The sequence below is a fragment of the Pseudochaenichthys georgianus genome, chromosome 9, assembly GCF_902827115.2.
Source record: "Pseudochaenichthys georgianus chromosome 9, fPseGeo1.2, whole genome shotgun sequence".
In the NCBI taxonomy this organism is placed as follows: domain Eukaryota; kingdom Metazoa; phylum Chordata; class Actinopteri; order Perciformes; family Channichthyidae; genus Pseudochaenichthys; species Pseudochaenichthys georgianus.
In genome coordinates this window covers 22657568-22785649 of record NC_047511.1, presented here as the reverse complement: position 1 = coordinate 22785649, position 128082 = coordinate 22657568, and the positions used below count along the sequence as shown (strand labels likewise).

Sequence of the window (128082 nt, the reverse complement as noted above, 5' to 3'; positions counted from 1 at the left end):
ATTATTATATAAACAAATTCAACAATCTGTCCAAAAATGTGAATGATTATCAATGACATATTTTCCAAGAAATTGTAAGTGAACATTCTGACAAATCATTGGCCAAAAGGTGTTTCCACTATCATTGGATTCACAATTAAATAATCCTGTCAGATAAACCTACAGATTCAACACTTAACTTCCCTTAGCAATTGTTTATATTGAAGGGAAGTGCTGCAAGGATAAGTCAAACTATTTTCAAATTATTTAATACAATTCGTTTTTCATGCCGTTTTATGCTTTGTCATGCTTATTAAACTGAATATGTTTGGCTTTTGGACTCACAGTACAAGACATTACAGACTTACCTTGGACTTCGCTATTTTCTAAAATGTATAAACCCAACAAGTCATAGGGTCATAGTCACTGCTTTTATTATTGATTGTGTTGATTATATTAATCAACACAATCAATAATAAAAGCAGTGGTTAGTTAAAGTCTAATGAAGCATTACTATTTACTTTAATACACCCTGGCGAGTGGCGAAGGCTTTTGCCTCAACACAATCACTACATAGCCTTTTAATGTAGACTTATTTTACATAACTTATGTTATAACATATTTTGGTAACTCCCAGACTTTCTTAAGAAGACTGAACAAAAATCAATGAAAACATGCCAACAATTTAATGCTAAATACTTATTTTACCACCTCGTGAAATCTCAAGTCAAAAACACCAGAAATAAACTCATGAGCAGAAGTCACTGTGCCCATGAGTCAATTCGAATCACTGATCAAGTCAATTTTTACTTTTAACAAACACTATTAACAATAAAATACCAAACCTTTAAATAAAAACATAATTCACAAGTTACTCCAGATTTCACAAGTGTCAACTTTTTATTCTCTTAACAAATGTATTCAAGAGAGAAATACAAAAACATGTTTACATCTCAAAAACAAGTATATACTGAGATATAGTTAAGATATAGCAGGTATGTGTGTTTAAAATAAGTTCAATAGACAGATTTGCATATAAGAGCAATAGACTGGAAAAAACAATAATGCCAACATCAGATCAATCAAAGCACAGTTAGACGGCACTGCTAAACAAAAGGTGTTTACACATATAAGAGGTACATTTTAAGTAAGTTGATATTAAGTACTTGATTTAAAAAATTGGACAGCCAAAATACAGAGTGATGGAAGGCTGCACATGTAGCGTACAAATAATATGTTCACACATGAAATGACATCACTGAAGCAAATATGCACACATTAAGTTACCAGAGTGAATAGTGTAAGAACAGTCTGTAGTTTGGCACTGACTTTAAAGATCCTGCATCTCATGATAATAAATACAAAAATATTAACATGGCATTTTACTTCAGCTATAACATGATCCTAAAGTTGTGGTGTTTCTTATTCTAACTCAATTAGTTTGGTTACTTGCATATAGTAGATTTCCAGCCTAAAGCAAAGTAAACTTTAGAAGTAGGTGTGTAACGTTGGCTACAAAAGTTGAAAACAATTAAGAAGAAAGCATTTCTCATTCTCTGCATAGACAGTAAACCTCATTTATAAACACACTTATCTGAAAATGTAGTAATATTTATAGTTATTGCATTATCAGACGCAATCAAGGCACTGAACCTATCGAGAGGCTACTGATTCACTCATGATCACTCTAAAATGAATATGAGTTGCAAACAGCTTTACTAAATGGTCAGTTAAATACGTTCAAAACAGTCTTACCCTGATAACAAAATGGAAAATTATGCCATCTGAAGCTTGGACTTGAGCGAAATGCATAATTCATACATACTTTTGTAAACATGATAGTGTGTTGGCAAAAACTCTTAGTACCATTGTCACTCGCGGCTGTGGAGTTATTCATAGAATCAAAGACTAAATAGTAGATATATTCATTATAATGACGGACGTTTGGAGGGAACAAGAAGAAGAGCAAGAGAAGGGAAAGAGGTGTGCTTACAAAAATGATGATCCTAGATATTTGCTCTCTCTGTGGATCTGCAGTGCGACAGCAGGCAGGGATGGATTTAGAGGTGTGTGTGTATATACGTATATAATTGTGTGTGTGTGGGAGGGTTGGGATCAGTGTGTGTCCCTTCTGCTGCAACTCTTTCACTCGTCTGATTTCATCTTCATCTGTGCCTGCATTTGAGCGATCATCTGCTGCATGCGTCTCAGCTACAGAAAGACAAGAAACACAAACATTTAGTTTTTATTTTCAGGAACCCATTATAATTTTCACATCAATAGATTTAAATGTTGTTCCTTTACTTCATTTATTGATTCTCTCAAAACATATTTAAACAAAGAAAGCTAAAACACAGAAGTCTGCTGATTAAATCTTGCAGTTTTACTTTAAAACTACGAGTTGATGATCATTTCAGACCTTGTGTGTGTCTTTAAAGTAAAACTGAAAAAGAAAATGTCAACTCCTCAAGACAAAGTAGTAGAATAGTTCATTAAAGTGGTTTACAATTTCAACAGTTAGGGTGAATATGAATTTGCCCTTCAAGATTTAACCAGTCAGATGTCTGTGTTTTTAAAGGACCAGTAGGCCTATAATTCTGAGTTTTAGTACATGTCGTCCAGCCACGTCTGAAGGCAAACCACAATAACTGAACAAACAAACAAAGGAAGTGCAATCTATACAGAGACAAACATATGCTTGCTGACTGGTGCAAAAACAACAACACTTGGCAATTAAAGACAAAAGGAAAAATATCACATGGACAAAGTGTTATAGTTGAGATTTTCAAAATACAGGGTAACCTGAAATCTAAATAAAATCAAAAGGCAAATCTACGTTTATATCAGAAAGCGGACGTAATAGGAAATTAATACGTGTTTAAAAATGAATGAAGCATAAAATCAATGTCAAACAATAAATAAATAATCATTGGAAAACAAATGTCCAATCCCGAGTTACAGAGTAAAAGCAAATAAATAAAAGCAATTGGCTCATAAATAAGTGATTGTTCTCAATAGAACTCTGTAACTCGAGTTACAAGGATGTAAAGCTTTTAAAACGATCATGATGTACGGGGTTAAATAAAAACACTCACTGATGTATATCGCCATCTTGTGGTAGAGAACAGAACCGCCTAATCATCTTCAGAGGTGTATTTATTTTACTTCTAACAACTACATATAAAATACAGCTTTCATGTAAATAATATAAGATTACTCATGTAATATGTATTAAAAGTAAAAAAGGGTCAAGCTTGATTAAAGGCTCTTTTAATTTCTTAATAATTAGTGGGTTTTCTTTCTATTTTGAACAAAACTACTAAAATATTAAAAACTGGGAAACTTGGTATTTTTCACAATAAACTTCACTCGTAGCATTTTTTTTTTTATATGATTCCAATTCAAATGTACACAGGGAGACAGGCAAGTCAGGCAGGCAAGTCCCTGGGCAAGACACTTCACCCCAAATTGCTCCTGTGGGGATTGTCCACAGTACTGAATGTATGTAAGTCGCTTTGGATAAAAGCATCTAACAAATGGACATGTAATGTAATGCAATGCAATACCACACACCATTTATTTCAATTAATTAAATGAAAGCTTAACACTTGTCTACTTCTTTTTATATAATACGTACAAATTAAATAGCTCCATCCTTTATATAGAAGCACAGTAACATCATTAATGTAATCTCTCCTCCCTTCAAACCCTGAAAACACATCAACAAATGGACCACTGTCTCTGTAGATGCGTGTTTCCGACTCTTCACATAACTGAGGTCATTCCCAGCATTTAAACAGGCCAGGACATCCCGACCGGAAGTGATGGCATATCCTGCCTGGGCACATTGTTTACAAACAGATCTGATTGGACCCCACCCGCTCACTATAGAGCAGCAGCAGCAGCAGCAACACAAACAGGCCAATCAGGAACAATCAGGGAACAGGTTATTGTCTGGTGGCATGCAGGCTCCATGGCACAACAATGTAAACAAAACATATGGGAGATAGTGAAGTGGAAGTAAGTAGGACTGTTTTCTCTTTCTAACATACGAGTTGCAAAATAAATTAAAGCCAGTAAAACTAGGGACATAAAGGTATAATGACGAAATAAAAGGCAGATTTCCTACAGTCGGAGTGAGTCTGCATTTGCACTTCACTACATACAGCACCATGTAACCAGGTCCTGTGTTTTAAAAGGATAAGTCTTCATACTTAACTCAAATGCTCCTATGTACACTGACAGCGGCATACGGTTAATTAACAAGGATATTTTATGGTGGATTTGCTAGTTGAAGCCAAATAAATACTGGCGCTAGGATCACCTTCCATTAGTAACAGTCATTTACCAGTGAATGCAGCAATATTACCAAGTATTCAAAAGGATTTGTTTAGGTGACAAACACAACTTAATACTACTAACTAACTAACTAACTAACAGCTCCCTATTTAACATACACAAATTAATGTGATTATGTATTATAATCCTTAGAAAAATGTGTCCTTTGATCGTTTTAGGAGTTTTCAATATGTGAACGGACAGTCATCCACTTGTTTTTGGATCAAGCAAAACAATTTTTAAGCACCTGAGAAGCTGTGTGTGTTCTTACCTCGGCCTCTTTCTGTAGCAGGATCTGGTCTTTGTCCACCTCATCCTCATCCGCAGCCCTGCAGAGAAACCAAACATGTTAGCTAAAACTCTAATAGAGCAGCTCATGTGCAGTTTACATGAAATTAATCAGCTACTCACTTTCCCGATGTCTTCAGCCTCTCTGAGCGGAAGTTCTCATAATGCAGATCCTGAGTGACCTCCTGCAGGTCTTGCATGTGGGTCCTGCAACAAACACACAAACATGCAATCATTTCTTCATACACTGGGAGGCAGTAGAGCTCCCCTGTTCGATTTTCTTCAGTGTCATTTACAAACCGCTTAATGAGGATGAAGTTTTGTCGAGGTTTTAAAAAGACTTTCCTTCCGAAAATCCTATTACTTAACACGTTTTATTGCCAGGGAGACTCACACAAGCATGGTGCGCAGTTTGAGGAAGTCATTGTGATCGGGGTTCTCCACTTCAACAACTCCCCAGGGGTAGAGACGACCGCGGATCTTCTTCCCCTTCACCTCAATCAGCTGGTTGGAGCCAATCACAGCAAAGGGAATGCTCGCCTGGGTGGAGAAGATAAAGGTTCGAGGCGCCCAGAGAGAAACAATTAGTTAGTGAAGAGTTAGTGAAGAGAAGTGAGGTTTATGAGGAGGAGAATGGTATCCATCAATACATTAGCAGAGAAAAGTGTCTGTGGTTGTGTATCAGCCAACAGCTGTGTGTCCCTTTCTCACCTTCAGGACTCTGGTCTGCTCTTTAAACTCTTCATCCTCGTCAGAGTCGGCATCAGGTAGCTGATAGATTCTGATCCCGTGCTCTGCAATCTCATCCAGGATCTGAGCGGTAGAAAAAAGAGAAACATCGGGTGAGTGGGCATGTTGTGACTTCATCGTGACCCGATGACGTGGTCCTGTCACTAAAGGCACTACAAGAGGGGCAACTTCCCTCTTCTATTCTCAATTTGTAGTCCAGAAACCATGGATCTAGAGAGCCATTTAAGAAACAATCAAATGAGACTTTTCTTGTTTAAAATATCTTTCAATAAACTTTTTTTTTACCATTGAATTTCATTTGCATGCTTGATTCTTATGCAGTATATGCTCATAATATATATAGTATTTCTTTTTTCAGATACTCATCCATAATATACCTGTTCTTGTACTTGTACTGTTAGTGTATGTACTTAAGAGTTTTATCATACATATTAATAGACTACTTAAAGTCAGTGAAAGCTACAGCCAATTCCAGCATGGCACAGGTGTCCGTAATACATCTAAATCAATATATAATCTGTGTGTATTCACTGTAAACTGAGAGTCATGTGGACTAAATAACAGCTGCCACTGTAGACCACAAACAGAAAGTAAGAGAGCTGTATAGACTAATAGGAGGGTATGAGTGAGGAGCAGTTGTTGCAGCAACACATTTAATTAAAGCCCCCCATGGAGAAAAAGAGGCTTGAGACAGAACGGTTAGACAGGCAAAGAATAATACCAGGTCTGCGTGTTCAAGGGTCAGAAACTAAGTTCTCACCCTCCTTTATATAGAGGCTGACCGGTGAAGAAACAAGGTAAGACAAAGGAGCTTTCTTCCCCGCTACCTTTGGGACAGATGTCAGTATTTATTATTCTAAACATCAAAGCTGCATTTTTCTTTTGTTTTCTCGAGAGCAGGTTTTTTAAATCCACAATGTGGTCTTATGTAATGGAGCCAAAAAATGTCAAATGTGTTTTCCTGACTTTTTGGGGACTTTCATGTTCTGTAATGTTTAAAAGGACAGTGGTCTGTCAGCCAGGAGCCTGGGAAGTGAGCACAGGTTTTCCTACAGGTCCTGTTTGAGCCCTTGTTATGGCTGCCGCTTGTTTTCTCAGCGAGCTCTATGCGTAGTGTGTGCGAGATAGTGTGTGTGCGGGGGTCTCGGGTATTGTTGTGGGGCAGATCTGAAAACAAACAGACTTTGCAGGAGTCATAAGAAAGCGTGACTAAGGACCAGAGTCTCTTTCTTCCCTCAGTCCCTCAAACACACACGATTTACAGATCTGTCGAACAGGGAGGCTGAATAAACATCGCTCTGATGGGGCAGAGCACGAAGAATTTTGGGAAACTCTGAATTCAGTGGGGAAATAAACACGCGGGACACAATGGCAGGAAAAAATGAAACCAACAAGTAGATAAGGTAGAGAGAAACTCAAAAAGGTAATAAAAGAGGGATAAAAGCAAAGGCCATGTACCATTGAATGAATGCAAACCACACTGTAATATGGTCATCACACAAACGGGAGTCTATTGTCTGCCATCATCTGTTTCCAGACTTTGGTAAACCAAAAGCTTTAAAATGGCTGTTTACCTGGACTTATTCTGCTCCTAACATGTGCTTAGTACAGCCTGACACCTATAATCAAACCTCTCAGGCATCATCTCAGCCTGTTCCAAATCCCTGTTGTCTCCTGTTGATTTACTGTGCACAATGTAGGCAGTAATCCCTAATGTTCCACCTACCTACTCCTCAGAATTGTGTATTTGTGTTGGCACAGAGATGGTGGCAGTGGGAGCCATTTTGATTTTATGACCATCCTGTCCGGTTATAATACACCCCCCACCCCCGCCCCTCCCTCTGCTGTTATGGTTGGCCGTGCAGGTCCCCTCAATGCTGTAGGGTGGTGGACAAACAATACCACACAAGACTCTGCCTCAGTCTTAATTAGAAAAGGAAGCCTAAGATTTATCGCCTCATGTTTCTGGCACACATTTCTAAATGTAAATTGTTTTTGGAAATTATTTCGACATTTGGGGCAGTTATGATAAGTCAGAGGAGTGGAAGCTGAAGTTGTCCAGCTAGAAAATAGATTAGAAATTATAGAAGTTAGTTAAGCTTGTTCAATTCTAGGAATACCAATATTAAATATACTGCAGTGGTGACGTGTCGCCCAAATATAGTGTACCCGCAGGTCTATACATAGATATAATTACACAGGGTGAAGTCGTGAGAGACGTGGCTAAGCAGTTTTTCATCAAATGCACAGCAAGTTTAACCAAAACCACCAATCATAGTGAAACGGGGTGCAAACCCATCATTATGGGATAAACCGTTTCATCACATCTACCTGTCGCGGAAATAATGTCTACAAGATTTGTTCATTCTCACAAGCAAACCCACCAAAATATGTATGACTCAAACAGCTTCTAAGCAATGACCCATGGACAACAATGGCACAAAACAAATGAATGCTTAAGAAACAGAACAAAGAGACAAAAGAGAGGATTGTGGTGAGACCTGCAGCGCTGACGTGCAACAGGTAACAAACCACATGCACAAAAACACACTCCCAATAATACAGTTGCAGTGTGACTGCTGAGGTCGTCAGAGCTGAGCCTCCTCTGGCCTGGCATGGTGATTGTATCCATTAAACTTAAACAGGGAACAATACTTGGAAGTAGAAACATGTACCAGAGCATTCTCAGGACATCAACACACACAAAACAAAACAATGAAACTGCATCACGACACTAATCAACCCTGATGGAAGAGCAAGGATCAGGACAAGAGCAGCAGCACGTTGACGTAACGGTTATGTAACCTCACAGCTGACTGCCAGCTTCTGCAGAGTGTCCATGGGAATGAAACGGGGCATCATTGCCATTAGAAATAGTAGATCTGATCAGCTTTCAGTCGCTTTTAAACCTTGTTTCATACAGACAAAACCCAGGGGCCCTCTTTTTCCAAGACTGGAGAGTTTATTAAAGGAAAATCCTGGCCATGGTGAGCGTGAAATCCGTTCTGCTGGGTGCCTCTATTCCTTATTAGACTCCTGTTGAACCAACTATGCGTCTACTTATCACTTAATACATTTACTGATTACTTTGCACATTTTAAATCCATTTCATAGACACAGAAATCTCTGATCGTCAGAGCAAAGGCCTGGCTTTAGATTATATGTTACCGACAAATGCAACAGGAAGAGTTCATTGTAATAAAAAGTTCAAATCAAGGAGAGTGTTGAAGAGGTTAAACAATGAAGTAAGAAATGTCATCATCCTCAGTATTCAACATCGCTCCAGTGAGACATGTATGCTGTAAAAGTGTTTTGTCCATTTCCTTGTTCGCAATACAAACTCTTCTCACATAAAGGGCAAGAACACCGTTTGATAAAGAATGATAACACTGTGGCAAGTACCAGCATCTCCAGTCATAGATCTCAGTCTAGACTGGTAGAAAGTCTTCAAGTATTGAGGCTGCTCCAATAAGACTCTTTTAAAAACAATTCAGACAGTTTCTCACACAAAGCTTCACTGCTCCTAGTACTAGACTCCTGGTACTAGGATGGGTTAAACGCAGAGAACACATGTCACTGTATGGTGTCTGTGCTCTGCATGTGTGACCATTAAAGAGGGTTTCATCCCTCCCAATTCTATTCTACATGGTTTTTAAGATAATCTATAAAGAACTATACATATTTACCCTGAGTGAAGAGATCTGAGCTGTGTGTCACTGTAATTAATATTGTTAACAAAACATATTACATACCCCAATTACAAGATTAAAAGACAAGTAAAAGAGGTCTGCAACATGAAAAGAAAAAGCTGATTCCTACGTATATTCTTTAGTTTCCAAACTTGCTAACTTTAAGACACCAGAACAAATGCTTCTCTCTTGCCAGGAAACGCCTTTCAAGTAACCGGCTCTCTCCTGCCTGCAGGGAGTCTGAGGGGGTGAGAGAGCCCAACAATACCTGATCAGAGGGGGTCCGAGGGATTTAGACCTCATACCAGCCTCCCAGACACATACACAAACACACACAGACTTTCACATAAATATAGCTAACAGTTGCCTCACTTTGTGAACTGGTATAATCTGCCGTTTGGGGTATGAGAACAGTTTACATGCTACATGTCCGGAGCTTTGTAGCTCCAGGAGGCCGGTGGATCACCGCAGATCGAGGATGTTCTACAAAACATCTACATGGCAAATCCTTCTAAAAGTTCTCATACAATAAAGACTCACACACGCAGCAGCATACGGGAAAACAATACTTTCCTGTTAGCAGGATTAAAGTCTCTTGCCTTCATGCACAGAAACACAATCCAGATATATTATTCAGTCAGAGTCTGAGACTCAGGGTCCAGACTGGAACAGCCAGAGAATGGAGGCACTGACGGAAAGTACAGAGGAAGTAAGCAAAACCATGGCAACGCTCAGGCATCATACGAGTTATGGTGAACAACACACTTGCATGAACACACACACATACCTATTGTCTGGGCTAAGTATTAGTACAGTTAAGACCACCCACCTCTCCCTCTGACCAAGGAGCATGGGGAGGAACAATTGAGCTATTCATGTAATCTTGTATCTTAGTGAGATTTACAAGGGGACACTGAGTTTAGGATTTCAACCACACATCAGGCTTTAGTGACTCGGTCTGGTAATCAAAAGGGTCTCAATGGCCAACTCAAGAGCAAAAAGTGACTCATTAGCAGCACGGCAAAGTCCGGAAGCCATCTTTTCAGGTTGGCCCGCTAACAAGGAAACCTGCTGTTTTCCCACTGTGGCCAGCTTGTACTTTCTTCACTTGAGAACAGATGATTGTGTGTAATAGAGCTGAGGAAAAATGCATATTTATTGTTTTAAAATCCACTGAGACTTGGAGCATGCCCTGGCACAATGACTGCTGGGGGGCAGAAAAATAAATATATCCACGTGTTTGAAACACTGGCAGGAAAAGACCCCGGGCACGCACAGACAGACGCACGGGCACACACAGACAGACGCACGGGCGGGCGGACACACACACACACACACACACGGAGAAAAAACATTAAAATGGAGTGGAACATCAAACTCACATGATTACATATCGTTGATCCACCTTCTTAACGTGCATCATAATTATTTGTCTCTAGCTCAACTCAATGTTCACTTTCTGTTATTGCTTTTTAAGGAAACCTGGTGACAATACAGGCCGGTACGAGCAGTCTAAACTGATAAATGTGTCCCAGCGGGGGCGTAGAGCTGGTTCACACAGCAGGAGTATGGTGGAGGGCAGTGAGAGAAGACAGAGAGTCAGACAATGAGGGGGAAACTGTGATAGAGCCTTGGCTGGGGATGAAATATAGCAGCTGACGAGGCAAACATGAGGGAGGGATCTGCATGGCACACATGAGAGCAGAAATAAACAGGGAGGCACAACAGGCTGTGAGAGGTAAGGAGAAGGGTGACCAGGGCAGACAGAAGGGAGGAAGAGAGAGGGGAGTGGAGGGAGGAAAAGAGGCTGATCTATTGTCTGCAGCCTGGTACAAGAAGAGGAGGAGCAACAGGGTTCTGCAGACACTGCTGACCTCTGAGATATCACATAAATGTATGTCAACATTGGTGGCTAAAATACTTCTGCTAACCTTTCCTCATTACTAAACAAGTTCAAGACAACTTTCCTACCGCTTATCTAATAAAAGGGTTTTCACAACATATTCTGTACATTATTGCTGATAGTTGCATTATTATATTCTCCGTTTATCATTCCATCCTAATTTCCTAGAGTACAACGTTTTGTCCTGTCTGACTGTGTCAAGTTGTTCACTCAACAAACACAAAAGTCAACAATAGCAGCAAATCTTCATATTTGAGAAGCTGAAACTGAGAAATCTTGACACAAAAAAGGAATGAAATTAGTACAGAATCATTTTCAATTGACTTTTGTGTCGTGTTTTCCTGCATATGATGTGTCATATGCAGGAAAACACGACACAAAAGGAGGCATTTTTGCATTTTTTGCTTTAATCAGGATTCCAGTTCAAACCAGCTGTGTTTGGTCCTCTGGGTTCAAACAGAAAACATCCAGTGATGCAGTTTGAGGCTAAAGCCCTGCACAGGATATGACTGTAAGGTCCCAGACTGAGAGGATCAGTCCCTCAATATACCCTCCTCAGGGCAACTTATGAGCTAGAGTCCAGTCCACATCACCCCAGCAGAGGAAATTGGCATTAGAGCAAATAAAAAAAAAAGGGGACACAAAGACGCAGAGGAAGAAAGAGGTGAGTGAGGCACTGCCAGGAGAGGAAGGACCGGGCTAGAGGCGAGCAGAACTAAAGGGGATGAAAGCTTAATGATGGGAGGTTTGTTAACTTTGTCCGTGAGCCGGAGCTGCGCAGGGCAGCAAGTTGTGTCTTGTCAGTGGAACAGTTTCGACACATTGCAGGAAACTCATATTGTTCTGTACAAGCTGTTTCCCCCTCATAAAAAGTAGAAAGACTGGACAATACTTGAGAGACCTGGGGGGTGGGTGGGGGTACAATTTACTAAGACAAATGGTGAGAAAGTACCAAAAAAACCAACTAATAACTACTGTGGGAGAAAGGCTGGGGGTTATCAATCATCCTCCAGCACTCGGCTCAGTGGCAGCTTCTTGACTGTACCGGACTGTATGGGCGGACTCAGGCACGTATACCTAAGAGCCACTTCAACTAATCTGATCGAACCAACAAATAGTCGAGCATGATACATTTGTTCTTTCGAGAGACACTTAAAGAGATTAATGAGCATTACTATGACACTTACTATTTACAATGACTGCAATTACATGCACACAAGAAATCAGACTACTGCGATAAATCAGTAAGGGCCGTAAATCTAAGAGCACATTTTTCAATAGTTAACATTGTCTAAATAATCAGATGTCAACCCATGTATTTTTATAGGAACTCGAATTATTAAAATATGAATAGCACTGTGTGTAATTTGTTCCACTAAGGCTCTGACAATCAAAGCGATGACAAAGGCCAGACTTAAGTGACGTTGTGAACTAGCCGATGAAAGTCTATATGTCAGAAATTCCCCAAAATGTGCCCCAACAGGAGATAATATGCCCTCCTAAGGGACACATGGTGTGGTTTCTAAATGTGAAGCAGATAGCTCAATTAACCCTCTGCATTTCCTGGCAATAATCGCTTGTCCAGGAATTCACTATCATCAGACAGTTAAAACAAATTTAAACTATTTTGCATTACAGTATATCTGGAAATAAACATGTTTTTTACTGCTTAGAATAGAAACCAAATTGATGTGGGTAGTGTGCGGGTGTTTGTGTGTAGACCTATTTAAGTGAGTTTGATCATTTTGTTAAACTGGGCAGCTCCTAAGTGTACAGTAGAAATGTTTGTTAGGGGAACACTTAGCGGAGCATGTGAACACACTCTTTTAAACAGATAGTGCTATGGACAGTAAAGAAGGCAGATCAGAGAGATAATGTTACAGTATTTCAGCTGCCCCACTTTTAGAGTTTACTATTCACTGATATTGGCCACGTTTTTACAGCATCAGTGATTTGATGGAAAAACATTAACAAAATCAAGGTATGTCTATAATCAAGACAGCTGACCCACTGCACGCTGCCAGCTGAGGTAGAGAGTTAACAAGCATGGGGGTTTTCTGCAGATTGGAGGTCAGTGGTTGCAGGAAACACGGTTTTGTTCATCTTAAGTGCCAGAGGAACACTCAGAAGGTTTGAAGAAGGTCAAATCACAAACCAACTGTACAGAGTACAATTCAACTGGCAGGTCCCTTCAGGACAAAGCAGTTTAGAGATTGACCCTTTGATGCCGGAGCAACTTGCATACGTGCGCATAAACAGAATAGATAGAGTTCCTGTATTTTATTGCACTAATGAAGCACATCAATCTTGTTTTAGGAAATTCAGTAAAGAACACTACGTGTGTCCTGAAAGGTTGATCCTGTCTCCCCAAGATGCTGCATCAGCAGATCCAAACAATGGGGCTGTGGGAGCATCGAACAAAGACTCCTGCTGAAGGGCAGAGGGCTGGACTCTAGTCAGCCTGCAGACACTCAGCCAGACCACATATCTAGTGTTCAACTAATTTTCAAAGTTGTGTGTTGAGAAGAGTAGTGGTTGCAGTGAGGTGTATGTGTCTTGTTTTGCACTATTGTGTCTTTCCCCGCTGGACATTAGGAAGCTGAGGAGTGTGTAGACAACTTGGGTCGCTTCCAACAGGAAGTATCTGGGATGGGTTGAGTCTGGATGAGATGTGCTGCCTCTATTAAAGACAACACACTTTTCCTATGTAGGTCCCTCCTAATGTTTCCTCTCTTATGTTAGCCCGCCCTCTACTTTGCAGTATCACAAAGTGGAAGACATACATCTCTGTAATTAAACCCTTATTTAAAGCAGTATTTTGTACCTTACTCACCAAATCATCAAGTTAGACATTCTGTTCAGATTTATTTCTCTGTCCCCTCTGCAAAAAAATTGATGGGCAGAAGAGCGTTCATGTTCAAAGCCCCAACAGACGGGAATACTTTACCTGCTGCCATTAGATCTTTTGCATCATTGGGTATGTTTAAACATGCATTATCATCTCACTTTCAACTGGTCTGTACTTGTTATTAATGAAACTGCTATTGATGAAACTGATTTGCTTGACTGTCTCAAATTGTAATGATTGTATGCATTGCTTGAATTTTACTTAACAGACTGTATGTGGTTTGTCTTGTGTGTCATGTTTTGCATTTTGTCTTTTTGTTTATGTATGTCTGTAAGTTGTTGCTGTTGTCGGGACCCCCTTGAAAACGAGATGGTGCATCTCAAGGGGTTTATCCCAATCAATACAAATTTCTATATATATATAAACAGGGAAGTAGACGTGGGTTTGCTCACATGAACAAAGATCTGTCATAGCACGCTGCCAAAAAGGATGAATAAGTGATTTTGATATTTCAAGTACATCTGCATCATTCAGTGATCCACTGTTTAATGACTAAACCACATAACTGCAGATGGGACAAAAACAAACACATAACGCACCTCAAAAGTCTCAAACATTCAAGTAATTGGGCGTTCCAGATTTCGCCTTGTGCCAAGAATCAATTCTGAATGCAAAGATGCATACACCTAGAAAACAGTGGATAGCCATTTGGATCCAAATTGTTTGTGTGCAGGTGTGTGTGCATATCAGACTCACCCTTCTCTTCAGGCGATCCCTCTCCCTCAGTGTCAGTGTGTCAGCCTTGGCGATGACTGGAACAATGTTTACTTTGCTGTGGATAGCCTTCATGAACTCCACATCCAGAGGCTTCAGACTAAAGAAGAAATATCACAATGAGACAAAGAACAATAAGGACACCGTGGAAAACAGAGGACAGCAGACATAGAAGGAGGTTGAGGTGAGGTGATAACACTGAATTATGTAATGTTAAATGAATGGGAAACAAAGCCAAAGTCACTGCTAAGTTTAATAAGTACATTTGGTCAGAAATTGCAGTTAAGAGAAAATAGCCTATTGTAAAAAGTATAGGAACAAAACAGTTATAATTGTTTCTCAATGTTGGAAGTTTAGGCTAGCCACTGCTAGCTACAATATAGTTATTGTGTAACTACACTAGTTAGCAAGAGTGCTATATTTTCAATCATCCAACATGCTGATTTTTTGCCTTGTAGTTGTTTTAGGAGAGTTCTCGTCTTTCTGAATGTACAGAATAGACCCGATTAAACCACAGATGGGTAGGTATAACATCCCTCAGAGAGTATGTTTGTTTACCCGTGTCCAAATGGAGATATGAAGTAGAAGCAGCAGTGCACCCTGTTGTCCACAATGTGTCTTCGGTTCAGCCCGCTCTCATCGTGGAGGTATCGCTCAAACTGATTGTCAATGTACTGGATGATGGTCTTGAAGCTGCAATTAGAGACAAACAAGTAGAAAACCTCCTTAATTGCACCAAATGTCCATGTAAACACAATTTTAACATCAACACTGAGAATGACAATAGAGAAAAGGAAATCATACACGTCATTTTGAAGGCTATCAAGGAAGATATCTGTGCCACAAATTGCTTTGATTGGCGCAATATAAGATCTTAATTACAAAAGTAAAACCCTGAAATTCTCCTACTTTCAAACACTTTCTTACTAAAGAGTGCAAAGGGGATGTTTTTTATGTTATTTCTATTTTTCTTTTGGGTAGCCTTGGGAAAAGTACAGGACAATAAACAGGAAATGGTTCTTGGAAAGAGGCTACATTGACGCAACTAGCACTGGAGAATGGCATACGGGCAAACACACACACACACACAGGGAATGCAGAGGGAGGAGAGGTAGTACATAGGGAGTTTGAAGTGAAACTCGAGAACGGGAGTAGTTAAGAACAGGAGGGAAGGATGAGAGAGGAGGCTGGACAGGAAACATTTCACGAGTCTTAATCACTCCCAAGTCCTCCTCGGCACATAAACACACCAGTCCTGGCTGTTGATGGCATCGCCGTATCCAGGGGTGTCAACCACTGTGAGGCGAAGCTTCACTCCTCTCTCCTCGATCTCCACGGTTGATGCCTCAATCTGCACCGTCCTCTCGATCTTCTCTGTGAAGTAGAATTAAAGAATAATCGATGGGGGCATAGCAGAGAAAACACCTCAGTGCCCAAGTGGTAAATTGACGTCCAAAATGCCTGCCTGAGCTATGTGCCAACACAAGCCGCTGAGCTGCCACAACCTCAGGCTTAAAGAAGCTGGAAAGTACCTTAAATAATGAAATCATAGGTTTTGACGTCTAAAAGATCAGGGAGGGCCTCTGTAATTGTATATATAAGCCAGAACAAGTCCTAACCTAAGTCAAGTCATAAGAAGGGCAGGGTCGTATTCTGAGACTAAGGCATTCCCAACATTCCTCTTGAAATAATGCGCTGCTGGAGACTTTGCAGCAGACATTTCTCTAATATTACAGTGTGCATATTGGTGTATATGTATGCATGTGTATGTAGTGGGGAGTTTACCTGCGGCACCAGGGATGCAGCGTTCGGGGTACAGATCAGTGAGGAACAGGCTGTTTATAAGTGTTGACTTCCCCAAGCCAGACTCCCCTGGAAGTACAAAGAGAATGGAAAATGAAGCTCTATTCTCTAAAGAGGTCATATAGTCTACATTAAATGAAAAAAGGGATCACTCACCGACAACCATTAGGGTGAATTCAAACCCTTTTTTCACTGATTTCCGGTGCACTTGGTTAGGGAGGTTAGCAAACCCAACATAACCTGTTGCATCGGGGAACTGTGGAGAAGAAACGACAAACAAATCATCAACACTGCAGTTAATACAGAAGTATTAAACTGGTGATATTAAGAACTCAGAATAAATTACACAATATGTATTTAATATTAGTGTTAACACTGTTTAGTCATTTCTATGTCTTACACTTGTTCCTCTCACTCCCAGATATTTTTATAAATTGTATTTTAAAGTGAGGAAAGGTGCAAGTGAGTGTATATGAGTAAGATTGATGGAAATACACATTAAGAAATTCCTGCGGGCAATAAAGACTAGCTGTGAAACACTTACACGTGTATACAGGATTTCCTCTCTGGATGCCTGTGTGAGTGTGTGTGCATGAGATTACAAGTTCCATGAGTCTTAATCACCTCTGCCTTATTAGAAACCCCTCTTGAACACTCTGTAGATCGGTCATAGTTTAGTTTTAAAACCGTGGGGAATTTTCAGGCTGATACTCACCTTCCCTTTCTCTCCAGACTGAGACATCTCTGCTGTTTACTGGATCAACAAGCCTGCTGGTGAAATAAAGAGATATGGTTGAGTGATTGAAATCAGATGAATAAACTTAAAAACAGTTCCTTGTACCTTCCCACTCAATCACAAAAAAGAATCCTTATACCTGGCATTTGATTAGAATCTTTCTCAAGAATTCATTCAAGATCAAGAAGTGATGTTTAATCTAAAGTATAATTAATCAGAGCTTTAGAGGAAAAAACACTATAAGCACTCAAAGTCATGACATAGTTGCAAATCTTTTGCTGCTCTACAAAACACACATAAGGTACGATTAGCTCTTCTTCCTTCGTTAATTTTACACCCATTTCTTTTTGATTTTCAAATATTATTGACCGTTTTCCAATTCAAGGTAGACACATTTATTTGGCAATGTTAAGTTTTGATGTAATAAAGCTGCCAAATGCCTCAAGACATCCATTAAGAGAGCTGAAGTCCCTCCCCTTTCGGTGGACCACCAAGGGAACTTTTTTTCTGGAAGAAATATGGATGTAGTTAACAGCAAGAGAAAAATCTTGATTTTAACCTGTTTAAATGGGCTATTACGTTTTATATTTCAACGTTTTTTCAAGTCGAGAAAATCACAGTTTGTCCTACAACTTTTGAAGTACTATCACGAAAGCAAACCCCACGTCACAGTATTTATGTTGTACCAACTCTGTACATTGAGTCCACGATGGGGCTGCCGACTGCACTGTTCTTTAGCAGTATCTCACGGAAGGAGGACAGATTAAGAGCTTTGGGCAACAAGTGTGTTCCCGGACTGCCATTTAACTGTTGTATGTACCCTATGCTCATGCCCCACTCTATGACCCAGAGCAGACGACAGAGCAACAAGCCAACATGATAAATTAGCTCCATAATGAGTGAGCAGGAAGAACAGGCTCCATTTTATCACCAGCACACTGGCTCTTGACAGGTGGAGTGTGATAAGCATTAGAAAGTAGCAGGCTGCCGTGCGCTGCCAAACGGAGATGCACTCTGGTTTTGTAATGAGGAAAAGAGGTGGCATGGGAATCTGGATTGACCTTTTTCCATTGGAATGCAACAAACACACAGTTTTGGACATTTGGGTGGAAGACCATCTCACACTGGTAAATGTATTAGATGGTAGTCGGGGGGCCCTCTGTATCTACATGAAATTGGGCAGAGATCTCTCATACTGACAGGGTGGTTTCACCGAGCCCTAGGGAGAACAATGGCTGTTTATCCTTCTGGTTCCTGAAGACTTTCCAATACAGGGCAGCTCAGCTTGGGGAGGAGGGAGAACACGTGGCTCACCCCTGACCAGAATCAGGTCCGACCACATGTTAGGACAGCAAGGCGAGAGACCAATAACATAGGGTTAAGGGTTGCCAGGGTAGCACTGTAAAGGTCTGAAGGTGAATCCAGTTATACAGACAGGCTATAAGGCCTTTGAAAAAATTAAGGGGGGGGGTAAAAGCACACAAGACATCAGAATATGTAAACTTGGTCTCCAAAAAAGTATGATCGATAGATTTCGTTATATTTTCTTTAAGATTTATGATTCATTGTTTACCATGTTTACCAATTTTCACCCAGGTTACCAAAATGCATTCTGTGGGGAATATCAACACGTTTACCAATTGTCATGGCAGACTATTGAAAGGTTGTAGACATTTATCTAAGAAAACATAAATGTCAATCAACCAACCAAAAAGTGAAATGTCCATCTCACAGTGTCACTAAATAACAAGTTGAGTTTGGAGCAGAGTAATAATTGACCATCCCAAGAGCCACAAGATATAGTTTGGCTTAATCGTTTAGTTCAGCCCTAAAAACACAACAAAATGGATGATTAATTGGCTTTCATTATTAAGGAACCTCTACTTTAATGTATCAGCCCACACAGGTGAATTCATGTGTATCATACACACTCCAAGTGTTATTCCTCTACAAGCTCTGTGGGAACCAGCATTAGGCAGATTAATTCAACCTTTCCAATATCGCAGTTGTAATATCACAAAGACAACACTACAGGACAGACAGGCAGGAGGCACATTTCAATAATACGCTCTTAATAATGGCCATTTAATCGGCCGGGCAGCTGAGCTGCTTACACACACATACGCACAGCTAATCAACGGGCCAGACGTGGGGGAGATTAAACAGTTTGGGGACAAAAGGGAAAAATGCCACCTTAATACAGCCAAAGTTCTTGGCACGTGATGCATTTACAGTTGACTTATTGGTTTAAGTGAAGCTATGAAGGGGACGCAGTGCTGGTGGAACTATTCCCCTTCTTGACAGGCTGTGTCAAGGGTGCTTACACACACTTTCCATGGATAAAAGCCTTTCTGCTCTTATTGGAAACATTGAAACAATAATTTCATACCATGGAGATTAAGTTGACTCAGTGGCACAACAACAACAATGTTAATTTACTGGCACCTGATCAAAGAAACGGGGAACTGAGAGCTTCTCAGCATAATAAGGTTATGTTGACACATGTAAAGACACATACAGCAATACATAAACAGGGGGGCTTGGCTGTAATTAAGTATGGGGTCAAAGGTAATGATTGTGAGCAAGAAAAATAATGATACTCTTTTTTAAGCTGGTATATTAGAAAAACGTTATCAAATGAGCCCAATGAGAGGATAAAGCTACAATAAATGGAATGAAAAACTCTTTTGTCCATGAGGAAACCAGCAGGCCTGACCATAACACAAACAGAGAATAAAGCACAGGATGGACCGTTTATGATAATGGGGACAGGAGAGGAAATAACTCAAAACAAGTGGGAGTCATACAGAAACAAAATGTTATACCAACACAAAGCTACTCACACTGTTGGCTGCCGTTCAGAACGATGAGGTTGAGGTGAAAGTAAACTCTTAATTCATTGTGAAACTAACATTGTAGCAAAGCTGCAGGTCATATACTTTTTTAATCTCTATGCCCATTTCTGGCAGGGGAATGGTATAATTATGTTTTGTAAATAGGCATTTGAATGGGAGAATATTGCAAATGAAAAAATAAAAGCTAAATTGAACGACATGTTCAAATTCCTTTAGACACTTATTATATCTATAAACCATTTCTAAGTTTAGTTTCAGATAAACAACAATATCATCATTGTTTGTAATGAAAATTATTCAATTATGACGATAAAAGTAAGTTGTAGCCCTAAACCGACATTATCACTGTTTCATTATGCCTATTTAGTGAGAGCCAGGGGCGGACTGGCCATCGGGAATACCGGGAGTTTCCCCGGTGGGCCGGTGCTGTGTGTGGGCCTAAATCCTACCGGCCCACATTTGTAAGTGTTCCGGCCCAGCCCAGCCCAGTGGGGTGTGGCCAGGGTTGGGTTGTAACGGAATACATGTTACGGCATTACGTAATCAGAATACAAAAATCAAGTAACTGTATTCAGCTCGTGTTACATTTGAAAAACGAGTAATCTGATTACAGTTACTTTCGTAAACCTGAAGTGAATACATTTTGGATTACTTATTGGAATTATTGGTGGAAAGATTTCCTCACAACATGTAATATTCATTACTAAAGGTACAGCCTTGTCTGGTTTCTTGCTCAATGGCACCACGGCAGGGCAGGAGGTGAACTGGGACCTCTCCAAGTAGAAGTCCACACTCCAAATAGGTCTGGTCGGGGACTTGAACCGGCGACCCTACGGCTCACAGTCCAAGCCCCTACTGACTGCCATAGATTTAGTCCCTAATTTTGCTCTCAAAATGGACCAGATTGATGCATTTAACTTCGACATTTAAAAAAAAATCTTCCCGGGGGAGCTTGCCCCCGGACCCCCCTAGAGGAGGTGAGGTCCATCACCTGCCCACACCCCCTGTTAAATTGTCTCACCCACATTGAGGATGCTTCGTACGTCGCCCATGTTTTATTCCATGTGTCAAGTCAGGCAAATTGGGTCAAAATGTTATTGCATCAATGATCTGTTAACATTAAAATCACTAAATATATGCCGTAACTAGTTTTGCTCTAGGCAACTCAAGGGCTCAGGTAATGTGATTACTATATGAATAATTGTCCAAAATAACATTAAAGGCATAGGGTTTTTTGTTAAGTAACATACTTTCGTCGCCGGCCGGCCGATACATGCCGCGCATTAAGTGGGCCTGTCTGTCAATTAATCCCCGGGCCACTTTTTCCCCCCAGTCCGCCCCTGGTGAGAGCCAACATATTTCCATGACTACATCAGAGTGGGTGAAGGTATATCAAATGTCAATATATATTACAATGTTAGCACAATAAATCTGCTACTTGTGGGACTCAAAGTTATTTTGAATATGCGTTTCTTCTCCTGGTGTTTTGAAGTAAACATAAATGTCCGGCTGTGTAACACCATTATTCAAAAAATGCAATCTGAGACAATAGTTCAAGTCCACTAGGGTCTGTCAATGTGAAACACGTTTTGTTTGTCCATTCACATCACAGTGTGAAACAGGAAGAAACATCCCCTTGTAGTATATAGTGTCAGACACATGTCTCCCCTAGTACTCCTGTGCAGGCCAGTGTGATAAGGTTGTGGGATGAGGAAAGGTCAGAGAGCAGTTAAGGTGCTGGATCAGAGGCCTGAGACATCTTTCAGTACTAAGAGATGTTGCCATTCTGATAGCAAACTGGTCTGTGTCCAGCTGGATAAAAAGCTAGTTGTTTCTAGAGAAGAGGATAGCTGCCAGCCTGAGATTACAGCGAACACAGTCGGCGATCGAGCCCATAGCATTCACCACTCGGCAAAAAAGGATGTGAAATATGCATGTTTTCACTGAGTCATAAACACAAGCAAAGATGGACGATAACTCTTCAATAGTGGCCCTCCGCCATTTCTTTGACAGACACATAATGAGAATATGTTATTGTTTCCCACTGTTATTGTGAAGTTGTCTAAACACAACATTTGTTTTGCACATATTTCCCTTTACAATCAAAGGTCACTGATTCATCAGATGTTAGAAAGAGATTTTAGAGTTCAGGATTGTTACACAAGAAGAGATGTACAGGAAATGTGTGGAAGTCAATGCTTAAAAGGGCACGTGAATGTAGATTGAATGTGCAGTTGATTTAAGAGTATTTAGGCCGATTGATTTGCAGAGGGTTTCTCTGGAGTTCAATGGGGAAATAAACTAGCCTACGTCAAAAGCACTAAGTGTTTTAAAAAAAAATTATTGAGCTACCGTCATTGTTATGAAATATTGAAGCGGGAGGAAATACTTACTTGCACATTTTGTCAAATAATTGAGGAGTTTATGAATCAATGCTTCAGTCACTGAGTTTGAAACGTGTGTGAGGCCCTCTGTGTTTGGGATGTCCACCACACCCAGCCTAACAAACACTGACTGAGTTCACTAAACATCAACTGGGACAATGACATTATAATGTGTACGTATGCAGATTAAAACCGTAAATCAATAAACTGTAATAGTGCTCTTTGAAATCGAATTGGATAAACCGAGTTTGAGTGTAACACAGCACTGAAACTTCGTTCACGTTACATGTCAAACTTTAGCAACAGTTGTTACCGCGATGGTGTCATGTTGCCAACTGACTACTGTGTTTCCTCTCCTCCTGCTCCGACTCATTAAAACGGATTCAACAAAGCAAACACAAATACAAACAAACCTCTGAGCAGTGCCTTACCTGAACGTAACTTTGAATGATTGTTAATCGACAGGAGCCGTTTTGCCTCTTGCTGCTGCCCCAGCCCAGGAAGGGAAACCCGGAAACCGTCCCCGCGAGCCCACCCTCCTCCCTCAAGCGTTTCATTCCAACGCCTCTCTGCTGCGCCACTGACGCCATTACGGCTCAACCTGCGGGACGGCTGAGCAGCAAACACCACCCCTTTGTGGATCCAACATGGCTGCCTGAGTGATACAGTTTCTTAGCCATTCGAACAGTGAAGGGTTGTTTTCCCTGTCGACTCATGCGTTCGTGGGAAATGTTAAATGTAGGCCTAGGTACTGTTTGATATAAAACAGTTCATTTACAATTTGATTAACCACTGGACATCCTATATAACCTGCTATCTAATAGTGGAAAACAGGTACTATTCCTAAAAATGTAAATATTTATAGGCTTAAACAAAATTCTATCCTTGTATATTTCCATTGAATGCCACGTTATTCTACTTTCAGGTGATAATAATAGGCTATATCTCCTTCAAAGTTAATTTATTTGAAAGTCTCTCTTTAGTTTACAGACAGTAGCTATAGCTATAAAAAAAAAGCATGAGGAACTTTTGAAATGTTCGTTATAAGGTTCCAAAATCTAAAATAAGGTTAAATATCAACAATATATAGATTAATTGATAATAAAATAAAACTTGAATAATAAGGCGTTTACATGGATTAAAGTCATTAGCCTACATTTCGCAAACTATTCTATGGTGGGTGGTGCATGCATGTCCTCCACCTTACATTATAACAAATGCTTGTGTACATGTTTCTGCAGGGACCAAGAAAACAAAATAATCAAAAACTGCTTTAAATCAAAATTGATACATTCAGAATAGATGAGATTTTATTTTCTTGTGTCTTTTCTGGCATTCTAAGACAGCCAATTAACACCATCATGCATGTCGCAATATACCGCAGACAACTGCATTAGCCTCCGTGTCTGAAAAATCAATAACAAGTGCCATGATTCACCCACCCACTGCTTCAGCTGCACCATACTCTTACAACACCCCTCGTGCGACCTCACCCCCTCTACTGCCCCTGTATTCATTGTAAATAACTGTTCAAACGCACAATGCGCTCTGGACCTCTTTATTCAGCCTCACAACTTCCCTGCGTTTTCATTGGTCCCTTCGGGATGCGGCGACAGCTGATTGGAGCAAAGTTTCTCTTCAAGTCCATGCACCCCCACCCCGCAGATATCCGAGGTCCGGTGCTACTGTGTGATTCCAGTTGTTTTCACATCCCCTCACTAACAAAGAGCCTAGAAGCTGCTGTATCTTACATCTCCAAGTAAATGTGGTGAGTGATGCGCAACTAACGATTGAGGCTCTTATAAATCCAGACGAGAAGAGAAGAGCAAAAAGACACTGTGCTCTGTAGAAGATATAGCAGGTGAGAGTTTGAAAAGTTTCAGATATAATTGACTAAACGTAAAGAGCAAAAATGGTGTCGGCTGGACTGGAGATCCTGGGACTAGCGCTGTGCGTACTTGGCTCGTTTCTGGTGATGGTTTCGTGCGGGCTGCCCATGTGGAAGGTGACGGCTTTCATCGAAGCCAACATCGTGGTGGCTCAGACAATCTGGGATGGCTTGTGGATGACCTGCGTGGTGCAGAGTACGGGCCAGATGCAGTGCAAGATGCACGACTCCCTCCTCGCCCTTACCCACGACCTGCAGGCGGCCAGAGCGCTCACGGTCATCTCCTCGGTGATGGGCGTGCTGGGGCTCATGGTTGTGATTGCGGGGGCGCAGTGCACCAACTGTATCCAGGGGGAGTACGTGAAAGCCCGGGTTGTGAACGCCGGAGGGGTCACTTTCATCGTCAGTGGTCTGTTTGTGCTCGTGCCTCTCTGCTGGATGGCCAACAGCATCATATCAGACTTTTACAACCCACAGGTGCCATCATCCAAGAAGAGGGAGATCGGCGCGGCGCTCTACATCGGCTGGGCTGCCTCAGCGATGCTGCTGATCGGGGGGTCGCTGCTGTGCTGCTCCTGCCCCTCCAGCAGCAACTCCGGATACTCGGTAAAGTACGCACCGACCACGAAGAGAGCCACGCCGAACGGGGGGGACTATGATAAGAGGAATTACGTGTAGTGGTTGGCTCATATCTGGCGGTGCGTGAAAGTGACCTGCAGCTTGTGAAAAACTTTTTTTTGACGGACCTTTTCACCTGCAGTTTTTATTTTTTGAAATCTGAACTCTGAAAATCAAAGGAAGCACACCTGCTGTTTTTACACTGGCCTTTCAATACGCTCGGACCACATATTCATAAATCCTATTTTGTATCTATACAGAAGATCAAAAAAGACTATCAACTACAAGAGGTAGATCACGACAAAAAGGAGTATATTTGTTAGGTACCTGCTTTTGTAAGTCTTCGAAATGATTAGTGTTTTCAGTTGTTTATCGTTGTAACTGCAAAGTTTTTTCTTTTTAGAGGAGCTTTTGCCATCGAATATTTACACTGTTGTTTTGCCTTTATGTGCATTGTCAGCACAAACTTGTACAGTAACTGAGAATGATTGCACTCCCACAGTCAGAGACCCATTTCCTTTAGTTGAATTACGCCGACATGTTGAGGACTCAAAACAATGTCTAATAGCAATAAAGTTCAAAGAAGAAAGGTGTACACAAGCCCTAATACATCTCAGATGTTTTGTATTGTTCAGAAATGTATGACGGTTCCTAAGTCTACAGTCTAATTTTGGACTTTATATTCCAGACAGCCTGGGATCCGTAGAGTTAAACATGACATGTTACAGTCCGTTATTTGGCTGCACTGAAAACCTGCAACGTTTTTGCATCTTTGTCACTGCAGGAATTCTTTTGTTTTCAGAAATACTAGGAATAAACTGTTTTTTCTGTTGGTTTGTTGACGTCTGATGTAATGATCATTGTATATGAAGATGCAATATTGTGTCATTTTATTAAGATTAAACTGAATATATTGTCTGAAATCTTTAGTTAAAGTGTTTTCTTAAACAAAAATTCTGACAAGTGGGTTGTGATGGCGTGCAGAGTAGAGCAGGAGAGCTCCACGGCTGTGCGTAATGCATGCCGTTCCCACCGTGAATCCATACACCCCCACGGCGGGAGAAAGTATTTTGGTTAGCCATAGAAATCCAGATGACAATGCCCATTCAGCCAGAGTGGGGCTCTGCTGTTCAACTCACAATACTGCACAACCCCCACCCCTCCTCGTGCGCAGTCAATGAAGAGCGTTCAAAATTAGAGCCATGGAGAAGTTGCTCGATTCGTCTTCCCGCAAGTCACTCCATTCATTCATTGGCACAGCCCCAACTCCCTCCATCTGGGTGCTGGGATAGCTTCAACACAAAAGATCACACACCATCAAATTTAAGCAATTAGTTTATCCACAGCTGCTTCTGGACACAATATGTATTAATATATGGGGATGATTTCCACTATTCACATAAAGGCAAAAATACTTAGGCTACAGGACTGAATAACAGAACAACACAAGCCTGTGAGTAACAGTCCTCTGATTTAAGAATGTGACTGGATTACAAAAGCTTATCCATACTTATTTTGCTGGTCACTTAAGATTCTTAGAAGGTCATATGCCCTGTAAAGAGTTGAAAATATGGCCATGCACAAAGTCTGAACACTGTCAGGGGAGAGGGTGACTTGTGATACTTTAAACTTGAAATACAACTTGTAATACAATTAATCATTTGTATTCCACTCTTAGTGACATCCTTATGCACATTTAACATAATAATTGAAAACAAATATTTTCCAGACCTTTCAACCATAAAATACGGTCAGTCTGCTCAGTTGTCGTGGTGATATATCTGCTGACACATAAACTCAGTATAGCTTTTATGAGTCTTTCCTCAGCATTTTTAGGCCTTGTGTTTTGGCCTAAACATGAATGTTTCTTCTATATAATGGTTTGATGAAACAAACTCGAGCTTGTTATGGTTGTGAAACTAAAATGAGAAAACTGCATCTTCAAGTTGATCAACAAAAAATGATTGGCAAATATTTGAATAACCGTTTAAATCATTTTGATTTACAAATATTAAAAACGCTGGTTTTCCCGCTTTGCAAATTTGAGTAATTGCTTATTTATTAGTCTCCTTTGTTATAAGAAAAACATGTTTTCTTTATGCACAGGGCTTCAGTGCTGAGAGATTATGGTTTTTTTCAATTTGTTAGATTGTTTTTATAAATACTATGATGTGTGTGATGTGCTACAGTAGGTGTTCCTATTTTTGGGTCTGTATGGGTTTTTCAACACAAAGACACCCCAGTCTGGTCTGCTTCACTCAGATGTTTTTGTGGGATTGTTAGTTCCACTCCCCTAGCCACCACACAGAGGGTGACAAGGCGCAGGGTGTGTGTGTGTGTGTGTGTGTGTGTGTGTGTGTGTGTGTGTGTGTGTGTGTGTGTGTGTGTGTGTGTGTGTGTGTGTGTGTGTGTGTGTGTGTGTGTGTGTGTGTGTGTGTGTGTGTGTGTGTGTGTGTGTGTGTGTGTGTGTGTGTGTGTGTGTGTGTGTGTGTGTGTGTGTGTGTGTGTGTGTGTGTGTGTGTGTGTGTGTGTGTGTGTGTGGCCCTCATTCCAATGAGCAGAGGGGCAAATAGGGCCAGCGACGTCACTCAATGGGAGCTCGCTATGGTAACCAACCAGAACCTGCAGTTGCCTGGTTACGGGAGCCTATAATGTGGTGGTATGGATGAGCCTAATAAAAGGCCGGCCAGCAGACATTCCTGAAAGCATGGACACACACACACACACACACACACACACACACACACACACACACACACACACACACACACACACAATATGCACAGCAGTCTAGAAGATGAAGGGGGGATTTACTTAAAGCCTCTAATGGTCACTGCAAAAAGAGCTGTGAGAGCAGAAACACATTGTTTCATTGTATTTCTTTTAAGGAGCAAATGTTAAAGGCGCTATAAAGGAAGAAAACAAACACTAGCTCTGACGAACGAGAATTAAAATGTGAATATAAAGAATTGAGGACTAAATATATATCTCAGACACGTCTCATAGGAATAGATGACTATGACTGCATGATTACACAACAGAGAAACATTTTGACCTCTAAACTTGACCTCCCTGAGACCAGCGACATGGCTAAGGTCATGTCAGAAAGTGGTCAGGCTGCTTGCTGGTTTCAGATTTGTGCTGCAGCCAGTGCACGTTATGCTCTTTTTTAGGAGGTTGGGTAGGCTGACGATTATTTTTCTCATGACATGAACTTTGAACTCTGAATCTGGCCTCAGGTCAATCGAGTCGGAAGTCACTTCCCTCGACCTACCAGGCATGATCTCATGGAAGCCTAATCCGTTGCATTTGATGGGCAGTCACAACCCCTTAACTCTGAGCCCAAAAATCAGATGTGAGGTATCCTCTTAAAAAGAAAGGATCTGGTGAATAAAACCAGTGAAAAAAATACCATAAAGAAGTGTCACGTTAAAAATCTGTGTTTCTCTGATGCTGTTTGGCTGCCGCTAACCTTTTCTTAGCATGCTTCACTGATAACTTAATATCCAGATGTCCAATGGGTAAAACTCTTCATCCAGTTAAAATTGATAGTTAAAATCGTCCAAAACCAAAATATTTATCGTAAAATGTGTCTGTATGTATTTCAGCTTCTCGCAGACAACGTTGACACATCTGCAAATCAGATTTGCTGCAATTACAGGGAACAAAATACAACAGATAATTAAATTAATTAAAAAAAGAAATTGCACAAATCAAATATATGAAATAGGTCTAGGGGTTTTTAGATATTATATTGCAGTAAAAGTATACATTATACCTTTAAAGCAACCCATAATGTAGTGAGTCATTACTTAAGGGAAACATGATTAAAGTGATAAAAGACTGAGTCAGAGATCAGATGCCAGCAGGTGCACACAGTCAGGCTGGACAGAGCTTACTCACTGATAGTCAGAGCCAGGAGTCAGCAGGTGGTCCAACATGCCCGACAAATGGCTTTGTGTAGAGTTAAAGACCCTAAGAGCCGTTTGTTTTATAAACAATGTTAGAGGCAAGAGGTGGAGAACAAAACAACGTTTTTTCTCCTGCATGTCCGCAAGGTTTACGGCTCGATGACTCACACGCTTTTGTTGCAGCTCAGTAGCAGGACCAGGCTTCCTGTGCAACGGACAGCAGGACAGGAAACAGGAAGGAACATGGAGGGTGTGGGAGAGAAGGAGGGGTAGAGTGTGTGTGTGTGTAGAGTTTGGTGGTTGAAGCACACTCTCACACACACAGTTTGTACATTACTTCCAATAACTAACTTTCAATTTGGTGATTTAAATTTTTAATATAAAATTAAGAGATACTTTAATGGTTTAGTTATTTTTACACAAACTGAAAACAAGTGTTTCATGGTTTTGAATAGGACCGCAACAACATGTTGCATGTCACCTTATTACTCATGTGTGTTTAACCATTTCACAAGAAACAAAGTTTCAGACATTTGGATTTGGTAAGGATATGAGGAATAAAATAATCTTTACTTTCAAGCTGGGAATCAGGAAAGGTATTAGAAATGATAAACTATGTGTCCATAGACAAAATAGCAACTAGACATGATCATTTTACTCAACAAAAATAAAGCATTGATGAACTTTAACATAGCGCTTTTCTTGGACGCAGCAGGATGTTGTATGTGAAAAATAACAAAGATAGTGAATGATGCACTAAAATTGAACAGGTGGATAAACAATTCAAGAAAGGGTTCAAAATAATTGTTTGTGTCGCTCTGTAACTGCTGGATGTGTAAATAAGCAACACGTTTGTCATATCAACTTAAAGGGTGATAATAAGTCAATGTTTTGCTCACAACTAATTTTGGCTGTCCCTAAATGGCCTCATGTTATTTCAGGATAAAGAAGGGGAATTTCGCTTTTATTCCAAGGCCACAAATTAAACACTTTAGTAGGATCAAACCTGAACAGCTAAACATAACAATAATATTTATAAAAAGGTGCTGCCAAATATGAAATCAACTTTCCCAAAACTTACACATTTATGTGTAATTTGAGACAAGCCAATAACAGTTTGACAGCAACATGTTATCCCAAAAGAGTGATTAATAGAGTGCATAGTGAAGGTTTAATCTCAAAATATGAGAGAGGAAAAGTCAGAAACAGGGAGTCTCAACTCCTTACATGCCTCACAGAGTGAGATCATGTTTCCATAAAGTATATCATCACACTCAGCCTATAGGGCAAGATGTGTCCCTGTCTTTAACCTTTACAAGAAGGGTTGGAAAGATAATCCAGTAAAACAAAAATGGAAAAATAAAATAACTATGGATGTGTCACATTTCAGTTCCGTGTTGCTATAGCTACAGCACATCGCTAAAGGCTAACACCCACACTCCAACACACACACACACACACACACACACATGGGCGCGGGAAGGGGGGTGCTAAGGGCGCTGCAGCACCCCCTAGCGGCAGGCAGGGGGTGCGGAGCTCCCCTGTCTGAATTATTATTTGACGGTTATTGCTGCTCCCGCTGTGCATAATCTGTGTAATATGTAGCCAATAAATTCCACATTGTTGGTAAAATAATATTTTGGCCTTCCCCGAATGTTGTTTCTGTAGCCCCGGACAATTCTACCTCCATAATATAATACATTAACCGTGCTTTACGTGAACCTCATCAAGACACTAGAGAGGACGATAGAACTGTAATTTCCCGTTCGGTGAATACAACAGAGGCAAGACACCAGACCAATCAGAGAGTTGCATGGAAATAAAAGTGTGCTTGTGTCATTCAAGCTTGTGTGTGTGTGTGTGTGTGTGTGTGTGTGTGTGTGTGTGTGTGTGTGTGTGTGTGTGTGTGTGTGTGTGTGTGTGTGTGTGTGTGTGTGTGTGTGTGTGTGTGTGTGTGTGTGTGTGTGTGTGTGTGTGTGTGTGTGTGTGTGTGTGTGTGTGTGTGGAAATAGCGCATTTACTGTGTGTGAGAGAGGGAGAGAAGGAGAGAGAGAGAGGGACCGGTGCCAGCAGCAAGTACCGTGTTGTTAGCATCTGGTTAGCTAGCTGCACTAACGGACATACGGAGCTGTTGGTTCCACAACAAGCTGGAGGAGCGCTCTCCTCTCAGACTGAGAGACTCAGGTGAGCTAAAGGACTCTCTGAGTGTTTAGATAGTTAACTTTAGTCTAAGTTATCTCCGTGGGTCTCAAACGGTTTGGTCACAAATTATTCAAAAGATATTTCCGCGGCACATCTTCATATGATCATTATCGTTATAAAAAAAATAAGAGAATAAATGAAAAACAGGTATGAAATACTATATGGCAGTAAAACAAGAATACAGTTTGAAAGGGGAGTGATTTGTAAAATATCCATAAAGAAAAAGAACATCTGCTTACAGTTGTGTTTCATCTGGGTGTTGAGAGATGTATCCATATATCTCTTAATGTTGCTCTCAAAGTGCACCAGATTGATGCTTTTAACTTCAATATTTAAAACAAATCTTCCCGGGGGAGCATCCCCCCGGACCCCCCTAGAGGAGGTGAGGTCCGCTCCCCACTCGTAAAAAAATAGCACTTTACCCCTGCCTATGCCGTGAGCTGATTATCGAGCCTTTATTGTAACAGTCGCGGCAGCCTTTATTGTAACAGTCGCGGGTGTACTGTGTGCGTGTGGTTTAGGAAGAGGGGACGTCCAGCACCTCAGTCAGCACCCCCACTCAAAATACCTTCCCGCGCCTCTGCAACACACACACACACACACACACACACACACACACACACACACACACACACACACACACACACACACACACACACACAATAGGTGAATGACAGCCCTCTGCTGAGATGAAGAGGAGGCCTGGCAGTGTGAGGAATGTCTGGGTGGGATCAGGAGACATTTCTGATTTGGCATGGTTAGTGAAATGTATGTCGGTCAGAATTAAAAAAACATTGAGGGCTGCAGACAACCCCAGCAGGGTTTAAACACCATGTTTGCACTTACAGGGGCACAGGTGGTGTTGCTTTCAGCTTCACGTCTTCCGGAGTCCCATATTAACATAGGATACTGCAATCAGTGGCCAAGTAAACAAACAGACACACAAACAGGATTACGAGGTGTTTTGTTTCCGCACTAATTGCATCTTGCAGGAAAACTCTTGTTTGTTATTCTCGAGACTGTTAGAAAAGTAAACAGTTGATATGTGGAAAAAAGGTAAATATAAAAAAACCCTCTTCTTTTAAGTTTATTTTTTTCCCTTTGTCTCTGTGTACAGAACCTTCGAGTATTTAAGGGATGAAGGTGTAGTGCAGCGTTTCTCAAAGTGTGGGGCGCAGAGATGTGATAGGTGGGTCGCGAATGGACGCGATGAACGAAATGTTTTTAAATGTTTTGGACCTCAGGCCGGAATCGAACCTGGGTCCTCGCGGGCGGTAGTGGATTATTACAGCCTGACTCGCAACGGCGGTGGACTTTCACAGCACCGCTGCACCGGAGCCGCCAGAGCCTCGCAATGGCGGGTGTTTGCGGCGGCGGATGCGGCGGCGGATGCGGTACCGGCGCAGCGGCGCTGTGAAAGTCCACGGCCCACCTATGCCAGAGCCAGCGGCCCACCAACGGCAGCGGCCCAAAGGGAAAAGTCCCGAATCTCCTGATCGCCAATCCGAGCCTGCTCACACACACAACCAAAGTCATTTGCAGACATATGTAAAAATCTCTCATACACACATGTGAAACGCTCTCACACACAGACACAACAGCGTTGCAGTCGGGAAGAAAAGCAATGTGGAGCGGCACCTCACCACTTCATAAGGAGTTTAACCGTAACACTTTTCGAAATCCCGTTTGTGTCCCCCCGCTTTACAAATAGGCCTATGTTTATTATTATCTTTTAACGAGCCATCATCGCCACGCAGGAGCACACAGCGTCTGTGAGCGAGCAAGAGACAGAGACAGAGACAGAGATAGAGAAAGAGAGAGGCGCTCTCTCTCTTTCTCTCTCTCTGTCAAAAAAGAGAAAAGAGAGAGAGAAAACACACCTTTATCTATTTAATATAGCCTAGTTGTACAAAATAAAGTAAGAAATCATTCCAATGTGTACTAACTATAGGACAGTAAACAGTTTAAAAGGGGAGTGGTTAGAAAAATATGCATAAATAAAAAGAAAAAATGCTAACTAGGTAACATAAGATAAGAATACACAAGTTTAAATGATTTGTTATTGGTTGTGATCATATTCTAAAGATGTTTGGATTATTGAAAAGTATACAGCTCCCTTTAGTGTTGTGAGATGTATCCATAAATTCATTTTGTGCTCAAAGTGCACCAGATTGATGCATTTAACTTCAACATTTAAAAAAAATCATACATTTTCTTTTCACTGAAAACGGGTACCACAGACCCAAACAGCACACAAAGGTTAAAAGTAAGCATATAATAATGTTAAAATGTGCTAAATATATACACTGCAAAAAAACTGAAAAAGAGGAGTAAAAGTAGCTCACGACTTGTTTTATTTTTTAAAAGTAGCTCTCATCCTAAAAAAGGTTGGAGACCCCTGTTATAGAACAATACATTTGACCATTTTAAGCTTGGCCTACCATTTTATTGGAGCGGCGAGGAACAGGTGGGGCTTGAAAAGGCCCACCTGTTCAAAGTGGGGAATGACAAAAAAAGTTTGAGAACCACTGGTGTAGTGTATGCCATCTAATAAAGGGAGTCTCCCCCAACAGGAAAAAGCTGCTGTGTTTTCAGCCTGGCCTAATTCAATTGTCCTTGATGGCATGCCAACTTTAGCTTATATTGAATGAGGTTGGAAAAGCACACTCTTTTTTTACTGTCCTATGACCCTTTCTGTCTTTGGTGATCCTGAGGTGCAGAGCAGTGAAAAAATATATATATACATTACTTAAATATTATGCAATAAATGGCAACCACAGCTAGCTTCAGTGGATTTGCATTATGTCTGAATTAAGCCAATTCAGCAACATCAGTAAATATGAAATGCATATAAACTTTTTTCCAGGCACAACTAATCCCTTTTGCCTGAAAGAACTTTAAAACAATGGAAGAGAGGAGAGCGATTTGGGGAATAACACCCCGACTGTGAGAGGGCTCGAGGGGTCAAAGGGTCACGGGGTTAGGGGTCATTAGGGGCATCTGTGGGCTGACAGGCTGACATAAAGCTGCAGCAGGTCTGACGTATATTGTTTGTGATGCAGTGGATTTAATCGAAATGTTTGTTTGTTTGTTTGTTTCTGGTGTAATGATTATCGGTAATGAGCATGTGTGTGTGTAACTCTGCAAGAGACATTTTACGGAAAAAGGGAAATGGAGCAACATGTATTCATTCTTCACTGGAAATATTACAAAATGCACAAAATGCTCTGTCAGCAATTCTACTCGACTTGTTAACTGATTGTGGAGTCGTCAGAATGTTGTTGAGTTCAAAATGAGGATATTGTTTATTTGTCACCAGTATAATTAAAGATAAACTTCCTACGGGCTGTAATAAACAAATATCTATGTAAATGGTAAAAAAAAAAGCCTTTGATACATCTAGCTAAATCTGTAGAGGCTGATATTATTGAATGAGCAGAAAAATACCTAATCAGAAACAAATGATTAATCATCACATCTGTATTTCTTTTAAAACATGTCTGAACACAATATGTTTGTTTATGTCATGAAATTAGATTAAAAAAAAGTAGTAGCTGCTGTTTAGCAAGATTTATGTAACTCAAAACATCCAGTATCAGTCGAGTCACCTTTCTCCACCAAAATGTAGCGGCTAACCAACATTTTGAACTGGGTTACAGAAGGATCTCCTTATCAACAATGTTATCAAGTAAAAGTTGCATGCAGGTTGTAAATGCAATGCTTATGAAGTTATTTTGTCGTGTTAAAGGGCTCATTTGCTTGTAGCTGCTGAAACATGACTAAGTGTGGCCTCCGACTGCCAGTTGTGAGACTGTAAAGATATTGTTCTGATCTTGTTGACAATACATGTTGTAAGGAGGGGTCTTCTGGAGCAGCAGCATCTCCCCTGCTGACAGGAGGAGACTCAACAGACCGGTGAAGAAGATCTGTCCTGGGACCCCCCTCAAACCAGAGGAGGCGGTGGGAGACAGGGGGGTGAGGGTTTAGCTATCATCCCTGATGGAGATAATGTCCCCGCCCACGCAGGATACTGACATCAGCATTGGTGAAATTATTTAAATGTCACTTTTTATTCCGTCTACTTTAAATATATATATTGTTTACCTATTATATCTCGAACTGTACTCCCTATTGTTACACTGTCTGCTGTAAAAGTGAAAATGTCTCCCTTGTGAAACAAATATAGGATGATCTTTTCTTGCACCCGGCCGTTTGTAACAAAGCATGATATTGAAATATAAGTTGCAATTTAACCAGAGACAAAATGATATCATGTTTGAATATTAAATTGCTCTTTAACTCTTTGTCCCCCTAACTATATGCAACAGGTTTTCTATTATCCAACAACATTTATTCCTGAGGAAAATCGGTTTTCAGCAGTTGCAGAACAGATTAGGAAATAAAAGTGTAATGAAGGTGCACAATGGGGACCACAAAAGGTAAATCAAAAATAAAAAGGTATAATGCCTTTTAGATATGTATGGCATGTAGCATATCGTTTCTGGATGTACGCACAATATCCAATTAAAGCCTTGAAAGTGTATGTGGTTTATATGAGAAATAATGTCAGCACTTATTGTATCGGCACCCCCCCCCCGCATGTGAGCCGAGGCCTTCAAAAAGGCTGGTGCACATCTTCACATCGGCTGTGTGTGTGTGTGTGTGTGTGTGTGTGTGTGTGTGTGTGTGTGTGTGTGTGTGTGTGTGTGTGTGTGTGTGTGTTGCGCGCCACATTCCTCAGATGCAGAGCAGCAGAAAGGGCAGTGGCCCCACTGCACCAGAGGTGCAAGAGGGGGGGATGGAGAACAAAGCAGAGTGGAGGGGAGAAAGCCAAATGATGGGCTGAACAGGTGGATGTCTTCACTGGATATCAAAAGTAACACGTCTTTATTCCTCCGCCAAGAAAGTGTCAGGTTTTCCACAAGGCTGGATCCTGTCCTCCAGAGTAGCTGAAAAAACATATTTGGGGGCTCAGAGGGAAACTATACTAAAAACTAGCTTAAACATGAGGTTAAAGTTTATTCTTGACCTCAGAGACAGTGGTAGCTGCTGCAGGCGTTCATTGGCAAGAGGATTGCAGTCTGTTGTCATTTAATTTGATTTGTAAATGTATATATTTTTCATTTGGAAAACACACCACAAGAAACAAGAGATAAAATAGGAGTTAAAAAGGACAGACAGAAAGGCTGCAAAATACACATCTATCAGTAACTTATGATAATTGTTTCTCTAAAAATAACCAGTCTCTCCGCCCTGTTAATGATATAAATGTGTCTTCCTTTCTCACAAACAGTTTGGGGCTTTGTATCGCCTGGATAACATCACCCTGCTGTGACCATAAACAATATCATTAAATAGTTCTCAAACGGTTGACCCAGTGGAAGCAGGAAGAGATACAGTTAGGTGATGGTGCACACAACCTCCACTGATCACAATAAAACCGTTTAGCGTCAACATCCCCTGGATGCAGATCTCAGCACGTCTCAGTCCCACTGTTGCCACTCAGTCCGGACCCTCCTGTGAAACCACCCAACACCCTCCACTCTGGAGGTCACGATCACATCCTGGTGCAGCAGTGATAGTGATCTTAATCACCCCGCAGGGAGCAGCCCAGGCTCCACCTCTCCAGTCTCTCTGGGGCGGCGTCAGATCACTACCAGGAGACCCCGCCTACTTTCTGCAGACTGTGCCAGGGTCGCAGCCCTGACCTTTGCCCCAAATGAGCCGACTCAGCTCAGGAAATCAAGTTAAGTTCATTAAACCGAAAATGTTTTCACTACAAATCTTACAAATACCCAAGTAGTGCGTCTGAAAAACAAAAGACTGGATCAAGATGAAGTGACTAATCAGCTTGGATCTCTCTGCCAACGCTGGCTGTGACCGCCAACAGCTGACTGCCAGAACTCTGGTTTATGACAAAAGCTAAAGTATAAATCTTGACAAACTATGGCAGTTCCTAAATGGGGTCTGTGGGACCATAAAAAAAACAATGGAAAATAAACGTTATTCCATAGTTTGTTTTTCCTTGTGGACTACTTGAGTCTGTCAGGCTGAATTGAAAATGAAGCAAGTTGAAAGAGAGGAAATTATTAAGTGGTTTAATTGCTAAGCACCACAACACCTTTTATGGGGGCAGTAAACGGCTGTTAGTTTGTAATATACAGGTTTAGCATTAGTTTTTATTATTTGAACCGTTTGTAACAGAGTTAACGGGCTGAAATATTAAAGTAGCAGCTCTGATAAGAACGGGACGCACCGAAAGGCCCATCAGCTCTCCTGATAGGCCCGTGTGTTAATGTGAGTCAGGTCCTTCCTAAGCCGAAAAAACACTAAATAACAATAAAACCTGAATTTTTATAGCTAGATAAAAGTACTTGCTTATAATATGAACTTAAAAATGTATCCTAAAGTCGTACGTATACAAGATTAAAGAGTCAATCATTTGACAGGTCTCTTTTCACAAACCCCTAGTAACCAATAACTGTAACAAACGAAGAATTTTAAGCAACTTACTATTATTTATTAAAACATGTTTAAAAAGTAAAAAGGGGATAATCCACTCGCATACAAACAGGAATAAAAGACTGATATTAAGACAGCAAAAATAAGAGTTCCACACATTTACACAAAGACTGTACAATATACACACACAATTATTAAAAACATTGAAATCTTGAATAACGTTCTTGTACTGATGACACCTGAATTAAAAGTGTGAACAGCAGCAAAACCAGACTCAGGCTCACGTCTTCTCTCAGGACAGGAGGGTGATCAGAGCATCCAGAAACTTGCTCCGGTCCTCCGTCTTCAGCTCAATTACTGCACAGAAACAGAACACAGACACACATTATTTAAAGCCAAACATCTGTCAGTAGATAAACAGTAGTGTGGGATAGGAAGGTGCAGAAATATTCTACAAATGCAAGGCAATCATGACTGAGAGGGGTGTTACATTGCAGATAGGAAACTGAACTAATGACCAAATGATGCCGGCTCCGCTAGAAATAAAGACAAAGCTGCCCCCTGGTGTCGGATGGAGGGACTGGCAGATCCATCCAATACATTTAAATATGAGAACTCAAACACAAAAAAAGAAAGAGAGATAAAACTCACTTGAAGTGTCAAAGTTGTCGTGTAGAGTTCTGGAGCTGGTGCTCTCTGCAGCTTTCTCAAAGGCTCGACCAAAGAAACTTTTAGATTACAGAGAACAAAGATAAGAGATGTGGATATCAGTATTTGTGTTGTATGCTGCAATGTATGCAGCATACAACACAAATATGAATGTATTTGATTGACAGAAAATTGAAATCACTATTTTGATAAGCAGTTAATTGTTTCATTAATTTCTCAGGCACAAAACAACAGTTCTCTGCTGCCGACTTTTGTTATCATTGTAGATTGAAAAATGTAAACATTCATCACTTCGAAAGGAAATAATCGAAAAGAAAAAAGCATGGAATCGTTTTTGAATAATAAGGGTGATTTAAGTTACAATATAAACTTTATTGCTGATTAAATGAGAAGAATAAATGTTGCTGGGATGCACATTTTTCAAAAACATTTTATAGACCAAATGACTTAATAATGATCAAAAGTCACCCTATAAAAAGTATTGGACTTTGAAATTATGTATTGGTGAAAGTTGTCTTTCTATTAATTTATATTCTTAGCTCTACTCCTAATGTTTTGGTTATATGATACATGTTTAAAAAGAGGGCTTACTTCTTCTTGTCCGATGTTTCAGACTCGGGTGGGATCCCCAAAACAATGACGGTTCCCTTCTCCAAGTCCTTGGGAGCAGCCATGATGAGCGGAAGAAGTTTGCAGCGCTTATTCCTCGTCTAATGAAAAACACAAGCAATGAAAGAGGGACCCCGATGACAACAGCGTGTTTTCAGGGCCGTTAAAAGCTTCTTCTCTCACAGACTGAATCCAGTTCAATGGCAATTAGATACTTACAGAGCTGACAAAAGCCTTCAGGAGGTATTTGCAGAGCAGAGTCAAGGCCATGGGCCGAGAGAAGAGCTTCACATCAGGCGTTCCCTGCACAAAAGAGAGAGAGCGGGGAGTGTTGAGCTGATCAGGAGCTCCTGTTGGGACACAGCCACACACACACACGTAGGTCACACACACACACACACACACACACACACACGTAGGTCACACACAGCCACACACACACACGTAGGTCACACACAGCCACACACACGTAGGTCACACACACGTAGGTCACACACAGCCACACACACGTAGGTCACACACAGCCCCACACACACACAGGTCACACACAGCCACACACACACACACACACACACACACACACACACACACACACACATGTAGGTCACACACAGCCACACACACACGTAGGTCACACACAGCCACACACACACGTAGGTCACACACACACACGTAGGTCACACACACACACGTAGGTCACACACACACACGTAGGTCACACACAGCCACACACACACGTAGGTCACACACAGCCACACACACCCACACACACATAGGTCACACACAGCCACACACACATAGGTCACACACAGCCACACACACATAGGTCACACACAGCCACACACACATAGGTCACACACAGCCACACACACATAGGTCACACACAGCCACACACACGTAGGTCACACAGCCACACACACGTAGGTCACACAGCCACACACACGCGTAAGTCACACACACACGTAGGTCACACACAGCCACACACACACACGTAGGTCACACACAGCCACACACACACGTAGGTCACACACAGCCACACACACGCGTAGGTCACACACACGTAGGTTACACACACGTAGGTCACACACACGTAGGTCACACACACTCGTACCTCCATGAGGTAGCAGTAGAGGAAGGGTCCCTGCGACAGGATCAGGTTGGTGCAGATGCAGCTGGCCACAGTCTGCTGGATCGCCATCAGCTTCTTCTTTGCCAGGTCAATGCCTGAGTGTAGACGCTCAAGGTTACTCCTGAGAGAAAAAGACAACAACAGGGGACTAAAGTTCATTTGGGTGTTTTTAATCCAATCATTTTCCAGCTAAAGTCATTTCTTCTTTAAATTAAAAAGCTCTACTCATACATCATCATGACGTCATTGGTCACCATATCAACTCACAGACAGAATTACATATTACATTCAAAGTACACAACAAGAAATAAATCACATTTTTTAATCTGGTCCTTGTTCTGTTTTATACAGTGACCTCAAGTCAATCGGGGAGTAACGCTGAGCCTGCCTTTCTGACCATCCCATTGAGTTTATTATCTTCAGTGATGGTGTTTAGGTAGACCATCTAGGGCAGTGTCATCCGAGGACGTTTGGAAAGGAGAAGACACATGACTATGCGTAAAGTCAGCGCTACGAATTGCCCTGGGGAGCTCCTGTTTTAAGTCAAGATAGTGCCATTAAAAATGTGTTATCAACCCTGACAAACTGATGTTGTGACAAGAGACAATCCAATAAAGTTTCAGTTCACAAATCATTCATTTCTCAGTAAACCGTTTGGTTGAATCAACGGACCCACACTGCCACACACCTTGAAAGAGAGTCCAGGGCCTTGATGAAGTTGTCGCTGTTGCTCTCATCCTTCTCGGTGCTCTCCAGCAGGGCAGCGGTGGCATGCACCATGTCTACGGCCAGGAAGCGGTTCTTAAAGCCGAAGTGAACACCAAATGTCTGGATGCGGATGTCCTTCATACTGATGGGGAGAGATCAATCGTTTCAGTCAGTCTGCAAATAAATGCATCCGAGTGTCTCCAGGTGATTTCTGGATTCATACCCGTATTTATTGGAAGACTCCTCAATGACGTCCCGTAGGTTTTCTTTGATCGTCATGTCCATGGAGTTGAATTTCTGCCTCACTTGCTTCAGAGGTAGCCTGTTCAAAAAAACATTGGCAGATATCAGCTGTTAAAACAAGTATGGCAGCTCTGTAAAACATTGAACATTTAATGACATCATGTTGGCAGAAGCCTCATTGATTTCTGTGCACTTCACCCCATGTCAGCGAGGAACTCCTGGAGCTTCTTTTGACCGTTTAACGTCCAGAGCTTAAAGTGGCACGTCGTGTAACAGGAATTACAGATGCTCTCATACAGGGACCAGTGCTGGTAGAGGGTTAGACGGAGGCTAAAGAACAGGGTTAAGGAAGCTGAACCTCCAGCCACTATGACTCTTGAATGTATGGGGGAAAAAACAACAACAATGTAAACCTGTCATGAGTTAAGGATACTCGTATTCAAAGGAGATCCTCATACAGTCGATGGAGAGAGAGTTCTCCTCGTCTTCGTTTCGATGGTTATGCCGGGAAACATGTCGCTGCATTGTTGCAATGTCAGTTACATACTTCATACTGAAAAGAAACCGGGCAAATAAGAATAGTTCATATTGGGAAAACTATAAAGTGAATAGATCCTGTAATGAATGTAGTAAATATTTAAGGGAATCTATTTGTGCTACTGAAGATATTCTTACTGTGTGATTTTATCATGAACCCACTGGTCAGTCAGTCCAATGATGGCCCACCTGTCAAGAAAAACCAAAACAGATTACATCTTAAAGTCTGCACTGTGCTTTTCCACAATGTTTGTAGTGACATTTTAATTACAATAATTACCAAAGCATGTCCTTGGTGTCTTTAGTCAACACCCAGGCCAGCTCAAAAAACATCACTGCAGCCTGACAAAAGACGCATGAAAAAGCATGATTAAACTTTTGTATACAGGACAATGTTATCTGAAAGGAAAGACAACATACAGCCATGCGTAAGGAACTCTCAGATGTGTATAGATTGGAAAACAGTTTTGTGAAAGTTTAAAAGAGAAAAGAATGACAGAACATTTGTAAACCCTCTACTCACCGATGTCCCGTGATATTCATACTGCTCATAGTCAAATAAGATTTCCCTCCTGAGAAATAAGTGGAAACTTACTGTCAGTTTAGAACTTGTGATGAGATATGACATCCCTACACCTCCTTAAAAATACTTCACCTTCTCGTTTCCCACTCCCGCTTCGCTCGCTGTCTATCAATTCTCCTCTCAATTGCTCCCTAAAACAACACAATCATTAGAGCCACACCAACAAAGTCTTTCAGCGATTCTCATTCTGGTCCAATTCGTACCTCGTCAAATCTCCTTCGTTTCCCAGACGGCTCTGATCCGTCTTCACTCTCATTTCCAGAGTCGGCTCCTTCCTCGTCCTCGTCATCTCGAAAGATGTCATCATATGAGGGCACACCAAGGTCGTCGTCTTGTTTGATTAGAAGCTTTATCTGTGGATGAGATGACAGAAGATTATACAATGGGAAATGACTGAAGTGTAAAACATGGCAGCACTGTTTTCACTGAGATGGTTTGTGTTAATGCTCACAAACTTCCACAGCTAAGCAGAATGTATTTAACTACTGCAAAGGCTAATAAAAGACAAATGGATGCAGCTAATTCAAAATGAACTATTGAACGATATTTTCCAAGCTTGCTTCTTTAAGCTGAATTGATCATTGTCCATCACCTGGCTGTCGTTGTAGACATTGACCACATCTACAGGCCGGTGAGTGTCGCAGATGAAGAAGACGGAGTCATCATCGGGCTGAAGCATCTCAAGAAGGTCAACATTTGCCCCACAGTTGATGAGAACAAAATACTTGAACTACAACACACAAAATACTACATTTAGTTCAGAGTGACAGTTTGGTAAACCTCAACAGTTCTTCCTTGTTTATCCTTCTGTCATTTATTCACATGTACGAACAGATCTAAATAGTTCATACCTGCTCTTTGTGTTCAAGGAAGGCGGTGCCAAGGTCCTGCCAGGCTGTTACTGGAATAAGTGTGTACTGAAGCTGGTCACAGTGGAACAGTGCCTGAAGAGACAAAAAGATTCAGAAATGATAGTTTAATCTTTTCCTGGTATCAAAGACTGAATAACAGTAAAGGGGTGAAATATGACATATGAATGTGACAACAGCTGAAACAACGGACAAAAAATGAAGTGGCAAATATTTACAAAAAAATATATACACACGCACACACACACACACACACACACTTGTACATGTTTATGTCTACACATTAGTTAAATGATGTGTCAGGCAATAAAGGAGAGTTAAGTGTTGTTTTCTAAACTAATAAACACAAGTTTAGTAGCTTTGAGCCTCACCCTAGATTATAAACAAGGATTCAGCTTCTCACATTATGGAGTTTATATAACCGGTTTGCCTTTTAATAAAGTTAATGCAATTGTCATAATATTGAGATTATAACTTTTGGTTAAACAACATTTTTAAAAATCTGACATTTGAGGCTGTGGTTAATTGTGGCTGCATTTTTTACTATTACATTTCAGTTTTTCTCAATATTGTGGATGTCCTGTTATGACTCACGTTTTATTCCACCCTGTATTTTATAAAAATATTTTTCCAGATAATTCAGCAGGTTTTCAATTGAAAATGTAATTTGTTTACATTTCATGTAATGTGACCAAAATGTTCTCCTATTTGATATTAGAGGCGTGTCCTTCTTGCTCAGTGTAATAATAGAAATCTGCACTTATTTGGAGTCAATGGGTCACATGACATGGAAGCTAGTGAACAGATCAAGACCTTTCCAAAACAAACAGCAGTATTTATATAAAACTATTGCTGTAAAATACAAGAAGCGCCAAAATAGAAAACAAATAGAGGCATGTCCTACTTGTGCAGTGTAGAAATAATATCTGATATGCGTTTGGATTTACTGGGTCACGCCATGGAGGATGTTAATACAACTGGAATCATATTTCACTTCAAATTATATGTGAAATCAATTATTGTCCTCCGTTATCCAAAAGGTGTGCCAGCTAAGACAACACAAGCTAACTAGTATAGGCAAGTTAGTTCGCATGGTATTGAAAAAAACAGTCGTTTTGTTTTTAGCCATTTATTTATGTTGAAACGCTTTGGTTATAGCGAGGACTCTGAGACTCCGTGAGAAAAAGGATACTGCTGAGTAAATGAAGGAGTAAATGTCTGTCAAAATCCAACCTAAACCTAACTTTATTGCGATATTTGAGTGTAATTTTAGTGTGTGCCCAGTCTGCACAGAGGTAACAGGAGCTAATGTTTGCTAAGAGTTAGCATGATATTGTCTTACCTGTATTATCTTACAGGCGCAGAGTGCGTCGATGTCTGACGCCACCAGGAGAGCCACTCTCTGAAAGAAAAGCAATGTACAATATGTTTAAGTCGTACAACATAATTACATGGGGCCTAAACTGACAATGAAGTAACTATCCGCTAATTGATGTTAGCAAACAGTCCTTCATGGTTCACCTTAGCTAACCTAACGTCACAGTTAGTGCGATAAAACAACTTACCTGATTGGCAACAACTTCATAAAACTCCTTTCTTATGTCCGTGATGAACATTTTGAAAACTTAAGAAGGTTTAAGATAAAAAAAAACGGGTTAAAATAACGCTAAATGAACATGAACTGCGGGTTATTTTGGTTCGCTGTCAGTGACACGGAGCTTTCTTCTGTGCTGTTCCTTGTTGGAAATGTGGCGCCAAATCGGCACGTCACTTCCAGCCAATCACTGGGAGTTAACGAATCGACGTCATACGTTAGAGGCCACGCACGCTGAAGAAAAAAATGCCACCTAAACAAAGAATAAACACACGCGCGCACGCACACACGCGCGCACACACCCACACACACATACACACACTACAGTATTTGATTTTTGGCAAAAGTTGGGTTGTCTGAAGTCCGAACACTTTGAGTTGTGTTATGTGTTTGTTTGTTTGTTTGTTTGTTTGTTTGTTTGTTTGTTTACCATCTGAGGTTATATGGTTAAGTCATTAAACAGTGGGTCACTGAAGGAATATTGTTGGCATCAATCTGTGACATATATCGATGTCTGTATTATACTTTTTTTTTAGGATACTTTATTCTTCAATCTTCATACAATAACGTTTTATTTACACCTATGTATCTGTATGAATATCCATTTATATATTCACAAGTTTTCTCTTCATTGAATTTGTTTGCAGATACAATTTGTCTTTATCTTATATTAATGGTATCCCTTATTTTAGTTTGCACTATTGCAATTTTTTGACAAATATTTTATCACTAGAATCATTTTTTTCTTTGATAAACATGTTTTCAACGAGCAATGGTTGTATTATAAATGAGAAATAAGCTGTTCATTGCCAACGAATGCATCCATTACCTTGTTGTTCATTTTTATATGTATTAGCAACAAAACTCTATGCAGAAATTATCCCACAAATTAATGTTAAAACAATTGAGTCTTACTTCAAAACAGGACTAACAACAGCAAGATGCATTGCAGGAAATAGAGTTACTTCAGAGCGTTGCAGCATTAAAACAGAAAATTGAACATTCTGCATTTTGTAGCTGTACCACAGAGGCGGCGCTAGGGGGTGGCTACTTGGGCTCAAGCCCCGGATGTTTTCTGAAAAGCCCCGGATGTTTCACTTAAAAAAAAAAAAAATAATAATTAGATTTTTTTAAATGTCTCGGGAGTAATGTGCAGTACCGGAGTCCACCAGAGAGGCAGCCGCTACGGGACATTAGCCTGCGTACTGCGTAGCCTTCCCTGCCCTGAAGAAGAAGTGATCCTTCCTAGTGCCTGACGAGTTTTAAGCTAATAGCCTAAGTTATGGATATTAGAAAGTTATTTTCTTCGAAGCAGGCGCCACAAGCTGCAGCAGCAGCAGCAGCAGTATCAGCAACTGACAACAATGTCATCACCAGCAGTGAAGAAATGGATGATGTTTCAGGTGTGTGAATCTAATGGTGATATCTGCACTCTGGCTGACTGAGTAAGAAGTGAAAAAGAGTGATGTACTGTAACGTTAATCTTATAGCTAGTAAACATGGAGTAACCAAGGCAAGGCAAGTTTATTTATATAGCACCTTTCAACACAAGGCAATTCAAGGTGCTTTACAAAAATGAAAGACATTCAGACAAAGGCATTTAAAAACAGTAAAAGATAATAAAAGAAACATTAAAAGAAAAAATACATGAATACAAATTTACAGTGCAGTTTAAGATACGAATAGTCCACACAGAAGTTCCACTTTACTGATGAACACAACAGCTCAGTTTAAATTAAAAGCAGCGACAGAAAGATAAACCACACTAAGTCAATACCATTATATGTTAGTATGTATACAGAACATGACTACAAATTATTCTAAGATGTAACGTTAACCCTTCATACCTCAGTCTACTTTTAAGACACTAAAATAACGTATTCCAATTTTTATTTTGTTTTCCCGCGTGGAATTATACCGGCTCTCGTTTCAGTACACATAACAACGGAACCATAGCAACGGAACTGACAGGCAACGGAACTGACAGGCAACACTCTGAATCCGATTGGCTGTGACTGCATCCACTCAGAGTGCCCGATTCAGAAACGTGACTCTTACACTCTTTACGTCACAAACAAAGATGGTGGATGAGAATAGATCTATAAAACGATAAGCAATGTGCAGTGGATCGGAAGAGGACGGTGTGTCGGCTTTGTTCGATAGCGGTGCGGTATGCTAATGGGAACACACGCCAAACATGCTAAATCACATCAGAAGGCAAAATGCAGGATCTGTTTGGTATTTTGAAAGAAAAACTATTTATATACTTTATATAGGTATGGCCCTACAATATATTGTTCAAATATAGCATGATATGTCCCCTTTAAGGTATTATTAAGGTAGGGTTAATGTTGCTCTCAAAGTGCACCAGATTGATGCTTTTAACTTCAATATGCTCCCCCCGGACCCCCCTAGAGGAGGCGACGACCCCCCTAAAGGATGTTTTGTCCACCCCCCACTTGTAAAAAAAATAGCACTTTACCCCTGCACCTCCCCCCCCCCCCCCCAACAACTCCTGGGCTAAGCCCCGGATTTCCTACAATCCTAAATCCGCCTCTGCTGTACCAATTTGCTGAGCACGTTTGTAATAAACTATTTTTGTTGCGGTATGCCGGCCAACTTTTCTAAATCCTATACTATGAAGGTTCCTGTAATCATCACACATTTCAGAGTCAAAAGAAATAAGCAAAGTACAGGGTGTGTTGCAAGAGTATTTAAAACATTATTTAGTGTCACCAAAAGAGTCATTAAAAGCATCACGACATGTACAATCAGGATACTGTATCAGCATGAGCACGAGCCGTACGAGTTGAAAGCCAAGGCAAATTATGATGAGCAAGTTTTAGCATCATCCCTTATCATGACAGAAGATCTAAAGGACATAGTCAACAACCTGATAAAGTAAACAAAATCCAAAAAGTAAGTACATTTGTAGAAACAGATGGAAATGTGGCGATCTGGAAGTAAGTAATGAAGGTAAATGTTGCTCCTTAAAGCCCCTGTCACACTGTCCCGAAATTGACACCCGATGGACACACGATAAAGGAAATGTTCAAATTCGGCTGTGATCGTAGCAACATCGGGCCATTCGTGAGGGCATCTTAAGCCATCGTATGACCGCCGGTGGAGTTTCTCAGGCTCCGGCAGCAACTTCGTGAGCGGCAACTTCGTAAGGCACTCGTGAGGGCATCTTGTCAAATCGTGTCATCTTCGTGTTATCATCGGTGCATTCACATTCACTCTGATCGGGGCGAATGCCCGATGGCACCGAGGATAACAAGATGCCCTCACGATGGCCTTACGAAGGGCAAAATTGACACACGAATTCAATACGAAGATTAACCTTCGCAAGGTCCTTCGGCAATTTGTTGGCATGCCAAAGATGTTGCCACCGCTCACGAAGTTGCTGCCGGAGCCTGAGAAACTCCACCAGCGATCATACGATGGCTTAAGATGCCCTCACGAATGTCCCGATGTTGCTACGATCATAGCCGAATTTGAACATTTTCTTTATCGTGTGTCCATCGGGTTGTTTTATTACACAACAAAATCATGTAAACATATTATGTAAATAACCCAATTTGTGTTCTGTGAAACTAAAAAGGATATAATATATTATTTTGAAGGACAGTTGACAGGAAGTTGTTGTTATGGAAACAACATTACGGAGAAAACGTAATATTTTCTACATATAAAGAAAGACGGATAAAGTAAAGAACAAAGTCTGAAGATATCAGTACAGTATCATAGTACTGTAACATAATTGTTTTTGGTACTTTCATTGCAGTTGTATGTCTTAAATGTAATGTAAATGTTGCCTTCGTGTGTGGTTCGGGGCCATCTTCGTGCGAAATTCACAATTCAATATTCGTGTGTCCATCGGGTGTCAATTTCGGGACAGTGTGACAGGGGCTTACCTGTAAAACATGCAGGAATTCATCAAAATTCAGCAAAGTTGAATGAACATTTATTTTGTCTGAAAGATCCCTTAGAGCAATAGGCCCACAGATATGATTCATACTCTCATGAAATAACATTAAAACATTAAGTGCAGATTGAAAATTCAAGTAAACTCCTGCATGCCCAAAAATTAAATAGACTTAGTCCTGTACACCATCTCATAACCACCTGCTAGATTCACCAAGTAATTAAAGATATTATCGTCTAAAATGTTTGCAAAAAGTGAGGTTTTTCTTTCTCTTGGCTACTCTCTCTACATTTTCCAACCAGAATACTTCACATTTCATTCCATCAACACTTTGTGGAAATAACTTAAAAGGTTTTTCTGAGGTAAAGAAAGGCAGCATGCTTTTTTTAATATCATAAAGTGTCTTCCCAACTGGCTCCTGTACGCTGTTAAACAATAACAAACACATATTTAAAACAAAGTTGTGTCCCCAACATGACAGAGAGCATACACTGATATGCAGTATATACTTCATTCCCCATAGCAAAATAATTTAGTAAACAAAGGCACAAATTCATCACTTTTTTTCTGCCAAGTCTGGTCTGAGACCACTGTGATCCCGATGCTTCAATCTGGATTTACAGCGACGAAGGGCTTTGACCCTGCAAAACCTTTGGCTGCTTTTCACACTAAAACAGAAACATAAAGAGGTTTGGTTGTTTCTCATGTTGTCATAATCTACATAACATTTTGATGAATTTCCAATTGAAAACCAACCTTACAAATATATTGATAGATACAACAGAAACACCACGTAAAAGTAAGCATAACATACATGGTTGAAGAAAACTAGCAGGAAACTTTAGGTGCCAATAAAAACAGGATAGAAAGCCTGACCAGCAGGAGCACTGGAGGCTATCGCACCATCACCTGGAGAGGTTACAGTCTGACCTCATTTAGGCTCATCAGAAATGCCTGCTTTCACCGCCACTCCAACAACAGACCCCACATCACCACTTCTCTCCATCTCTGGTGAACACTCACACTTCAGACTGGCAGAGGAGAGGGATGAAAGCCACACTTACATTAAGCCAGAGACCTTTCTAAAGGGAGAGACTTTTTCAAGTGGGGTTGACTTATCCATAGTCAGTGTATTACCTACAGTAGTTGGTGATCAGCACGCAATTTGGATAAAAAGAGTAAAGGCATGAGAGCAGAGCAATGAACAAAAGTAGACTCCCCAACATATATTTTAGCCACTTAAAACCTAATATCAGTGTCAGTTTAGGTGATTTTTTCGGGGGATAATCTTAATGCTTTGCCTTTGCTTTTTGACAGACAAACTGAAACTGGTATTGAGTTCTTGCCAACGCCATCAGACTCTATTTGCAAAAACAGGACTTTTACTTCTGCAGAACACAGGAGTTTCTGGTATACATCTGTTTAAATCAGCTTGTTTGTTTTTTATAGTGTAACTTAACAATTAAAGCGTTGTTTCCCATATACCAAAGTAACATAACCACACAAACAAACTAACCAATCGAGGTAGCATTAGCGTCTTCAGTTCCCATTCAGGAAACAATCTGAAAATGATATTAATATTTTTTAGGTGGGCCTCTCTTTTAAGTGTCTAAAATACATACTCGTACGTATTGACCCGTCCACAGCAGTACATTGCCGTGCTCCAAAGCCAGTACTCCTGTCTATTTCTGGGCACATGCTGCCCTCGACTGTATTACAATGACTGTAAAAAGAACCACATACGGTACAACCCCACTTTAAACAATCCAAAATATCCCTTTAACCGTATGAGCAGATGTGCTGTCCAGTTAGAGCAAACATGTTATAATCAAGTACAGCAAGCACTGCAAAAACTGAGAGGAAGGGAACGGAGCTGCTACATCAGTGTGTTATTCTGAGGAGAGGGCATATGAACCCTTTGCATTTAATAATCTAACAATCTGTGAATTTAACCAATCACGATATAATGCAGGAAGACAGAGAGATTTAAAGCAGTCAAGACAAACAGTAAAGCAATGTTGACATTAAGATATAAAGCTGACTGAGGGCTTTTGATTAACCTGGTTTAATATGAAGGTGCTTTTAATAAAAGATAAAGATGGCTATTTCACTATACAGTGTACTTTAGTTTTGCTTTCCTTCTAGTTGTCAACAAAGCAAAAAAAACAACATCAAATGTTCTTGTACTTATCGTGCCATAGACCTCGATTGTATTCCCACTTGGACTAAATCTGTATCAATCCTCAGCTGAAAATAGTTCCCAACAAATGCACTATAATGCTTGTTGTTAAGAACTTGTGCACAGCTGTTTTGGCAAATTACTGAGTCTTTTAGAGATATTAAATTACAAATCGCAATTACATGTGCCATGATAAGACGATTTAGTTCGGATTAACTTTCTCTACTTATAGATAGATTGATGTCAAATAAATGACTATATTGTGCAGAATCTAAATTCCGAGGTCCACTTCTCAATTATTTGCAACCGTCAACATTAGCTCAGCCTTCATTTGTGAGTGGAACTGACTCAAGTGGCATTAAATAACCAAAAATGTAATCATTCAGGCACATGAGCCCAAGTGTTTATGAACTTCGGCAAGACTGTAACCTGTGTGTCGTTTCAGAGGATGTCTTTCTTTCTCTATTCATCACCCCTCCACTGACTTAGCAAACAGTGTGCTTCTGGTCGGGAAACTTCATCTGCCAGAGAGGACTTCGAAGACCCTTATAATAATCAAGCGGATTATGTTGAGCTAAAGCTTATAATTTATTTTAATTTGATGTTACCTATACTTTTTTTGTACATTCATTGGGTATTTAATGATTTAGTCTGGTAAATGTGAGCAAAATGAGGAAATACCACAATCTTTCAGAGCTTCAAATGCTTGTTTTTTCCAACAGTCATACAGTATTGAATTAAATAGGCAATAATACAAAAGCTGCTAATCCTCACAGCTAAGGAGATTCAGCCACCAAGTGTTTGGCGTCATTAGTTGATAAATACTTAAAAGATTATTCGGTTATCAAAAGTGTTGTCGGGTGAGGGCCAACTCTCTTCACTATATATTGATTCCTAAAAGCCAGGAATGGATATCCCAGCACAAACAAAAAATAAAATACGACTTTTAAATTTTGCTTGTTGAAAAAGTTTCAAGTTTACAAAAACAATTACCAAATACTGTCCCTAGATCAGGAGAAAGTGCCTCGCAGCGGCTCGGAGGTTAACGGGCAGTGAACGATCCGTGCAGTGCTTGTGTCCTGGACCTGCTCAGCTATTGTGAGTTTTTAAAGTTAAGTCTTCTAGAGGCACAATGCATAGGGTGTGTCGGGCTAGGCCTGATGGGAAACAATCAATATCATGGTATCCACCATGCCCTCCTTCGTGATAACTTTAATGATGTTGATTTATGTTTGGGATTAAGTTGTTATTGTAGTTGCTAAACTGGAGTTGTTATGTGCAGCAAGTGTTCAGGAATCATTCAGTGTTTCAGAAATCATTCAGAAGAAATGTGTCATTAGTCATTTTAGTTTAGAAAAATAACCAAGTCCCAACATTCAAAACAAATCCCACAATACAGTTACAATGATCAATACTAAAAGATAAATATGAATAAACTGCCCAGCCCTCAAGGTGTGGAAACCAGAGTTAGAAAGATTACCATGTAACCCGTTATGAATGACACCAGAAACAGTTACAGCTGTTTACAGGGGCAGGATGTAGGTGGAGTTGGCCAGCTTGCGCTCCTGTGCGGCGGGAACAGTCTCTCTGTGGCGCAGGGGTCTGTGGCAGTCAGCGTCCTGGAGGGGGGGGGTAGTGCTGTCTGTAGCACAGCCAGGAGAAGGAGAGGCCCAGCAGGGAGCCCACCAACACGTCTGTGGAGAGGAAACACACACTCATGTTAATATAATATAATAGCTTCACATTAAGGCTTTCTATACCTAATATCTAATTTATATCAAACCTTTTGGAAAAATACTAACTTTAAGAGATGCTTTTTAGATTGTGTGACTCTATTAACTTTAAACTTAAGGGTTAGGGTTAGCTTTAAAGCTTTTTCATTTATGGTCATATGCACATTTACAGAGAAGCGGTCATTGGTAATGATCATCTTAGATCTGCGGCTCACTAAATTGGCGATAGAAAACTATTTTGCCTTAAACTATAATAATAAAGTAAATGTTGATTGCACAATATAATATTATAGAATAATGTGATTATCAGCCTTTAGTCTGGTTCTCTATCAGCCTGGCTTACACTAATACAATATTGTCGGCCACCAGTTAGGATCGCCCGGGAAAATGAAGGCTCGATTTAAGGCTGACAGCCGTGAGTACTCTGCAGTGTTTACATCTCTTTTCCAATGCAGCAAGCTAGCACTAGCTCTTAAAGTAGCCATCATCGCTTATAAGTTCATTTAAATAATGGCAACATCACTGGACAATACATTTGCGCAAATCTTAGTGGTTGTGTTGTTGATGGAGAGATTGCCTGCACATGGCCCAAGAGGAGATGAAGAGACCCCATGGTGCTGGGAGAAGATGCCCTGGAAAGATATACTCGAGCAGCATTGGAGATAAATTGCAGTTTAATATATTTGAATATCGTTTTTGAGTTTCCTCTGACAGTGTCAATAAGTCAGCAAATGTGTAGCGAGTCGTGGGCCCAAAGAAAAAAGGGAAAGCAATCTGGTTGTTTTGTTGAAAGCAGAGCTAACGATACCAACTTGGGGAGGTGGAGGGAGTTACATTTGTGAGAAGAAGCACAGGACGCACAGCTCAGTGTTGTTGTATGCAGAGGACTGAATGAGCACCAAATGTTTATACCGGCTGCCTATTGTGAGAGAGAGGTCGACGGCATACATGATGTTAGTGTGTTTGGAACGGCTATAAAAAAAACGCACGTCTTAACGACAGCGAGGCTCCATAAATCTAAAAACAATGAGAACACAATACGGACAGTAAACATGGAAATGCCACTAATATACCTTGACATTCCTTTTAATACTTGCCATAATACAATGTGTTGTTATAAGAGCTATATTGCTTTCTGGTTTAGTTGAGGTTTTACAGATGAATACCTTTTTACTGCTTGCAAGAGAGTCTATACTATATGGACAGAACTGAATATACAAATGTGTATACAGTATATGTAAAGACAAAAGCGTGGATGAGTGGAGAGATTAAAACCGCTGTACAGGTTGTTGTAAGTTCGTCATATGCCAGCTTTCCCTACCAGTGAATTGGTTTTCCTTTTTCACGCATCCCCTCTCCTGTGTCCCTCCAAACCAAAATCTTCTGCTACTGCCACCGATGTAATGGAAATGCTTTTGTTTTTTACATGATGCTTGTGTCATTCTGAGACTCTGACCTTGCCAGTGGTGTTTGTAGTCGCAGGTTCTGGAGAGGGCGATCACCGTGGCGAAGAGTAGAGGTGTGAGGAAGGCACACAGCCGCCACGCTCTGCCTTGGCCCGCCGCAGTGAAGCAGCGCAGCTTTCCTGCCACGTACAGCGCGGTGAAACCCAGACCTGCAAAGGCAACTGGGGCCGGGGAGAAAAAATAGAAAGGATGATCAGAACCAGAGGACGTCTTACAAAAACAGAGAGAACTTGAAGAGAAAACAGCAGTTTGTTTCTGATATCCCTAACCTGTAGTGCTTTTTATAATCTAGATTGTGTTGGTGTGAGTTGCAGAGTGTTGGAGATATTGTCGCCAGAGATGTCTACTTTCTCTTCAATAAAGGGAAACCACATGGCACTCAGCTTGAGGTGCTCAAAGTGCCAAAAAAACATTTGAAAAACTCAACAGCATTGTTACTATGCTGTCGCTTAGAGTAACATCTTTCTCAGATAGCCAAATAAGAGCCTAGAGGCTAAAATACACTTACATATATACTCGTTTTAGATATACGATAAGCCCTCCTGCCCCACTCTGTGAAATTGTTGTTTTTTCTTGTTGCCTGCTGAATATGAACAAGCTACTGAGGCATAATCAACCACAAAAGGCCCTTACAGGAAGAATGGCCGCTGGGAAAGCTCTTCCTGCCCTGCATGACCACATCTGGGTCACCGCTGCAGCGCCACTCCAGGTTCATCTGACCGTCTGGGAAACAGCGATAGAAGAAGTCTGGCCGAGGCCTGTTAACACAGAGAGGTGAGGGTTTTATTCACTGTGACACTGACATTTATTATCAACTGCTGTGTTTGTGTTAATATTCACCTGCCAACTACAAGTTTGATGACGTTGGTGAAAACTCCGTTGAGCACCAGAGTCAAAGTCACAGCTGGATGATGAGAAAAACACAGTCATAAAAAAGGCCAAAACATTAGTTGACATTTTAGATTTAACATGAAAAATGAAATGTGTGTATGTAGCTTAATTACCCAGCGAGGCCTCCTTCAGATCTCCTCGCTCGGACTTATTCAGGAAGGTGAAAACCAGGATTACAATCAGTGGGGTGAAAACTGCCACACTCTAAGAGAAGGAGGAGAGTATAACAACGATAATACAAATGAATGTATGTGTGTAGGTTATTAAAAATAACGACAAACTTCTTCCTTTGATTGCTGCTTTGCACTTCCTCTTAAAAAGTGACTTTCCCAGTGTTCGTTCTTGTTTTTGACTACAAATGACTTTTCAGGCAGCTGTAGGTTTCTGTTTATTTCACTACAGAAAGAAAAGCAACTTGCAGATAATTACTTTTTAGAATAAAGTAAAATCTATGACAATACTGTGAGCATGAAATACTGCATTGTGCTTTATCCCACAATGACACAATCACAAATAAAACAAGTGATATTCACTATGGTATATTACCTCATCTGAAGGCATGTCCCTGAAGATAGGTAATTCATTTAAAAACATGATTTCATTTGGAGAAAAACTGTGATCAAAGTGCTACAAATAAACATTGGTATGGTTCCATCAACGAGTGAGAGCAGGAAAGGGACATCAGATATTCTGATTGTTGTGAAGGAGAGGGTAAGGTGGAAAAACTGAGCTGAAGCGTTTATATTTTGTTACATTTAACTCAGAGGCATAAAACGTACAAACATAAGAGAGGTGGGTACGTGGTCTCTCTCCACACGATGGAATTTATACAGCCACATCTCCTCTGGCTGGATCTCACGGTAAAAAGGAGGAAGCTGCTCCGTCACACTAGACAAACACAAAGAGAGCTGTGATTGTTTTAACATCATTAAAAACCACGCCAGCCTTTTCTATAATAGATAGATAAAGCAATGATGCAAGTGATTTAATGTTGCATATACTTACAGGAACACGAGAAGCAGCACAATCCGGACGGAGACTTCCGACAGGAAACCACGAAGCAACCTCCTCTTCATTTTGTTTCTTGGAGTGGACTTCAGTCAACAGCAAACATCCTCACTCTACTTTCATATTTCTTATCTGCAAAAAAAGAAGAGCTGACTTTTAGTTTGGTGCCTTAATGAGGGGTGAGCATTTTTTTCATTAGTGAAGAGACCGTGTGTACACCATTTACTTTGTCACATGTAAACACGTCCATTTAATAGTACAAACATCTGCTCCATATAACCCTCTGAGGAATAGAGTACAATAACTTTTCTAACAAACGGTCCTCCACAACCGCTTTTAGTTAATTGAAGGACTATATATCTCATCTGACATCTCCGTGATACTCATGGTGATTATTCTAGGATGATGTTGTGTCTCTCATCTAGTCTGCAAAACCAAACCCTGAGAAATTACCCATTTTTGTATTCAAGGGTTGAATAATGGTATAGCTATTATTTGTGTCAGATTTCTATGTAAGATGATTTTCATCATTGTTGACTGAATTATATCCTTATATCATATGTTTTATCATACAATTCCTTTTTTGTTTGTTTACATTACTAGATTTCAAACCACAGCCCAGAGACATGTATACATTTTTTGAAGGGGCTTTTCACTCTTTCATCAGCAGTTGTTGACCCTTGTCCCTTAAACACTTTACAAAAAAATAAATAACAAAGACTTAAAAATTAAAAAATATATATTTGTCTTTCTACTTTGAGTATACATCTGGTAATATATATGTAAAGATGATGTTGTTTCACAGCAGGTTATAGCCTCTGCTCTGTGTAAACCTGATATACAGGCCATCATGCTGCACCTGTGCCCTCCTCTTCCAGGTGATACACACACATTTTAAAGCTGTTATTTACCTGCATATAACATAAAACCAGTTTTATAATACAATACAAATATTAAATGAACGGCTTTTGTCAATACCAAGAAAATAGAAAAAACATTTAGTGTCTTTGTGATGTGAAAAAATATGTTAGCAGAGTATGCTAAGCTAGCTAGCAACATCTGTCAAAGAAGCATCTGGCCCATTTCCGCATTGTCAAAACAGCGGATATCGTCTCCGTCACTAACCTTTAACAGCTCGTTATTTTATCTCTTCCTCCTCATATCAACGAGTGCCGTTAACGTGAATCATGCCTCCGCATCCTCTGTTTCTGCGGCTGGTGGAAGTGGCACATTGGAGAAATTCAGGGATGCACCGGAGGAGAACAGTGAAGCTAACGGCGACATCTGAACTACTTCTGGTTTGGGATTTTCAAAATAAAATTATGTATTTCAAAGTAAAACGTGTAATTCAGGAAATACTCATTACTTTTGGAGATGTTGTACACATCATACTATTTGTTATATCAATATAGGACGAAGTGTGATTACAGAGAAAATGCAATGCAGCACATCAATTTAAAAAAAAAAAGGATAGTTATATAACAAGCAGAAACCAAAGCAAATTAAATTAATTGAAACGTCTGTGTCTATTAGGATCATGTTTCTATTTATTTTAAGTAGAGGCTTCTTTATGAAAATTATTTAAAATACAATCAGTACAACTTACTTTGAAGTAAATTAATTAACTTAAGTTTAAGTCGGTTTTGATTCCATTTCCATAACTCTTCTTAAATGAGTGACTTAACACTAAACAGATAGAGTGGCTTGCACATGTATGAGATCTGTTGTTCTCTGTAAACCGGAAATGGTCATGTGGGGAAATATCCAACTTGACCTTTGGAGGCAAAAGCCACGTCACGTTACACTCAGCCCTGCAGAAATAATACCATTTTAATAAATGAAACGTTCCTTCCTATGGGTTCACAAAGTGATGCTGTTTGAAGTGACTTTATTCTGATTATCACGCATTTGTGAATGTGCTGTAGGCTAACTTCACAGTATAAATTTATGAATTATATACTTTTAGCTTAGGTAGTACTCTATTAAGGTAAATCCCTTACCATTTACACACATAATGATGTTGAATTGTTTTTTTCCACTAAACATGAAGGCAACATTATCACGATTTATCTTGATTTCTTTTTAAAGCAACAAGTCCTCCAACTCATACGACCAAATGGGTCGATTGTTTTAAGCCCTTATTACGACCAAATATGTGGTTTGTTCAAGCGCTTAATACGACCTATAATTACGTTTTAAAATTGTCGGCCTCGAGTGCTCCCGTTGAATGCAAACGTTACAGAGGGTTGTTTATTCACAAATAACCCTCTCTGTAAAATCCTAAATTGTAGGATAGTTTGGCCATTAAAACGCTTTATGATTAGATTTCTAGCGAGAAGTATATATTGTACTTTTAGAATCCACGTCCAGTCGATATGTAGGATCTATAGTTTGATAGATATTACGAAGATGATTTGAGATTTCGTCAGGAGAACGTGAATATGCGGCAAGCTTCCATGTAAAGTTAAGGGTTGAAAACAGTATTTCCGGTCTCGCCGTTTTCATAATAAAACCAATGATCAAATGATTTAACAGTGATATCTACACTACTCATCCATTAAAAAAACATCAGTTTATCCTAGTTCATTATACGACATTAATTGGTTTAAATTGTGTACAATGCTTTTGTGTTTTTCCCAAAAAATGTGTCTCACATTCTCTTTCGATTCTGAGAGACACATTTCTTTTTTCAGAGGTTTTGATAGGATAAAATCACGCCGCAATGCACGTCGGGATATGGTGTTTATGTGATATGAAATCGGAAAACATTAAAAATAATAATAATAATACTTTATTCCGAGTGTTCTTGCTTTTCTCTTTGAAAGTCATCACATAACGGCATTGTAATACACGGTTCGGCTGCATTAAATATTACATATCTGCCCTAGATATGTATTTATAGAGCCCTGATCAGAAGACCTTTTGACAAACTGGAAGAGATGCCGCCAAAACTGAATACGTGACGTGAACCATAAATATATCAACAATTAAACAACATCTTCCATTTCTTTTCACACAATACGTCTCCTTGCAGTATCAACACTAATTCGGCTGACTTTTATATTTGATCAAATTAGTAGATAGTCTGTAGTTACACCATAACGGTGCACAGCTGAGAGAAAGGGACTTTTTTGTAGTTTTTAAAGATATTACTGATTTTCTGAACTACCTTTCCAACTCCTCATGCCGTTGACTGTTACAGGTCTATACAGGTTCATGGTACAATGCATAAGCTTCACATCGAGAGACTGAAACTGTATTTTCCTTTACCGTTCTGTTTTAAACTCACAATAAAGTGAATAGTCATATTATGTACGATATTATTATGTTTTATTAACTAGACCACTGGTCTAAACCGCACCTCCTAGTGGTTAAAGCACGTTATTGAATGTAGTTGTTGAATAAGTTATATTTATTTAGTTATTGATGAAAACATTTAAATATTAAGAGTAGCCTACATACAAAATAGGGGTCAATGATAGAAATATAGAATGGAAAATATCTAGAAGATACTGTAGTGATCTCTACAGTAAAACAGTTTAATGCAGGACGTCCAAAGATATTAACAGGAGATGTGCAAAACAGACAAACTGATAAGGCTGAATTTTACTCAGGTGTAACTAAAGTCTGATTTAAGGGTTGTTTATATTTCACATCATTAATCAGAATCTGCAAAGTAACAAAAATAAATGTAGTAGAGTAAAAATACCAGGTTAACCTCTGAATTGTAGTGGAGTAGAACAAAGTAGTACATGCTGCTGTAACAAAAACATTTCCCAACTTGGGATCAATAAAGTATCTTATCTTAAGATGATCGATGGCTACTGCCATATTTGCTAAATGTGCATCTGAACCTTGACAAGTGCATGTTTCAGGCTGATCAATTAACAACAGGAGGGGTCACAGACATAAGACCAGCTGTCATGTGGTATTAATGCTGCCCATTATGGACACAAGCAATTTTCACCCATGTATTAATTATATGTTTTAAATTTGATAACACCAATGTGTTTCGTGTCCCCTAAACCTCCAGGGATGTATACAGTTTAATACTGGCAACTTCTAATTGTGGGAAATACGAAAACGTCTTTTAAAACTACATTTCCCAGTAGAGACGTGCCATAGAACATGTTGCGAAACACACAATAGGCAGCAAGTGTAATTCTGGGGGGGAGGGCCGGGCTGGACCCGTCCAAGTCCAGTTATGGATAGTCTGGCGTGGTTCCATTCCATTTCAAAGAGCTTTGACGCTCAGCGTAACCTTGTTGTCACACTGCCACTCCAATATCCAATCACAGAGCTTGAGGGCTAATCACGGGGTTTGTAAAGCAAGGCGGATGTTGTAGTCCCAAACGATAGCTGGGGATTCTGGGTAGTGTAGTGTCTTCGGAAACTGTCGTGTCTAAACTCCGAAAAAACTATTTGTTTCTCCGAATCGAAGGTTAAAAACACAAAAGCATTGTACACAATTTAAACCAATCAATATTGTGTAATTAACAAGGATAAACTGATGTTTTTTAGTGGATGAGTAATGGAGATATCACTGCGTAATCATTTGACAGTGTGGGGAATACTTCCGGTTTTATTATGAAAACTTCGAGACCGGAAATACTGTTTTCACCCACGCTAACTTTACATGGAAGTTGCCCCATATACAGTACACGTTCTCCTGGCGAGACCTCAAATCATCTTCGTATATCTATCAAACTGTAGATCCTACACATCCACTGGACGTGGATTATAAAAGTACAATATACACTTCTCGCTAGAAATCTAATAAAAAAGCATTTTAATGGCCAAACTATTCCACAATTTAGGATTTTCCAGAGAGGGTTATTTGTGAATAAACGACCCTCCGGAGCGTTTGCAATCGACAGGAGCATGTTGTTTCTTACACGACCACTAGAGGCGCTACACTTTAAAACGTGTCTCTGGGTCGTATTTAGCTGCTGAACAATCGACCTATATGGTCGTTTTTTGTAGGAGGACAGGCTGTTTTAAAGTAGTTGAAATAAATCCCATAAAGTGAGTGTTCACTGAGACAGAGTACAGCTTTATTAAAGTCAAACTTCAGGCATGTCTGAACTCTTCAAACTCAACTTTAGAATGAAAAAGGACAGAATCAATATTCTCAAATAAAAAGACAATCATGTACAAAAAGAGTGTCGTCTCAACAGTCACACACATTTAGAAGCAGAATTGTACAGGCAAAAAGAGCACGCCACAGTAACATGATTCTATGCAAGTTCAATGCAAACTATTTACAAGTTCTTCAACAATATGCAGTATGCAGTAACACAGGTCGAACAGTAATCAACATGGTATTTTGTGTTCATCCACATTTGTATTGAAGCAACACCAAGAGAGATAGATATGACCCCAGTTAGAGTTACCGTAAGTAATGTTACAAGTAAAAAAGAGATGAGTGCTTATGAAAGTGATTTTATTATTTATTCAAACACTATTTTCTCCTTCGACAGCATGTCAATTAAAAGAGAAAGTCGGCAACATTGCACAAAAAAACAAAAGACGCCACAGTGAACTGAAACATAGCCTTTGACATACAAGTGGGGGCATCTTAAATGTAAGTGTATAAAACAAATAATATCAATCCTGGACACTTAGAAAAATCCTTTTAGGCGTATTAAGGGGCCACCTAAATCAGACAAACATGCTATCTCTTTAAAAAACGAATGTGGGCACTACTATGACGATAAACCAACAAAACTTCAGAGATTATTTTAAGTGAATGAAACTATGCGCGCTGGGACACTTAAGTGGAGCAACGGTAACACTGCTGCGTCAGCTCAGAGGGCAGAAGAGACAAACTGGCACAAAGTAATTATGATCGTGCGATCTGCAGGTGCAAACAAAGAAAGGCTGTTGCGCTGTGCAACATGGTAAAAAACAAATAAAGGAACAGAAAAACAAAACATTAGCTATTCAAATCAGGCATTTAAAGATGTTCCAACTGAAGTGGATTAAACCAGTGTCTGATGTTTGAAGCATGCCATCAGCTGAACTGTCACTTTGAAAATAAAAAGGGCTTTAAGACCAGTTATATAATCACAATTTATCAGTCAGACATTTTCTCTGAAGACACAAACACAAAAGTCAAGGATGCCTGCGTTCTGAATATAAAACAGAAAAATAAAATGCATCAATAAATAAAAAGGATATTCAAGTTTAGACACACAGACCGGTTTGAGTTATTAAATTAAGTGAGCCTAATGATGCACCAACCTGATACTGAACATTTGGACCATTTCCTTTGACTGACAACTAAACAAAAATACATCCCTCTCACATTTAGGACCAGCAAGTAATAAGCAAGTTTAATCTCTTTCTCAGAAATTGACAAAAAAAAGGCTTCCTAAAAAGGGTCAATAATAACAGGAAGACAAAAGAAAAGCAACGGTTGAATGCAGAAGAGGGAGAGAATTTGAATATAAATGTAACACATTGTCATTTAAAGGCATTGAAGATGCAGGAAGGAAGTCTGAGCTTTTTTTAATGTGTTTTTTCCCCAAGATAAGTGCCTATGTGTAATTAATTATTTGCATAAATGTAGCATAGTAAAGTCCTTCTAAACTCAAACATGTGTTTTGCTAAATGGTACTTAAGTGTTTGACCTTCACTGTGTAGAATTAAATATGCAGAAAAACAAATCTTATGAAATATCATATTTCTAGCATAAATCATGTTTATAATTGTCTCATTGTTCTGCATTCACCCTTTCCTTCGTCTTTTTTCCTCACAATTGGCACTCACACGATTAGGCATACAGAGATAAAACTAATGCAGTCGAATACAACGGTCAATGCAATAAACCCCAGCTTCATAAAGGTTATAATGTTCCGTTGTTGTTAAAAACCTTTTACGAGATGTTGAATAGATAATGGGATAATTTTTGAATGATGCTGTTAAATCGTATTGCATTATACAGAGAAGTGTCATTTCCTTTTGTGTTTCCTTTAGGTTTGTATAAATGAGAGTAGAATACCTATTACAAACCAGTGAGTAAAACTAAACATTCAACATTAGCACAAACGACATCTTCCAAAAGGATCATTCAGTTTAATCAACACCTTTATAAACTGGCTTTTAACACAAACTAAACATTATAATGTGCATGAAGGTAGATTTATTGCATTGACAGTTGTGTAAGACTATTATTTTAACCTCCGTGTGCCAAATAAACTGGAGACTGAGTGAATAAACTCCCTGCACTCGAGAAGACCCTGAATGAACTGAAATGTTTTAGATAAATTAGCACAGTTTCTCCCTGTGGCTCGTCGGGAGGCTTAAGAGAAAATAAAGAGTATTAAGGGCAGAACATACAACAAACAGAATCACAAGCAAAAGGCTGCGATCAAGTTTACCGTTCCTTAAGTCCAGGCTTTCAAGAACACACAAACTGAACTGAAACTTGACATTCCTATATTTAACTGCTTCACACTGCTTTTAACACTAATTACAGTGAGTACAGGGCGATGAGCAGCGGCTGTTACCAAAAGTGTGGAATCATTACACCAAATGTAAAATAACAGAGAACATATGCAATGATCAAACACAGATATATAATGTAAAACTCCCCATGTTTTTTTTAAATAGTCTATTTCACTTACACCGTGGTCGAGAGCGAGACAAAGTACTGCACTGGTGATTGAAAATGAAACTGGTATAAAATGTGGTGCAATAAATACAAAACATTTTGATTTGACAGATGAGAGATTTAGAAACACTGTACAGAAGTTTGTATTTGTACATCGTACTGGACCGGACTGTTGTCATACCATTACGTCTCTAGATAACAGCCAGCCTTTAGGATGTTTTCCAGGTGGAAAATGTAAAAGTGCCTCTCACGGACACCGTCGATTTCTGTCCAAAGCCGGGCTGGCAGTCTTTCCTACTTGTGCCAAAAGAAAGCAGCATCATTTAGGCCACTCTGCTCAAAAACTTCAAAAAACTCTTTCCAGCAACTCACAAGGTTTCTGACCGAGAGGAAAAAAAGTTACAACACAGTTTTAATTCCGACGTTACTACAAGAAGAAGAGGTATCCATTTTGAAACACTTGTCTTATGTTCTTTTGATATACATTTCTGTATATGTATGACCTAGCTAAATTGTGTAGCGACAAGCTGTGTAAAAGTGCTTTTTCAGAAAAGTTTGGCAAAATAAAAAACAGAAACGAAAAAAAAAAAAAACAGCATCGAAGCGGTCACAGTACACGACGTTACTGAAATGGACTGCACTCTGGACAGCACTTTCTACAGCCAGAATCAAGCTTAAGGCTGATAACAATACTTAGGCAGCACCAGTGATCACAAGCTGAGCCCCTCCATCTACAATACAAATAACAGTAACTGCTCGGAGGAAATGAGGGGACCGAACTTTATCGAAAAAACAAAATAAAAGGGATCTGTCTTGTTGTTTTAAAAAAGCGTTTCCTTCTTCCAGGAACAACCAGAGAGGCGAGGCTCCGTCCCTCCTGATCTTTATGTACTTTACAATATTATGAGCCAATTATGTACACAATGGCGAGTGATACTGGCAATATGAAAATCACAAGTACTTCTGTAATGTCATACCATTACACTATATACCATTATATTTCACCTTAATAGGACTATTTTCACAAGGAGGTCTGCGTAATGTTTAACACCTAAACAAACAAACATAATACAACCACTCACCGAGATGAAGTGAGAGAATCTGTCTGTAAACATTAACAAACATAGATACTGTATATAATTATATTCATCTATATCCATTAGTATATTAAAACCATGTCTAAGGAAGGTTGGAATGTAGTGTATTTGAAAAGAATTGCACAAAATCTGTCATTTCCCTCTTTTTTTTCCTCCAGGAAGAAGAAGAAGAGATTAATACGATGACGTCTGGAGTGATGATCGGCTGTGGGGGAGGTTTGTGTGAGACGCCGATCACGGCTTACAGTAGGTGAACAAGGAGCAGCTTCTCCTCCCTACCCCTCCTCTCTCCACCCCTCCCTCCACAGAGCTCTTCGAGGTTCTGCAAAGTGCCGTATTTGACGATGTGATAACATTTTCTATTTCAACAGCTGTAACAATAAAAAGGAAACGTAATGAGGTGGTGGCCCTCTGATGGGCGGAGGCGAGCTGTAGAGAGTGTGAGAGGTGTTTTCTGGCTAGAGAGGAGGGGAAAGGGCGCATCATGATGGTCTGGCCCTCTCCAATCGCACTGCCTGCCACTGACGGCATGGAGCTGTTCATCGACCCACCCATCGCACTGGTAAAAAAAAATTACTGTATCCCTTTGGTCACTGCTTCGGGACAGAGGGGGATCAGAGCCCAGGAGCGCACTTTTCAGGGGGATGAGGTATTGAGGGGGCTGAGGTGTCACTCTGAAGCCGGCTCGCCCTCCTCCGGCTCCTCCTTGACGCTGACGGGGCTCAGGGCGGAGCGGCGGGGCAGGGTCAGGCTGGAGTTGGAGCCCAGGGGACTGGCGGGGTTGTGACTGGAGCAACAGGGACGGCCTTCGAGGGAGGAGGAGGTGAGCGCCCCCTCCTCGTGCTCCCGGCAGAACGAGCGAGGGCAGAAGTCACACAGAGACGATGCCAGGGCGCCGCACACACTGCAGTCGTGCCACGGACATTCCCAACGTCCTGCAGACACACATGGAGATCATTATGAGGACAAACCTGTCGGTAGATGCCCCCCAAATAAATGAGGGCTCAAGAAGCAAAGGCACAACTTTGGTTTTGCATTTGGAGTGGGGGATTGATAAAATGCAGAGCTTTGAGACACAGAAGTAGATGTAGGAACAAGGAAAACAGAATTGTAACTGAGGACAAGGTCATGCTGTGTTTGTAGTTTATTTTTAATTATGTGCCAGCTCTCTCTAAAAAAAGGGCTTCATGGGTTTCATTCACTTTTTTTCTATAATTCTAATGAAGGTAAAAGGAATTGTGTTGTGGTGGTCAAACCGTTAAAAAAGTTACACTCAATTAAAAAAGAAAAAGCTCTTAAAAAATATTCCTCGACAGAGCTCGCCGTCAACTTTTTTATTGGGTACTAAAAGCTGATGAAATGTTATTTTGTCATTTGGATGAACTAATCTGACAAGTCCGTCTTTACCAACCTGGTCTGTCTACAAAAGGTCTCTCAGAAACCTCTGGGGTGGTGAGAAAAATAAATGACAGATTTGTACCACATTCTTAATAGTAAATGACTGTTTACATTTACCTCTTCAGGCCTTTAGATAGAAGGATTCTTGCTAGTGACTTACAAAAAGGCATCGCAAGAACAGGGGGAGGGAACTGACTGAATTCGGTAGAAATAACCAGGAAAAAAATCTGCAAGACTTTAACATTGTGCGCATACACATTTGAATGTTCAACACACACAAAAGGTAATTGTGTCATTACCGTAAGGAGGCTTGTTGAGGTTGAGACAGTGCAGATGGTATGCTTTGGGACACTCCTTCCTGTCACACATCACCAGCTCGCCTCCCTCTCCGCAGCAGAAGCAGAAGTATTCGTGGCAGTGTTTGCTATCCGGACGCAGCCTCCGCTTCTTCGGCTTCAGCTTGGCATTCCTGGCCTTCTCCTCTTTCTCCATCACCACAGCACTCTGGAAGAAACATTATAGATACATTATTAAATGATATCAAACACAGGAAGAGCTGGATTCCTGACGAGAGGTCACTGCACTCACCGTTGGCTGCACCCCGAGGAACCCCGAGCAGTTTTCTGAGCCGCAGTGACAGGACGACCTCCTGTTGCCCACACAGTGCAGGTTGTAGTTGAACGTCAGCTCTGTTTCTGCAGGAGCACCAGAGACAAGATTCACAACAGATGGATCGTCAGGATCACATACACACACTGTAGAAACTAAATAACCCCATTATTCAAGAAAAAACTAACCGGAAACCACTTTTTTACATAAATTAATTTCAGTTTAGGTTTTTAAGCTGTATACCAAAACAAGGAGACTTAAAAAAAAAAAAAGCCTTATAACTTTGAATTTGACTTGATATTCAATTGCTTCCCAATTAATCCCTTTTGTTTTTCACAAGCAATTTGTCTTGTAGAACTAAATTATAAGAACATAATAATACAAAATAATAAAAAAAATTATATAGCGCTTTTCCTGGTGCAAACATGATTTAGATATTTCAGATAAAACACAGAGGTCTGATAGTGATCATGATTAACTAGGGGAGTTTACTGAGTTGTACTGAGTGTGGTAGTTGTTACCCAAATCAAACCATTTAAACTATAAGGCCATTTCTACAAACTTCTTGAAGCCATGTTCTTAATATATATGTAGCCATGTACTTGTGAGACATATACCTGTCCCTAACAAAAACAAACTAAACTACTGAAATACTAAACATAGCAAACACACTCTGAAAACTAAAGCTTAACCAAAAAGAAGTTGAAAAAGGTTTTTCGATTAGTTTGAATGTAACAGAATATATGTGTGTTTCTATGGGAACCTACGGGCCTCGATGTCACAGAGGGTGAAGAGTCCTATGCGAACATCTCCGTTTACCGTCCACTTCTGTGTCTCACAGTTTGGACTGCAGCTGTGGTTCATAAACCGAGCCGGGTTCCCTTTCGGGCCGGCATCGATCACACGGTCCTACAAGGACAGATTGAACATAAAGACAGGGGGTTTAGAAATGCTTCTGAAGGTCTATCATCTGAACAATGTTGATCAGTGTCATTGATGTTACCTTGGTAAGGGTGAGCATGTAAAAGTCGGCCACGTGATTTTCATGGGCGCGTTTGATTCGCTGCTGGCACTCCTCTGAGTCAATCACCTCTCCTACATACTCCATCACAAAGTCACCCTGGAGGAAACAACAGTCATATTTTATACAGATACCCTTATTTCATTTCATTGTATTTGTTCCGTTCATGGTATGCACAATTCAATGTATAACAATTATTTACAAAACATGTCTCTATAAACACACCATACCCGAAAAGGAGCAGGGAGAAGAAAATCATCTTATATTACCTGCCCCTTTCTCAAAAGAAATGAATACATAGAAATAGATGGTCTGTCCTTCATATTTCTTATTCACAGCCAATCATAACAGTATCGTAGGAAAATAAGAAACATAAAAACATACAAAAAAATACTTAGGTCGACAGTTAACGGAAAGAAACAAAATAAATGTCTTTCACTTCACGAGAAGGAACAGATAGTTTAACTCGATTTCAAAATACAATGACTTAAATGTTTGTTTTGTTTATCTGAATACATGATAGGAAAATGGTTGAGACTAGAGGCCTGTACTACGAATCCAGTTCAACATACACTCGATATGTTTGAGTTAGCTGGCTTACCTAACCCAAAACAAACGCGCTCTCGCTAAGCCAGTGGTTCTCAAACTTAGGTTTTTCAGTTGAATTATACTTAAAGTTCAGGGTAATCAACTGTTAAAAACATACTTTTCAAATTATTTTCTTCAATAAATTGATGTTTTTCAAAGTAAATGGTTAATCGTTTTTAATAATCGTGATATCAATTATTGACCCAAATAATCAAGATTATGATTTTTGCCATAATCGAGCAGCCCTACTTTGAGCCCAACATGAATTTATGGATACAGCTCTCAACACTCAGATGAAAGGGAGCTGTATACTTTTCAATAATCCAAACATCTTTAGAATATGATCACAACAAATCATTTAAAATTGTTTATTCTTATCTTATGTTACCTAGTTAGCATTCTTTCTTTTTATTTATGCATATTTGACTAATCACTCCCCTTTTAAACGTTTTACTGTCCTATAGTACACATTGGAATGATTTCTTACTTTATTTTGTACAACTTTATTAAATAGATAAAAGGTGTGCTCTCTCTCTTGCTCTCTCGCTCCACATTGCTTTTCTTCCCGACTGCAACGCTGTTGTGTGTGTCTGTGAGAGCGTTTCACACGTGTGTATGATAGATTTTTACCAGTGGCGAGCCTGTCTCTGAGGGCCTAAGATATTCTACAAAATAATATTTAAAAACATTAAAACAAATTATATTTTTCTTTATATATTTTTTTTAAATATGTTTTTAGTAATATTTGTCAATAGTTTTACCAAAAATAACTTGATTAAATTCTATTTAAAATAACATTTCCAAAGAAATAAATCCTTTGAATCTGCATATTCAGTTTCTGTTTGAATGTGAAGGGTTAAATGAAAGAAGCTCCTCTCTGCGAGTCTGTGAAGACAGGAGCTGATTGGATGTCCAGCTATGAATTCACAGAGGGCGAGCTATAGTAACTGAACGAGAGTAATGTCAAATGACAGTACAATTGACCAATCATATCTTCCCTCTAAATGGGTGGGCTTTATTATCGCGGACTTTATGACAAGTTCTGCCCGCTGTGAAACGTTTCTTGTTTCCATAGAAACAACAACTGTCAACAGCGTAAACTTGCCTTCAAAATAAAAGCATGCCAAATTACACTTAAGACATACAACTGCAACGAAAGTAACAAACACAATGCAATATCCTTTTCAATTTCAAAGAACACAAATTGGGTTATCTACAGGTGTTGTTTTGTGTGGTAGAGGGTCGCTTTTCATTGATACGTTTTGCACCCCGGGCGGTCCGTTGTTTTGATATTCCACCAGTGTATAAATAATAAATAAATGTGAAAAAAAATGTAAATTTTTTTTTAAATAATTTTTTTTTTTTTCGCGACCCACCTATCACATCTCTGCCCACACTTTGAGTAACGCTGCGCTAAGCGGTCCTACGACGCTGATTATCAACTCGGTAACTCAAGCCAGGGTTTCTCAGTCCGGCTGAGTGCGCGTTCACATGAAAGGGGCGGGGCTAGCAACATTTGACCAATCACAAACATGGAGAAGCGTACTGACAGCTCAGCGTCATACTTCCTGAATGAAAAGTAAACTATAATATTAGACAAATATGAAGAAGTTACACTTTAAACATCCATGACTTAAACACTTTATCCAGGATCACAGCCACATAGCTGCACCTGCAAGGTGAATACAGCTGGTAAAAGAAAAAGTGTTTGAATGCGTACATTAACAGGTTTATGACATCACTGCCCCGTCCAAGACACGAGTGGATCTGACTTTAATTACATTTGACTCGAGTGTTTCGTCAACTTAATGTGTAAAATAATACTTCTACATACAGTATGTGACACTGTGAGTGTTGCACGGCCAGATACGGCTCAGCTGACTCATATAAGGAAATATATGATACAGATGTGATAGTATGTGATATGAATGATACTGGGACACATCGACGTCTGCACTCACAGTGTCCCGGACTGTACGTAATGTTACTTTGATCCGGTTACTTTTGTTGTGCCAGATATTTAAGTAAGCTTTCTTAACGCAAATGTTATAATAGTCAGATTGCTCTGAAGATGGAGGTGATATTCTATTAATGTTCACGTTCACACAGTCAGTTGATTTTTGCCGGCCATCTTTCCTGCAACGGCATTTTTTCTGTATTTCCTTTCTCCTGTAATATGACTTGATCACTTTAAACTCCGCACACTGACCTCTGATTGGTCAGCAGGCGGTGCTTTCACTGACTTGATCTCTTAGCCTGCAACCTAACCTGCTCCGGAGCAGGCTAGCCGCTCAGCATAAGTTACCATGGAGAACAAGCCCGATAAGAAGAGAACCAGCGTCGTAGGACCGGAAACCCAAAGTTTTCCCTGAAGTTAGCCGGCTAAGCGAAAATCCGGCTTCGTAGTACAGGCCTCAGAGCTTGATAGTCAAGCTGTTAAAGGACATGTTGATTCTGTTTTTGGTGAAATGATTGAGCTCAACACCGACCTTCCTGAGAGCCTGGTTGGTGCTGAGGCCCCAGCCGCGGCCGTCCGTCTGTATCACCTCCGTCTCTGCGTACAGCCGCTTGGAGAAACACTGGTTCTCACAGCTCTCACCTGCAGGACACACCTGGCAACAACAACAACAACAACAACAACAACAACAACAACATGAAGAAAAGGTAAGAAGTTGAGGTGCAATTAGTCATGGCTGGTTATATTGTTCAAAAACTGTAAAACGAGTATGCACACAGACCTGTGGATGACACTCGTACTGCAGCATGCGGTTGAGACACTGAGAGTGGAGGCTGCACGGATGCTCGTCTGTCTGTCTGCAGTTGCATCGTTGGATTTCTGACAAATCAGCTACGTGCACCTGCACTTTCCCCACTGGTTTGTTGGACTGATGCAAGAAATCAACGGTAGAATCAGTTACGACACTGAAGATTCATTCAAAATAACTTTTTTAGTTTTTCTTCAAAGTGGGATACCTTGATGAGTTTGTAGGGGGGAGGTTTGCGAGAGTTGCGTTCCTGCTCTAGAGCCTCCTTGCTCTCCCTCTGGGCCTTTAGCTCCTGGAACCGCCGGGCAGCTTCTTCCAGAGCTAAAACACACAGCGACAACATCTAAGCGACTCATCCTCCCTGCATCTTTAGAAATATGCACTCACAACTGATTTGTCATAAAGAACAAAAACACTGATGAAGAAATTACCTTTCTTGAAGGTTTTGTTGATGTTGATCTGACCCGTGACAAAGTTCTTGTCATTCTCCACGTAGGGGAAGACGCGGCCCTGGTTGATCCAGTAGTAGTCGTGGGAGCCAAAGAAGAAGACGGGGAAGTCTCCAACATCGTGACGCAGGCTCTGAATGTTTGATGGCACCAGGCGAGGGTTGCAAATCTCCGCGGGCCACCACCTGCAAGGAAAATGAGGCAGTGAAAAGTAAGACTGGTGTCTAAGTGTGGTAAAAAAAACTAATCATACAAGCCCATCTAAAAGTTATTATAGCCTGACGTAAGCATTACACTTTTAAAAAACCTAATGAAAATTAAGAACTTACAAAAACAAAAAACTTTCACTAGCTACTGCAAAGTCACAGATCTCTGACCTATAAGATCTACACTTGTGGCTGGTAAAAATGTGTTTTTTGGCACATGCATGATTTGTGTCCCATTACCACATTGTGATGTAATACCATGCCAGCAGAGAATAATCTAACTATTGAGCAGAGCTGAACATGTAGTGTGCGACAGGAAAACACCACCACAGTATTTCCTTTTTTTTTCCTTTCATCTATAACATCAACTACATGAATCACCAATTAGTACGTTATTTTTGATTAAGTGTATTTGGGTAGATATTCTATACACAGAGATAGTAATTGATAATAAATATAAAGAAAATGAATGTTTAAAAAAACAATAGCAAATAAATAAAACCAAAATAATGTGAAGGCAATACTGATATTAAAACGTTTTTGTTTTTTTAAATAAAGCAATGATTCATAATACCATACGTTCTATACTATATAAAATATATAATTGTTATGTGTATACCCTGAATGGATGTTACATATTGTTGTACATATTTTTAAATACTGTAACTAGCTAATCTGTCCCTATACTGTTCATGGTTCTCACACCAAAGCACATTTGTTGCTACTAAAGAAAAAATCTGTGATTGTTATTTTGTACTTTCATTTGATTACAAGTAAAATATAGCATTTCACCAACTTATCCTTAACATTTCACTGTACCATAAACGGACAGTTTCACCACCCTCAGCAGTCCGTCCCCAGTGCTCCTGCGTACCTGTAGTTGCCCAGTTTGACCCAGACAATCTGTTTGTAGTGAGGCTTCTTCCCCGCCCTGCAATCACTGCAGGACCACGCCCCCTCCGGCGTCTCCATCTCCAGACACTCCGGGTGGAAGGAAGCCGGGCATGTGTCGCAGCACAGCAACTTGCCTCCTACATTTGTATGGATGTAAACGTGTATGTGTGTGAATGTGTGTGTGTAAATGTGTGTTTTGAGTGTATGTGTGTGTATATGCATGCATTGTGGGAAATGGGTATGCAAAGAGAGGAGGAGTGTATGATTAGGTGATGCACCTTTAAACCTGGACAAACTCTGAATCTAATTTGCAGACAGGCCTACTAAAAGTATAGAAGCTGAAAGGGTAATGGTTCTCCAACATCTAGTGTTAAAATAGTGTCCTTGTAGGGAAAAGTGTTTTACTTAAAGCTACAATCTTAGCATCTGGGTGATTTTCTGAAAACAAGGCCAGGTTTTAGGAGCCTGCTTGAGTGGAGGCTCCTAAGAGAGCTGTGCTCCTAAAGACTGAACCCTGCAAGGAGTCTCAGTCCGTTACACCTTTCATTGCAACAATTACAACATGTCTGGAAATCAGATTCAGAGTACTGTACCAAGAGCAGTCTATGGGAAATACATGCATCAGCACAGGAGTCAAATCAGCCAGCAAGTTAACATGAATCAGGGTTAAACTCAAACAACAGAATTATTGGCAAAAAGCAGGCATGCAGTCCTGCCAGTAAAGCAAACTTTCCCCATGACACACATCACATCCTGCACAGACCAGCCTGCATGGAATCATGTTTTTTTAATATATTATATTTTCACAACTTTTAAAAAAGGTGGTCATTTAACTATTGCACTCATCTTTAATAATTTACATCAAATCTAGTCCCGATTGAGATAATATTCCATCCAAGGCCGGTCAAAGCTTAAGGAAATGAGGTGAGCAACATTTCATTTCATCTGAATATTTCAGTCAAAAATAAAACTTATTGCAGTCAGCATAGAAAGATGTGAGGCTTTCAAATCAAAAACAAGCCCAGAGTGCTGAAGCAGAGAAGCAGTGCGCCCCCAGCAGCGAGAAGCTCACCAACCGCAGGCAGAGCTAACTGAGCTAATCCAGAGCTTCCAGCATCCTTCATTCGTGTAGTTTAAGTACTGGAGGTTTGACAGCCAATCATATATTCCCAGCAGAGACATTGTCCTCATTGAAGACATAAAAGGACTTTTGATTTATCTTGTTAATTGAAGAGATATATAAACCCAGATTGACTGTTAATGCAAAGCATAAACAAATCTCACAATGGGCCTCGTGCAAGAACCACATATACGGAACAGATTTGTTCTTCAGCGGCACGTTCAAGTCATGTTAGAGAACTTATTGCATTCACAGGTTTCTTTCTAGTGTACGAACGAAATTCACAGTGTGTTGTAAAGTCATGCCCTGATAGTCAATCTTTCTCCCCAAGAGGAAATAATGACTTATCCGACCTTTAAAATCATGATAACAATAACATATTCTTAATCTAAATGAACGTGGAGTTTTAATATGACTTTGAAATCAACTAAATATATCTATTGGTGAATAAATAAAATGGTCTATTTATATTTTACGATATTACAATTATGTTCAATTTAGTAGTAGTAGTAATAAAAAAGAAAATGTATATATCTGCATACCAATACTGTTCTATTTCCCATAATTTCATGGAAATTGAAATAATCCCTCTTGGAGAAATGAATAAGAAAAATACATATATAGATATTATTTTATTTAAATATATATAATGTATTTTTAAACACATCTCTCTATTAATGTGGTTTTTAAGGGGGCGAAATCATGAGGCCTAGAATACACAAACTTCCTTTGCAAGATCGCATACATTTAATGAGTTTTCACATGATTCACAAAATCAATGAAAGGAACGTAGAGATTTTGGTGAGTTGAGTTGAATTAACACTCAGGTGTTAATAACATTATAAAAATAACTAATGACATTAACAGTTCCTATTTTGGTGTATCCTGAAATGAGAGGTTTTGAGGAGGAATATAAAAGTGTTCTTGCATGATGCCTACTGTTATCTGTTAATGTGTTAGGGAACTTGGCTGAGGTTACTTTGCGCCACTGCATTCAATTAACTGCATATTTACCAGTTAATTCTCTTGGCACCTCAAGGCTTTGAAATGAATGATGCGTACACAAAGGGGAGCAGGCACAACACAAACACAGACCAGGGGGAAAAGGAGGAAGAGAAAAACTGTTCAGTTACCTTTCCCAACATTCTTTTTGGTAGCTGACGAAGGAGAGGGAATCATAGGTAATTTCAACTCAGCACGATTTGACTCAGTCAGAAGGTAGTGGGACTTATAGGCATATGAACTTAATATGGTGTCAGTAAGGTCTTGCACTAACAGCCCTACACAAGACACACAGGAAGAGACGGGGGTGAGCCGCAGTCAAACTCCAAATTACCCAAAATTCACAAAAAGAGAAAGAACAAACACTCACAGTCACACACACGCACACACAGAAGAAACAAGTAAAACAAAGTCTGTCCTGACACAAAGAGGCCAAACAGTGCACTCAACGTATTGTCCGACAGGCAAAACATCACCTCTAATTTGGTCGAAAGTCATTTAAAAAAAAATGTAAATCCTCATCACCATCAAGGACTAAAGGGACAGCTTTCAATTGAGTGCAGTGTGAAGCCTGGATCATTCATAGTATTAGTATTGTGATGGAAAACAAATGTTACATTTCATTACTCTGTTGTTCATAAAGAACTATGCCAACATGTCATATTAAAAAGATAGATCTGATTTTTATAAGAAAATAAGGTGATATTCCTTCAAAAAGGTTAAAAAACAACATTAAGGTTGATTAGGTCCTGTTGTTGCTCCAATGTGAAGTGCAAGCAAGAAGAGAGTGGTGAAAAGGATCGTTTAGATGTTGTTGAAGTTGGGTTCATGATGTACTTATGTATAGTCAGTCTACAGTAGATGACAGTCCGCTGACCCCAAGTTATTCTCTCTCCGAAGACACCAGACTCCCTTGACGTAAACAGTCATTTGACCTTAAAGGCCACAGGAGTTGCTGTTCTACCTCGATCCGTTAGTTTGTTTGTGTTATCGGTGACTTTGGTGTAACACGAACAATCTAACCTATTAACACAATGGTAGATTTTACATTTTTGTTTTTCTGTGAGGTAAAAAAAAGGTTTTTGTAAATGGTGTCTGGTGGCTTGAAAGAGGGAATAGATAACGGCTTTAGTTATTTGAACGCCTTTCTATAAATGTCTAAAATATGTTTTGCTGCAGCCCGCTTTCAAAGCAGAACGGTGATTACCTTTTGTGTCGTGAATTCTGTCTGCTTCCAGAAACTGGTCATAGGTGTAGGTAATACACTCACTATGCATAAGTACATCATCAAACCACACCTAAAAACTATCGATTTCAGAACTTCAACATTTGTTAGCTTCGTCAGGGCCACTGCTAGGAGAGGAACACCGTTAGTGTGTGAGGTAGTGAGAGCTTACCTCTGGCACACAGGAAGCACCAGCCCACGTTGATAGGGGACGAGAGGAGGCCGTTCTTCTTGGCGCTGCCGTGGCTGCTGCAGATCATGATGTGATGGGTGAGGGCGACGCTGCCTGCCGCCACGCAGCCGTCTCCCGTGTGATAGGCCACCGGACAGCGGATACAGCGCATCAGACGACCTGGAAAGGAGGCAGAGGACGGGGACATTTGTTCAGCTTCTTGTCACTGAGTCTGCACACGACAAGTGGAAAGTTATTTTGAACCCGTCACTGCGTCACATGAGTCACGTAGCTGTGAAACTGTGCAGCACGCACAGATCTGTGAAGAGATTCAATCCCATCACTGCAGAGTTTTAATAATGGAGGACTGATTCTTCATTTTTCAAGCTGTTATCTAAGAAATCCAGAAGAAAAGGTTATACTTTTTTGTTGCCCAAGACATTCAACACTCAAGTGGTTTAAATATAGTTTTTTTATCTCCTTGCTCCATTCTACATTAAAAATGAATAACATGGTTCAACATTGAACATTCACACTTGTGATATTTTGGACAATGGTTCCCTATCGAGGGGTCCTAAAGGTCACAAGATAAATCTATAAGGGGTGGGAGATGACAAATGGGGCCGAACAGAAGATAACACTAGATTCACAAATAAATATTTATCATTGGACTCTTTTACCTCAAGTATTTTTGTGTGAAATATTTGACAAGTTTGTAGGCCTAAACACTTGCATTAACCTCTTTGGTGTAACTCACATCTAAAATGGGACAAGGGGCAACACATAAACATATATATTTTATAAGGGGTCACAAGGCCAAACAGTTTGGTTAGATATATTCTGAATGATTGAATTACAAGTTAGTTTATCTTTATCACAATGCAAATACGCATGTATATTATCCGTAGGTAGTTAGTCCAAGTAATAGTCCAGTCAGTATAACAACATCAACGCTGCCTCGTGCCAAAGGAAAAGCATTTAGTTGATGAGTGTGACACATTTCTCTAGTAACATTTTGGCATGTCCCCATTTTAGGGTTGTTTGAAGCCACAATATACCGGAACTCTGTTGCAAACAAAGTGCATCACTTAGTGCCTCTCGCCTCAAACTAAATGGAGCAATTTATGTTTACCGGATGTTTGTAGCAGGACTGTCACAAAATATTCTGCAGGATATGCAGTGCAGGATTTAGTAGCCCTTTTATGTCCCGTCTTTCTCAAAATCATCTCTTTCACAATTTATTTATTTTGCACTTCTCCCTCACATATAAAGGGAAGTAAAGCCTTGACCATTGCACTCATTATTTTTGCTTTTTACCTATTGCTTTTATTAAAAAAACATCAGCTAAGTGGCCTAACGTGTAATGGGAAATGTTGTTTTGTTAGTCCTTTTCTTCACACTCCACTGCAGACTCAAACAGGAAATCAGACATTGTTTACCTTTACTCGCCCGCTGCAGGTCTCTCTCCAAGCAGCAGGTAGAGCAGCTGTGCTGAGGGCAGCAGAAGCCCCCTTCCCTTCTGATGGTGGAGCCCGGGAGTTTACGCACACAATCCTCGTGGTAATAGCAACCACAGCCAGACACGGAGCAGCGCGTCACCTCCTGGCCCGCCGCTTTACAGCTAAAACAAGAATGATTACCTAGAAAAAGAGTGAGAGGGTGTTAGCACGGAGCAAAACACAGCAGATCTGACACAGTGAATATTATTCTGTTCGCTCACCATTTCTGCATTCCAAGCAGGTGAACCTGCCTTCAGGTAGGGACGTCAGACCGAGACAGTCCAGGTGAAACTGTCGGCCACAGTCCCCTTCACACACCACCAAACCCTCTCCGTACACCTCGCAGATCTACACACACACACGGAAAAAGTTCTATAACTGAACACCTGTAGGATTTTAGAGAGAACACCAGATGAGTGATGTGCTGACCTGGCAGACGGTGTCTCTCTTGCCGGTGCTGCTGTCCTGGCGGGACAAGCCGGAGTCCACAGACTGAGTGTCTGAGGCGTCTGCATCTGCTGCTGCTGGACTGTCAAGACTTTTCCCAAATAAACCCTGAAAGGTGAGAAAACAGCAATCAGAGGCCATGCCAATGTTTTTAACAGCCCTTTTTCCTACCTATAGTACAGAACCCCAAAAATATTTTGATTATACAAGTAAACCAGAAAATATTCACATTTTAACAGCGGGGAACACCAATTTTTGTGTGCAATTTTTTCATTTGAAAAAGCATTCACGACAGATCAAGGGTCTTAGTTGCAGACCCGGCGCCAGAACAAATATACAGAGAGGGCATAGGATTTTCATGGAAGGGCACACAAAACCGTCATGTGCCACGGCCAATGGCGGCGTCAGAGATTTTCTTTTGGGGGGTGCTGTGGGGTAGCTTGACGTTTCATAGAGGGTGCTCTCAAACATGTAGGGTTTCCCATTAATGTAGCGGGCGCTACAGTGGAATGTTCTACTGCAACAATCCCCACGCATATACACAATGTACCCGCGACTGTTACAATGAAGGCTCAATAATCAGCTCACGGCATATAGATGTAAGCAGGGGTAAAGTGCTATTTTTTTTAAGTTGGGGGTGGACCTAACCTCCTCTAGGGGGGTCCGGGGGCAAGCTCCCCCGTGAAGATTTTTTGTTTTAATATTGAAGTTAAAAGCATCAATCTGGTGCACTTTGAGAGCAAAATAAAGAGATCTATGGATACATCTCTCAACACTCATATGAAACAGAAATGTTAACAGATTTACTATTTCTTTATGGATATTTTACAAATCACCCTTTTAAACTGTATTCTTGTTTTACTGTCATAGTATTTCATACCTGTTTTTCATTTATTCTCTTATTTTACTATCTGACATCACATACATCGTAGCATTAAAGTTCAGAGTTTATTTATAATTAAAAAAATAAATGCCTGGCCCTCCCACGGCGCCGGCTCTGCTTAGTTGTGATGATGACTATAAAAAAGTTACATTGATGAAAATGCACAAATTATCAAGAGAAAGACAGTATTGTCTTCTTGATTTCTAGGCCTACCTGTGGGTCGTTGAGGCCTCTGGAGTCAGAGTCAGAGGTGTCTCTGTACTGAGAAGAAGTCATCTCCACATCTGTCGACGCTCTGCTTCGTTTTTTCAGAGGTTTGCAGGCGTCTGAGATCTCACTGGCTCCTAAGGAATTCATAAAGATGAGCAATAAAAAAAGGTTTTATAAAGTAAAAAGAGTTCCAACCACAGGGGTTATACAGGAAGCATGAAGAAAGGATTCCTTACCTTTCTGTGAACCTGTCCTCAGTGTCGTCTCAGGAGCCATCTCAGCCTGAGACATGAAGTGCAGGTTAGTGTGGTGCTGACTCAAAAGTATTGTAAAAAAACAAATTATTTTATATAAAAAATAAATTCTTTAAAAAAAGGTATAAATCAGTTTGACTTATCGGAGTCATGTTCCGATTTTAAATATTTAATAGTGTTTCAATCTCAAAACCCTATATCTTCGATATAATCTGTTTAATATATATCTGTGAATGTACATTCAGATCATTTTATTCAAAACAGAAATGAGCATTGACATAATAAAATGTATTGCTTATGAAAAATATACCATAACTATTAGCCACATCCCCTTGTGTTTTTATAATGAAGAGCTGTTTTTAGTCTGAACACTAGGTAATCTGCAGAGAACCTTTACCTGCTCTTTTTTGGTTTTCTTCTTGGGGACGGGATCGTTGGATCTCTCTGACTCGGACCTGCTTCTGACCGACCGCCGCTGCAGCTTCCGCTCCTGAGAACCTGAAAACACATGAAGGTATTGAGCTGTATCTGTTACTGACTTTACAAACTGCAAGAAAACACACACACTGCAGGTCTGTGTTTTACCCACCATGTGGACTGCTGTGGTGTGATCCAGGAGAGGAGGTCTGCTGCGTTCCTCCCTCCTCACTCCTCCGACTGGCGGGGGATTCTCTCCTCTCCTCCTCCTCCTCCTCCTCCTCCTCCTCCCCTTCGTCCCCTTCTTCCTCCTCCTCCGGACTGGGCTCAGGTTTAGCTCTGCTGTCCTGTTGAATCCATCAAAATGATTAATTTGCTTACAGGACACCTCAGGATGCATGACAAACACCAACCTCCGGTGAGCAGTAACCCAGGTCAGGCTGCCGGGCCTCTCCCTCCACTATCTCCTCCTTCTCTTCTTCTTCTTCTTCTTCCTCCTCCTCTTCTTCTTCTTCTTCTTCTTCTTCCTCCTCCTCCTCTTCTTCTTCTTCTTCAACGACGACGACTTGCTCTTTTTTGGGAGATGGAGCTGCTTTTTTCTGCAGGAGAGGCCAATCGCACTTTGTGATCTCCACGTTCAGCCTCTTCATGGTGATGGAGAGAGGCAGCAGCTTCCTGGCAGCGGCTGTTTTCCAGGCCCTCACTGGTGGCGGCGACTCCTGCCGCTCATCGTTCTGTTTCGGGGAGCTGCTCTTACGCTGGTCGTCCCTCTGGTTCTTCTCCTCATTTGAGGCCGGGGATTTTGTGTGGTCTTCTGTGTTGGAAACACTACACTGTCTGCGTGGCAGCAGCCGTCGTGTCGGCTGCTCTCTTTCTGGTGACTTTACCGCTCCCTCTTCCTTCTTACTGATTGAACCGCTGGAGCGCCGGTTTCGTTTCTCAGCTCTGTAGGTGGGTTTCCTGCTGGACGTGCCTTCATGAGGGTCTGGGTCAACATAGATGAAGGTGTAGTTGTCAGTTCGCTCCTGCCGCGACATCAGGAGGGCGTCCTCGGCATGGCCCACACCCACCTCCCACTGAGAACGCTCCCGCTGAGGGATGGGCTTCAGAAGCTGGAGAAGGAAACATCAAGAAGAAACAACATTGTTAAAACTACTATTTTTTCACATCTGGGACAGAAACCTATATTTTACATTATGTGTTTGCATTTCTGGATGCGTTTTATTCTTTTAATTTACACATGATGGACATTATTAACAATATTCTCCTCAACCAAATATGCTTGAATAATTTATGTGTTAAAATTCTATTTACTTGGCACTTTTTTATTAAATGTGATGAATTGAATTGCTTCATTTAATGAAGCTTATGATATAAATATGCAAGTGGTGGCGGCGACTCATAGGAATGCCTCACAGTGAATGGAAATGGTGGTTCGGAAAAGGGATCTTCAAATTGTTGTACAACAAAATTGCTGTTCGATGAATATATTAATTATAATAATTTTGATGGTGTAATATAAATAAAAGTCAATTATTAAATTCAATTATACAGTAAATAGGGTTTTCTGTGACTGCAATACAAAAATGATAAAGAGCTGCTAGTTATTTTTATGATACATTTATATACAAAACATTTTTTTTGTGTGTTAAAAATAAATGGTGTTATACATGTTATATATACTTTTATCCAAGGACACTTGACTCGCTTAATGTCAATTTTTAAAAAGACCATAGTTTGATGATTTCAATGCCTACATAGCCTCTGAAAAAGTATGGAGTTTTTATAAGGGATTAATCCAACATCATTTGTACATACTTTGTGTTTCTCTACAGGATTTGTGGCTTTTCGCAGAGTGTCAGCCTGAAGGTCTTCATACTGTTTCTTCCCCTGGTACAGGACTATCCTCTTCTCGTGGATCCATGCTCGCTCAGCGACACTGCCAAAGAACTGGACGTGATACTCTCTGTGACCTGCACACAAACAGAGCGAGGGAAACAGGTTGTGGCTTTTGTCCTCACGCATTCAAACACTTGTGAAAGAAAAAGCAGTCTGTACCTCTGGTGTTGATACGGGTGTGGACCTTCATCTGCGGGTCAGAGGAGATCATGCAGGGCCACCAAGGGTAGGTGCCCACCTTGGACCACACCAGATCTCCGATCACAAACTCCTTGCAGAAGCCCGTCTCTTGGATCACTGATGGATGATGGACCTTCGGAACCTAAAGAGAAACATGAACAAGTCAGTGATGTGCTTTAAAATGTCTAAAATATTCTACAATCTACAGTAATTGGTGTTCAAAGCATTCAAACTGCTGTGGAGAGCAAGCAGTCATGCTCTTGCCTTGGGCATCTTTGGTTCAGTTTTGATGACGGTCTTCTGAGGCTTCTGTGTCTGGGCTGGGGGTGTTTCTGCGGGCGGGGGCTCCATGTGGATGTCCTCCGTCTGCTCTGTGGTACCTGACTGTGCTTGGCTCTGTTCCAGGTTCTGTTCCTGATCCTGGACCTGCAGCTGCAGCCGCGCACTCTTTTTCCTCTTCTCCTTCTTCCTCTCATGTCTGCGCTGCATCTGAGTGGCCTCGCTCTTCTGAGACTCATTCTGAAGGGAAGATAGAAGAAACAAAAACAGTAGTAAGAAATCAAGTACATTTTTGTTTTTCTACATAAACGGTAACTCAAAGCTGGATCCATCTGTCTTCTGAAATCAAAACCACCTCAGATGTCCAGTTCTTAAGAGAATTCAAAGTAATCCAAAAAACACACACTGTAACAATTCCATTTGAATTTCATTGGGCCAGATTATAATTGTATTTATTATGTGAAATTATTCTTCTGTGGTTGCTGTTGTTTGAATGAGCTGAAAAAAATAATCTATGAAGCTGGTGCCAGCCTCTAAAATGTGTGCATTTTATTGTACAAGAGTAAGCTTAATATATTTTAGTAAATAACTATTTTGACAAAGAGAGCCATTTTAATATTTACCTCGGACTTGAGAAGATGACAAAGTATTTGTTAAATAATTTAAATACTAGGTACTTTTAGCACAAATTGTAGGTAAATTCAACTTTTGGTTCCACCTGTCCAAGGTTTGGGAATGTTATTGCAATTTCAGATTGATAAATTAACGTATCATGTAAGTAGTTATCTATGAACAGGGTTATTATATATACTACAAAACATAAAATGCAAAAATGCTCAATAGGCGCCGCAGTAGGATAGCAGAGGTTATTCTCTCCAATGGTTTTATTAATGTACTACTTATTTGAGGGTTTATGCTCTAAATGTCATGCTTTTGCTCATGATGTTGATCGCGGTCAGTTGTGAGACCTTTGATGATTCGAGCTGTGAGGTGCACACATTACCTGCAGTTCTTGCAGCAGGTCTCCACACAGCGCAGACTCAAACAGCTCTTTCCCATTCTGATACGTCTTAATGATCTTCAGCTTGATCTCTGGAGAGCTGGACTTCTTCAGCACGCCCCCAGGAGTGTTGGACAGGGTGAGGGAGGGCTGAGAAGAAGGGGTACTGTCCACAAGGGAGGGGGGCGGACTGGAGGAAGGCAGGATTAATGGGGGAGGAGGTGGGAGAGTGTGGGTCATGATGTGAGGCGTATGGGGCATGTGGTGCTGGGAGGGCAGAGGGGGTGGCGGGGGACTCTGTGGGTGGGGGTGGTTCTGTAAAAGAGGCGGGTTCGAGTGAAAGAGGTGTGCGTGGTGCTGGAGATGAGGGGTATGGTGGTGGTGGTGGTGGTGATGGAGGTGTGGGTGATGTGTGGGCAGAGGGGGGGACACAGGAGACAAAGGTCGCTCCTGAAGACCTGGGCCTCTCAGGACCGTCCCCTCCCCCGGCAGGAGACCGTGGTCTGCGTAGCTCCGTATGGCCCCGTAGCCGTTAGCCGAGCCGTTGGGGAACTGCGAGTACATGGAGAACTTGGACTGCGGCTCGTACATGCCCAGACCGGGGGGGTAGCCGTTGGAGACCTGCGACATGTCCTCCGAGGCGGACGGTGGGTAGGAGAACTCTGCATCCAGGGCAGCATCGTAGGAGGGACCACCATCCTCGCCTGGATCACTGCCGGTGTCGCAGGTGCCTTCCTGTCTGATGTTGGCGGAGTCAATGAGCTGAGGGGGTTGCTGAATTGTATTTCCCATGATCCCTTGCATGAAAGAGAAGGAGAAATCCATTGTTGGGCTCCTGCATCCTTAACTGTCTTTTTCTTTGACTGGACCTGTTGACAGATAGAAATCAGACACAGGTGTGAAGCAAAACGGATAAAGGTAGACTATCATTAAATCATTACCGTTTACTACAGGGTTCCCACACCATTACTTTCAAGAACCCAGCAAGGCATCGTTTGAGACACTGATCAAGGTTACCGTTTGTGACACTGAGAGTTTTTATAATGAGAACTAGCAGGCTGAACAGAAGCTCACACGCAACAATTAAAAAGAGAGGCTGCTGGTGTGTTACAGCGACGGCAGACTGTGTGCTCTCTTGCCTTCTGTAACACATCAAACCAATATAATGTGCAAGGTGAGAGATAGCAAGAGAAACTATTTTACTAATTGAAGAGCTAAGCAACTTACATTTCTATTATTGCACAATATTTATAAAATCAAGAACCCTATTTTTATTAACTTACAAGGTTTTAATTTTCCTTTCATTTTGATAAACTTTCAAAGGATTTCCCTAAGCCCTAATGTATAACATTAAGCACCAGCTTGACATTACTACATCAAATCTGCTCTCTGCACTCTGTATGGACAGGGATCCTCCGGCTGACCCTGATTTGCTATGGGTCAGTGGGTTTTAGGCACTTAAATTAGACATAAATGTATTTCAGAATGTGTCATTTTGGCATAGTATGGTCAGATAAAAAAGGGAGAATATAAAAATAAGACAGGGCCTTGATATAAGATGAAACTGCAGGCATTTAAAAAATGTGTGTGCACAACAAATACATGCAACATCCCCGGTTTATTTCCAGCCAAGGACCTTTGCTGCGTGACATTATTAATATTTCCTATCTGAATCTAAACTGTTACATAATCTGATAGGAGGCAAACTTTTCCAAAGAATTCAGTTGACAAATAATGTAACACTATGACATGGTGCTTATTTACGACCAAATATGCATGTGTGGCAAATAATTGCCTTCCAGGGGACTGGGGAATTTTGAAAGTTTTACCATTTCAGAGCTCCAACTATTTTTTTTCACATATTTAATAATACTCCGTAATATATTCCAAGGTAAGAACAAAACTAGGCAAACAAGCCTGTATACAGTGCCACATCTTCCTGGAAAATGTACAGAAGAACTGAAACTATCAGAGCCGAATATACGAAGGTGAATGTAATCTCTTTCTAAAAAGTGGACAAATCCCTCATCTGAGAATCACAATCAATCATGTTAAACTTAGGCCATCAACAAAATAAAAAACAAATTTCAAGCAGCTCGTATTAACGATAAAGACATGTTCCTCTTCTATAGCCAATAACCAATCACCTGTGAAGTGAATCTGTTCCAAGCTATTTAATTAACCTTTATGAGTGTTTTTATTTAATCAACACAAATACATGGTGGCCTGCTATCCCAAACAAAACAAAGAGCAGCTACCAGTGCCTGCTTCAATATCTTACACTGGACACTCTTAACATATTATGGCTTTTGTAATCAGGTTAAAAACGGTTGGAGCTTGCAGACTGAATGAATTAATCCACTGATTGTGCTTTAATGTGTGACCACTCAGCCCAGCGGTGGCAAAGGTAGATAACGGTGATGTAAACACCCATAAAAAGGAGTCAACTAACAGTCACTAACTGTCTATAACAACTTGTGTTATTATTTTAGGGTTCATGTGTGATGTGGTAAACATACCTGCTTCAAAACGACTGCGCAGACAAAACATGTTTCACTGAATGATCTTATAGCTTTCTGCGATGTTAGCCTGAAGCTACCTGCCATCAAAAGCTAAGGGATTGTGTTAACAAAAAGATGTGGACCATTTTAACCGAGAGAAGAGAAACACGAAACCGGGGGACACGACCGGTTGTCATTGTGCACACACGACTAACCGTCCCCATTCGTTATTTGTTATCCGTTAATGTTCTAAACACATGGAAGAAGATGAAAGGAGAAGCTAATGGTGGCTAGGCTAACGCTCCATTGCCAATATGGCTGCCTTTGCCCCTTTAAATCATATTGTCTGGCGTGATTATACCTCCATAACTGTCGGTTTGGAGATAAATGTGCCTGAAAATAATATAGCTGCGACCCTCAAAATCATTGCAAGAGAGTGTGGGGGGGGACAACCACAATATGGCAAACATGTCGCTAAAGAAGAGAGCAAATGAGCAGCATAGATTGTGATGCCTAGTCGAGGGATGCAGGAGAATAATATAATTTAAAAAGAAATTTCAATACCTTCAGCGAGTCCCATTCTAAACACATACACCAGCCAGCAACGGGTCCTCGTTTAATATATATGGAGTAAAAGGGAAAAAAGCCTGTAAATTAGATAAAGCGCAGGCCTTTTCCTTTTCGTTTTAACGCAATTCTCTACAGAGAGGAGGAGGGGTTGTTACGCTATCTGGTCGCTGCCCAATCCCAAAGCCTGGCTCTTCTTCCTCATGTAGGAGCATTTAGTAGAGACACTGCTTCACATAGATATGTTTAATTCTCTCCCCCTCCACTGTGCAGTCTTCTTCTAAATGTTATGATATTAATTATCATCTCTAGCTCCCTCTTCCTTTGGTTTAACAAAATCACACTGCTTTTATTTTTTAGTCCAGGCCTGGTGGTCGGTCTCTTCTGCAGCTCAGCGCCAAAATCTCACGGACCGGAGGGGTTACGAGGAGCACTCCGGGATGTGTAGTTCACTTGTGATGGCAGCTACTTTCAAAGGAAAAATATGTTAAATGTGTCATACTTGTCACACCTACACTGATATTAAACAGGGATTTCATGTGTCATGTCGGGAGGAAAACAATGTAAACATAATAAAAAAATAAACTGTTTGAACGTTTTATTTTCAATAGTGTCATATTATTTAAGAATAAAAGGTGTCAAACAGAAGTGCACCAATAATAGTTGTGATTATTTTATTGCACCCTGATCACACAACGCGATGCAGATGCTATGGTTACGTTTGCACCAGCGTCTCTGATTGGCTTTTATACGCCTCCTCGCCTGATCAGCAGCTGAGAGGAGGGCCACATTAAAGACGTCTCACTCTGACTCGTATTCCTGGTTCCACATTTGTTGATCCACAGTCTTCATTTGTGGGCAACACATAGATTTTTGGATAATCTTTCAGGCTTTTAATAAAACAAAAATATACCACTTTAAAAATGTATCTATTATTATTAGCTAATAAAGCACTAGCATTATTGACAAAAATACAACCGTTTATCTTTATTTGTTATACTTTTGTTTATGACAAAGTGTATTTACTTTATTATATACAGAGCAGCTACGACACAATATTTAACTATTTAGTTTAACAGTTCATGGTCAAAGAAGACAAACAACTTCATTAAAGAGAGGGGACTGATGCATAAAACATTTTTAAACAAAGTCTGCTCAAACTGCTTTTTAACTACGGCAGCAAAAGAGTGAATTGCAATATCCATACAAATAAAGACAGTATCTTAGCTTTTCTGATCCAATGCAAGCACATTAAAGCCCATCGCAAGCTCTGTGGACTTACCTAGATAGAGAACGTGACAATTAATCCTGATATTTGGCTTGATGAACATAAATACAAAAGGTATAAGACATATTGGCTTCGAATCAAATTTGAGTGATTCTCAGCAAATTTTTCTTGTAAAAAAAGGATCAGAAAACCAGAGGATGTCTGGTCAAAAACATACACTGCAGGTGACATATTTTATTTATGCTATTTCTAGTGTAAGTGGCCAGTGACCACAACACAAAAATCCAGCTATCCCTTGGAAAAAACTGTTACCTAATGTGTTGCAGAAAAAAGAATACTGAACAACTACTAAAACTAGGCAGGCCTACTATGAATGCAAAATGAAAAAAGATTCTGAATGGCTTTTTCTAAACAAAAAACTGTATATATTGTCTTGTAGTTATGTTATACAGAATATAAACTTCAAACACAAAATATATATTATATATGTATATATTATATACAGTATATACGATAAATGCTTACACATGTAAAAAGTATAACAGTAGCATTCATTTTCCATATCTCCAGCACTGATTTACAAAATATAAGAACAGAGTAGAGAATGGAGAATATTTAGTAATTAAATAACCCTCAACTCCAATTATTAATTTTCAATATTGGTACAGACTATAGATAAAATAGTTCTACATAATAATGTAATGTAATTAAATACCTTTATTTACTTTGCAGATTAGAATTAATCTTGTGAAATATAATCAGCACTTAAATCAGACTTTAGTTTAGTACATTCACAAGCTAACCTGCAGTAAACAAAGTAATTAAACACCTTTATACGCTTTGATTAACATATTAACGCATCAATTATAATATTATTATTATCAAAACATATACAATATATTATTCTGAAATTGACCAATCTGCATAATGAGTACTTTTACTTTTGGTAGTCTATGTATATTTTGATGCCCACACTTTTATTGAGTAACACTTTTGAATGCACGACATTTACTTGTAAATACAAGATCTGAGTACTTCTTCCACCTCTGACCATAAATAAGTGGGAAAGATTTCAAATGAATTAAATTATTATTTGTAAACCACGTAGTGAGTCATATTTCCACACATAGAGGATCTTCGGTTTGTACGCACAACATTCACGCATGTGTACAGTGTGACCTTTCAGTGCAGCTGCCTGGGGAAGGCTGCACGACTAGAGTAAACGGGCCTGGAGCTCAAACACGACGACTTTTACCGTGTTAACCCTCCGTAAATGGGTTTATCACCACACCAGCCCTTACTTTCATCGCTCCCGTTCACCTCGACCGATTGTTGTGGATGGATTATTTTATTAACCGTCTCACCGAGAAGCCTTACTACGCCCAGTCAGCAGCGGCAGCCATAGCTCCGTCATTGACGCTGGAGGTTAGTGGGCTCGTCATCCGCAGACTGCCATTTCACCAGCAGGGAGCTAACAGGCTAGGCTAGCGGAGGCTTCAATGGAGAATTCACTAGCATGATGCTAATGTTAATCTTAAAGTACTGGAAGAGAACAGAACTAATATTTTGATATTCAAAGATATTGGAGATATATCATTTTCTGGTGACACATAACTAACGTGAGTAGGAATTTATCAACAATTATTTGCTCCTCAGTTTAGCATTACCATTTATAAAGCTAGCACAACAGTGGCTGTGTGATTTAAAACGACGCTAGGCAACATGTCAATTGTATGTGGAGTTATATCCAAATGTGTATAGATGAATTAGATTATTGGTTTGTTTAACTTTGAATTAAGCCGGTGAGCCTTACATTGTCCGGGTTAATATCTGTCAGGTTAGTAGCGAACTGTGCTGCAGTTGAGTGGTTACATAATGTTAGCTTAACTGCTGTCCGTCTGCGCTAATGCTAATGTTTTATATCATATCATGTTTTGCATGGTTAACAGCTAATTTTCACAGCATACTTTATGTAATGAGCCTGTTTTAGCAATAGACTGTATGTGAGAGGACATGTTTTACTGCTTGTTGTATTTTTCCAGTCAGCCTGTTGTCGGACCATGCCGGTGTAACATGAAACCAACACGCCCTCTCTCTTTCTCCCTGTCTCCATGTGTGCCTTTAACAGAATATTGCAATCTGCCCCTGCAATGGCCGTATTTAGTCACCAGGTGCTTCTTGCAGTCACAAGATCAAGGTAAGAAAATGAATATCCTGTAACTAAATAACGTTATGAAATGCAGACATGTTTAATTTCACAAAGTGGATTGACAGCAGTTACAACTCTTGGATCCTCTGTGCTGTGTTCAAGTCACTAGAGCTTAAGGTGTCTGTTTACACAGTGCATGCTGCAGACAGTGAGGCCTACTCAATGTGTCTCATGACACAAACGATGTAAACACAGGACTACATTGGTTTCTACTGATGATGCAAGATCTGACACTGCTTTGTCCTCACTTTCATCCCATTTTCTTATGAGCCTAGTCAGTCTGTTGCATAATGTTAAATGTCAAAGTTAGCAACTTGTCAATTTATGCAGCGAGACGAAATATACCAACTGTCAGAGACTTTGACATGTATTCTATGTTAGCTATACTTTTATTTTATTTATTTTAATTGAGCCACAATTCCATTATCACAATTGTAGTAATAGGATTCTTGCAACAAGTAATTTTAGTAGTTAATATGTTTTAAGTCTTAACCCTGCTGATACATAACTCTACAGGTGGTTAAAGAGTTATATCTATCTATCTACACCAAACCTTAGCACAAATGTCTGTCTAGTTTTATGATTAGTTGTATTATGACCTGTATTGGGGTATTGAGACTTACTTTATTTGTATTCTGCAGATGCACAACGACACATTTCACTTTATTCCATTGAGCTACAGGGGGTAGTAAAGCTCAGAAAAACGTATACATGTGCCAGGAAAGGCAGGGGAGAATAATACTGAAAGCCAATTAACATAAAGGTATAAAAAGCAGTATTTAAGAAATGTCCCTAAATTCAGTTACGATGATGATATAAGCCGGCTGAAGCTGGAAACACAAACTTTTTTAATATATATTCTCAAATTAATTATTTTCAAATTCATAATGTGTTTTATTAATGAAATAATCTGGCCATCAAATACAAGCATTACACTTTCTTTATTTGTTCATATCAATAATACAATATTATGAAATAACTTACCATTTTTTCTTGTTGCCGTTTGCAGGGGATCATATTTGTTATCCAAGAGGAACAGCTGCTCCTCTCTGTCTTCCAAAGCCTATCTCCACATAGACCCTCCCCGCCAGGTCTCCTCTGCAGTCACCCTCAGGCACTCCCGATTCGGCTCCCCACACTGTTACCGTGACCACAACTCCACCGTACTCGCCCGCTCTCTACATAGCTCCAGTTTTAGTGTCCTCCTGCAAGAAATAAAACAGGAGGACACTAAAACTTCACCAGCCGCTGCCCAGGATGTTTCTAAAAAGGACTCCGCTGCCCCCCAGGCTCAGGCTCAGGCTCAACCTCCACCTGCTCCCGCTCCGACTCCCACAGCCGCCGCCACCGCATCTGCTGTCCCTCCGGTGCAGGAGAGGGCAGTCGTAAAGAAGGCTCTGTATCAGAAGATTGTTGATGAGTTGAAGCATTACTACAATGGCTTCCGGTTGCTCGGCATCGATATCAAGATTGCAGGCAGGATGGTGTGGAGGCTGCTGCATGGACAACTGCTCTCACGCAGGGAGAGGAGAAGGGTAAGACAAGCTTTATTCAGTCTGTAAAATGTTATAATATTTATAATCAGTAACTGAAAACCCAGGCACAGGTATATAGGTAATTTACAGTCTGTTAGTTATTGTTTTATTCATGTAGTAGTCTCACAAGACACCACAAATACTGTTGCATTGGTAAAACAACAACACTGCTTGCATAATCAACAATACAGAAGCAAATAAAGCTAAACCTGTAACCTTAAATCATCATATTTTGTATGAATTAATTTCGGTGAATACATTAAACCTATCTGTGTGTATTAGTGAGTGATTTATACCTGAAAGTAACAAGCATGGCTAAACATTTACCATATTCTGAATTTGGACTGTTGATTAGTGGAACCAAGTCAAAAAATGATCTACATATGAAAGTATCCCCAAAGAATTATGGAAAGTTGCAGCCCTACAGTTCTGTTTTGTACATTTACCCCAAAATACTTTGATATATTAATGTCGCCCTGACTTACTTGTGTGAAAGAAACTGTGCACATTGAGATCTTTAGGCTCAGCATGCTGTAGTTCCGAATTTACTTTTTTAAAATTAGGTTCATACAAAACATCAGCAAACATTCCACAAGCGCCATATTGGTTTCAAATGTGTTCTATTTTTTGCCGTGGTCTTAGCATTGAACTTCTTCTGTTGCCCTCCGGTCACAGCAGCAAGTCTGTCTGGATTCTTTACAATAGTCTGGTCTCTTTTTGGTCTTCACTTAACGGCTCTGGGAGTAGTTTTTACTCTTTCTCGAAGTTGTTGTCAGTAACACATTAGTGAGGCATATATTATATGGCTTAAGGGTTACTTTGAATGGTTCACAACTTTGCATGTCAATAAGGAATGTGTACCCGAAGTTGTAGCAAATGGGAGGAAGAGCAAGTGATCAGTTGGGTAGTACCGTAGTGACAGCCGTTATCACTAGTCCTGCTGTGAGAGCAATTCAGTTCTAGTGTTGGTCTGTGTAGTCTGCTGTATTTGTTAAGGACTGTTAGGTGCACTGTCATTCATATTTGACTGTAACTTTACCTAAGTGTTGACATTGGAGCTAGTAGCAAGTTATTCAATGATGTAAAGCCACACATTTTGATCATAAATTAATTGTTGACAATTTCTTTAACAAAAGTATAGGCGTTAGTTTCATATTTTGAGCATTTCTTTCTCTTATGTGATAGTAAATATGAAACAGCAGATCACATGACGTGGTCAGCTGAGCTTGTGCTCAGAAAACGTAAGCATTTTAGAAATGGTTAATACCCTCTGGAATTCATTTATGCAGATTTCAGATACACTTCACTGAGAGAAGACACTGGTAGATCATTGAAACAGGACATACTGTCTCTGTATGTCTCCATGACCCTCACTGACCCAAATTGTGTACATGCTCTAGTAAACTATTTTAAGGCTTATTTTAGAAGATGACTGTTAGAGCCACATGTGGGGATTCTTTGGTGAAGGAACATCCCCTATTATGGTTATATTGTGATCGCCCTATGGACACAAAATAGATCTAGCATGCAAACACACCTGAGCTCTGGCATGGGTTCATTTATTTTCCACTTTAACTTTTTCTTTTTGTTTACAGCTATTGAGGACCTGCGCTGACCTTTTCCGTCTGGTGCCCTTCACTGTGTTCATCATCGTTCCTTTCATGGAGTTCCTGCTTCCTGTCTTCCTCAAACTTTTCCCGGAGATGTTGCCCTCCACCTTCGAGACAGAGTCTAAAAAGGCATGTGTACACACACGCACACGCACACGCACACACACACACACACACACACACACACACACACACACACACACACACACACACACACACACACACACACACACACACACACACACACACACACACACACACACACACACTGTTGCATGAATGGCCCACCAGAGTAGGGCTGCACGGTTTTGGGAAAATAATCTAATTGCAATTTTTCTGACAAATATTGCGATTCGATTTGAGATATTTGTTTTTAAGCGACCCAACGGAAGTTTATTGTGAAATGCGGCCATATCTCTGGCTAGGAAGGTCGCATCAACATGCTCCCGTCTCTAGCACCCCCGCAGCCCGAGCTACGAGTGAAAGAACTAAACTTACATGAAACTTCCGTTGGGTTGCTTTAAAGGGGACCTATCATGCAAAATGCACATTATACAAGTAGGGTGTGGAGATTATCCGACTGAACAAAACGTGCATTTATCAAACAGGTTCGTTTTCCACAGACCTTATTTCCAGCTATTTTCCAAAACCCTGTGGAGAAATCCCATTGCTTTTTGTCGAGGGAATCAGCAGCTTACTTCCTGGTTTTAGGACGCGTCACTGCACCTCTCAATATGATGCCAATATAAACAAGGTCTTCTGTCGGCTCTGTACATCAATGCCGACCTATGCTGACAAGAACATATAAAGGTATATTCGCTATAGGGAAATGTCCCAGCAGTTTAGGAGAATGAAGGTTCTAATCTATTACATTGCCATTACATTTCTAACTCCTGATAATGACAGGAAGGCAGAAAGCGCATTATACTAATAATAATACTCATAATAGCAGACATTTTTTAACAATGACCACAATATCATTATTTTAATAAACCAAATATGAACAATTGAGGAAAATGAGGAGGAACTGATGATTCAAATGTTGTTGTAATGTAGTTTGTGCATAAATTACTATTGCAACAAATGTGTTCATTTTCTTCATGATTAGTCGATTTTTTTTTTTAACGAATGCTCCGGGCCAGTGGTTACAATGGTGGGGCCAGTGACAATACAATTCCACCGGCCCAGAGGGCCAGTGGAATTTTACCCTGGCTGTGACATGTCCATCCGATCTGACGTGAAATCGGCAGCGGACCCACAGAAAATTGCTATCGGAAACAATGTCTGATGTGTTTTGGACGTAATCTCGTCTTTGTTTACATTAGCAAGCCTCGCTAACACTCAGAGCTAACCTGTACTGTAGAGCACATGTGTTTTTAAAAAGCAAGAAATAAACCTGCAAGAGAAAAGGCATTTGAGCTCCATAATATTTCAGAAATAATCCTTGATAAACAGGATGGCGTTTTATCACAACCGAATTTAACTTTATCTCTGGTAGAATTCTGATCAGGCATTAACTCCGCCTCCTCTTCTTTCTTTTTTTTCAAGCTAAGGACCCAAAATCTGCGCTTCCCTAACAGGGCTGCAAAAGAGGGGTTTGAGCAGTAAGAGGCATGGCTACAATGGGTGATCTGTTTGGTATTTTGAAAAAAAAACTTCACAGAAATGTTTTATATAGGTATGGCCCTACAATATATTTTTCAAATATAGCATGATAGGTCCACTTTAAAGTCAAGCTTCAGTTTAAGATTCACCCTCTAATAGATGTAAAACATGTGATGGAGCATTACTAACCTGTCTCAGATGGTTCGTTTCACCAAACCATCTAGGAAAGCTCCATTGGAAGCCATTTGGAAAGGGCATGCACTTTCAAAAATACTTGGCAGGTGATTGGATCAATCTGTCTATCACCTTCTATCATGGGCCACTTCTGATTGGTTAACAATGGTTGGTACATGTGGAGCACAGCACTTCTGATTGGTGTGGATGACTGACACACAAGAAGAAAAAACATTAAAAAGAAAATTGTTAAAAAAAATCGCAGGCTTTGCGATTTGATAATCGCATCATTTCAAATCGCGATTTCGATCTAAAATCGATTAATCGTTCAGCCCTACACCAGAGTCAATTGTGATTATATAATTGCTCAGATATGTCTGCGCACAAGAACTGCAGGCTATGCCAGGCAGCAGACTTTATCTAATCTTTATTTACTTTAGGAGCGGTAGCCTGATGTACACATGCTCTCCAAACCTGTCAGATTCAAACTATCTTTCCAAAAATCCTTAAAATCCTTAATATAACTATTGTTTGGGTAATTTTAACTTCTCATCTGCTGTGAATAAAAAGCAGCAGCTTTTTGTACTTGGTCCAGCTGACCTGACGTCTCTGATGTTGTGGAGCTCTGTTGAGGGATAACAGAAATGCTCTCGTGCTCCACGATACCTACAATTATAAACAAAACATAACTGTCTTAAATTGTTTGTGAAGTCGTGTTTTTGTACTACGCGGCCATTAATGCCACCTTAAAAATTAACCGGAATGTTAGCAATATGTTCTGTATTCGACAACTGTATTTAAATGCATTAAACTAAAGCTGTCTTCAAAAGTATTTAGTTTTAATTAACCTGCATCTCACTCTTCTTCATGCAGGAGGAGAAGCAGAAGAAAGGTCTGGCAGCGAAGTTGGAGCTGGCCAAGTTTTTGCAAGAGACCATCGCTGAGATGGCTCAAAGGAATAAAGCAAAAGCTCAGACTGAGGATGAGACACAGCGCTTCTCCACATATGTTCAGAAGGTACATTGTTTTTATTATTATTGACAATTATATGACTTAAAACACATTTAACTAGCTTAACTCAAGTCCCCTTAGTAACATTGTGACCAAATGTGCGCAGCATTAGTGACAGTTTGTCTTCTCGTCAGGTCCGGGGCACAGGAGAGCAGCCCACCACGAAGGACATCGTCCGGTTTTCGAAGCTGTTTGAGGACGAGCTGACGCTGGAGCACCTGGAGCGACCCCAGCTGGTGGCTCTGTGTAAACTGTTGGAGCTGCAGCCCATCGGCACAAACAACTTGCTGCGTTTCCAGCTGATGATGCAGCTCAGAACCATCAAGTCAGACGACGAGGTGAGATGGAGGACAAGGATGTGATCGTTGTCCCCTCTGATGCGCAGCTATCATCTTTTCTTGTGCAACACGTTTTGACTCCCCTCTCTGTTTCTTCACAGATGATTGCAGCAGAGGGTGTGCCAGCGTTGAGTGTGTCAGAACTTCAGGCAGCGTGTCGTAGTCGGGGGATGAGGTCTCTGGGTCTCACAACCGAACAGCTAAATCAGCAGATGCAGCAGGTGAGAGGCTACATGAGTTTGTTGCTTTTGTTGGTCCCTAAGACACTACATGTATGTTTCCGCACAACATTCTCAGAGGCTGAGGAGTTCAATGTTTTTTGTTTAATAAAAGAATGAAACTATTTATATTTTGTCATTGTTCCCTAAATCAATGTTGTTCTCCGTCTAGTGGCTGGACCTGCACCTGAAGGAGAACGTTCCTCCATCGCTGCTGCTGCTCTCCAGAGCCATGTATCTGACCGACCTCAAACCAAAACCTCCAGTCATCCCGCCTGTTGCCAAACTAGAGGTCCGTCCTTTACTTAGACTTTTGCATTTCTCCTTGAGTGTACAGATCAGAGGGCAAGTTTTGCGGCTTGAGTTTCAAACAGTTCAATTTCTGGTATTCAGGTCACTGACGTTTGGTACCATTCACCGTTTGCTCTCCTTACGGAAAGCACCTTGATGTACTATGAAATAACTATTTATTTAGGCTACAACTAGTGGTTATTTGCATTGATGAAGTAGTGGAATTTTAATGTAATATTAAAATTAAATATATAAAAGCAGCAAAAACATTTTAAATTCATTAATAATTTCACATTTTTAACTGCTGCACACGAGATCTATCTTCCTTTTTATTGATATCTAAATCCGGCCAATAAAAGGAACAGACCTGTCTTTCGTGGGAGGCGTGTGGCGCAGTGGACTTGTGTGTTGACGTCCGGATCAGGGGAGCACAGGTTCAAACCCCACTGTAGTCGGCATGTCGTTGTGTCCCTGGGCAAGACACTTCACCCCAGATTGCTCCTGTGGAGATTGTCCACAGTATTGAGTATGTATGTCGCTTTGGATAAAAGCGTCTAACATGTAATGTAATGTCTTCTTATCAGATGTTTGTTGTTGTTGTTTTTGCAGAAAGCTCCTCCTCCTCCAGTGGAGAATGCAGGAGCAAACGTGACCTTAGTTAGCACCGACATGTTGGCGGACCCTGCTCTCATCATCAAAGAAAGACGGGTCAGTGGATTCATAACACACAGCAGCAGAATGGTGTAACATTACGAAGGAAAAACAATTATGAATTAATTAAACTATTTAGCTCATTATCAAGACAAAAATCTAACATTTACACTAGTACACATTACAGAATCAGGGCATGACTGCTCAAAATAAACTAAAGGAGATTGACTGCAGTGTGTGCTCCAGGAAAATCCATGCTTTGACCGAGCGCAGTCATTCTAGTAACTTTATGCATAACGCGGTGATGTCGGTAATGCTGCCATATGACCCCAGCCTTAATTCTAATCTATTTGCTGGGAGCTGGACTAGAAGATAGATACCACCCAAAAGTGCCTAGACCTTTTGTAGATCGATGATAGATGACTGCAGCGGTTGGATTGATAAATGTAAGAATGATTGTTACACATGCGTGTTGGGGAGCAGTTCACATGAACCATTAAGTCGTGCAGGAACCTCCATCTTATACTTGTTTACCTGTGTGCTGCAGGTGGAGGAGTTGAGAGACAAGGCTCCCGTGATCTCGGACAAACCCCTGACCCCTGCTGAAGTCCTTCAGGTGAGATCACATTGTTGCCCGGTGCTGTGGAATCCACAGAAACCAGTTTGAGATGTTATGCAGCACGAATTTAATCCTGTTAGTGCTTCCTGGCTTTGATCTTTGTCCCATGGCATGTTGATCTCTCACAATGGGACTGGGCTACTTTTCTGGAAAAACAGCTATTCAGCCCTTTCCTTGACAACATGATGTTTTCCATTGATGACAAGGAAAAGTGGTTAGGAAAAGTCACATGATGTAATTATTAGACCACGGCCAGGGTATCTCAGCAGTCTAATATGACCTTGGTGACCCCGATTCATGTCTGTCTGATGACCTTTGTGACGGCTAACCCTCGCTCACTATCTATCCCATGATGTCACCTAATGGCTGTGAGCTATCAATTAAAGGCAGGGTGATATAAATAGTAAAAATAAAAGTATGTTTGAATAGGTTTTCAATGTGGAAAAACATGATGTGGTAGTCTAACCAAGCTCTTCTTTTTCTGCAGGCTAAAGCAGCGACAGAGGTATCCCAGAAGAGCAAGATGAGTGCCAACGGTGTATAAAGCGGAGCTGGAGCCTCTGGACTGAAGAGAGGATGGACTGAGCTCTGTGTCCTCGGGGGGAAGAGAGGGACCACAGGGTTGTAGTGGTCAGATAAGGGGCATTTGATGGTCTACATTTCGGCAGACCTTTAAACTCCTCCTTTTTAAATATCTCGTTCTGTCTTCAGTCCAGAGGGACTGGAGGATCACTGGCTCCGTTCAGCATTGTGTTTGGTATGTTGATCCTGGGAGTCCTGTTCCCTCTTTCTCTCGCTCTCCGTTTACACCCAGGGAAAGGTCTGCTGCCTCTTCTGCTTCGCCTCAGCAGCTGCTTCTTTATCCCCTCAAACCCTCTGATTTGTGCACTCCGTTCTCTGTCACTCTCCATTAGAGCTGGACAAACCAGCCTGACGTTTCAGGGGACTGGCAGAACATTAATGGTGTGAATACTTTGACCTAATGTCCTGGAAGTGACGCCCAAACCGCCCACGGCAGAGCCGGGTTAACCGTCTGTTTGATGGTGTCTCCTTACAGTCCAGGCACCCTCCTTCTCCTGTAAATTTGTAAATATTCTGTATATTTTTGTCCCTGTCTTATATCGCAGCAGCAGCAGCTTGTATATTTTGCTATGCAAAGTCTACAGTCCCTTGAAAAATGTCAAGTATTTCATTTGGATTCCTTATTCGCTCCTCTTCAGGATATAAGAGAAGTAATTTATTTCAGAAATACGTTAAGGAACTTTTTAGTTTAGTCGTAGTGGTACCATCTCCAGGAAGCTGGATCATTCTGAGGTGCTGAAGCAAATGACACATCTGAACCGGCTTATGAAATAAAAAGCAAAAAGGTTCAAAAAGTCATCGTGTCATTTCTCCAGCTGCAGATTTGTTCTGGCCCTACATCTGAACAGGGTGTTGTAACATAGCTGCTTTCTGCTGCAATTAGAACATGAAGATGGTATATTATTCAGAGAAAGGTCACTCCTTAAATCCAGAGGTGACTGAGGTAAGCTGCAGTCTGCCTCCACTGGTAAACCACTGAACAGACTATCTGCAAATTGTGCAGATTTTATTTGCATACACTGTATGGTGTATGTATTGTGTTTTAACACTATGATACTAAGATTTATTTTAAACTGAAAATACTTGATGTTATTCATTAAGACATATTATTAATATGGGGAATAAGCTTAAATTCTGAAGCCACAAATGAGATTTGTTTTGGTATGGTGGCTCCAAAAGAGATAAATATAAAGCATTCAGTTTGATTAACCCAAATATCCTACGGCATAATATGACCCTAAAGCTATAATTGGAAGGTTTAACACATACATGTGTACTGTATGAATACAGTTGAGTGTGTGTTTGACATTGCTGAAGATTTTCCATCCCTCTTTATACATTTGACATTGTTGGAGTAACGTGTTGTCTCCAAACATTCTTCTCCATTACTATTTTATCCATAGGCATATCCGAGAAGTGGATGTCAAAATCAAAGGATATTTTTTAAGCAAATAGTTTTTGCTAATGAAGATTTATTTTATTGGTTTTACATATGTGCCTCAGGTTAAAGGGCGATTGTTTTTATGTTTGCTCCTTTCATCACAACAGATTTTCTATATTGTACAACAGTTTTTGGTTTGATCTTCATCGCGCTGTGTTTAAAGCGCCCAGTTGCACCATTTCTCTTAAGTGGAATGTCTCCTCTTCTCTTCCCCATTGGATCCAAAATAGTCCTTCCCAGTGTTGATACTGATGGAAAAAGCGATCAGCTCTGCATTTGTGGTACAAATGGGATCTGATTAGTTGCTTTCTCATCTCTTGTTTGGGCTTTGCTGCCATATAAAAAAAAAAAAAGAATCCCAAGACATTCTGAGATGAAACTGATTAATGTTATGAAACAAAAGGTCGATGCTCTCAAAAACATCGGTCACTGACCTGAGCGCTGTGTCATGTTGATAAGATGCTCCTTAGATGTGTTTAGTTAATCTTAATCTGCGAGGAGGTTTTCTGATGTTGGCGACTGGCACCTTCTCTTGCATGATAGAAGGATCGCACAGCATTCAATAATGGGGGTGACTAGACTGGGTTCATGTTCTGCTGTGCCTTTGAACTGAAATGAAAAAGTTTTGTGAATTTTCAGGATGCATTTCTCTGCATCTGCAATATATTCACAGGTGAATCCTTAATTGTCTACCAGGTTTCACATCGTTCATTCATCAGCATCTCGGTGTGCCTGTCTGGTATTTACAACTTCCTGCTATCTCAGATGGTTTGGTTCATCAATGCTACCATGATGTGTCCTCTTGTCTTTAAGGATTGTTTCTTTCAGTTTGAAATGCACTGCTGTCCAGTTAGTTCTTACCCTGTGTTAAATGTGTGCATCAACTTTGCCATTGAAAGTGAGTGTCTGGGAAGACAAAATGTACAGAAATAAAAATAATTGAACCCTTTCTAGCCGTATCATATATTTCTTTGTCGACAGTACTTGGGTTGGGAAATCCAATAAAGGTGTATCTGGATTTTATAATAATACCATGTCTGATTTATTACATTAAGACGGTATGTTTTCGTATCACAAGTTTTCTGAAATGCATGTTTAAATTATATTGGGCATTATTTTATGCTATTTGCATACATTCCAAGATCCTGATACCTACAATTTAAAAAGACCTGTAGGAAGATACATTTCACACTCCCCGAAAGATTTCGGCGAACATTTGGAGTAATTTAGTCACATTATATGGAAGCAGGGGCGGACTGGGGGGGAAAAGTGGCCCGGGAATTAATTGACAGACAGGCCCACTTAATGCGCGACATGTATCGGCCGGCCGGCGACGAAAGTATGTTACTTAACAAATAACCTATGCATTTTATGTTATTTTGGACCATTATTCATATAGTAATCTGATTACCTGAGCCCTTGAGTTGCCTAGAGCAAAATAGTTACAGCATATATTTAGTGATTTTAATGTTAACAGATTAGGGATGCACGATATTGGGTTTTTGAAACCGATACCGATAACTTCCTGCTTCTCAAGACCGATACCGATAATAAAAAAAATGTACGCCACTAATTATTTTAATACATTTTTTTCCTCGGCTGCCCCGTAGTTTCAGAGCGCATCGAGTTTAAAATACCATCTACAAGCTGATGCTGACATCCCCGCTCCTGCCGCCCGCTTGTGGCAGACCACACTTCCACGCTCACCGGCAGGCACCGACTGGCCATCTGGAGGACCGGGAGGGTGTGTGTATGTGTGGCCCGAGCGAGCGAGAGAGACCTTACGTGCATTGTTGTTGTTAGCATCTGGTGCTAGCTAGCTGCGCTAACGGATATAAGGAGCTGTTTAAATGAAAACAGAGGAGCGACATTTCGCCACAACTGCACCGAGCACTTGACTTGATGCAGGAAGCAGACAGCGGGACATTGTAGGAGAAGTCAGCACGGATACATGAACATGATTGCAGCTTCCAGGCAGCTCCGGTTCGAGCATATGCCAGTGCACATAGCTCCAACACACACACACACACACACACACACACACACACACACACACACACACACACACACACACACACACACACACACACACACACACACACACACACACACACACACACACACACACACACACACACACACACACACACACACACACACACACACACACACACACACAGTATTGTATTATTGTCTTCGTACGCTTCGATGGCGATGTTTCAGGTGACTGATCAGGTTCGAAGTATTAGGGAGCGCTGGATTTGTGAAGAACTCCCCTCTTCCTAAACCACTAATACCACAGTACTGGCAAAACGGGAGGAGCCGAGTGAAAAACAAGCGCCCCTCATCCCAATCCACCCACACCGCAGTATTTTTTCTTTTTTTTTACCCAAAAAATATATTGTATATTATCGGGGCTATTAATACTGGTATCGGGTTTATCGGGATGACGTCATCATTCCTAATATCGGGCCGATAATTATCGTGCATCCCTATAACAGATCATTGTGCAATAGAGAGGCGAAGTCACGCCCATCTACTTCCGGCCCATGGGACCCCGGAAGCGAAAAATTAACATTGAATTCAATGGAGAGAGAACACGTATCTTTTGATCCCGTTTGAATTGTGCCACGAACTACACATATGATGTTTGTCAATCTTAAACAATAAGTTCCATGTCGAAAAAGTCACATTTTGTCGTAAAACTGTTGAAATATAAGACTATGAAAAATACGCGACTACAAAGACTACAAATCCTAAATCCCATTCTGGCTCGCGTAAGTGATGTCACAGGCGATAATTCTCCAAGTGGTTGCGACTCGTAATTAAAGCGAAGAAGAAGAAGAAGATCTCATAACCGATTTATTCCCTCCAATAAATAAGAGATTGCTAAAAATAAATTCACTTTTACAAGATGCATGTGTGCTTTGTACCAGGTTGTAATCACATAAGTGATCAAACCACTTGCTCGTTCTATCGCTTCCCGTCTGATGAAAGGACCAGGAGTCGCCGGATCAGACATATCAGGTAATATACATGTTGTGCATGGAACACAGTCAAGTTAGCTACCTAGCTAGTAGCGACGAGTAGCGAGCACGTTAGTTAGCATTACATTACGTAGCCTTGTCATTTTTTAGTAGCCTTACCATGAAGTTATTATTTTATTACATGAAGTAAGAGTAAGAGTAGATGGTAAGTATTTCGTGAAACATTTGAAGAGTAGCCTATACTGCGCCATCCACCGGGTGCTATGGAAGCAATCAGGGAGAGTCGAAGGCAGGCAGGGAGCTTTGCATGACAGATTCTTCTGGACGTGTTTCATTGTGATGACAGTAAGGGTGAGTCAATCTGTTTGTTGGAAAGACAGTAGTTGAGTGATTACTGAGAGAAAATGATTAGAAGAGATAATTATTCAAAGTGTTACTGTTGTGTTACTTTAAAGTGTTACTGTTGTGTTACTTTAAAGTGTTGTTACTGACCTTTTTCTCTTTTATTTCCTTTCCCTCACCTGTAACTGCTGAGACCCTGAGGAACATGCACACTGACCTGCTCTGGCAACCTGATTTCCACTGTACGTAATAGTATTTGGTTATGGTATATTATTTATATACATCAAAGGCACAATGCACCCCCCAGAGACACACATGTATTGAGTGTGATATTTTGCATAGGTCAAGTGAAATCATCTTTACACACTAGAAAACTGTAGGAGCGGCAACTTGTTTTGAAATTGAATTTTTAATATCCGAAAATGAAGTTGATCTGTTTTCTTTATTCTTCTCTCTTCCCAGCTCCATCCATCACCGTGCTCTGTTCCTGCAGGTCCTGCTTGCTAATCATTATGCTCATATGTTTTCACACAATTACAAATAAAGTCAATGTATTGTATGACATGAAGTTGTGCTTCATTCGGAGTCAATAATAAATTAATTCTGCCTTCAACTGCACAATGACTGTGGACTGCACCGACATCCATGTAGCTGCCCCCAGTAAGATGAACCAAGCAAAGAGGGTCGCCATCATGCCCAAGGACATCCAGCTGGCCCGCTGCATCCGCGGAGAGAGGGCTTAGACTGACCTGAGACCAGCACACCGGCTCTTTTAAGAGCCACCTACAGTTTCAAAGAGTTGCAATCCTACGTTATTATAATTATTAAACTGGTTCATGTGTCACTTAGTTTACTGAACCGTGATGAATGAAAGAAATTAGTGAGGTAGTGGTTTAAAGAAGTTACAAAGACATTAATATATGAGTAACAGGTCAGTGTAAACACAAGCTTCTGTCAATTATGGATCATTCAAACTATATACAAATAATATGTAATAAAGTTCTAAAATAAGTATTCGGTATATTCCTTGATAGCTTTTGGAGAAGGTTGTTTTTAAGTTTACTAAAAATCTATTGTTTCAACTGTTTCACTTTATAAAAAGGAACAGGTGAGTAGAGCATTATTGAGTTTCTTATTCTGTCAGTAAATTATCCAAATGAAATGTTTATCATTATTTTAGTCAACCCTAAACAAATTGATTGTACCTTTTTAATAATGACCTTACATGGTCGGCAAAGTTAAATTAACTTCAATCAAATCTGTTCTGAGAAAAAACTAATAAATGTTTAAAGATAGGAACTTGCCATCCCACTGAAGAACAGTCCGTAGAGATTTAAAGGCGTAGTTGTAGTTCAGTCCAACGTTTCATTTGGATTCATTTCTCCAACAGTCAACTATTTTCATAAAGAATATATATATTTTTCAAAGTCAACTTTATTGTCAATCTTACTCAGTTTCTGTTTATAGACAGAGAGATCAAAAAGACGTTTCCAACAATCCCAAATACGAAAAATTAAATTATACAATTTACAGATATGTAATGTATACAAATATATATATCCTATATACACCATCATGTATAATGATGGTGTATGATGTAGAAGGAAGTGTGGTAGATAACAAGTAAATATAGAGTTGCATACAATGTATGTACAGCAAAAGATGGAATAACTAAGAAGCACGCAGTATAATAATAAATACATGCAACAATTAAATAACTGCTCAGCGTCTCCACCACAATCCCAATCTGCTGTGTCCTGTTTTCCTCCCCTCTGCATAACACCCATCGCACATACGGAACACAACGCAGAGTCTGAGGGTGTTAAGAGTATGTTTATTTAAATGTCCTCCTCTCTACTGGCCAACACAGGGAGCATATGCTGGGTGTAGAATTGTTCCAGGAGGAGGAGATTTCCATGCCATGCAGGGTCTTTGGGGATGAGGATGATGATCGCCTCCTTCGTGGTCCACACAACAAAGTAGCAGAGACTCCGGTCTGTGATGTGCAGCTGCCCTTGGACCTGGTGCCAGTATGGGTGATATATGACCCACCCTCCTCACGGAGACAGAAGGATGGTAACTGGACTGCCTCCGCGATGGTCATGTTCATGTCACCAAAATCCTTGAATCTACACACAGCAAATAAACTCAAATGACACGTCGAGATGTAAAAGGAGATCACACATACAGTATAGAATATCCTGTATAGTCGATATAAAACTGGCCGCTTCAATCTGAAGAGCAACTAAAACAAAACACGGGAGTTTACCTTGTTCTTGTGAACACTAATGTTATCCACAGCATACACACAGACCACGAAGTTCTAAAGGAGAACACTAGTTACTGAAACAAAACACGTTAGTGTACCTTGTTAGCTAATGTTAGCTAGCTGACATTAACGTTACACATTGCACTCATATTACTCACCAACATCTTGTAAAGCCGGTGCCGCTGCTCTTACAGAACCGACTAACTCCCCTTTCGTGTATGTACAGCTCTCAACGTGTCCAGACCTCGTTTTATACTTTTATTCTCATTCTGAAAGAAACAGGTGAAATTTGCTAACGTGACGGCCATCTTTGTGATGGTAACGCGTATTGTGCGAGACGAGAGACCTGTAGTTCACTCAGCGGTTTCACACAAAAAAATGTGTAACTTCACAGTTTTACGACACATTTTAATTTTTTTGACTTGCAAAATATTCTTTTAAATTGACAAACATCATATGTGTCATTCGTGGCACAATTCAAACGGGATCAAAAGATAACCTTTCTCTCTCCATTGACTTCAATGTATAATTTTACGCTTCCGGGGTCCCATGGAGGCTCCCGGAAAAGGAGGGACTTCGCCTCTCTATAACATTTTGACCCAATATGCCTGACTTGACACATGGAATAAAACATAGGCGTAGGAAGCATCCTCAATGTGGGTGAGACAATTTAACAGGGGGTGTGGACCTCACCTCCTCTAGGGGGGTCCGGGGGCAAGCTCCCCCGGGAAGATTTTTTTTTAAATGTTGAAGTTAAATGCATCAATCTGGTCCATTTTGAGAGCAAAATTAGGGACTAAATCTATGGCAGTCAGTAGGGGCTTGGACTGTGAGCCGTAGGGTTGCCGGTTCAAGTCCCCGACCAGACCTATTTGGAGTGTGGACTTCTACTTGGAGAGGTCCCAGTTCACCTCCTGCCGTGGTGCCCTTGAGCAAGGCACCAGACATCCCCCTTCCCCCCTCACTCCCATTGCTCCGTGGGCGCTGTACAAGAGCTGCCCACTGCTCCTAGTACTAGACTCCTGGTACTAGGATGGGTTAAAAGCAGAGAACACATTTCACTGTGCTGCTTCTTCTTCTTCTTCTTCTTCTTCTTCTTCTTCTTCTTCTTCTTCTTCTTCTTCTTCTTCTTCTTCTTCTTCTTCTTCTTCTTCTTCTTCTTCTTCTTCTTCTTCTACACCCATATACAATAGAACTGTAAACAGATTAACTTTTTCTTTCAACATTTATTTGAACAACAACTGTCAACAGCGTAAACTTGCCTTCAAAATAAAAGCATGCCAAATTACACTTAAGACATACAACTGCAACGAAAGTAACAAACACAATGCAATATCCTTTTCAATTTCAAAGAACACAAATTGGGTTATCTACAGGTGTTGTTTTGTGTGGTAGAGGGTCGCTTTTCATTGATACGTTTTGCACCCCAGGCGGTCCGTTGTTTTGATATTCCACCAGTGTATAAATAATAAATAAATGTGAAAAAAAAATGTAATTTTTTTTTAAAATAATTTTTTAGGCGCGCCCCACACTTTGAGAAACGCTGGGTTAGGGTATTGTTCTGCACGGACATTTTAGTGAGCCGGACTTCCTGTGTTTTGAGATGCTAAATAAAAGTCTAGCTTGTACCTTTGATACCCCGCCTCCGACTCCCATCTCTCGGCACCACACTATGCCACAATATTAGATGCGTATTTTGTTAAACTAATACGTTTGCACTGTGGACCAACACTATATATTGACGGGGAAGGGGGTAGCAATAAAGATAACACCATTTTACCCAACATAACAGAAATAATATCGATAGCAGCGTCCCTAGCAACCACCTTGGTAACAATGAAAACGTTGTATAGACACAATTTCTTGAAGTAATCTTCGTAATAACTAGCAAACTAAAGATCATGTACATCCACTGCACACATAATCTGAAATAACAACTCATATTTCTCGCATCAAATGACATCAAAACGCATTTTAATGGCCAAACTAACCTTAAAATAGGCATTTTCCACCGAGAATAAAACGAATGTCGGCCATGTTTTTTTTTTCTGCAGGGAGAAATGTGAAGATCACGTGACATAGCCATTGGAAAAAAACGTAGGCATTTTACAATTTCAGAGGCGTTTTTGTAGAAATACTACGTCCTACGTTGTGGACCAACGTAGTTATTACACGTTTTTTTACGAGACTGGGTTGGGAATTCCCATCACTAGAGGCTACTTGTATTATGGATAGTGGTCATTAGCGTAATGAAAACATATTAATCTATCGTTTTATATTTAATTCAATCGTACAATGCCACATTACTGTAGGAGACTATTTTTGTGTTACGTTTTTAGTTTTCAATGTTATATTTTATTTTAATTTAATGTTTCAATTCAATAATCAAAAAAAATATATGAAGACCTTACACCCCCATATTATTTTTTATTTGTTCCATTCCAATGATTTCTGGCGCTCAAATACGTATTACGGATCTGGGCCAAATCTGTAAACCAGCAAAAATACTGCACTCACTGCTTGCAAATGGAATGTTTAGGCTGAAAGCTCTATCTGGTGCGGATCTGGCCCACAGTCAAAAAACGTGTGTGAGCTACAAACGGATCTAAAGGCTTTCGTGCGGAAAGGTGCTTTCGTGCGGAAAGGTAATTCCCAAAGGTAATTGCTATCTGGGTTGGGTCATTGACATTTAAGCTATTGAAAATAAATTAAGACTTCAATAAAGTAACTGTTGAATTTAAATTCAATAAAATAGGTCCTAAAATCCAACAAAAATAAGTGTGGCCTACTTGACCAGTGTGGTGATAATGCATGTCATAGATTAGGATCAAATGAGTCACAAAGTGGAAGCTATTAAAAGGAATTTGATTAATTCATGATTCGTAATATTTATTTTTCATTTTTATTGTAGAAGGTGGACTAAAGTTCACTAAAAGTAAGTTTGTCCTTCTTTTCCAGTGTAGTAATAATGATTAATTGGGATCCGAAAAAGTCATATGACATTAGAAACTTAAAGAAATTAGACTTTTCAACAAAATAATGCTGAATTTTCATAACAAATGAAAGATGAACTAATGCAGTGGTGCATCAAACATTTAAAACAATTATTGACAGAAAAATCATTTTCCTAACAATTTTTTCACCTGTTATCAATTCATAAATACAATATATAATTTAGGTTAGGTTTAGACTAACCTAGAATAGATCACCAGATTTTCTTTTCACTTGCCTCTGTGCGTTCACACCTGCCTTGTATAGTCCAGTTGAATCGAACCCTGGTGCGTTTAGCTGCTTGGTGCGGTTCATTTGGGTCGGTGTGAATGCAGTCCGAGACCTCTTAAGTGAACTAAACAACCGGACTCTGGTCCGCTAAAATAGGTGGTCTCGGAACGCTTGCTTGCGAACTCTGGAGCGGTTAATTGCTGGTGTGAATGCAGTCCGCACCAAAATCAATCAATCAATCAATCAATGTTTATTTATATAGCCCAATATCACAAATGTTACATTTGTCTCAGTGGTCTTCACAGTGTGTACAGAATATCAGTAGTAATATCAAAACATACGAAGCGTATAGTATTTACGTGTCACAAGAACGCGGATGTCTTCAAAAATCTTCAGCGAAAGAGTCTTTCAAGACATCCACGGTTGTTTAGTTAAAGATTGAAGCAGAGTGTTGAACAGTGTTGTGTAAAGTAAAAATTCTCCAGCTACATAAAAGTAAGAACACCTGTCGTCTGTGAAACCTCCTCCTTGCTGCAGAACGTCTCTCATTATGTTATAATGTTTTTTAACGGACGTTGTCTGATTATAATCATATGCGCGGGCCGCTAGTGTCTGTTGATCTCCAGATTAACAGCAGCATGAGAATAACCTGCCGAAAGTGCCGATGCTCCATGGCGGAGGCTTCGGTAGAAATTGCCGGGATTTGCGTTTTTACCCCCTTAATGTCTGACCAATGGTTGAACAGCATTTCCGTGCACATGACTTGTGTTTAAAATGTATAGTCCGTTTGAGTTTTGCCCGTGTGAACGCAAACCGAACCTTCTGAAAAATGAAACAACCGGAGTTGCTCCGTGCTAGAGCTTTTCAGGTTCAGAACCAGTTCTTCGGTTTAGCTCTGGCTCTTTTCACACCGCCCAGAGTCCGACTGGTAATGCGTCGGTGCGTCATCGTTTGCGTCATGACGTAACCGTTTGCGTGCCTGCTTCATAAAGCCAAACCGCGCTGATGAAATCAGTTGCATTAATTTCTTATGGCTCTATCTGCAGCTTTTCCGGAGTCATTTCTGTGGTTTAGTTATATTCTTATAAAAAAGTGTACTCGTGTCAATAAAGGTTTTTTTAAAACACAACTGCTTCCGAGGTCGGTCTTATTTCTTAAGGTGGACTGAACCATGAGTGTAGAGTAACGTTGTATCTTTCATTTAAATGAACTGTAACCTTCACCCAGGTATGTAACAGCTGTTCTCAAATGAACACGTGAAGTAAAGTTTAATATTTATAGTTTTATAGATTTATAATGAGAGGTGATCAACGTGAATGCTCAGGTTCCACCTTAACACGCAGACACGTTGCTTCACCATGAGCAGAAACCTTATACAGTCTATGGCAGAAACTCTGAAACTCTTGTTAAGTTTCTCCATCGTTGTGTACAAACTGGATAAAACGCAGGCTTTTTGTTGTTGTTCAGGAGTTGATCTGTCTCTGCCCCCTCCTCGACGTAAGCGTGACGTATGTGGTGCTTTAGCTCTGGCCGGACAATTTGTTGGTGCTTGAAACAAACCGGATTCCGGAGCTAAGAGGCTGCTCCGCTGCGGTGTGAAGAGGAAAACCTGGTGCTTTTCAAGCTCCAGCTCCGAACCGGCCCTGAAACACCGTTGCTGTGAATGAGGTATTTACAAACTGTCGTCTGGTGCGCACCAGAAAACGGACTATTAGGTGTGAATGCACCAGAGCTTCCATAGAGCTGGGGGGGCGGGGGTAAAAGTGATATTTGGGAAGTGGGCTACAGGATCTAAAGAGAGAAACATCGGTGGACTGACATTACACGGTCACTTTAATGTTATCTAATATACATCAGGTAACTACTGGCATATTTTATTTTGTATTTCCTCTGATAGTCATGTGAAAACCAATTGTGACATTTGGAACAGGCGTGTAAAGAGCAACATTTGTCTGCCTGCAGTAAGCCAAAGGTCTGAACCGTTAGTGCTATTTTTAGCCTGGCTGCTATGTTGGACCCATAGCTTCATGTTGAACGAAGGGGGTAAAACCATAAACAGGTGGGATGGCTGAGTGCTGCAAAAACATCATGGCTGTTGTTTATTTATTTTATTTTATTTCAAACCTTTATTTAATCAGATTGGTCCCATTAGCCGCGTTCACACCGCATACTTTGCAGTACTTAGTGCACCGGAACTTATTACCCCAGGACAACTTCACACAGCATATATTGCCACCCGAAGTCCCCGGAGTTGGGGACTGGCTTCAGTAGAAGCTGAAGCCTTCCGAGTAAATCGCCAGAACGCCGACACCTCCTCATCACTCCACCGCTCCCATGTTTTTTTTTGTGTTGCCATAAGTTATTCTCTCTCCGTTGGTGCGCGGGGCTAATGCTAATAATGCTAATGACACAAATACAATGGTTCACTTTTCAGAGTTTTACGGGGCGTGGTTTGCAATTCGCCCAGCCAATCAGGACTGGTGCACTTTTTCCCCCCAGGATAGTACCACCTCTCTAGCAGGCACTAAAAATCGGGGTAAAAGTTCCCGGCACCAAGTACTCTTTTTGGTGTGAATGCAACATAAGGAACTAAAGGGGAAAAGTACTCCGGTGTGAACGCGGCTATTGAGATCATAGATCTCTTTTTCAAGGGAGACCTGCAGCATATTTTTTCCACATGAAACATAAAACAATAAAGGACATCATACATTATATTTACAGGATACATTTACATAGTTATAGACATTTACAAGTGCCCATAGTATCAACGAGCATTTCATTTAGCCTAGCTTTAAAAACATGCAGAGGAATGAGATTGCTCAGTTTCAATTCTTGCTGAAGATTGTTCCAAGATTGTTCCTGCGCACATAAAAGCTGTCTTACCTAAGACAGTCCTTGCTCTTGGCACAACTAACAATACTACATCATGCGATCTCAGACAATAGCTGCTTGCAACTCTCTGTGTTATCAGAGAGCAGATATAATACCGGAGTTTACCCAACAAAGCTTTATAAATAAACGTGTACCAGTGACTGAGCCTCCGTACAGTAAGTGATGGCAAACCTGCCTTGGCATACAGGGTACAGTGATGTGTAAGTGCGTTACAATTTGTGACAAATATCAGTGAGCTGTGATAGGCGGCATTACAACTTAGGTTAGGTAGGTAAATATATGGTCTCCAATGCTTTTCAAACTTTCGCTCAGAAAACAAACATTGTCTTTGCTTGAACTTTAAAGTTGCAATGTTTTGCGGTAATCTTTCCGATTTGGATAAAACGTTTGCTGTGTGTTCAGCGGTACAGTAGAAATAATTTAAAATGTTAAAAAAGCTGCCAATTAATTTGCTCTTCCTCTATTTATGTTTCTCTCCCTGGCACCTGTCTGCAGTGCAACGATGAGGCTGACTCTGTTGTGTCTGTCCCTTTTTTTGGTTCATATTCATTTTTCATTGGCCAAGAAAACCGTAAGTCTTGGTAAGATAAATCTTTTTAAGAAGACCCCCAAAACAAATAACCAGCCGAAACAACCTAATCAACCAAGCAGACCAGGAGGTTACCCTAATCAAGGAGGCTACCCTAATCAAGGAGGCTACCCTAATCAAGGAGGCTACCCTAATCAAGGTGGTTACCCCCAGCAACCAGGGCGACCAGGGGGTTACCCCAATCAAGGTGGTTACCCTAATCAAGGAGGCTACCCTAATAAAGGTGGTTACCCCCAGCGACCAGGGGGTTACCCTAATCAAGGAGGTTTCGCCCAGCAGCCAGGATACCCAGCTGGGAGCTATCCAGCTGGAGGTTACCCAGCACACAGTGGTGGTTATGGCGGTTACGGTGGTCCTCCAGGTGGATACATCAACTATAACCCAAACAACAAAGTCCTAAGCCCACAATATGGTGGCAGTTTTGGATATGGGGGCTATGGTGGTGGGGGCGGTTCTCCCTTTTCCCACTCAGTTCAGTCAATGGGCATGTATCCCTCTGATAGGTCCAGAGGGTTTGGACGCAGTGCAGTGGTGGCAGCAGCTGGAGGGGCTATGGTGGGGATGGCTCTGGGCTACGGGCTAGGGAGGTTCCCCCGTCCCCCCTTCAACTTCCACAACTCCCAGGAGGAGCAGTACTACAACAACTACATGTACAGGAAATATGGTTCCAAGTCCACTGATGCCAACGACTACAGCAGAGACTACAAATACATCCAACCTCCTGAAACCTATGATAGCTACATGGACTCCTGCATGAAGAGAACAGACATTCTGCGTGCGGGGAATCCAAAAACAAACAACAACCCAGCTGCTACCACCTCAACAACAACTACAACTGCTATTGCAACTACCAAGACTACTTCTGTAAATATCACAACTACTGCGGCCCCAGACTCTGGCATTGACAGCAACACAACACAATCTAACAGCACTGCAGGAGAAAGTCCCTTGACCACTGCACCTTCAACTCAGCACCCTCTAAATGAGTCAGGAGCCGATCCTCTGCCTCCAGCTGCACAGGTTCTCAGAAAACATGTTAATGATGATAATGATGATGATGATACGTTCAGCATTGTGGAGATCGGTTACCCGGCACTGATTGAGCAGCTGAAGGCCAGGAAGTGTGTAGAGCTGTACATAGCCTACTCTGAAAAGTACTTGAAGAAAAAGGAGAAGCCCAGCACCACAGCCGGTGGGGTGCAGCGACTGGAGATGGGCTTGCAAGGGCTTTTAGCTGTTGTCACCAGTACAACAATGATGCTTCTCAATAGCAACATGCATATGCTGCTCTACTAAGGCCTTCAGTAACAGTTATATTGGTAGAAACTTCAGTTTTCTGGAGTATAGAGTCTGGCTTGGAAGAGAGTATAGGTAACAGTTTCAGTTCCAATTTGGAAAGATTTGCAAGTATTCTAAAAGTAGAGTATACTCATATTTATTCATTTCTTAGTTAAGCTTTCCTTTTGAGTACTAACATTTTTTTTTTCACTGCCTGCATTGGTTTCTCCAAATGTTTACCTGCTAACTGTCATCTACTGTAAATGACATAATGACTATGTATAAGTACTTCGTCCAACCCAACTTCAAACTCAACCATCCATTCAGCTTAGATTTCTGAATGAAATCGGCTGTTTGTTTGTCCAGACTGAAATGATCATGTGTGCTGATATATGTGGAGGATTACGTTTTTGAAAGATGTTCATAATAAATCATACTTATCATGGTACCACCCTAAACTGAGATGGTGAACATGGTAAATATTGTGAGCATGTTAGCAGGCTGACATTGAACTAGAAGCACCACTGTTCTTAAATACGGCCTAACAGAGCATGAGCTGCTGTAGACTCAGACTTGTTTAATTTATTTATGCCACCTGTCCAGTGTCAGTGCCCGAGGGGATTAGTTTGCAGTGCACCATGGGAAGAATAAGAATGTAAATGTGATACAGTTTTTTTTTACATTGTAAGTTTAACAGAGTATCTATCTGGTCAATGGTTCACATGGTTGTACATGACATAACACCCTTTATGCCAACATCATTAAATGGGAAAAAAAACTGCCCTACACAGACACACACACATACACATATTGTGCTTATGTAGCTTCTGATTGCAGAAGTTCTACAAGATCTCTCATTCATTATTTGTTGCAAGAGTAGTAAAACAATATATTCATAACAAAGTGTAGTATTACTTTCAGAAAGCCACAATAATCAGAATATACAACTAATTATTTACGACGTATTTGATCTGATGTATTAACTAAAATAAAGTTTTTGTTTTTTACTGTCATGACTGCTTCCTATTTTATAGAAACTGTTGATTTCAGGTTCATATAGTGATACAGTTTTCAAGTTTACAAGGGCCAGCAGGTGGTGTCATCAACTGTATTCATTAAAGGAAGAAATGCACTAAGCTCCCTGTTCTGGCTATTTGTGTCATCGAGTTAAACATAAACCTTTTTTTTTTTTTTAACCCAAAGGATTTGGCATTAATGTAAAACATTTGAAATCTTTGAACCCCTATGTTCTTGGGGCATTTTTTACATTAGAAAAAAAAAGAAAGGAAACTTGAATATTTAATGCAAAGAAATGACAATTTCTGGCTCAAAAACTAATTTCGATTAACGTCCATTAAAGAGATGTATTGTGAATTATAGGGGGAACAGTACAACTCAACAATAGATATCCCCATGAAACTTACACATATTAGGATAATGTAATTTTTTTTTTAATCTTCATGGATACAATTATTCTTTTTTTATAATTAAACAAAAATAATTAGTTTCTGGTGAATTTAGAAGAAATGTGAGAACGCAAATATACCAAGTGTAGTAAAATAAACACCCTCAGATGTATTCTTGAATATTTTCCATCCACTAGTTTGAAAGAAGACATGTTAAGGAAGCAAAATTCCCAAATGGACCAGTGTATGAAAAAGGTGTTTTTACCTGTAGTGTTCCACCTTCAGTGCGTTTGCCTCCACGTGTATGTCCGTTGTATTTACTTAGGCATGGGGATTTTCCTCTGGGTTGAAGGCGTTGAAGGATGCTGAGAAATGTGTCAAATGAAGCCCCGCCCCTAGCGACCCTATTGTCTTACGTCATATGAAATCATCCAGTATCCTAGGGCCCTTCTCACTTCGGTTAAATGGATTCCTTGCGTCCCTCACTTGCGTCGTTTCCCTGCGACTAGTCCCTCCCACCAGGGAAGCATGGAGAGATGCAAGGAAACCACGAGAAGCAGGGAAATGAGTTTTAAGAGCAATGGGACGTCCTTTCCTCCGGAGCGTCACGTGAAGCGACGTCCGTTTGTGATGACGCTGCACAGCTGATCGTCTGACAGCAGCCAGCTCTGTCCCCGTTATTTCCACACACATCCCGCCTCTGTTAGTACACATTTACTGACACAAACATTTGTATCATCTGTTGTAGACCCAAATAAATAAAAATAAAATAAGAACTCATTCTCAAAAAAGATAAACGCCATTCTTAAAATGTATAAACGAACATTAGTTGGATTAATATTGATTAGAGTGCACACAATAAATAAAATAATTCAGAGAAGAAAAAGAGATATGTTATCTATCAAACCCCAGTTAGATTAACATTCATTGGATTGCACACTTTGATTGTTTGTTTGGATATGTAGCAAATTAACATTTTAAATAGCACTTAATGACTGACTGAATGGAAATGACAATAAATGAAAATGTAAAACGAAAAAAGCGATCATGAAAATGTTTCCAAAAAATGAATACAATTATTTTTGACCACTTTGTTGTTCAGATATATCACATATTTGTAACTAAATGATACATTAATTGAAACAAAACACGGTATAAACTGAGGAGTGACTCGTGAGGTTCATGTATTTTCTTCACTCCGCTGGGAAACTGCTCTCATGTCAAGAAGCATCAGATCAGTGCATGCACTGCATCGTCCGATCAGTGAGCGATACACAGTAAGGGGGCGGGGCGAGTGTCTGAGGATTTAATCGAAGGATGGTCTGGTGGTTCCTCGGTTATAGCTCCTCGATTATCGCTCCTCCGGCAAAAATAAGGCCATTGGGACGCTACTCAAGATGGCGCAGACAAATCAACTTCCGGTGAGACCGAGAAGCGAGGAAATGAAAAATAAGAGAAGTGAGAAGGGCCCCTAGAGACGTTTCAGGTCCATCAACACTTCGCTGCTGGGCACGACCTGCGGGACTCTGAGGCTGAACAACACGCAGAAAAACTGTCACCAGTCCGGGTAAGACGAGTCCTTTATTTAAAGTAACCGCACACTATCCATTTAACGCTGCTTTTGGGATTGAAAGGCACCTTGTATTTACCTCATGCGACTGTAATAAAACCGTAGCTCAACCCAGTGTGTTTATCTTAATATCTCTACATTTGCGACGCCATGTTTTAACGGGATAAATGCAGTCGCAGTAGGCAGGCCACACTAACATGATTGCTTAATCAACACAAGGTCAGTAGTATACTCTTTCTAGGTCTAGAGTAGGCTATGTAATGTGTTTTATAAATAATAAGACCCGTGCCTGGTTGGTTTAGTCTAGAGCTGTCTTTTTGTTGACGTTTCCGCAGCATATTACCTATCACTATGCAACCTTCCCGCCATCTGTTATTGTGTCCTGCTGCTGCCACACCTGTTCCTAACCATACTGACTGGTTAGATTGAGGGACGGGGTATTACTATACTAAAATAACGTAACCAAATATATTATGTTTGTAAAATGTTTAGTCTTGAAAAAAAAATCAAAATTTGTAAAGTAACCAAAACACTATAATAGCCATTATGTAGTGGATTAGGAGGAGAAAGTGGCATGACAGAAAATATTTATCACATGTAACTTACATTTGAATTTAAACATAGCCTTATGCTTACATTGACCAATGGAAACTGCAAAAGGCATTTATAAACACAATGCTTTTGTTTGAAACAGTACAATTATAATCCAGGAGTGAGTGGATTGACAAAAGATTACACTATGACCTTAACTGTCAGATAAAACAAGGAATTTAAAGACATCATGATGGGCTTTGAGAAGTTATATTCTCTTTGATAAAAAAATCGTGACTAATCGACAATAAAATTGTTGTAGCCCTGAATTAAAGTCCGTATCATAATATTTGTAATTTTATATGATCATATTGATTTATTGTGATAGATACAAGAGATATTGACAACAACAATGTCAATCATAATCATATTATAAAACCAGAAAATTCCAAAATTGTATTTCTTCATTTTCCCTTCTCTCCCTGACCCTCTCTACAGGGCGAAGATGAAGCTGCATCCATTACCTCTGCTGTGTCTGTCCCTTGTTTTGTTTCATTTATCAATGGCCAAGAGAGGAGGCAGCTTTGGGAAAAGCTTCGGCTTCGGCTCAAAAAAGAAGGGCTCCACACCTAACCGAGGCAACACTAACGCCAACAAAAATAATCAGGGCTCCAACTCTCAGGCTGGATACCCCAGACAGCCTGTGAAAACCAATCAGCATCCGCAGTCAGGCAGACCGGGGTATCCAGGTAGTTACCCCCGGCAGCCGGCTGGAGGCTACCAGAACCAAGCAGGGGGCTCCTATGGAGGAGGATACATGAACAGAAACCCAAACAACAAAGTCCTGAGCCCACAATATGGTGGCAGTTTTGGACACGGGGGCTATGGAGCTCGGGGTGGCTCTCCCTTTTCCCACTCAGTTCAGTCAATGGGCATGTATCCCTCTGATAGGTCCAGAGGGTTTGGACGCAGTGCAGTGATGGGAGTAGCTGGAGGGGCTATGATGGGGATGGCTCTGGGCTACGGGCTAGGGAGGTTCCCCCGTCCCCCCTACAACTTCCACAACTCCCAGGAGGAGCAGTACTACAACAACTACATGTACAGGAAATACGGTTCCAAGTCCACTGATGCCAACGACTACAGCAGAGACTACAAATACATCCAACCTCCTGAAACCTATGATAGCTACATGGACTCCTGCATGAAGAGAACAGACATTCTGCGGGCGGAGAATTCAAAAACAAACAACAACCCAGCTGCTACCACCTCAACCCCCGCCCCTGGAACAGGAAGTAACACAACGGAGACGAACAACACGGCAGCGGATAACTCCTCAACCCCTGCACCTTCTACTCCACGCCCTCTGAACCAGCTTGAAGCTGATCCTGTGCCCTCAGCATCACAGGGTCCCAACAGTGATGATGATGACGATGATGATGATGACGAGGATACAGTCAGCATTGTTGAGATCGGATACCCCGCCCTGATGGAGCAGATGCAGGCCAGGAAATGCTTGGAGCTGTACTTGATCTTCTCTGAAAAGTACATAAAGAAACAGATGAGTGGTGTTCAGGGACTAGTGGGCTCGCGATGGCTTTTAGCTGCGCTCACTAGCGCCACACTAATGCTTCTGAATACCAACATGCTAATGCTGCTGCACTGAGGCGTTAGTTAGCACTGACGAGAATGTTAAGTGGAGTCCAGGAAACGATAAGGGAGAAAGAAACCAGCTTCCTTTTATAGGACTTTCCTTTGTGGATTTCTACTTTTACCTTTCCTTAATATTCCGGCATTAGATCCTCATGCATGTGCTTGACCACACAGCTGGCTTGGGATGGCCTGATCTCAGAGATTGGGATCTGGGCTGAGTTAGGCTTTCTTTGACTGTATTGAGCTAGTGAGCATGATCCAACCCTCCTTTTTTCTGCAGCTGTCACACAGCTTCTAACGTGCAGCTTTCAGATAACAGAGGATTTGTTTTTTAATTATTTATTGTTTCATAAAAAATAAAAAACACTTAGTCATAGCTTCGGATGCAGGGACTCATTTTCTTAATGCTTTGCAAAGCAATTCAATTCTCAGTTGTTTAAAACTAAATCTGTGTGTACCTGGAGTGTGCACTGTGCAGCTTTTTAGAAGCTGAATATTGAATGCACTTGACTGAGGCATCCGTTGCACACAGCATTGCATCTTTGAAATATGATTTAAGGAAAGGAGAGGAAAAGGTTAGACATGAAAGCCAGAGAGAAACTAATTGCACTTGAGTGAGTGGCCATTAACGCTACTGGCCATAAGCTTTAGATGGTAGAGAAGTTTGGCCCATTAATGTCCATTTATATTCTACTGAACATGAGACAACATAAGAGGCAGAGAACACTCTCTACCTATAAAGGTTACTCATCCTTCCATGTTTGTGATGTGATTTTCAGAATCATTTACTATTTACTAGTCCTTGTAAATGTTTTTCGTTTGTCTCGGAGGAAAAAGAACAGGAGAGGGTTAGGGTTAGTAGCGTATGGTTAGTAGGTTAGTTTGTACCTGATGCTGCATTGGAAATATGGACATGCGCTTTTTCAGTGTGATATTATTATTATATGAATTTAAGGGATATTGATGTTGGAGGACTGTGTGATTCAAGGAAAGTATCAATTTATACTGGACTTTAACTTATTTATTATTCTACCTTTACACATTTCTGTGCTTTAGAGAGGTTTTACACTGAGCTTGGCTGAGGATTTGTAATGTAGCATATCTGCATTACTACTGTAGCTTAAAACATGAATGGACTTTTATCATATAAGTTCCAGTGAAATACAGAAACTCACCTCAAACACTGATTATAATATCTGTCTGTATTTGTTTTCTTCGGATGAACCGACTAAGCACAGTATGCATGATGTTCTCTTACACTTCTTAAATTACTTACTTTGGAATCATGCAAAACTGCTTTTCTTTCATATTTATGTATGTTGTCTTTACCCTTTTCCATGTGTCGGGTCCGGAGATTGAACTGTGTGTTGTATACACTTCTCCTTCCTCTCTCTGATCCAATGTGTTGCCTTCTTCTTGTGCCCTGGGTGGGATGTGATTGCAGAAGTGCTCTTAAAGTTTAACCCTTAAACGTATTAGTTTATTGTTGCTAAACCTGCACATATGGATATGTACAAGTGCATTAGACTTATACAATACTTTTTGTTTTACAAATATATAAAAGCGAATTGCATTAAAAAAATGAAAGGTACTCTGGAGTTTTAAATGCATCAGACAGTTTGAATTAAAAATGTCCATAACATATAAAAAAATAAGCTGTTTGAGCTAAATAAAAACATTGCCACCTTCTTGTTGGTATACAATCCTCTCTGCTAATTCAGCCTTCACTCTTGATTTCTCCATTTATTACTTTGTTCATTGGTGGAAGAAACATTTAAATGAAATGTATTGTAGTACCACCACACTGTAAATACTCCACCTTAAGTGAAAGTGCTGAATTTAAAACCTTAGGAAAGTAAAGATGTGTTTCTAAGTTAGAGCTGCTAATATGAATCTATAAGTTGTTCATTATTACATTTCTTTACTGTTTTGACAAACATTCCTCTGATTTAAGCTTCTTAAATGTGAATAGTTTCTAGTTTGTTCTTTCCTCTATGACAGTGAACTGAATTTCTTTGAATTCTGGATAAAACAAGAGTAAGGACAAAGCAAGTAAGCTAGCGTAAAATGGAGATGCTCAAGTAAGGAACAAGCCCTTGAAGTCTTTTATTTGAGTGAATGTATTTAGTTACATCCCAGCGCCAAACCAGGTAACTCACATTTCAGAGACAATCACTGAACCAATAGCCAAAGCTTGTTTGGACTGTAGAACCATATCATGAAAAACCCCAAGGTGTACCTTTTAATGTGTTCTTATATGTACCCTATAATTGTGTCTGGCTTTGAATGTAGGTGAAAATGCACATGTAATGTATTTTAAGCAAAGTATGTCTTTGACGGCCCGTCTACACAGCGGCGTGCGTTGAAGCTTCCAACGCTTCTGCCCATTCACTTTGAATGGGCAGAATGGGGTGACGTCACTTTTAGCCGAACTGCATTTTGGGAAGCGACGTGGAGCGTTGCTGGCGTTGCTCGCTTCAAAAGTTGAGCAATGTTCAACTTTTTACGCCTCGACGGAGGCGTCAGCCAATCGAATCATATGCCAGTACAAGCTCTAGCCAATCAAACCGCGTGCTTGTGTGTCTGGGGCGGGAGATTCATGTGATTGGTTGTTGGTCGAGTGTCAGACACGCGTCAACGCACGCCGCTGTGTGGACAGGCCCTTACTGTGAGGGATCACATTTAATGTGGAGCTGAAACTTATGTAATGCTTTAATACACAGTGGACTTTAATGGACTTTAGTTTTACATTTACTGCATCTTTCCTGCTCTAAGAGGTTAATATTGTTTTCAATTGTGAGTATTATACTAAGTAAACAACTGTTATTTGTAATAAATGTTACTTAAGTAAAATTGAGGTCATTTAAAATATACTGCAAGTAGAAATTACATTTTTTCTTTGGGGTTAAGAAACTTCTTATTAAGATAATTAATAAAAATAAACACAGTTCCTGCTATAGAAGGCACTGTGCTGCATGTGCATACAGCTGATATCAATACACTTCCTCATCATAGCTTTACTAGAATTAACCAGAAAAGAGACAAAACTCTATAGACAATCAAGCAGAAATAAACAACAATAAATAGTCTTTTAACAAGACACCACGGCTGGTGCAACAAGCAATAAAATACATATCTTGTGTGTCCACCTCATGGCTATAAATGTAGTGTTTTATTCATTATGTGAGTGCCAGGTCAGTCACCCACTGTCCTTCATCGTTCTGGTAAACCACACTGTGTGGCATGTGCACCTGAAGAGGAGAGCCATGCTGTTAACACGTATATACATACACTTACACCAAGAAACAAGCCTCAATATGTATTGAGATTGTAGAACAGAGCATTAACTCGGTAAAGATCTTAACATCACTGATAAAGACAACCTTGTTTAAATTCCTGCTCCAGATTGTCTGGGCAATAACTCCACCCATCATCTGAATCTTCTGTGTCCTGGTGGATGCTCTGGGAGAAATACTTGGGTTCCAGGGAGGTTGAAAGGAGAGTGTTGTCATCCTCACTGGTACCGTCTGAGGCCTCTGCAACACTTGCATTCCCACAAGGCCCTCCTCTTAAGCCCAACGAATGCCTGGCATCATCGGGCTCATCTACTCCATCGTCATCATCTTCATTGTCCCCATCATGGCATTCAGGAAGCAGTACCTACAATGTTTTTGGATGCTTGTGTCAGACCTATTATTTAAAAGTGTCTGGAAAAGCTATAATGATAACATTTCTTCTCAAGTAGTTTACATTGGAAATGTCACACAATCAATCTTGATGAGGTCTATAACTTCCCTCTTCAAGGCTGCCTTCTCCTTGCACTTTAACTGTAGGGGAAGTTGTGCCGAAGCCCAAAACCAACAAAGATGACCAGATTGCAATGGTAGTGTCCTTGTATCAATGTGTGCTCATACATAATGCTGACATCCAGTCAAAATGCCCCAAGGATAATAGGAACATGGGTCTTTATAAAACCCTGACTTTCGCCCATTCCCCTGTTATGTATTGTACCTGAGATAGGTGGAAGCTCCCCTGGGTGGGTGCCTTGAAGGTAGGAGAGTGTGAGGCTGGCCGATTCCTGAGGTCTCTGGAGTCCAGCTCCACTCCTCAGGTAGACGGAGTCCAACAGTCTGTCAACAGTCCATGGCATCCTGGTGTTGAAATGAGAATCACATTTACAACCAGAGCCTTATGTTATACGCATGAATATTTCAGCCTTTGCTGCTTTTAGTTGATCACTGTATTCTGCTGTGCAGTGCTTCACATCTCCATGCAACAGACAACGTAAACATTTTCTAAATCCTTGAGGCTAACGGTCCTCAGGCAAACACACTATGACAGACAACACATCACCTGCTATGACTTACGAGCTGTTTTAGAATGTATATTTGACTCCATAACTAACTTTCGGAAGAGAAAGATAACTCTTTGTCTGGAATGTGCATGGTCTACACTCTACAGTTTGCTTCTTATTTTCCTTAAAATAGAAGCAAAGTTTCAACAAAAATAAAAAACTATATCATACAGAGCAGGGGCGGTTCTAGGTGCCCCCCTAACACTGACCTCTGATCCCCCTGTGGCCCCCCTAACAATGATATTTTTTTTCTGGCACTCGGTTTGCCAAAAACTGCAGGATTTTGTTGCTGTAATGTGAGATTGTGCAGACACCCTTATGTAAAGTAGAGATGTAACTGTTCATTGCCTTTATTTTTATATAAATATAGTGTTAGTGCAAACATTGCACTATAACTTAAGCTGAAGCTAACAGTAATAACTATAAGATCTATCTGAAATAAATAAGTGTACTGAAACAAATACCAATAATTGTATTGCATTGTTTTCTTATGCGCAATTACTTCATACTGTCTAGTTCTCTTTTTCGTCATGCATTTATTGTGCCCCCCTCAGAAAATAACTGGCCCCCCAGTGGCCCCCCCAGTCAAATTGGTCTAGAACCGCCACTGATACAGAGATGAAAAATACAGTGGAGGAAATAAGTATTTGATCCCTTGCAGATGTTGTAAGTTTGCACCTACAAAGAAATGAACAGTCTATCATTTCAATGGTAGGTTTATTTTAACAGTGAGCATATCAAAAAGAAAATCCAGAAATTGACATTATATGAAAGATCATAATGTATTTGCATTTAACTGTGGGAAATAAAATCCTCCCCGTTAAGATATTTTTTTTTATTTGGAGTTAAATGCATCAATCTGGTGCATTTTGAGGACAAAATAAAGAGACTATCTATGGAAACACCCGTATGAAACAGATGCCACATCATGTAGACAGACAGTCACCCTGTGTGAGGCAAACCCACATTTGCGCAGCGTTGCGTTCACAATAGCCTACATTAAAAAAAAGAAAAATCGACCGGCCATCGGGAAACCTCCCGGTCCTCCCGATGGCCAGTCCGGGCCTGCCAGCACCCCTCTACTTGCTACAAACTTAAATATGAAAAGGTTCAACTACGCACACACACATCATTTCGGCTCGCGCAGCACGCTCACAGGCATAGATTGTGCAATTAGGGCCGTATCCAGGATTTCCTAAATACCGAGGTCCAAACATGCTTGGGGGGTTCGGGGGTATACCCCCCGAGATTTTTGGGATTTTCATGATCTAGTTGGGTGCTTTTTAAGTCCTGGGTCACAAATTGGATAATATATTGATTTCAAACCATGTCAGTGGCTGCAGCATAAATTATTTTTGAAAGTGAAATGCATAAGAATCAGTTGATTGTTACTATTAATGATCTAGACATGCAGAAGAGGCTAAAATGATCACAACACATTGTCAACATTCATTTTCCATCTCTCTCTCATTTCCATAACCTGCAGCCTCTCTTCCATCTTCTTTAGTCTCTCCGTCTTCTTCCTGTTCATTACTCTCTCTGTCCTCTACTCTTTCTCTTTGTTCAATCTCTCCCTCGTTGTTCACTTTTTGCTCCTCCTCACTTGTCGCTCCTGCCAGTGAATTAAAAGCAATTCAGCAATTTAGTTAATTTCACTTGTTTGTTTGCATTATTTTTTTATTTAAATCTGTTTTGTTTTATTCTCAAAAGAGAACAAAGATGTAAGAAAATTGTGTTTTATACAATTGTATGTTATTATGACATCATAACTGCAATATATGTATGTGGTTTTAAAATTATGCCTATTGTCTATATTGTAAATGAAGACTATTGTTATAGGCAAGGCAAGGCAAGTTTATTTATATAGCACTTTTCAACACAAGGCAATTCAAAGTGCTTTACAACAAACGAAAGACATTAAGAAAATGGCATTTAAAATCAGTCATTAAAAATAAAAGCTAATAAAATAAACATAAAAAGAAAAAATATATGGATAAAAGTTACAGTGCAGTCTAAGATATGAATAGTTCAATTAAAAGCAGCGACAAAAAGAAAAGTATTCAGCCTGGATTTGAAAGTAGTAAGAGTTGCAGCGGACCTGCAGGTTTCTGGGAGTTTGTTCCGGATATTTGGAGCATTATAACTGAACGCTGCTTTTCCATGTTTAGTTCTGACTCTGGGGACAGAAAGCTGACCAGTCCCTGAAGACCTGAGAGATCTGTTTGGTTCATAATTTAGCAGGAGGTCAGAAATGTATTTTGGGCCTAAACCATTCAGTGCTTTATAAACCAGCATCAATATTTTGAAATCTATTCTTTGACACACAGGAAGCCAGTGTAAAGACTTCAGAACAGGAGTGATGTGGTCCACTTTCTTAGTGTTAGTGAGGACTCGAGCAGCAGCGTTCTGAATCAGCTGCAGCTTCCTAATAGATTTTTTAGTGAGACCTGTGAAGACACCATTGCAGTTGTCCAGTCTACTGAAGATAAAAGCATGGACAAGTTTTTCCAAATCCTGCTGTGACATTAGTCTTTTAATCCTAGATATGTTCTTTAGGTGATAGTAGGCTGATTTAGTAACTGTTTTAATGTGACTGTTGAAACTCAGGTCAGAGTCCATGACTACACCTAGATTTCTGGCTTTATCTGTTGTTTTGAACATTGCAGGCTGAAGCTCAGCGCTAACTTTTATACGTTCTGCCTTGGCTCCAAAAACCATTACCTCAGTTTTATCTTTGTTTAATTGGAGAAAGTTCTGACACATCCAGTCATTGATTTGTTCAATGCACTTACTCAGTGTTTGAATTGGAGCATAGTCTCCTGGTGAAATTGTTACGTACATTTGTGTGTCATCCGCATAGCTATGGTAACTTATTTTGTTGTTTTTCATTATCTGAGCCAGTGGTAGCATGTAGACATTAAAGAGAAGAGGCCCCAAGATGGAGCATTGAGGTACCCCACATGTCATATTTGTCAACTCAGATGTGTATTTACCTATAGAAACAAAGTTGTTTCTGTCCTTTAAGTAGGATTTAAACCAATTTAGAACTGTTTCCGAAAGTCCCACCCAGTTCTCCAGTCGGTCTAGTAATATGCTGTGGTCAACAGTGTCAAATGCAGCACTGAGATCTAATAATACTAACACTGAAGTTCTGCCACTGTCTGTGTTTAAGTGGATGTCATTAAAGACCTTTACAAGAGCAGTCTCAGTGCTGTGGTTTGGACGAAAGCCTGACTGGAACACATCGAAACAGTCACTTAAATGCAAGAAATTACTCAACTGTTGAAAAACAACTTTTTCAATGATTTTACCTAGAAATGGGAGGTTTGATATGGGCCTGTAATTGTTCATTACTGAAACATCTAGATTATTCTTTTTTAAGAGCGGTTTAATGACTGCAGTTGTCAGGGCCTGTGGGAAAATACCTGAGTGAAGAGATTTGTTTACTATATGAAGTAGATCTGAGGCCATGCAAGGCAAAACATCTTTGAAAAATCCTGTTGGGATAATATCAAGGCAGCAGGAGGAGGATTTCAGAAGTTGTATAATGTCCTCTAGGTTTTTATCATTAATCTGATGGAATTGTGTCATGGTGTTTGACTTGATGTTAAGTGGACACAGAGACAACACATTTGCTGTACCTGATGCAGAGGCACTGACTGCTTGTCTGATTTTCTGATTTTTTTCAGTGAAGAAGGAGGCAAAATCATTGCACACCCTGGTGGATAGAAATTCAGAGGCTACTGACACTGGGGGGTTAGTTAGTCTGTCGACGGTAGCAAACAAGGCACGTGCGTTGTTTTTGTTTTTGGTAATGATGTCAGAGAAGAACGATTGTCGTGCGTTTTTCAATTCCAAATTATAAAGGCCAAGTCTCTCTTTATAGATTTCAAAGTGAACCTGGAGATTTGTTTTTCGCCACCTGCGTTCCGCTTTTCGACATTCTCTTTTTTCTGTTTTCACGGTCATGGCCTTTCTCCATGGAGATATTTTCTTGCCAGACACTTCCTTTACCTTAGTTGGAGCAATGGCATCTATAACATTTTTAATTTTTGAATTAAAATGATCGACTAGCTCATTTACTGAGATGTTAGCAGGGGCAAGTGTGGAAGAAAAATTCTGAGTAAACATTTCCCTAGTATTTTCAGTTAAATATCGCTTTGTGGTTACCTCTTTTTGAACATTTTTGTGAACAGAAATAGAGCTCTCAAAGAAAACACAGGAATGGTCAGAGAGTGCAACATCAGTCACCACAACCTTAGAGATATTCAGACCCTTTGAGATAATTAAGACCAGAGTGTGCCCCTTATTGTGCGTGGGCTCCGTCACATGCTGAGTCAGTCCATAGTTATCAATAACACAAAACAGTTCTTTAGCCCCTCTGTCCTGGGGGTTGTCAACATGGATGTTAAAATCACCAACAATGACTAGACGGTCAAAGTCAATACACACTATAGACAGCAGTTTGGTAAAATCATCAAAAAAGCTTGCACAGTATTTGGGTGGTCTATAGATATTTAGGAACAGAGCTCGATAGGAGCATTTCAGCTGAAGGGCCACATATTCAAAAGAAGCAAAGTTCCCATAAGATATCTTCCTGCATTGAAGGGAATCATTGAACAGAATAGCAACTCCACCCCCTTTCTTATGCATTATTTCTTGACTCATAAAACTAAAGTTGGGAGGGGTTGATTCGATAAGAACAGCTGCACTGTTATTTTGTTCAATCCAAGTTCCTGTTAAAAACATAAAATCGAGATTGTGGTCAGTGATAAAATCATTGATTAAAAATGTTTTTCCTGCCAAAGACCTGACATTTAATAAAGCTAGTTTAAGTTCGTTAAACACACTATCAGTCAGGTTTTTTGTAACAAGCTGTGGCTGACATGGAATCACTGCTAAATTAGATAAATTCACACAAACGTTTGAGCGCTTCCTGTATCTAAGATGATTCACCGCTCTTAATCTATTACCTATCAACACAGATATCGGCAAAGCTACAGGCAGGCAGGGCCCCGGCATGTCCTGGAAAGAGTTGAGAGTGCCATACGCCCTTGAGCCTGGACCCAGCAGATATCAGTTTGCAGCATTTTGTACACACACATCCCTATCAGGCTTTGAAGGGGAGGGAGGACCCACCACCCTGCTCCTCTCATCATAGGAGGGCAGGGTGAGGGCTACACTGTAAGCCGGGGGAGATGGTGCGCATCTCTGCTTCGGTGATTTTGGTGGGCGTCGTTGAGGGGCGGGGGTAAAGGACATGCTGCCAACCCTGCGTGTCGCCTTCATGCGGTCATCGAAATCCAGGGGGGTGGGCGAGGGTGAAAGGGTGAGCGGAGAGTAGAGAGAGCTGGGGGATGAGTAAAGAGTAGCCTCGAAGGCGTTGACAGGGGGGGGGGGGGGGTGACGGGCGGTGGAGACTCCTCCGTGTGTCTCATAGGTCTCCCATAATCAGAACATTCCTCAGGCGGGTGCAGTGATACTTCTTCAGTGTTTTCTGCACGATGTGTTGTGTCTTTCTCCTGTTTTGATTCCTCTTGCCGCTTGTCCTTGGCAGAGGGAACAGATTGATGACGCAGGCAGTTGAATATGTTAGAGGTAAACAATGT

The 128082-nt window shown here is 40.4% G+C and overlaps 8 protein-coding genes across 12 annotated transcripts; 4 read left to right on the top strand and 4 right to left on the bottom strand.

Moving 5' to 3' along the window:
- Window positions 1–860: 860 nt before the first annotated feature.
- Window positions 861–22887, bottom strand: LOC117452748 (septin-2). Of its 2 annotated transcripts, none has more exons than XM_034091498.2 (12): window positions 22779–22887; window positions 17088–17140; window positions 16529–16628; window positions 16355–16441; window positions 15820–15943; window positions 15128–15262; window positions 14552–14669; window positions 5317–5418; window positions 5000–5145; window positions 4729–4812; window positions 4589–4646; window positions 861–2190 (listed from the first exon to the last, which is right to left on the bottom strand). In XM_034091498.2, the coding sequence occupies exons 2-12, from the start codon at window positions 17112–17114 to the stop codon at window positions 2125–2127; spliced, it is 1047 nt and encodes a 348-aa protein (XP_033947389.1). In that variant the 5' UTR covers window positions 17115–17140; window positions 22779–22887; the 3' UTR covers window positions 861–2124. The 2 variants fall into 2 exon arrangements, with proteins under 2 accessions (XP_033947389.1, XP_033947390.1); XM_034091499.1 differs by having other exon boundaries at window positions 17088–17143; window positions 22779–22880.
- Window positions 22888–23907: 1020 nt separating this feature from the next.
- cldn5a (claudin 5a) lies at window positions 23908–25776 on the top strand. The gene has a single exon (XM_034091479.2). It carries the CDS (start codon window positions 24260–24262, stop codon window positions 24911–24913), a length of 654 nt encoding a protein of 217 aa, XP_033947370.1. The 5' UTR covers window positions 23908–24259; the 3' UTR covers window positions 24914–25776.
- An 11688-nt stretch (window positions 25777–37464) lies between these two features.
- cdc45 (CDC45 cell division cycle 45 homolog (S. cerevisiae)) lies at window positions 37465–44534 on the bottom strand. The gene is made up of 18 exons (XM_034091251.1): window positions 44341–44534; window positions 44118–44177; window positions 42758–42850; window positions 42499–42636; window positions 42110–42259; window positions 41979–42037; window positions 41847–41895; window positions 41604–41665; window positions 41462–41512; window positions 41220–41339; window positions 40985–41116; window positions 40767–40865; window positions 40524–40685; window positions 39818–39956; window positions 38926–39009; window positions 38689–38807; window positions 38080–38156; window positions 37465–37785 (listed from the first exon to the last, which is right to left on the bottom strand). Exons 1-18 carry the CDS (start codon window positions 44389–44391, stop codon window positions 37721–37723), a joined length of 1710 nt encoding a protein of 569 aa, XP_033947142.1. The 5' UTR covers window positions 44392–44534; the 3' UTR covers window positions 37465–37720.
- A 2535-nt stretch (window positions 44535–47069) lies between these two features.
- Window positions 47070–56850, bottom strand: plpp5 (phospholipid phosphatase 5). Its single transcript, XM_034090961.2, is given in 9 exon segments — window positions 47070–52107; window positions 52109–52170; window positions 53666–53836; window positions 54309–54433; window positions 54516–54579; window positions 54680–54770; window positions 55346–55454; window positions 55572–55706; window positions 56700–56850. Coding segments are annotated over 8 exon segments (801 nt in total). The 5' UTR covers window positions 55643–55706; window positions 56700–56850; the 3' UTR covers window positions 47070–51999.
- A 3756-nt stretch (window positions 56851–60606) lies between these two features.
- nsd3 (nuclear receptor binding SET domain protein 3) lies at window positions 60607–86243 on the bottom strand. Of its 2 annotated transcripts, none has more exons than XM_034090872.1 (25): window positions 85869–86243; window positions 82807–83672; window positions 81789–82043; window positions 81504–81666; window positions 81264–81418; window positions 79859–80557; window positions 79618–79792; window positions 79426–79526; window positions 79011–79056; window positions 78778–78908; window positions 77664–77789; window positions 77456–77582; window positions 77175–77375; window positions 75736–75915; window positions 74470–74616; window positions 72197–72353; window positions 71099–71301; window positions 70876–70988; window positions 70641–70787; window positions 70392–70514; window positions 67297–67413; window positions 67061–67202; window positions 66273–66379; window positions 65984–66188; window positions 60607–65221 (listed from the first exon to the last, which is right to left on the bottom strand). In XM_034090872.1, exons 2-25 carry the CDS (start codon window positions 83626–83628, stop codon window positions 64956–64958), a joined length of 4908 nt encoding a protein of 1635 aa, XP_033946763.1. In that variant the 5' UTR covers window positions 83629–83672; window positions 85869–86243; the 3' UTR covers window positions 60607–64955. The 2 variants fall into 2 exon arrangements, with proteins under 2 accessions (XP_033946763.1, XP_033946764.1); XM_034090873.1 differs by having other exon boundaries at window positions 74470–74493.
- A 2025-nt stretch (window positions 86244–88268) lies between these two features.
- On the top strand, window positions 88269–100332 carry letm2 (leucine zipper-EF-hand containing transmembrane protein 2). Of its 2 annotated transcripts, none has more exons than XM_034090874.2 (11): window positions 88269–88524; window positions 89228–89296; window positions 90318–90843; window positions 92439–92582; window positions 95106–95249; window positions 95378–95581; window positions 95683–95802; window positions 95972–96091; window positions 96700–96798; window positions 97289–97357; window positions 97848–100332. In XM_034090874.2, the coding sequence occupies exons 2-11, from the start codon at window positions 89250–89252 to the stop codon at window positions 97902–97904; spliced, it is 1530 nt and encodes a 509-aa protein (XP_033946765.1). In that variant the 5' UTR covers window positions 88269–88524; window positions 89228–89249; the 3' UTR covers window positions 97905–100332. The 2 variants fall into 2 exon arrangements, with proteins under 2 accessions (XP_033946765.1, XP_033946766.1); XM_034090875.2 differs by having other exon boundaries at window positions 88269–88718.
- Window positions 100333–109555: 9223 nt separating this feature from the next.
- On the top strand, window positions 109556–113975 carry LOC117452955 (uncharacterized). 2 transcript variants are annotated; one of them, XM_034091782.2, is made up of 2 exons: window positions 109556–109871; window positions 111591–113975. In XM_034091782.2, exons 1-2 carry the CDS (start codon window positions 109867–109869, stop codon window positions 112978–112980), a joined length of 1395 nt encoding a protein of 464 aa, XP_033947673.1. In that variant the 5' UTR covers window positions 109556–109866; the 3' UTR covers window positions 112981–113975. The 2 variants fall into 2 exon arrangements, with proteins under 2 accessions (XP_033947673.1, XP_033947674.1); XM_034091783.2 differs by lacking the exon at window positions 109556–109871 and adding an exon at window positions 109883–110060.
- Window positions 113976–115646: 1671 nt separating this feature from the next.
- Window positions 115647–119835, top strand: prnpb (prion protein b). The gene is made up of 2 exons (XM_034091160.2): window positions 115647–115935; window positions 116968–119835. Exon 2 carries the CDS (start codon window positions 116975–116977, stop codon window positions 118130–118132), a length of 1158 nt encoding a protein of 385 aa, XP_033947051.1. The 5' UTR covers window positions 115647–115935; window positions 116968–116974; the 3' UTR covers window positions 118133–119835.
- Window positions 119836–128082: the final 8247 nt, after the last annotated feature.

Coding starts and splice junctions, on each gene's coding strand:
- LOC117452748 (XM_034091498.2), bottom strand. CDS start 17,114: ATGTCTCAGTCTGGAGAGAAAGGGAAG. Junction 14,670..15,127: donor ATATCTCCATTTGGACACGG/GTAAACAAACAT, acceptor TTTCTTCTTTAG/TCTGAAGCCTCTGGATGTGG. Junction 2,191..4,588: donor TGCTACAGAAAGAGGCCGAG/GTAAGAACACAC, acceptor GTCTTTCTGTAG/CTGAGACGCATGCAGCAGAT.
- prnpb (XM_034091160.2), top strand. CDS start 116,975: ATGAAGCTGCATCCATTACCTCTGCTGTGTCTGTCCCTTGTTTTGTTT.
- cdc45 (XM_034091251.1), bottom strand. CDS start 44,391: ATGTTCATCACGGACATAAGAAAGGAGTTTTATGAAGTTGTTGCCAAT. Junction 42,260..42,498: donor ATGTCTACAACGACAGCCAG/GTGATGGACAAT, acceptor TCTCATCCACAG/ATAAAGCTTCTAATCAAACA. Junction 41,896..41,978: donor CGGGAGTGGGAAACGAGAAG/GTGAAGTATTTT, acceptor CTTATTTCTCAG/GAGGGAAATCTTATTTGACT.
- cldn5a (XM_034091479.2), top strand. CDS start 24,260: ATGGTGTCGGCTGGACTGGAGATCCTGGGACTAGCGCTGTGCGTACTT.
- letm2 (XM_034090874.2), top strand. CDS start 89,250: ATGGCCGTATTTAGTCACCAGGTGCTTCTTGCAGTCACAAGATCAAG. Junction 92,583..95,105: donor TCGAGACAGAGTCTAAAAAG/GCATGTGTACAC, acceptor TTCTTCATGCAG/GAGGAGAAGCAGAAGAAAGG. Junction 97,358..97,847: donor CCCCTGCTGAAGTCCTTCAG/GTGAGATCACAT, acceptor CTTTTTCTGCAG/GCTAAAGCAGCGACAGAGGT.
- nsd3 (XM_034090872.1), bottom strand. CDS start 83,628: ATGGATTTCTCCTTCTCTTTCATGCAAGGGATCATGGGAAATACAATT. Junction 82,044..82,806: donor ACCTGCTGCAAGAACTGCAG/GTAATGTGTGCA, acceptor TCTTCCCTTCAG/AATGAGTCTCAGAAGAGCGA. Junction 79,527..79,617: donor ACACCACAGCAGTCCACATG/GTGGGTAAAACA, acceptor ATGTGTTTTCAG/GTTCTCAGGAGCGGAAGCTG.